The sequence below is a fragment of the Misgurnus anguillicaudatus genome, chromosome 5, assembly GCF_027580225.2.
Source record: "Misgurnus anguillicaudatus chromosome 5, ASM2758022v2, whole genome shotgun sequence".
In the NCBI taxonomy this organism is placed as follows: domain Eukaryota; kingdom Metazoa; phylum Chordata; class Actinopteri; order Cypriniformes; family Cobitidae; genus Misgurnus; species Misgurnus anguillicaudatus.
Genome location: NC_073341.2, coordinates 13,032,633 through 13,176,811, shown reverse-complemented (window position 1 = coordinate 13,176,811; position 144,179 = coordinate 13,032,633). Strand labels below are relative to the sequence as shown.

General features: G+C 37.5%; 6 protein-coding genes and 1 long non-coding RNA gene across 12 annotated transcripts; 2 read left to right on the top strand and 5 right to left on the bottom strand.

Annotated features, from left to right (window-relative positions):
* Positions 1 to 7,605: 7,605 nt before the first annotated feature.
* Positions 7,606 to 14,608, bottom strand: LOC129414902 (LIM domain transcription factor LMO4). The gene is made up of 5 exons (XM_055169021.2): positions 14,252 to 14,608; positions 12,840 to 13,062; positions 11,174 to 11,270; positions 10,598 to 10,747; positions 7,606 to 8,536 (listed from the first exon to the last, which is right to left on the bottom strand). Exons 2-5 carry the CDS (start codon positions 13,052 to 13,054, stop codon positions 8,528 to 8,530), a joined length of 471 nt encoding a protein of 156 aa, XP_055024996.1. The 5' UTR covers positions 13,055 to 13,062; positions 14,252 to 14,608; the 3' UTR covers positions 7,606 to 8,527.
* Positions 14,609 to 20,763: 6,155 nt separating this feature from the next.
* Positions 20,764 to 28,106, bottom strand: ccn1l2 (cellular communication network factor 1, like 2). Its single transcript, XM_073867591.1, has 5 exons — positions 27,783 to 28,106; positions 25,718 to 25,929; positions 23,094 to 23,413; positions 22,413 to 22,612; positions 20,764 to 22,225 (listed from the first exon to the last, which is right to left on the bottom strand). The coding sequence occupies exons 1-5, from the start codon at positions 27,852 to 27,854 to the stop codon at positions 21,923 to 21,925; spliced, it is 1,107 nt and encodes a 368-aa protein (XP_073723692.1). The 5' UTR covers positions 27,855 to 28,106; the 3' UTR covers positions 20,764 to 21,922.
* A 16,513-nt stretch (positions 28,107 to 44,619) lies between these two features.
* LOC129414561 (uncharacterized) lies at positions 44,620 to 49,315 on the bottom strand. The gene is made up of 8 exons (XM_055168627.2): positions 48,976 to 49,315; positions 48,731 to 48,882; positions 48,294 to 48,435; positions 47,918 to 47,993; positions 47,738 to 47,838; positions 47,437 to 47,503; positions 46,930 to 47,146; positions 44,620 to 45,915 (listed from the first exon to the last, which is right to left on the bottom strand). Exons 1-8 carry the CDS (start codon positions 49,002 to 49,004, stop codon positions 45,800 to 45,802), a joined length of 900 nt encoding a protein of 299 aa, XP_055024602.2. The 5' UTR covers positions 49,005 to 49,315; the 3' UTR covers positions 44,620 to 45,799.
* Positions 49,316 to 49,680: 365 nt separating this feature from the next.
* On the top strand, positions 49,681 to 82,459 carry fkbp15b (FKBP prolyl isomerase family member 15b). 3 transcript variants are annotated; one of them, XM_073867588.1, is made up of 30 exons: positions 49,681 to 49,883; positions 51,160 to 51,257; positions 51,594 to 51,672; positions 52,577 to 52,646; positions 54,562 to 54,636; positions 55,478 to 55,576; positions 55,656 to 55,805; positions 57,743 to 57,811; positions 57,918 to 58,061; positions 58,878 to 59,011; positions 59,114 to 59,162; positions 62,535 to 62,651; positions 62,829 to 62,919; positions 63,034 to 63,110; positions 66,201 to 66,243; positions 66,630 to 66,732; positions 66,833 to 66,938; positions 67,036 to 67,130; positions 69,598 to 69,700; positions 70,364 to 70,396; positions 71,185 to 71,356; positions 74,045 to 74,181; positions 74,268 to 74,423; positions 74,724 to 74,876; positions 76,805 to 76,882; positions 77,303 to 77,416; positions 79,861 to 79,968; positions 80,053 to 80,651; positions 81,532 to 81,640; positions 81,927 to 82,459. In XM_073867588.1, the coding sequence occupies exons 1-30, from the start codon at positions 49,834 to 49,836 to the stop codon at positions 81,999 to 82,001; spliced, it is 3,486 nt and encodes a 1,161-aa protein (XP_073723689.1). In that variant the 5' UTR covers positions 49,681 to 49,833; the 3' UTR covers positions 82,002 to 82,459. The 3 variants fall into 3 exon arrangements, with proteins under 3 accessions (XP_073723689.1, XP_073723690.1, XP_073723691.1); XM_073867589.1 differs by lacking the exon at positions 70,364 to 70,396; XM_073867590.1 differs by lacking the exon at positions 81,532 to 81,640.
* A 3,603-nt stretch (positions 82,460 to 86,062) lies between these two features.
* Positions 86,063 to 94,421, bottom strand: stambpb (STAM binding protein b). 3 transcript variants are annotated; one of them, XM_073867586.1, is made up of 10 exons: positions 94,320 to 94,421; positions 93,759 to 93,994; positions 92,773 to 92,848; positions 90,643 to 90,738; positions 89,898 to 90,276; positions 89,691 to 89,815; positions 89,423 to 89,560; positions 86,655 to 86,767; positions 86,479 to 86,578; positions 86,063 to 86,390 (listed from the first exon to the last, which is right to left on the bottom strand). In XM_073867586.1, the coding sequence occupies exons 2-10, from the start codon at positions 93,959 to 93,961 to the stop codon at positions 86,334 to 86,336; spliced, it is 1,287 nt and encodes a 428-aa protein (XP_073723687.1). In that variant the 5' UTR covers positions 93,962 to 93,994; positions 94,320 to 94,421; the 3' UTR covers positions 86,063 to 86,333. The 3 variants fall into 3 exon arrangements, with proteins under 3 accessions (XP_073723687.1, XP_055023757.1, XP_055023758.1); XM_055167782.2 differs by having other exon boundaries at positions 94,164 to 94,371; XM_055167783.2 differs by lacking the exons at positions 92,773 to 92,848; positions 94,320 to 94,421 and having other exon boundaries at positions 93,759 to 93,898.
* A 1,337-nt stretch (positions 94,422 to 95,758) lies between these two features.
* On the bottom strand, positions 95,759 to 121,792 carry tgoln2 (trans-golgi network protein 2). Of its 2 annotated transcripts, none has more exons than XM_073867585.1 (4): positions 121,594 to 121,792; positions 117,564 to 118,426; positions 116,226 to 116,309; positions 95,759 to 98,240 (listed from the first exon to the last, which is right to left on the bottom strand). In XM_073867585.1, exons 1-4 carry the CDS (start codon positions 121,640 to 121,642, stop codon positions 98,238 to 98,240), a joined length of 999 nt encoding a protein of 332 aa, XP_073723686.1. In that variant the 5' UTR covers positions 121,643 to 121,792; the 3' UTR covers positions 95,759 to 98,237. The 2 variants fall into 2 exon arrangements, with proteins under 2 accessions (XP_073723686.1, XP_055024632.2); XM_055168657.2 differs by lacking the exon at positions 95,759 to 98,240 and adding an exon at positions 113,309 to 114,406 and having other exon boundaries at positions 121,594 to 121,787.
* A 1,944-nt stretch (positions 121,793 to 123,736) lies between these two features.
* LOC129415037 (uncharacterized) lies at positions 123,737 to 126,487 on the top strand. The gene is made up of 2 exons (XR_012369594.1): positions 123,737 to 124,071; positions 124,492 to 126,487. It is a non-coding gene; the product is annotated as an uncharacterized lncRNA (long non-coding RNA).
* Positions 126,488 to 144,179: the final 17,692 nt, after the last annotated feature.

The window sequence follows — 144,179 nt, the reverse complement described above, 5'->3', positions numbered from 1 at the left end:
TAGACATTGTTACGCAGCGCCTGAAAATAGTCCCCTGCTATTGAAAGTAACCAAGCCGACTATTTTCGGTCAGTGCGTAATATCACTACGCCTGCTGCAGCCATGTTACATCAGCAAAGGCCTTGATTATTACGCCATAATGAGATTATAGTTCCTTCCTAGCCATATCGGCCTAGAAAATCAAAACATTTAATTTTCTGTCAGTCTTAGTACACGATTTAACTACAGAAGAGTCAAGTTTTAAATGGGTAAAATATCGAAACTCTTTGGTTATTTTTTTAGCGCAATGCTAATGGTCTAATCGGATTCAATGGATTATGCTAAGCTATGCTAAAAGTGGTACCGCCAGACCCGAAGATCGGCTGAATGGATTCCAAAACGGTACAAATCAAATGTTTAACTCTAGGGGAGCTGGAAAATGAGCATGTTTTCAAAAAAAGTGGTGTGTCCCTTTAAAGGGCACATATTATGCCCATTTATACAAGATGTAATATAAGTATCATGGGCCTTATGTATAAAGCATGCGTACGCACAAAATGGGGCTGGAAACGTGCATACGGCAGTTCCCACGCAAAGGTTGTGATTTATAAATAAACAAATTTGATGGGAGAATGGGCTTGCAGGGTGGGATATTAGGATGATTCATGTACGCACACTTGCAGGTGATCTGTTATTTATAAAGGGAACTTTGCTTTATTTTAGAAGTCTTCATAATTTTTGGCTTTTGTGTGTACTTAGACTTTTAGTAAGGATCCTACGCACAGTTTTATACATTAGGCCCCTGGTGTGCCTAAAATGTGCCCTTTAAAGCAACACTATGTAGTTTTTTTTACCTTTAAATAATGTCTCTAAAATTATTTCAATGATAGAACAACTTTTAACTGGACAAATTGTACTGTTGCTGCAACCTGAGCAGCCTCCTAGCTGCTACAAGCACACTCTGAAAGTGGCGGTGGAGGGTAGAGCACACAGCCCCGCCCCTCCTCTGCCTGCAAAAGAGTGTCTGATACCAGGCACTGTTGCGCTTTTCAACCACATGGGGGAGCTGTAAGTCATTTTTACATGGAAACTACATAGTGTTGCTTTAAAGTTTCAGCTCCAAATACCCCAGAGTTTTTTGTTATAGCCACCAACGCTATATCACGAGAATTCGTAAATATTTTGCGAGTTGGCTAATTCGTATTAATTCATATGACCATATTCGTAAGTTTTGGTACGATTTGCCTTGACCCCTGTGACATTGGGGTTAGGGGTTTGGTTTCGTTATTGTTTTTTTTTCACGAGAATCGTATGATTTTGCAAGATTAACTTTGTATGAATTGATACGTCGTAGCCAACCAAAATGTACGATTTCTTGTGAGATCAGGCTGGGGCAACCCAGCAAGCAATTTTGCATTTAAAGGGCACCCATTTTTACAAGTGTAACATTAGTCTCAGGTGTGCCCGAAATGTGCCTGTAAAGTTTCAGCTCAAAATACCCCAAAAGCCCCCTATTTGGGTGGAAGCAAAATGTTTTTCTGTAAAATACAGTCTGAGACAAAAGTATATTTAGCGCTACAATGTGTTAACAAACACATTTAGAAAGCTGTGGGGTAAAATAACCAGTTGATCAGTGGCCGTAGGCGGGGCTTCGTTTGTGTGATGTCACATTGACAAGAGAATCACAACAGCAAAATTTTATTTTCATTGTAGGGTTGGTGTGTTAACACTACACATTTATGTCCAATTATGGATTTTGCATAATATGTGCCCTTTAAAGGTAAATAAAATACAATAATGAAGGACCTCCAGTGATTCCACAGACCCCTTGTTGAAGACCCATTACATCCGTTTGTATCCAAAGCGACTAACAGTGCATTAAAGGGTATACATTTTATTTAGGGATGCAAAAGTAAAACATAAGGATGTTGTAGAGACTGATTTGTTAAAGATAGCAGGTGTGTTATTTACCGCGACCCTGCAATAAGTCGATACCAGACCTGTCAGTAGAAAAAAACGTAGTATTTTTAAAGTTCCTCGTGGTTAGTTGGTAAAAATACCCTCACTTTTCTCTTTCCCACTTTTTTGCGCAGCGTGAAGCGTAGAAACTCAGGCAATTAGACTCATTTGCATGTGTTAATATGATTAATTAGTAAGCATAAACACTTTTTCCATGACAGAGGCAGCATAGCGGTTCATACACCTGCAAACTTTTTCTGATCGAGGATAATGCCTGTTGACTGCGAGGCTTTTTTCTCTCAGACCTTTTAATTGGCATGCGAATATGCGTGGTTAATTAGGGATATGCAGATGAAGCTTGATTGGTTCGAATGCGAAGTGCAAGTCGAGGCACGGTGGGATTCAAATTGTGCCGAGGTTTTGATTTCCTTACTTATCAAGATATGAAGATAATTGCAATTGTGATCATTTGCATACGTTAATGAATTTGCCTGATGCTTTGCAATCGATGTAAAATAAATAATTGATGCGGTATCAGCGCCGACTTCGACATCGGGGAACACTTTTTATCATAACTAAGCACATTAAGGTGCAATTTTAGAACTCACTAAATTATATCTCTGCAGGTTTACTTACAAGAGTCTCCTCTTTTACATTTCATTGTACTATTATTTATTGACGATGATAATCTGATGACCTGGGATTGCAAAGTTTAACAGTAACGTGTTAAACAAACACAGTACTGTGAATTTTAACCCTTTACACTTGAATTTTAATGTGAAATCCAAGTAGGGCAAGTTACATTACAGTAAAATAAAAGAAAAAAAATTACAATATTGTTATGCCTTGAGGAATCCTGCATTGGTGGAATACCCATAATTCCTTGCACCTAGTGTTGGGTTAGGGTTAACCAATATACAGTATAGTGATTAGCATTAACTTTGGTTGGGAATTAAAAACATTGATTTTATTTCATTCACATCAATTTGACGAACGCTAAATTTGTTTCATGGCAGGCAGACAAACTCAGAACAAATAAAAACACATTCATTATAAACTAGAATGTTGGAGTGTGTTGCCGTTTGTTGGCATTCATCGGATCAGTTTGAATTAGCCTTTAAATCTCTGAAATTTAATTTCTACAAACCTGTATGATTGCGTTATAGTTTGAAAATCGACTTACTGTCATTGAATCATTTCATAGTAACAAATTGTAGAACTACTACTGCAAAACATCTACTCACGATATACTTTAAATAAATAAAAACTGTATTTAAAAAGAATAAAAGAATCATGAAGGTGTGAACTAGCATTGCAAGATGCCATCAAAAGCAAAACACAGGGTAACCAACATTATCTCACGAGAATTCGTAATTTTTTTTATGCGTTGGCTAATTCGAATCAATTCATACGTCCACATTCGTAAGTTTTGGTACGATTTGCCTTGACCCCTGTGACGTTGGGGTTAGGTGCGGGATTAGGGATTCGGTTTCGTTGTCGTTTTATCATGAGAATCGTACGATTTTCCACGATTAACTACGTATGAATTGATACGAATTAGCCAACTCGCAAAATATGTAAGATTTCTCGTGAGATCAGGCTGGGGTAACCGGCAAGCAATTTTGCGTTTAAAGGGCACCCATTTTTACAAGATGTAATTTAAGTCTCAGGTGTGCCTGAGAATGTGTCTGAAGTTTCAGTTCAAAGTACCCCAAAATGTCCCGATTTGGGTGGAAGCAAAAAATTGCTTTTTTCGTGTCTACCCATGCAAATGAGCTACTGCTCCTTACTCCCTTACCAACACACGAGTACAGTTATAATAGATCTGATTCCTGTGAATACAGACTGCGGCAATAGTATCTTTAGCCGCTTTAGCGCTACAGTGTGCTAACAAACACATTTAGAAAAGCTTTCGGGTAAAATTAATCACCAGTCAGTGAGTGGCCATGGGCGGGGCTTTATCAGTGTGATGTAACATTGATAAAAGAATCAAAACATGTCTAATGAGACTGCTTTAATTAAGTGGATTTTTTTCATTGTAGGGTGGTTTTGTTTACACACTGCCACAACCTGATCTCACAAATTTCCATGAAATAGTCACGCATTATTTTGCTCAGTTTTGCATTGACATTGTCACGTACCCCTGCTACGACTTTCTTTTCCATGACAATTTCACGTACTGGTTACTCAACTGTTTTTCCTATTTTTAAACAATTGTCGCTTCGGTTTGGGGTTAGATTTGCTGTTTGCGTTAGGATGTCACTTAAAGTATTGGTTTATACTATTGTTTAGTATGCTTTTTAAACCATTGTCGCCTGACGTTAGGGTTAGAGTTGGTTTTGGGTATGGATTTCATTTTATTTAACAGAATGTTGTTCTAACCCAAACCGAAGCGACAATTGTAAGAAAATAGGAAAAACAGTTGAGTAACCAATACGTGAAACTGACACGGAAAAGAAAGTCGTGGAAAGTAAAATGGTGGAAATACATGACAATGCCACGCAAAACTGAGCAAAATAAAGCGTGACTATTAGTGTTGTAGTTCTCGAGACTGTTCTCGGTCTCGAGACCGGTCTCAAGACCACTTTTTAAAGGTCTTGGTCTCGTCTCGGTCTCAGACAAAGAGGACTCCGAATTTTATTTCAAGACCGGTCAAGACTCAAGACCACAACTGATGGCACATCACAAATTTATTTTTATCATTAATTTTATGCAGTTTATTCAGGTTTGGCATATGATGTTGGCATTGTTTAAGCATTGTCTAAGTTTTTCCCAATGACAATTTTTCTATTTTTATTACTAAAAACACCTGCATTGGATGGCAAGCCATGGAAAGACAGTTCAGAATAAATGGTTAAGTTGATTTCAGCTCTTTAGTGTTTGTTCACTTTTATTTGCTTGTAGACAAAGATAAATTCCCACATATCTGAAATGCCTTTGATTATTTTAACTTCTCTGATGGCACGCACACACACACACACACACACACACACACACACACACACACACACACACACACACACACACACACACAAAGTGTCTAATCATATGCATATTCCACATTTTATCATAAGTGTTTTAATGCAGTGACTTGCACTGGTCTTGATTTGGTCTCGGCCTGTCTTGGTCTTGACTTGGTCTCGGTTTAGGTGGTCTTGACTACAACACCAGTGACCAGTGATGGTACTGTAATCCAATTACTTTTTTCAAGTAACGAGTAAAGTAAGGGATTACAATTGCAAAAACAGTAATTAGATTACTGTTACTTCCCCGTAAGCAGGCTGCGTTACTGCGCTATTTTTTAACCTTGATCTTGTTTCGTGAGACTCTCTCGTGTCGTGACGCGAGTCGAGTGACAATGCCGTATGAGCGCCGCGCCGTCAAGTCAGTGTAGTGTTGAACATGAAAAGACAACATGGATCGCGGAAGAGAACAAGACTATGCAGCGTTTAATGCTTGTAAGTACCGACATTGCTTTGAGTTTAACCCAGTTAAAGGTGACAAAAACATCAGCGTCCGCTGTACACTCTGCGTGGGAATAAAACTTTTATCTACAGCGAATACTTTCACCTCAAATCTCAGCAAACACCTAGCAAGCCGGCACAGGAATGTGAAACTTACTGAAAAAATCCGTGAACCCCAAGCTGACATGACCGCTGCGGCTTCATCTCATACACGTTCACGCGAAATCTGATGTAAAACAACAGACTATATCTCTATATTTCATGGATTATACGCATTTGTGGACAAAAATGGTAATTTGATGAATTCTATTAGACTGATCTGAAACTCGCGATCGTTATAAGAAGTCCAGTTTCTATTCAGCATGTTGTCATCTGGACTTCTGTAAAAAAAACTACATTTATCATGCTAGAGCATCTGTATCTCAAAACAGAGACCATACAGTGATGCTAAACCCGTAGACCTTTTAAATGATGTATAGGAATGTTTATATTAATATTATTAATGGTTGTAGACAGTAGGCTATATAGATATTGTTAGCAGTGTTAAAAAAAAAACATGACGCCATCACGCCCACGAATTAGTGCGCGTCGAGAGGTTAAAACAGATAATGTTTCATTTGATTCAATTTTAGATGGAATATGCAGAAAGAACAGAATTAGGCTGAAAGGTCTCGGCCCGGTTGCATAAAGCACCTTAAGTTTTTTCCTTAAGTATGACACTTTGGGGGTAAATTCACTTTACCTACTGTAAGAGAATAATTTAAGGGTGTTGCATACAGTATAATCCCTTAAATGGTCTCTTAGGTAAGGGTAATCGTTTAATGTTTCACGACAGCGTCCCAGGTTTGTTGTTATAAAATACTATTGTTGCCATGGAGATGCAACAGAAGAAACTTACGTTTTTTTTTCAACACCCTTAAGTTTAAATTTAACATAAGGGTGAACTTATGGGAAAATTACACTTAAGGTGCTTTATGCAACCGGTGTTGCTTTATACTGTAGCATATTCAGGTCATGCATCATGGTTTTGAAAAGTAATTAGTAAAGTAACTAGTAAAGTAACATTACTTTTGAAAATAAGTAATCAGTAAAGTAACGGGATTACTTTCTTAGGAAAGTAATCAGGAACTAATTACTATTTCCAAGTAACTTGACCAACACTGGTAGTGACTATTTCACAGATTTTGTGAGATCAGGCTACACTGCCAACACACATTTATGCCCAAACACCTTGTAAAAGTAGATTGTGCTAAATAGGTGCCGTTTAAAAGACTTCTAATAGCGTCTAAATACAGCCCAGACCTTTAGGCTAAAACAATTTGGGCTGTCTGTGAAAATGTTATAGACGTTTAACCAAAAATAAATAAATAAATAAAAAACCAAACACCTTATAATCGCTGTTGACTTTGCTTACATGATGAAATATCACAAAAGTTATTTTGGCCCAAAAATCAAACTATTTCAGGTCTATAGTTAACCTAGATCAGGGGTAGGCGGTGCCGGTCCTGGAGTGCCGACGTCTTGCAGATTTTAGCTCCATAAAAGATGACTCTTAGACCTTGATTAGTTGTTCAGGTGTGTTTGATTAGAGCTGGAGCTAAACTCGGCAGGACATCGGCACTCCAGGACCGACAATTCCCACCCCCGACCTAGATGGTGAAATGACGGCAATTGCTTAGCTGAGAAGCTGAACATTTTGTCTCTATTAGAAAAGCCTTTAAGAAAGTCAAATGTGATTCGACTGTAATTTTTACCACCATCTCAGAGCAGCTTCCTAAAGGGTGGGTGTTCATGAGCAGAGAGAGAGAGATGGGGGTGGGAAAGTTGTGCTGTGTACTTTAATTGCGACATGGTAAACATTTAACGTGCGTGATTGTTTTGAGGCAACCAACGGAAAGGAGCGGCTGCCTCTTAATTAACTAGGCGGCAGATTAGTCCTTATTAAATTCAAACAAGGGATCAGAGTAAAGTTCAGCCTCCCCAGTGCAATAGCAGCACAGATAGCACACTCGCACGCTTCACGCTCGCATTTAATTGCTTCTGTAATGGTCCAAGCTCAAGCTCTATTCAAACCAACCCTTTGGGTAATCAGGTTCGCACCACAGAGACCAAAGCTAATAACTAGCAGAAAATAGTAATAAACAATGAACAATGAAATCTGAACGGTTTAGGCGAACAACAGAATTCTTTCTTGATGGATGGGTTTTGTTGTATTTCTCATTTATTTGATAATTACACCTTAAATAGACATCACATGTTGAGCAGATAATTCAACCATTACAGAGAGGACGCGTATAAAAACATATTTACAATTCGACACTCTGAATGATGTCCATAAGATATACAAAGATCTTTATAGTAATTCTGTAGTTGACGTTAGATGTTAATTTAAGTCACCATGAAATCAAAATTGTCTTGTGAAATAAAAAAAATACATGTTTCTGGTCTCATTGTGAATGACTTATTTGTGGACTGTTGAAGAAAATATTTTAATTGACATTGCCCCCTTTTCATTTACATTTACACTTTTGGCTGATGTTTTTATCCGATGTGATTTGCAGTACAGAGTATACAGCACTTAATATTCCCAGTGAATCGAATCCATGGTCTTGGCATTGCCAGATCCATGCCAAACAAGGCTAAGCGACAAAAACATTATTTCAAGCCAATTCCCAACAAAGTTTTTTTACTCTGTAATCATATTACAAAACTAAAAAGGGGTTGTAAATGCTGTTTCATATTGACGTAAACAGTTGTAAATAATGCATATTGAATATATAAGATGACGTTAGTTAGACAGGATATCCTGTGACAAGTAAATGTGTTAGTTCTGTTTCGGTGGTGAGGGGAGAGACAAAGTCACGATATATCTCATCATGAGAAGTGATGAAGAGTCCATCATATTAAACATCAGAATGGCCAAGAGCAACCAGACATGTACACATCTTTCCATTACTTTTACAGCCCATACTCCCTCTCAAAGATTATGTGGCTATGCAGTACCTTTAAATTTAGGTCTGTAAATTTGGGCTGTAAAGATGTAAGTGCATCAAAGGAGAAGTGTGTGCTGTTGAATGAAGCTGCAGTGAGACACTGAAGTGGTGAACAGAGAGAGGAAGAGCCCTTCAGCAAACCTACAAAACACAGAAGATTTATTAATACTAATGTTTCTCCTCGAGTGCAATACTTTAATACTGATGACCTACAGATCAAAACTACATATTGTACCATACTGTAAAACCAAAGTCTGTCTGTCATAAATACAATGTCTATCTATCTGTATGACCATACATTTAACTATCTGTCTGTCTGTCTGTCTGATACATATGAAAATATATAGACGTTCTTTTGTTTATTTATTTATTTATGTCTGTCTGTCTATCTTTCTATCTGTATGTCTGTTTTAAATGGCAATAAAAAGTCTATGTATTTGAATGAGTATCTATCTATCCGTCTTTCTGTCGATTTTAAACAGAAATAACGAGTCTATATTTGCAGTATCTACCCGTCTGACTTTGTTTCTGTTTTAAACACGAGTATCTGTCAACCATCCATTTAAATATCTGTCAGTCTTAAACTAAAATAAAAAGTCTATGTATTTGAAGTATCTACCTGTCTGTCTGTCTTTTTTAAATAGCAAAAAATTATGGAATAAAAATTAATATCCGTTTAACTATCTGTCTGTCTTAAACAGAAAAACATCTATATACTTTCAGTATATGGATGTCTGTCTGTCTGTCTTAAACTGAAATAAAAAGTCTATGTATCTGAAGTATCTACCTGTCTGTTTTAAATAGCAAAAAAATGATATATAAATTATTAATATCTATTGAACTGTCTTTCTGTCCTAAACAGAAAAGGTCTCTATATTTTTATGAGTATATGGATGTCTGTCTGTCTTAAACTGAAATAAAAAGTCTATGTTTTTAAGTATCTACCTGTCTGTCTGTCTGTCTGTCTATATGTATGTATGTCTGGTTAAAATGGCAATAAAAGGTCTATGTATTTTTAGTATCTACCTGTCTGTCTGTCTGTCTGTCTGTATGTATGTCTATCTTAAACTGAAATAAATAGTCTATGTATTTGAAGTATCTACTCGTCTGTTTGTCTGTTTTAAATAGCAAAAAATGATATAATAAAAATTATTAATATCTATTTAACTGTCTGTCTGTCTGTCTGTCTGTCTTAAACAGAAAAAAATGTCTATACATTTTAATGAGTATATGGATGTCTGTCTGTCTGTATCTGTATTATTGGTCTATCTGTCTGTTATAAACTGAAATAAAAAGTATATATATTTGTAGTATCTACCTGTCTGTCTGTCTGTCTGTCTATATGTCTGTCTGTCTGGTTTAAATGGAAATATAAATCTATGTATTTGTAGTATCTACCTGTCTGTCTGTCTGTCTGTCTGAAACTAAAATAAAAAGTCTATATATATTTGCCTTATCTACCTGTCTGTCTGTCTTCAACAGAAAAATGCCTATATCTTTTCATGAGTATATGCATGTCTGTCTGTCTGTCTGTCTGTCTGTCTGTCTGACTACATGTATGTCTGTCTGTTTTAAATAGCAAAAAAATAGTAATATCTATTTAACTATCTGTCTAGCAGTCTGTCTGTCTGTCTTCAACAGAATAATGTCTATATATTTTCATGAATATATGGATGTCTGTCTGTCTGTCTGTCTCTGTATTATCTGTCTATCTGTCTGTTTTTTTATAAACTGAAATAATAAGTCTATATATTTGCAGTATCTACCCGTCTCTCTGTCTGTCTGCATTCAACAGAAAAACATCTATATATTTTCACGAGTATATGGTTGTCTGTCTGTCTGTCTGTCTGTCTGTCTGTCTGTATGTCTGTCTGTCTGTCTGTATGTCTGTTTTAAATGGCTATAAAAAGACTATGTATTTGAATGAGTATTTGTCTATCTATTAGTCTGTCTGTCTATTTTAAACAGAAATAAAAAGTCTATACATTTGCAGTATCTACCTGTCTGTCTGTTTTAAAAAGAAATAAGTCTATATATTTGCATGATTGTCTGTCTGTCTGTCTGTCTGCCTGCGTTTCTATTTTAAACAGAAATAAAAGTCTATATATTTGCATGAGTAGCTGGCTGTCTGTTTTAAACAGAAATAGACACTCGTGCAAAAGAATATATGTCTGATTAAACAGAAATAAAACATGCACTCACTTTCTGATCTGTGAGCACTGGGTTACTCTGCAGATGAGTATTAAGGAGTGCGGCTCCTGGTCGGTCGTGTTCGCAAAATATGGTGCCGTTAACAAAGTGAAAGCGGTCACCGGGGACCAACTGGTTTCTGCACGTGGCACAGGAGAAGCACTGAAACACACAGAAGAGAACCAGACTCGAATTTTAAAAAAAGAATTAGTACATTTATCCCTGTTAACATAATTTAGATGCCACATTAGTGCTGCTAGTCAGGGCTAACTACGAACGAACCGCCATAGCCAACGTGCAGGTCTCTTATTGCTCAAAATGATTTTTTAATGAGTTAATCCTTGCGCGATCAAGGCCAGGGAACGAGCACTGAACAAGGTTATCATTGGGAAAACATAATAATGAGGAGCTGTAATAAAAGCAGGCCTACATTCACACATTTAATTCGGCTCTAATGAACATCTGCTATGTAAGTGCTTTAGGGACTACAGCCAAATCTATGAGAGTCTTACTTAGCTTTGGTTCTCAGTCACATGAGCCGATATGAAGACAAATGCAAACATAAGAGCTAATGTGTATATAACTAACCTTAAGGTGATAGACGTTGCCTTGTGCTCGCATGACCATTTCACTGGCTGGTATGGACTGACCACATGCGCTGCAAGCACCCGTGTGCCCAAACAACCTGGACAGAAAAAACACATAAAATCATCCTACATAATGTGAAAATATAATCTTTAATATTGACTGAGTAAAGTCACGTCAAATATTGAAATGAATATGAAATCATTTATGTAAATCCTGATGTAATTTAGGGTAAAAATGTAGGCATTCGATTCCCAATTCATTAAATAAATGGCTTAATTTTTAAAATAACTTACAAGGTAACTTGGTTGAAAGTTGCGACAGAGGTTTTAACTACGTTATACTGTTAATAGTACATAATATGGTACAAATAATAGTCATAAAAGTAATAATGTATGATGCTGTATTACTACAATTGTTAAGTCGAGAGGGTCACGGATCACCATAATTGCAAATAGAGATTTGTGCCGCCAATGCTTAAAAAGTGTACCATGTTCATGAAATGTCCCTCATCCTGTTAAAACTTTTCTTTAGAGTAAGAACCATCTAAGACTTTGGAAGTGTTACTGTATATATATATACAGTTTCACAATCCTTGACGATGAATCGGAGATATCATGCAGTGTGTGTGATGTTCTCCACAGGAGCGTGTGAGAACGCATCTGCCGATATCATCAGCACCAGGATGCAAATGAGTCCCATGCAAATCATCACGAGAACAAAATGCTTGTCAGCATAGCATGACAACTACAGCTTCAACTTTGCTGGTCTATTTGCATTGTAAATGACTGTGGAGACTCAAACAGTCTCATTATCGACTTGTTATAATGATGAAGATCTTGGACCTGGTCACTACTAAATTTAGAGCTTGTGTAAGGTGAAAAAAGGTACAGGTCTATGGATTAAATGACTTCGTTATGCTCATTACTGGTTGTTAAAAATACACTCTGGAATTTTAAGTATAAAATTGGTGCGTAATGGGCTGCGCTCATAAGCATAGACGGCCAACAGGATTTCTTTTTTACTTTTCCAGTCCTTCTTGATTATCAGATGAGGATTTTTACATTTTAAGTACACAAAAGATGGAAAGTCAGCAAACATACTCTCAGCAAGCAATTCTGTATTTAAAAGACGTCTAATAGCCATTCAAAGACGTTTAGGCTAAAACAAGTCGAAAAATTTATAGAAGTCGAAGCATAAAATAAGTTAAATAAAATAAACAAATAAATAAAACCAAACACCTTAAATTACTGTTGACTTTGCTTACATGCCGAAATATCATACATCTTGCAAGTTATTTAGGCAAAAACGACACTTTTCAAGTTTATTTTGTCTAAAAGTGGGTTACTCATACCCAGACTATATCGGGTCTATAGTCTGTGAAGTGACGACGAGTCTATTGCTTGCTGGGTACTCAGTTTTCTGTGTTATTGATTTAAACAATAGCATTAGTTAGAATTACTAGAAAATAGAAATACATTTGTTAAATGTTTCCGTGAATCTTTCCTGACTTTTCAGAGTTTATTAATTTCCAAGTTTGTTAAAATACATTAAAGATTTTTTTTGTGGTTATGGAAATGTCAGTGAGTGAGCGTATGGTAGAGTGAGCAATACAAACATGTATGTATATGTGGCTAATCCAGCGCTTGCATCATTTCTATATATATACCTGATGTAGTCTGTTCTGCAGAGGATCATGCCTCCTTTGCTGTAGCAGGTGGTTCCGATATCTCCCAGCTGAGCCTGACAGCATGAACACTTGAGGCAGCGTGTGTGCCAGTAGCGATCCATGGAAAAGAGCAGAAAGCGGTCAGCGATGCGACCCCCACATCCCGCGCACGATCTGGACACACACGCTCCGCCTGTAACCTGGCTGTTCACCATAGCTATGGCTGTGAAAAGAAAATGAGAAGATCAACACACAAATCTAACGGTGCAAACCATAAAAAAATAAACTGTATGGTGGTTTTGGTTTACAAACCAAAATGATTGAGGGATGAGTTTTAACTTTGTTAGTGTTTTAATGTAAGTGCTTGCTTTTCTGATTTTGAACAGGAACACACATTGCTGGATTTAATTTAGTGGTCAGATAAATAGATTTTGAAAGATCTTGAACATTCAATGATATATTAACTATTGCATGGTTGCAAAGTTATCTAACTGGCTACTAATAAGAAATCTAAAAGATCACTAGGATATTCAACCATGCAAACACATGATTTGTCAATCACACACTTAAACAGAAGGGATAGTTCACCCAAAAATTAAAATGTTGTCATCGTTTGCTCTCATGTTGTTACAAAAACGTATAAATTTCTTTGTTTTGATGAACACTTAAGAAGACATTTGAAGGAATGTTTGATCTGAGGCCCCATTCACTTCCATAGCAGGAAAAATAATACTATAGAAGTGAATGGGGCTCATGAAGGCTTTGTTTGCGGAAATGTATACAGGTTTGAAACAACATGAGAGTGCATAAATGATAAGAATTTTCATTTTTGGGTGAACTATCCCTTTAACATGAATGTAAATCGCTCATAAAACAAATGGATTGCACACGTTAAAAACTATGAGAGTGTTTTTGATATTTTATATGCAGGAAGTGGCGGTGCATTTATACCATATTTGGCTTTATTATACCATAACAAAACCTTCATAAGCACTACAGTATTTACTACTGTCCCTGTCTGTGATAATGACAACATCTTACACTTGCATGTCTGCACAAAACATGTTATGTAAAAAATTAATGCTTTCAAAATAATGACTTCAAATTAAAGACTATACACAGTACAATAACATACTGTAACTGAACCCAGTAACGCAGTGTCCTAAACACATTCAGAGACGTTTATATTGTAACAATGGCCAATAATAAAGTATCGATGTACTGTTTGACAGCTAAATAATACAAATAATAAATAACATCTGACATTAAAACCAATAGCGCGTATAGAAACACTCAACACCTTTAAATCCAGTTTTAGGGTATACGTCGTGACTTTTATTCTACTCTTATTATTTAACTAATATTAACATTTGTACTAGCTGTGTCATGTATTTCTACCGAAGGCGACATACCTTTAAGACTTTCCAGGTTCGAGTGAGTTGTCAGACTTCTTATTAAGTTAACGTTAGTTATCCACTGGACGTCTCTGAAAGACCTCGAGCTCTTCTGATGCGCTTCTTCACGCCGCGCGCCTCCACGCGCACATTGTAAAAGTAAAAGGGTAGGGCAAATGAACAACGATGATTAAAGTGCGGGTCTGAATGTAAAGATTATCGGTTTCGCTGCATGCTGCAACACTCCAAAGCGAAATAGTGGTTTTGGCTTAATTTAGTCCGTCGCGTGTTTCTTCGTACAGACCAGCAGCAAGATTCATAAGATTCATAGACGACGAACGAGATGCGTGTCATTTTATCGTGTCATTGACGTGACGTAATACAGCCACAGACACAGACTTGAGGTGTGTTCGATTTCGTGGAGGGCTGCGCAGACTGATCAACGTATGACATCAACGTATTGCGAGATTTTAATGTCATACGTCGATCGGTCTGCGCAGCGCTGCATGAAGTGGATATATTTGACACTTTAGGGGCGTGGCATATAATGTTTCAAGATTAATTGACGTTACTGGCTCGTCTATTAAATTTTTGAATATAAAAAGCGTACACATTTTATTATAAATGTAAAGCGAATTGTGACATTCAAGGTTTACATTAAAAACTGCGTTTGAAACTGTACATTTTAAAATAAATATGCTTGTGCTGCAATGTCAGCTTTATGAAGACTTAGAAATACGCCGTGGTCAACTAATCTACTTGATCGTACACTAGCAAGAAAACGAGCTAACAGGATAAATATTAAAATCTGTGGTTAGCGTTCAGTGAAAGTTTGCTAAGGGTGTCAGCCTTTAATCCAACAGGATAAGAGATGCCAATATTTACAAAACCAGAAATACTAAATACAAAAATGTAGAGCCTTTTTTGTTGTGTTTTCACACCTAATGTGATGTCCACTTGAAATCTGTAAAATTACTATTGGTACCACTAGAGGGCAGTGTTGTATCAGTTGAAATACTTGGCTTATACAAAGCAAAACAGATGGTGCTGAGGAAAATAGATGTGGCCATCTGGGGTGAAATATTTAAATACAAAAATATTCATTTCAAACATGTTCCATTTCATCTAAATTGATGTGTTATTAAATGGATAATTCACCTAAAAATGAAAATTAGCCCCTTTAATATTGACCATCAAAACATCCTAGGTGTATATGGCTATTTTCTTTGGCCAAACCTTTCCTGACTCTTTTCAGCTTTATAATGGCATTGGATAGAGTCCCATTTATATAGCTCCAAAAAGTGCATCCATCCACCAAAAACAACTCTATAAAGTTATTTAATGTCTTCTGAAGTGAAGCCATGAGTTTTTCTAATGTTGGGTCAGAGGTCAGACTTTTGTTTGATTTTCAGTTTGAAATATTGAAAAAAGTTGTCTTTAACCGTGTGTTCTGGTTTCCGACATACCTCCAGTTCCTCTGTCAGATATATGCTAAAACTCACATCACTCTGTTAGCCTGCACCAGATCATAGTGCTCCTGGGTGTTTCTGGGCACTCTCATGTGCAACACATGGTGCTTTCAGATCTTCTCTTGGCCGGTTACTCTTACAACCAAGTATTCTTGCATAGTTGGGCAACTGTTAAAAGCAAGCACAACACATCTTCATATACATATCTAAAGAAAGGTGTGGATATCAGTGTATATACAGTATATATGTGTAAATATGTGTAAAAGATCAAACCAGTAAATTAGCATGTGAAAAAAATAGGTAATTTTGGCTCCCCTTGTGATGTCAGAAGGGGATCGTTTTATAATAATACCACCCCTTAATCTGCACTATCCAACCACGACACTGCTATTTAGTGCAGAGATCAGCTCATTTGCATTTAAAAGGACACACACAAAAACAGCACATTTTTGCTCACACCTACAAAGTGGTAATTTTAACATGCTATAATAAATTATCTGTATGGTATTTTGATACAGAATTCACACACTCTTTAGGGACACCAAAGATTTATTTTCCATCTTAAAAAAGTCTTGTGAAATGTCCCCTTTAATATCAAATGTAACTCTTCTTGGACTAGTTACTAAGTAATTAGTTATACCGTAATTGAATGGGATTACTTTTATTTTTCCAGTAATTTACTTTATTCTGATGTAATTTAATCAATACTGTGTATGAACTGTAGAACAATTATATATAATACAATAGTGGGTTTAACATCAACATTTTAAAATGCATGTTTTATGAATCATTCACGGGTGAGTTAATAAGAAATATGGTAACACTCCAGTTTACAATTCTCATTATTAACTGGTTGGTTATTAGCATTAATATCACAGTGATATTGGCTGTATATTAGTACTTAAAAAGCACATATTAATGCCTGATTCAGCATAACATCATTCTGCATCCTTACCTAATTCCTACTTATATTAAACTTAACAATTACTTTACTACGTATTAATAAGCAGTAATTACGAATATATTGAGGCAAAAGTAGTTAATAGTTAATAGTGAGAAAGTAATTAGTAACTAGTAGAAAGTGGAAAGTTATTAGTAACTAGTAATAATGAATTACTTTTTTTGAGTAACTTACCCAACACTGCTGTGAACATTGGGTCTTATTATTGAATCTTAGGCAGGAGTTTAAAAAAAAACTAATTGACACAGACAGAAACATTTCTTATACTGTGTACTATACAAATATGATACAAAAGAATGTTGTCCAGTTTTATTTTTAAGTCGCAATAAATCGCAATTCTTTGGAGTGAGAGAAACTTTCTGAAAATGCATGTAACCATTAAATTTATTTTTATTTTCATTATAAATCTTATTTTCAACCCTTTTAATAGCACTGTGAACAAGCAAGTATATAGATATAATATAGATAAATATAAAGTAAATTTTGCAAGTAAATATAGTAATTTTTTAATTTACTTGACGCAGTTAAAAATAGGCTATGTAATTTTAATCACAGAATTTTCATTAAAGAAAATAATTTTAACAAAATACATTTGGTTACAAACTATTTGACCATTTTCTGGGAACGTTTAATATAGGCTAAAGCAATGGTCTCCAACATGGTGCCCGCGGGCCCGCACGGAGTCTGTGAGTTGCCCGCCAAAGCACATTAATAGCCTTGATTTTAATATTTATTTATTGCATACTTTTATATTAGCTTGATTTCTTTTATGTTAACATTTTAAACAATGATAAAACATCAGTAAAACAAAATAAAATCAACAAGTAAAAGAAAAAAGACTATATTAAAGATTGTTTTATCCATTGTGTTAGCCCAGCCGTTGCTCGAAAGGTTGGAGACCCCTGGCCTAAAGTTACTCACAAAACAGGTCATCCAGTCTGAACTTCTGATGCCTACAAACAACATTTACAGAAGGAAGTGCTTTTTTTACGAACCATTTTTTAAAATAGAAAAACGTTTGTTAAAAGTCTAAAGGCTTTATCACCGTATGTGTAAGTTTATGAAACTTGGGTCCCAAATGTCCATCCATTTGTCATCCATTTTTTTCTCTTTGTGAGGTGTTTGTTGTAGTCAAGGGACACGTTTTAAAGTTTACAATAGCTTCTAAGAGCAGCCTGCACACGGTTCAGTTGGATCACTTGGCAAACAATTTAAAGTGTCGTGGACCCCTTAGAGCAAACAACCCAAAAACATTTTACATCAGCAATGACGTTGGCGAATGCTGAAAGTGTCGTCATGGTCATGGTGATGGTAGACGGCTCTATGAAATTCACATATTTTCATGGATCTTTAAATACTTTTAATAAAACAAGAAACCCCATAAGGAATCCATTGCTGTATATCTTGGCTCATATAGTTATTATGAAACAGTTCATTAAAAGCATTTAGAACAGGATACTAATTCACTGTTTACCATATGCTTTTATAACTAATGTGGAGGAGGTCTTATTAAGAACATATATAATTGACTGAGTATTTGCAGATTTATTGTACTTGCGGTCTAGATTTTAGCGATCATCCAAATTGTGTAGTCTGAAAAGACGCCGAGAGCTATGTGCACACACTGAATACTTTGCCAGAATTGTGGGGAGATTCAGGAGCCTGCTGCTTTTCTGGACAGTTATACCCTTCAAACACTTGACTAAATTGTTTGTCATGATTTTTGGTAACACTTTCCAATAAGGTTGTATTTGTTAACATAGTTAATGCTTTGAACTAATAATGAGACTAACAAAGACTACAACATTTATTAATCTTACACTGTAAAAAAATCAGTAGAAATTGCAGCTGGGTTGCCAGTAATTTACCGTAGATTTAAATTTATGTTATTTACTGGCAACATTTTGTTTAAAGTTAAAATGAACATTAAACATTTACAAGTCTTTGTCTTTACAGAGTAAAACCAAAAAAACAGCATCAAGCAAAACATTCTGGGAAACAAAATCTGAAGCAAAAAACAAAAAGGTTGATGATGATTTCTGGTTCCCAGAATGCTTTGCATGAGGCTGTTATTGTATAGTTTTATTCTGTAAAGATAAAGACTTGTTAATATTTTAAATTTATTTAACTTTGAACAAACTCTTGCCAGTAAATAACATACATTTAAATCTATGGTAAATTACTGGCAAGTATTAGTAATTCAGTCAGAAACGTCAAGATTGTGAGATGAACAAATCGTTTTGGATTAAAAGGCTTGGATATTCCATTTCCTTGGACTTTTGGGGATTTATGAACAATTTGTTTTGGACAATTTCACCAAAGCCGATAAAGGGAAGATTTTGAAGGTAAGTAAATAACCTATATCGGCACCGCCTGGTTCAGGTAACTAACAACTAGATTACAGTTTTATGACTGCTATAAATCGATGCTTTGTGTGTGCGCTTAATGGAATCCCGAAAGTCTAAGCTTTCAAACGATGTGCCGCATGACTGTATATTTTGAAGATTTAATTCTTCAAAGTTACAATGACGTTTATGCAGCCTCACGTGCAAGGGAGGGGGTGTGCCGTGTAGGGCATAATTATCCTTATCAGGTTAAATAGGGAAAACATGGAAGTGTCCCTGTTTGGATCCTAAGGAATGAATGGGGCTAGGCTAAATGCTAACATATTCACTATGCCCTGTACAAAGATAAAGTGCATGCATTGAAAAAATAAAGGTATGTATTAATTTGTCTAATTTGAGGTAAGAACATAGTAAAATATTGAAAAACGGTGGTGTTTTCCTTTAAGTTGAAGTTAGCCAACAGTGTACAGAAAAGTTTGGTCATACGAATTAATTTGAGATATCCACCTCGTAAAATACTTACGGACTTCAATGAGATTTTGCTTCGAAATCGAGGTAAATCTATGCATTGTCCTGTAGTTGTATGTGGAGAAAAGACAGCTTGACAGTAGAAAGTGGGGAATTTCAGCGGCAGCTGTGATGTTTGTATTGCTGGGCCAAATATGTGCTTGAAGCTAAAGTTAATCTCTTTGTTTCTTTCTGCATGTAACAAAGTCTCTTATTAAAAAACTTATCAGTGACAAAACACACAGTTTTTTTCTAAAAATGTTTATTTTTTGAGCCTCAAATATATCAGTTACCATAACTATACAAATAGCTGTTCACTCCAATATAAGAGAGCGTCTAGAAATGAACGTATGCCCCGAAAAATGAAGCAGTCTTAAAAGAGTCTCCACATAACAGTGAAGCCTGTACACTGTACAAGAACAAAACAATTCATAGTCTCTGCTTTCCTATTTATGCACTCGAACACACATGTGCTAAAACATACTGTCTATGTCCTGCATTTTCTTTTCATATACATTCAGACACACAAAAAATTGGGAAAGACATCTAGCATATGAGTACAAACTCAGCAGTTTAAAGGATACACAGAAAATATATTAGCTTAGAAACAAAAATATTAGATAAAACTGTTTGGTAACACACTCAATGCTAAATGTTGTGTAACATAATCACATGTCCCTAGTCATAGCAATCTAGTGCATTCTCTAACCCATCAACAACGACAGGTAGTCACTCATCAAAAGCAAAATGCAATTGAACACTTTGAAATTCAAAGCACTGGAATAAATAAATCAAAGTGGAAAGCTATAAGATGTGGGCTTACAATAGTAATTGATTTGTGAAATAACTGTAAGATTATATCTGGAAAATAGCTTTAAAAAATTGGATGAATTTTATAAAACCAGGTTAAATTTTACTTATATAAAATTGGACTTAAATAATTAAGACCACAAAATTTGTATTGTGACATTATTTTCATTAAAATTAATCAGTTTCCCCAATTCTTATTACTGTAATTCATAAAAACATATTATTTTCTCCCTACTGTTATAGGATAATGAAATACTGTATACACTGTAAAAAATGTTTGTTTAATCAATTTGAAATTACAATTAATTTCAACTTTTTAGTGTAGAGTTGCTATAATTTATATTAAAAAAAGTTGAAATAACAAATTAATTCAATTTTTTTTGACAATATATAACAACTCCTCACTAGTCAAGAAAGTTTAAATGAATTGTAAATACGTTTATTAAACTAAAAAAATTTAAAAAAGTGATACAAGGATTTTTTACAGTGTATACAAGAACACTGCACATTCTGGTTGCCTACATTTTTTAAGTATAATCAACTTATATTTACAAGTCATTTCAACTTTTTTTCTAGTAATGAGTTTCTATAATTTACACAATGAAGTTGAAATAAGTTAAGCTAATTGAATTTTATTTTATAAGACACAGCAACTTATTACTACTCTGAAAATAGTAAGTTGAAACGACTTGTAAATCTAAGTTGATTTTACTTAAAAATTAATTTCAAGAAATGTAGGGTGGGAATAAATGGGCTAAAAATAAGGTCACAATATACAAAATCTTTTTTTTTTCTTGAAACATACACAATTTTCTCATGTGAAATATATTTTCATTTTATAATTCGCTTTGAAATGTGAAGTTTTTATCCTACAGTATTTATAGAACACACTGTAAAAAATTCTGTAGAAATTACAGTATTACTGGGTATTACTGGCAACAAGCTGCCAGTAACTTACTGTAGATTTTACAGTTATGCTATTTACTGGCAACAGTTTGTTTAAAGTTAAATGAACAGGAAACATTTGTAGTCTTTATCTTCTACAGTAAGTTACTGGCAACCAGCTGCAAAATTACAGCTAAATTTTTACAGTGCAGGGCCTGCAGGGAGAAATAAAGTGCACATTTTCTATATGGCCTGACATGGCAAAATATACTGACTACATCAAAATATATTTACTGAAAAGATCAGATAATAAAGATCCTCTAGGAAACAGTAGCTTAAAGAGGAAAAACATATCCAGTTCATTTACTTTATAGTCCAGGAACCTTCCCAGCCAACATGCTACTTTAATATTTAGGAAATAAGGTGAGTGATATATTTAGTGTTTGAGAGAATTGGTTATGACGGTTTGCTGCTGTTGAGCTACTTTAAGAGCTACTTTTAATTGTTGCAATGTGAGAATGAGGCTTCAGTCGTTGAGGAATGATAGCAAGTTATTTGTCCGAGTTTGGATGTGTGTAACTGTTGAGTTACAGTAAGATACTGTTGAGTCACTAAGTTACTGTAAATTACTGTTGAGTTGCATATTTGCAGTGTTAGAATGAGGTTTTAGCATCTGGAGTGTTTTTGTGAGGAAAATGGTCATGAGAATTGCTCATTGAGAGAAGGTGTGTATGTCATTGTGAAGACTGACGGTGGGCGAGCGATCTCTTTGAGCTCCACAGTAATGTTTGCTGCAGCGGCAGCGCTGGATCCACATGACGTTGCGCGTGATGGTCTCTCCGTCTGCGCAGAGGAATCGCAGACGCACCGTGCGGGATGCAGACGGCTGACAGCACCTGCCGTCCACACAGGAGCCGCACGTGCGAGGCCGGTAACGTCGAGCTGTGGTGCATCCAGCAAATGTAATCTGCTCTGGTTTCCGAGACCTCACCGATTGTCGACACTTCTTTCCTTTCTTTTTGATAAGAAAGACAATGCATTGTTCAAACAATGCGTGTTCAAATATGGCATCAATGTGCATCATGTTAAAGAATAAATTACAACCAGAGCACACATATGCATCCATTTACAAAAACAATACAAATTCAGTTTGTAGACCATGTACTTGTCTTACTTATTAACTGTATTTGTATCAATCTCACCTTCAAAGCTGGAGGGGCGTCACATTTTCGGATCTGACAAAGGCGTGTCTCTCTAACAAGCTTGCACTCTGCATTATTATTGGTCACACGACTCGAGATCCCAAACCCACAGGAGGCGGAGCATTCTGTCCAGTCGGTGGTCTGTGGGAAGCATTTAGGGAATGGAAATGGAACCTGAGACACTGGTAAGGAATCCCACTCTGAATGAGAAAGAAAAAAGCATAAATCAGACAACAATTAAACTCAACAAGTTCATTATAAAACTGTACTGCTTCATGATATGTAACTGTAATGCTGCTTTATAACACATAAAATAAGAACTACGGTAAGTACATTTTAACATTAAAATGTGAGAGGTGCCTGGTGGTGCTATATTGTTTCGGCAGTGGATAAAGCATTGCTAGGTGGTTGCTAGGGTGTTGCTACGCAATTGCAAAGATGTTCTGAGTAGTTTCTATTTCAATGTTATGCTGTTAGTTGGTTGCTAAAGCATAAAGTTGCTAAAGCAAGTGGTTGCTGATGTCTTGCTAGGCAGCTGCAAGGGTGTTTAACTAAAGCATTGATATTTCGACTAATAAGCAAATCAGCAAAAGTGATACACAATGAGCAAAAGTAATATTAATATTTAAACACCCTTTTATAAACTGGGATTAAAAAGAACAAAATACAAAACAGATATACCTTGAAAGGAGCCCAGTCTCGACTGTATGAGTTTGCTAATGTGATTGGTTGGGCTGTGATGAGAGCGACTATCCAGTGTGTCTTCCTTGATGGTGTTGTCATCGTCACAAACCCACTCCTCGCAACACCGACCTGGTGGGGTCTCAAGACGGGGATTGGCACAGTGTCTCGTGGGGAGGAGGATGTTGTGTGGGCAGAGGGGCATACAGCCCACCACACCGTCCATACAGCTGCACTGGTGCTGGCAGCTGGGTTGAAAGTCTTCCCCGTGCTGATACATACGACCTCCAAACTCACACGGACGTCCCTGTGCGTCAGCTAATAGATGCACAACAACTTTATTATAACTTTATGATATTCAGTCATAGGTTTTTCATAGTTGTTTTTATAAGCAGGCCTGCTGTAACTATATTACTTTTACCAAGTGGTAATTGTCATGACACACATAAAGTAGTTGAAAAAAATTATATTAAAATAAAATATTTTCCATATAAGGGTGATTCTTCAATTTGGGATGCTTATAATATATATAAAAACAAAACTGCAAGTCGTTTAGTTTGTGGTAATACATTAATATTCATGTAAAAATGTAACTACTTAATCCATGTTAAAATCTGAAATAAAGTTTTGATAATGACTTTAAACTACTTTTTAAAGTTGATTTTTAGTAAAATGTATGAATGTTAGTGTGGATTATATAATCCACTCATCCATCATCTTAACTGCTTTCCCCTATTGCAGTCGCTGGGAGTTGGAGCCTTTTCATGTTATCTCAGGCTGATGCAGGGAAAAACCCTGAACAGGTGGCCAGTCCATCACAGGGATTGTTTATATTTACATGATATATTATATTGTTTATTCAATTAAATTCGAATTAATTGGAAAAAGCATCAGAATGGTAAAGAAAGGGGATTTAAGTGACTTTGAACTTTGGCATGGTTGTTGGTGCCAAACGGGCTGGTCTGAGTATTTCAAAAACTTGTGATCTACTGGGATTTTCATGCACAACCTATAGGGTTTACAGAAAGTGATCCGAAAAAAAGGGAAAATATTCAGTGATATGTGGACAAAAAAGGCCTTGTTGATATCAGAGGAGAATGGGCAGACTGATAGAAAGGCAACAGTAACTCAAATAACCAAAGGTATGCAGAATATCATCTCTGAACCCACAACACATCGAACTTTAAAGCAGATAGCAGATTTCAACTGCGACATTCAGACAGTAGGGTCAGAATTTGGTGTAAACTATATTCTTGGCACACTTTGGGCCTTTTGGTAGCATCCTTTAAATGCCACAGCCCACTTGAGTATTGTTGCTGACCATGTCCATCCCTTTATGACCACAGCGTACCTATCTTCAGATGGCTACTTCTAGCAGGATAATGGACCATGTCACAAAGTTCAAATCTCAAACTGGTTTCTTGAACATGACAGTGAGTTCACTGTACTAAAATGGCCTCCACAGTCACAAGAACTTAATCCAATAGAGCATCTTTGGGATGTGGTCAAACGGGAGATTCGCATCATGGATGTGCAACTGACAAATCTGCAATTTTTGTTTCCAGGAATTTTCGTGACTGGCTACCCCCTTACAGGTCGTCACACAAGGAATTCGGACAAACTGATAATTCCAAGAGGTCGAAATGAGAAATATAGGAAATCACCAATTTCTTATAGAATCCTTAAAGATTATGGATTACTTGGGTTAACTTTTTAAATGTATTCTTCTTAGTATTATTGTTATATTGTAACAGCATCATAAGTCAGTCTTTTTAATTATATTACAATAATCTGACTTTTTCCATGTTTAAGTGCTATAATTGGTTCCCCAGTGCTTCTATCAACCTAGAAAATGTGAAAAATATCAATCCAGTAACTTAGTTTTGGTAAACCATTCTTGGCAAGCATGTGAAAAAATAGGCCATCAAAATTGGGCTCCCCTTGTGATGTCAGAAGGGGATAATACCGCCCCTTAATCTGGACTATCCAACCACAGCACTGCCATATAGTACAGAGATCAGCTCATTTGCACACCCAAAAACAGCAAATTTTTGCTCACACCTAATGGCAATTTTAATAAATTATCTATATGATATTTTGAACAAAAACTTCACATACGTACTCTGGGGTTACCAAAGACTTATTTGACATGTTCCCTTTAAAACCTGTAATACTGGTAACACCATGTCAATATTGACCAAAATCTCTGAGAAATGTATCCAACACAACGCTGAATCTATGCCATGAAGAATTAAGGCAGTTCTGAAGGCCAAATATAGTCCAATAGTGCACTAGCAAGGTGTACCTACTAAAGTGGCCAATGAGTGTATGTGTGTGATCATAATGATATTATGATGGTTTTGACATGTTACAATTTCTGTAGGACAGTATGGAATATAGATCTGATAACAGTTAAGCTAGCAGTCAGTCAACTCTGTGTTTATTAATTTACATTTTTTAAATATTTAAATTTTAACCATTTAACTCTCATTCCTCCGTTATACTTGAGATGTTCTTGGGAACTTTGCAGATTTTACTATTTTATACATTTATTTTTAAAGTAAAAGATAATTGTAGAATGGCAGTTTTCTCAAAAACATAAAAACACTGTGATATCCTCAGCTCTACAGAGACCACGTCGAGGGTCTCCTCCAGCCCCTAGATGGCAACGCAGGCCCTTGATGTGGTCACAGGGCCGGTCGGGTCCACAGTCTTGGTTAAACTGCTGTGCACACACCTTACAGCAACCGCACTCATCTAACACCCAACTCACTCCAACAGGGCAAGAGGGCGGAGATGGAGGGCAAGAGCAGGGTCGAGAACAGCCTCTGACCACCTGATGGACAACAGCAGTGTGACAAATGAAAGATTTCACTGTGGTTACTGTGGAGTTGTCAGTCTGTTAGGAATCTTGCTGTGTTTACACTCTTGAAAATAAAAGTGCTTTACGATGATATAATAAAAGATATGAAAAATGTATGAAGGAAAGGGTTCTTTAAAGAACCTTTGACTAAATGGTTCTTTGAGGAACCAAAAAAGGTTATTTTATTGCATCACTGTGAAGAACCTTTAAAGCACCTTTATTTTAAAGAATATATTTAAATCTAATGACTTGATTACAGTGACTTCTCTTTAAAGGGGCGCAAATTCAAAAAATGTTTTCGGAGTGTCGTGTGTGGCTCGTCATGTCAAAATATGTGTTCGGCGCGTCATTTGAACCTATGTGCATCATGTGTCATTTCAAAATACATGCCTGCTGCACACACTTAACACTACATATGAGATTACATATGAGATTAAGTAAGTATCTGGCAAACGCGGGTGTCTCTTTTATCATAAACCACGCGGGATGCACAAAAGTTTACATAACACGCAGAACACATATTTTGACATGACATGCAACACACATGATGAGTTAAATACATGTTGTGATGAGCTTCGCATTGTGCAACCTCGAAAAAGAAGTCACCGGTCGCCACTGCTTGATCAGTACAAGTGAAACTAGTATCTACTTTCAAGTAATATAAGTTAGGAATATTGACGCCATTGAATTATTTGAAAATAATGCACACCCAAGGTGCAATCGCGTTGTGCCGTTACACCGCGGGTATGCATCATTTTCAAATAATTCAAAGGACCGGAGTCAATTATTCCTCTTATACAACGGTTACCACAAACATTGCTTTTTAAGACATTTGACAAGTTAGGTGTGCGGTTCTCAAAAAATAATGCATACCCATGGAACATTTCTCAACCAATCAGAATAAAGCATTCAACAGACCCGTGGTATAATTACTTTTAATGCAGTCATGTTAATCTATTACCACATCAAATGTTAGTTTGCTCCTCATATGTGATTTGTAATTTTTTGTGATTTACCCTTTTTACATAAAATTATCCTAAAGAGCATTCTGTGAAAATATAACTTTGGTATTTTTAATATTGGCTACGTCAAAGATTGAAATTAATGTGAAATCAATGATTGAAATCAAACTTAAATTAAATTTTAAAGGCTTTAGCCTGGATTTCACAGATAGGGTCACATATAAATAGAAAAGCAAAACAAAGTGTCAGTCTGTTAATAAGAATAGCTCAGATAAAATTGAACACACAACTGTAAAAAAATTCCGCAAATTACAATGTTATTGCAGCTGGGTTGCCGGTAATTTACCGTAGATTTACATCTATGTTATCCACTGGCAAGAGTCTGTTCAAAGTTAAATACATTTTAAATATTAACAAGTCTTTATCTTTACAGAATAAAACTACACAATAACAGCCTCATGCAAAGCATTCTGGGAAACAGAAATCATCATCAACCTTTTTCTGTTTTTTGCTTCAGATTTTGTTTCCCAGAATGGTTTGCCTGATGCTGTTTTTCTAGTTTTGCTCTGTAAAGACAAAGACTTGTGAATGTTTAATGTTCATTTAGCTTTGAACAAGATGTTGCCAGTGAAGGACATGAATTTGAGTCTACGGTGGGTTGCCGGCAACCCAGCTGCAAATTCTACGGAAATTTTTTTACAGTGAATTACTTGAGCTGTAGCTAAAATCAAACAAATATTTGATCCATTATTTTACATTTATTATATTTATTTTAGCTGACAACATAATAGATTACTTTTGCAGGATCTGCGCAGATGCATGTGTGAGTGTGTTAATATGCAGCATAGCGGGTCTCATACTTACCTCTGCCTTAGCAGAACAGACAATAAACAGCAAGATGGGGCAAAGATTCCTTAGATTTTTCCCAGAATACATTTCCAAAATACTCCAAATAAATTATCCTTTATGCCAAAAGCAGGTATCCACTTTAAAGAGTTCACAGATGGTGCCACATGCGGTGTCTTCCAACTATTTGTCTCTATTTCGTCCAACTATTTGTCTTTTTGAGCAAATGATCCAAGATCTCACCGGTCAGACTAAAGTAACTAACCTAAAAGATTTGGCAAGACTGGTATACCAAATGCCTCGTCAGTCCTACAGGGGATTTTCACAGAGGCAAGTCACCTTATAGACAGAGAGAGAGAGAGAGAGAGAGAGAGACCGGTCCTCTGTGACATCACCAGGGATCATAGTAGGGGGAGTGTGCTTACATTGCGAGGGGATCCCTTTATTTGTGTTGCTGGGGCTCTTGGGATCTGGGTGTGAGTACAAAACACAAGACATCTTAGTAATGTTTATCAATAACGACAAGTACATAATTATATAATATAGATCTGAGGATCTGTATTGCAGTACAAAACCACTGAGAGACTTTAAAGAGCATTTAGATGGGAGTTCAATGTACTGCAATATTTGAATGCCTGTTGTTATGTACAGCAGTATGGAAACACGCCCTGGAGTAATAATTGTAATGGGAATTCCGATGTCCTGATAAACAACCCACAGCTCAAACACACACAAACAACTTTCTCACTCACGCGCAAACACACAAAAAGACTTTCTACTATCCTCACACACCTTCCGCCCCGAGTGCTTCCCATTGAGTTCTCACCCACATTCACTGTTTCCTACCAGCAACCGCATTCAGGAAACCCTGGCTGTTCACACTGGTTCCTGTGTTTTTGTAGGGATAAACGAATCATTCTCATTGTCATCTCGTAAGGACACAAAAAGTGTTTTCTATTCATTTTCAGGAAGAGCTCTCCGTCGGCCCTCAGGTTTATATTATGTAACCCAGGAAGGGAAGCATGGGAAGGTTCTGCCAAACAGGAGCAAAAGATTTCAGTGTTGTACCAGATATTGTTCCTCATATTATTGATATAATTGCTTTATGATTCAATTTCAAAAAACATATTTGTGTCTTATAATCTAACTATGAGATTAGTAGAATCAAAGTTTGATTTCAATTTATTACATAGTCAATATTAAAGACACTGCATAACTGCCTTTCTACATAGTATTTTTGTGTGGTTTTCAGTAAAAATATCTAAAAAATCTTAAATTAAGATGGATTTTCTTGATGAGCAAAATAAGTCTAGTTTTTAGACAAAAAATATATAAATTTTAAGTAAATTAGTGCTTAAAACAAGCAAAAAAATCTGTCAATGGAATAAGAACAATTTTCTTGAATTAAGTGTTTATGAAAAAAGTACATTTATTTCAAGAAAATTTTTCTTATTCCATTGGCAGTTTTTATTTTTTGCTTGTTTTAAGCACTAATTTACTTAAAGTTTATATTTTTTGTCTAAAAACTAAACTGAAAAAAATCCCATAGAAATTACAAGTGATGCACCGATGTATCGGCCGCCGATATTTATCGGCCAATTTTTGATGAATTTGAAACCATCGGCATATCGGCAATAGCACAAGAAAGGCCGATACTGATTGTTTATTAATTAACTGCATAAAGAAATCCATTATATGAAAAAAAATGAGTTTATGTTGTTAATAAAATAAATGCTGAACAGCAAAAACCACCTTTGAAGGTTGTCATGCTGTCTTATTATATTTGTTTTAGCTTCATTTGTGCCTCTCTTATTATGTTGGTCAGTTGAATGTTAATTAGATCCAAATCCATGTTCAGTAAAAATAATTTGATGCAGAAATAAACCAGCTAATAGACCAACTGTGTAGTATTGTATACAAGTGTTTAATATCGGTATCGGTATAGACCAGAAGTTGTCTGTTTAAATCGGTATCGACCCAAAAAAATCCTATCGGTGCATCCCTAGAAATTACAGTGTTACTTGCAGCTGGTTGCCGGTAAATTACTGTAGATTTGAATTTGTGTTGTTTGCTGGCGGGAGTTTGTTCAAAGGTAAATATATTTTAAATATGAACAAGTCTTTATCTTTACACTGCAAAAAATTATTTTCAAGAAAAGAAATCTTAGTATTTTTGTCATGTTTTCAGTAAAAGTATCTACAAATTCTTAAATTAAGATGCTTTTTCTTGATGAGCAAAACGACCCAGGAGAATGGGTCTAGTTTTTGGACCAAAAATATTAAATTTGGGTGATTTTGTGCATAAAACAAGCAAAAAAATCTGGCAATGGGTCAAGCCAACTTTTCTTGAATTTTTCTTGAATTTAGTGTTTAAGAAAAAAAAAATTTGCTTACCCCATTGGCAGACTTCCTTGCTTGTTTAATGCACAAAATCACTTAAATTTGATAATTTTGGTCTAAAAACTAGACTTATTTTGCTCATCAAGAAAAAGCATCTTAATTTAAGAATTTTTTTGAAATACTAAGCAAGAAAGTCATTTTTTGCAGTGGATATCAATGTTATATTTTCACTTTAGAAGACAGAATTGTTGTCCAACACGATATAGTTCAAAATGTATTTCGGGCGGGGCGGGATTATAATAAAGAGACTAAAAAAACTTATAAAAGGTCATTAGGCATTCTCAGAAAAAAGGTACAAAAGTTGTCACTTAGACAGTACTTTTTAAAGAAGGTCCTGATATCTTTCAGGTACCAGTATGTGCCCCTACGTGTACCATTGCAAAAACAACACATCTAATAGTGGCATTGTGCCTAAGACTTTTGCAAAGTGTCGTACACTGTAAAAAATTGCTGTAATTATGCAGCTGGTTGCCAGTAACTTACTGTAAAAGATAAAGATTGAAAATGTTTCATGTTTATTTACCTTTGAACAAATTGTTGCCAGTAAAAAACATAAATGTAAAATCTACAGTAAGTTACTGGCAACCAGCTGCCAGTAATACTGTAATTTCTACAGATTTTTTTTTACAGTGAATGACTGTATAAATAAATATTTCAGGGGCGCCACCATACAAAAACCGCAAATTACTTTCTTTAAAAATAAATATGTTGTTGCTGTGGCCATGCTTATATTTGGGAAACATTAGCCTACTGATGGGTCTGTGACAGCCTTATGCAAAAACACTGAGGGGCGGTTTCCCGGACAGGGATTAGACTAGTCCTAGACTAAAATAAACGTAAGAGCTGTCCAAACTGAAAACAACTTGCACTGACATTTCTTAAAATACATAAGTGCCATTTGTTTTGCCTTAAAACGCACACAGTTAATGTTTTTAGTAAGGTATGTTTGTTAAAACTAGCTATATTTCCTAATTAAACTAAGGCCTAGTCCTGGCTTAAGCTAATCCCTGTCCGGGAAACCACCCCTGAGAGACCGCTGAGGAACAAAACCTTTTTCTATGCTTATCTGAGCATCAATGATGTAACAAAGATAATGAAGAAGTTGTTCTCAGAAATTAAAGTCAAGGCACAATGGTAGAAACCATACGAGTTATTGAAGTAGAGACGCCTGACCTAATCAGCAGGTAGAGAGGGAACAGGTGTATAGGTATGTGCAAAAGACTGAAAGTGCATCTGTGAGATTAGTGCATGTGTGGTATGTAACACACATACATGTAACCTTTTGCACAAATATCCAAACAAAGTGATCGAGAGAGCATAACTGGGCCAGAGAGAAGAAGGGAAAGCAAGAAGGAGAGAATGAGATGGTAAGAATTCCAGAGATTCCTGTCCCACAAAAGCAGGATGTGTGCTCCGGTCTTCTCACACTGAATGATGACGGAGAGAAGTCATTAAATGTGGGGTAAGAGAGGGAGGGTGTTATGAACATTTGCTATTAAACAGTCTGGCCCAATACCAGCCATTGTTATTGGACCAGACAAACATTTCCAAGGGTAGTGATGATGTTCTGTCGTACTATAGACAACAATCTTGTTCAAACACCAATACACTTAGAAGAAAAAGCAGATTCAAAATCAAAAACATGTCCATCTCCGAAGGAAAGAATATAAAAGGACTTTTGGACTTTTATGCACAACTTATCAATATGATACATTATGTGTAAATTAGGAGTATGTTATATAAAAGAATAAAATGTTTAGCTTTGTAATCATTTACAGTGTTGGAGAAAGTTACTTTTAAAAGTAATGCATTACAATATTAAGTTACTCTTCAAAAAAGTAACTAATTGCGTTACTTTCATGGAAAACCATTTACTTCAGATTGAGTCTATACTCTGGTATAGAAATCACAAATCCTATTTTTTGTATTCTTGTCGAAGGTTTTGTTTTACTTGGAAATCTGCCACATTTCAGACGTTGAACTGTGTGTTATGCCATTTGTTGACATAACTAATGATTTGGAAGAAGTCCAGTGTTTTCCAGTAGTGCTGCATATGTCTCTTAAAGATCATATCTGGGCTATCTCCAACCCCCATTCCCCCCTATCGTGTTGCAAGTTGTGTGTTGTTCATGTTGTAAGATGTACTGACTGTGCTTATGTTGCTGAGGTGTTTTTTTCCCTGTTCCCAAACTGTACTCCTTTTGGAGCATAGTCTGGGGGTTTGTTTTTTTAACCTACCCTCCCTCATGTAATGCTGTACTTCTTCTCAATGCTCTGTCAACCTGTTCTATCTACCCCCCATTGTTTTTTATGTATTGTATGAATGGACAGGTTGATGGCTGTAATTTTGTTGTACTTGTACAATGACAAATAAAGCTTCATTCATTCATTCATTCATTCATATCCTTACATCCTTTACAATATATATATATATATATATATATATATATATATATATATATATATATATATATATATATATATATAAGAAGCTTAGATGCATAACCCCCTCTAGGCACGCAACTGACTTTTTGTTATTAGACTCTTAATGGATTCTGCCAACAAAGTGGTATTTCTGAATGGCCTGAGGGTGGGATTAAATGCATTTGAATCGAAAGTATTTGATGAATGTATAATACGTGTCGAGAACATTCGGTAGTGTTCAAATAAGCATTGAGGGACCCCTTATCTTGTTTGACTCTGTGGACCCTGTACCGGGTCCAGAATTATCTTATTTTGACTTAATATAAAATATTCCTTTAATTTTGAATGGTCTGTCATGGACCCAGTACCACATATGAGATACTGTTTGAAAGCTTAGAGTCTCTACTTTCTGCAGATATGCATCACTTTGAGATATGTTTTACTGTAAGAAAGTTAGTTACACTTAATTTACACTATCACCCCCCCCCCATATTTTTGAATATAATTTAATATTCACATATTTCATATTTTTCAGGTATGACAAACATGGGCAAGTCTTATATCAAATGAAAGCTCTCACTCTCAGGAATAAGGCTACAGCGTTATTTTTGTTCTATTATTAACACATATCCAACAATAGTTGAATGAATAATGATGTAAAAAATCGTCTTTTGTAAACATATGGGAAAATTGAGTGTGGACTGCCTCAGAGAGCACAGATAGCCACAAATGATACACCATCTTTTCTCTTAGGTCCTACTCTAAAAAATGAGTCCATTCACAGCATTTTCTTTGGTTGTGTGCATAATTAATCCCTTGCTATTTATTATATGTGCAAAACAAAAATTAATATTTATATGAAAAATGTATTTTCGCACACTTCAGTAAAATGAGAATAACTTTTGAATGCGACATGCTAAAGAGATCATTCTTTTTTTGTGTGTGTCTGCTGCTGCTGGTAACAACCAGAACTGTCTGCAGTCTGCTAGAGCACCGAGAACCAGAGTTATACACTATAAGAGACAGTATTTACCACATAAAAAAAGAAAATTTGGTGTTTTATCATATGAAAAACCACATAAATAACAATATTTGTCACAAACAGCAGCTTTTTATGAAACTTCAAAGGGTTTTCTGCAAAATGATATAAAGATATTGCATTTATTCCACTGTATGTGGTTATGGTAGCACTTCAAATGTTTTTTGGCAGAAATTGTACACCATAAGCGTATTATTCCTCCCATCAGTTGGAGTAAAATAACTTTTGCATTTATTATGATAGAGAAACAAATCCTTTTTCCTCTGTAAGCTGCCAATTGTGTAAGAGGAAAGCACAAAAATATAAGGGAGGTCCTCTGGTTTTTATTAAAATTTCAATACTACATGAATTTAATATTATTGTGCTGCTCTGCCACGAAGCGATGCTGTCCATTATTTGTCCCAATTTTACAATAAACTAATCCAAAACTTTTCTGTCTGAAATAAATGAAATCAATTTTCTGGGATTTTGAGCTAGAACCTCACATACATACTCTGGGGACACTAAATATTTATTTGACATTTTTTTTAAAAAGTCTTGTGAAATGTCCCCTTTAAGGTGCAACAAAAGTTGTTGTCTATTCACTGCCATTACTGTTAATGCTTCTCCAACAACTTACATCAACTTCCTCTCTGGCTTTTCATTTGATATTGTGTATAGACAGTAACTGCAAAAAAGTTAACTTATGTTTTAAGTTAATTAACATTTTAAGGCAACCAAGTAACTTTTTGTTGAACTAACTTTTTTTGCCTGTGGACTGCAGGTGCGTTCATGCCATATTGCAAATTTCCATAATTAAAAGATTTTAGCAGAAACATTAAAATGTCAATTATTGACATAGATATGTTTTTTCAGCTGCCAAAAATATAATTTATAGTTTGTTACTTCTGCTACAGAAACTCATGATCCCAAGTCAAAGGACGTTAAAGATACAATTTGTAGAATCGTCCGCTAGTGGACGCACGATCAAAACAGTAACAATGACGTAGAGAAATGATGCTTTGAAGAAGTGTGGAATGATGGGATTTGATGTTTGTTGATTAGCACCAGTGCTTTAAGTGGGCCGGTACACGCCGGTACTCAGTACGGCCACTTCCTAATATAACTCTTGAGCGTACCACCACCTCTCCGTGCACCCAGAACGTGCTTATAGCATACCGGAACGCTCATTTGCACATCTGTTTAAATCAGAGGTTTAATTTAATCCTTTGGCTGCGTTGCCGCTTTTCAGAGCGCCCTTCACCATGCACGCTTCGTCCCACCAAGAGCAGAGACTACATTACCCATACACCCTTGAGTTTACAAGTTAAAAGCGCATGCGTCGATTTTGCTGCTGTCAGTGTCAACGTGGTCTGGAGAGGTGTGTGTTTGTCATTGTGTGTAACACGCAACCGTAGCTGCTCGGTTAAAATAAAAATGCAATTGACACTTAATATGCCCTCCTGGCTTTAGACTCTGAGTAGTAAAAGAACAAGGTCAGAATCAGAGGACTCGCTGGCTGACATCCCACCAAGCCAGAATAATGTCGCTGCAGGTCAGATGCAAGCTTTTTCCAATACCCTTTTGTAGGTACGTGATAATCTCCGCTGTCGTGGCTGTCAGTTTGGTTCCCCTTGACGCAACTTCAGATTTCTTCAGGCGATGTGCGGAGTAAAAACATTCTTGAAATTGTAATATACATTTAGTTTAATTGCTAAACTACAAGTGAACGAAATGTCAATGAATTTGAACGACGTGCACAGGGGTTTTACCACCAGCAAAATGGAAAGCAATTGGACAAAATAAAGTGATGACTTTCAAGTTTCAAATGGCCATTATTTTGTTATTCTTGAACCCACAGACATGGTCTTGGTGTCATTTTAAAGTTTCTTTTAAGCTCTTTCTATCTGAACAACTAGTTTTAGCATTTAACCATGTTGAACATTTACTCTTTCTAAGGGTTTTTTTAATCCTTTTGCACATTTTATTTATGTTCAGTAGCTATTTCTAGCTCAAGCAAATCGCAAACTTATAAAAGGATTTATTATTTTTTACAAGGTCGTCTGTTGACTGCTGAATTTGAGTCAGCAAATTAATCATTGCCCGCCATTGACGTGTTATCTCTTCAATTAAGAGAAAACATTTTCATAAAAAAAAACGTGTTCCTGATGAGATTTATGGTTATCGATAATACCGCGATTATCCACTAGATGTCGCTCTTACCCAATTTATAGAAAAACTGAAGCAAAACATGTTTTATTACTTTTAGGGGCTGTCCACACGGAGACGCATATCAAGGTATACGTATAAATTTGTTATCGTATTGGCGTTTCATCCACACGGATCCGGCGTTTTGAGAGAGTGAAACCGCTATTTTTTGAAACCGGGTCCTAAAGTGGATAAATCTGAAACCGACACCCTTGCGGTTTCGTCTGTACAGCCAATCCATATATTTTGTGAAGCGAAAACGTCATCACATCACGTGTCGGAAGCGTCACACGTAACAGCAACAACAATAACGGCGGACTACGTGATTGTGTTCGTGCTACAGAAGCTACTAAAGCCTACTAGCTTTATTACAGCAAAATCTATTGCTTCTATGCAATTGTGGTGAGCAACAAGCGATAACGGACAACACCATACGTTGGTTATGCGCATGCTCAAAGTCTTCTTCTCCGTGTATAGTGTATATCTGTGGCAGAATTACAGCGCCCCATACTGGTCCGGCATATATACTACACCGCTTTCAGTCGGTTTCAGTGGTTTCGTGTTTACGGATTATTTTTTTAGAGGAAGGAAATAAAAGATCGGATAGGGAATGCACCGGCTTCGTGTGGACATAGCCTTACACTCCGTTTATGTTATGCTATTATTTAAGCTTTTTGCTAAAAAATTTAATTTTTGAAGAAAAAACTATATTTAAAGGCGGAGTCCATGATGTTTGTTGATATTTGAAATCACCTAAACAAACACGCCCCTACCCCAATAGAATCTGGACCTTCTGTTGATAGACCCACCCGACACATACGCAACCCGGCATTTGATTTGATTTGATTGCCTATAAGTGTGTTTTGGTAGTCGGCCCGTCTTCTTTTCCAAAGCGTTTTTCAAACTTCGTGGACTCCGCCTTTAAGAGTTTATAAACAGAGAAAAAAATTAAGATAGGATAAAACTTTTTTCCTGTTTTGTTTGTTTGTTTGTTTGAAAGCAGAGGGTCTGTTCTTTCATTTGATATATTTGTATGTTTATATATTTTAAGAAGACATTTTTCCTGGAAGGCATTTTGTGAAACTTTTGTAAAAATCACAAAAAATGCTGGCGGGAATGAGTTAAGTGTTCAGATCAACAAACTTACCATAGTGAGTAGCCCGACAGACGCACTTACGCACACTTCTGCATTTGTCCACGACACTGTTGTCATGTGGTTATTACGTATGCGATAACAAAGGGTAACGTGGACGTTAATGTAATTGACTAGCGACTGCACTGCCCCATGTCACTAGAATGGCAATTTGTAAAAAAAATTACAGATATTGTTAGTAATCAGCTTGACAGAATATATAACACTGGCCTAGTGGTTTTTGGATATTTTACTGCAAATATCTTACAAATTGTACCTTTAACAGCTTTAACAAGTTGTCATCCTGAAGAAACAGTAATTACGATAACGCATTAACGCAGCGTCGGCCTACTATAGATCTGCATGTGTATTGTACGTCGACACGAACAAAGACGCAGAAGTATAAATGAAAACTGACGCGTAGCCTTCGCAGAAGTATAAATCAACCTTAAGAGTCAGGGATTTGCACACTAAACTACTCTAGGATGCGTCACTCCCTTTGCAGTGAACCTTGAACGGTAATATCATCAGGACCATCATAAAAACTTGCAACCACCCAAAAACCCTTAGCAATGTCCTAGCAACCCCTCATAACAACATATCAATCACATATTGTAGCAAAACAATCATCTACAACACCTGTACATCATGATGGTAAGCAGCACCCACATAATCTCCAGAAAATGTCAAAAACTATCTATTAGTACTGGGTATATAATAAAAATGTATGATACTTTCACAGCTAAATAATAAAATAGTATTGAACCCATTATGTGTTTGGAAATGTCAAAACAATAATTTCTCCTCAGACCTCAGCCCTTGTAAACACATAATATGATGGCAAAGGCATATCTGTGGTGATGGATATAAGGACGTAATGAGTCAGTACAGCATTGGGTGTGTGATGTATGTATGAAAGCGGTTGTTTTTCCACCGCAGTAATGGAATTTATGTTTCAATGGCTGACTCATCGGGACATGCACAACAAAGCTACAGTCACAGTGTGTGAGCATATGTTTATAGATAGATTTATTACAACGATGACCGATTTTAAACTCGGTAATAAAGAGTTACGAGAGGGAAAATAACAATTAAGTAATGCCGCGTAAATCTCTGATGGAAGAAAAGACTAATTTGCAAAGTTTTAGTAATACAACAAAACATTTTACTTCAAAGGCATGGACAATCTGTCAGGTTTTCATCTTGCACATGCTGGCGTCAGAAGTTCAGGGTGTGTAGAATCAGCTGTGGTTTTTACTGACACAGGTCAAAGGTCACAGACATTCCCCATGAAGATGTTTTAAAGACCTTCGGAGAGCACGAGTCCTCACGTCATAACATGTAAGAAAACATTTTGGATCTGAAACCGTAAGAGCCCCAAAACGTGACAGCCGCTCAAAGCAGGGTGGTGCTCACTGATCTGCCAAATCTGTGCTATTCAGTTACAAAATAATGTGAATGGTTTCACATTCACAACATATTTACATTTATGCGTTTGGCAGACGCCTTTATCCAAAGCAACTAAACTCACAGTGCATTACAAGGTATCTTTTATCAGTAATATGTGTGTTCCTTGGGTTCAAACCCATGACCTTTATGCAGAACAAACTATGATGAAAAACTCATAGATCCAAATAATTTCCAAGACAGATAAATACTTTGACAGATCAATATTGGAAACCTTTTCCTACACCTGCATCACAGTAAAATACAACTGAACGCACACCTTAAACCAAATCCAAAACTGATATCTGATCTTTGCAAACAGTAGGCGCTATCAGAGGTTTTCAAGCATGTTTTATGCAAAAACGTGATGCCCATATGCATTGCTATCAGCAAATATGACTTAAAAAAAATGTTATCAACCGATCGAGATAACAACAGCTATTTTTCCAAGAGTTGCCATCCTTGAAATGTATTCAAAATGCAAAGTGGGTGATAAATCTGATACTGGCTTTGGAGGACGAAGACAGTAAATCCATAAAAAGTTCAAAGTGACACTTTAGTCATGTTCATTTCAGTAACATTTTAGAGGTGTCTCTCCTGCATCCTCTGTACTGGGACATCCACTGGTTGTACTGGTCATGCTATTGAAGGTTTATTTTACTTTTGTGTTGGCATTGACAGATTTGCAAGGTAGTGGTGAAGCACAGCACATGTCTCTCTCACTATAATGGCAGTGATGAAAACATCCCTGAGATCATCTCATTCATCAGAGCAATAACCTGCCTGATGTTTCGGCCACATGAACAGGTGTGCTGAGAGCTTATCTTCACAACACACACGCACACACGCACACACGCACACACACGCACACGCACACACACACACACACACACACACACACACACACACACACACACACACACACACACACACACACACACACACACACACACACACACACACACACACACGCACACACTTTTGGTTAAAAATACATCTAATTCCTGTGAATACAGTCTGAGACAACCGTATCTTTAGACGCATTAACACTATAGTGTGCTAGCAATCACATTTAGTAAAGCTTTTGGATAGAATTAACCAGTCAGTCAGTGGCTGTGGGCGGGGCTTTATCAGTGTGACATCACATTAACAAGAAAATCAATACAGCATATCTAATGAGACTTCTTTGGCTTAATTGGGTTTAAAAAAGAAGAAGAGGGCTATTTTGGGGGGGGGGGTTGTTGTTGTGTTCACACATTTCCAACACACATTCTTTGCATCCCTGTAGGTACTTGCTTCGGCACTTGGCAGCGAGTGTGTTTGTTTGGGATGCCCTCTTATACTTATGATCCGCATGGCATCCTGCACATTATCTCACCATTAGTTTATTTGTTACACGTGCTTCAGATCAGTAACACTGAGGCGTACCCCAAAGCATAGCTATGGAGACGCAGCATCTTGTTTCCTTCTCAGAAAACCAGGGTTACATACATAACCTGAAATGTTTTCGGGCATGAACCACCTTTTTAGGGTCATGTCACAGCATCTCAATAGGATTCAGGTCAGGACTTTGACTAGGCCACTCCAAAGTCTTGATTTTGTTTTTCTACAGCCATTCAGAGGTGGACTTGCTGGTGTGTTTTGGATCATTTTCCTGCTGTAGAAACCAACTTCGCTTCAGCTTGAGGTCATGAACAGATGGCCAGACATTCTCCTTCAGGATTTTTTGGTAGAAAGCAGAATTCATGGTTCCATTTATCACAGCGAGTCTTCCAGGTCCGGAAGCAGCAAAACAGCCCCAGACCATCACAATACCACAACTATATTGTAATGATGGTTTAATGTTCTTTTTCTGAAATGCTGTGTTACTTTTAGGCCAGATGTAATGGGACACACACCACATCTGGGTAAACTCTCCACTCCCCCAGCGATGGCTACTGTCTCTACAGGGCATCTTCCACATTCAGGCGGTCTGGTATATAAACTGCCCTCAACAAGCACAATTTGTCCTGAGATCATAGGACTGACTTCTCCGTCTCACAAGTGGCGTGTAGGAAAACTGACTTGGTCTGCATTACCTTCCTAATAGTTGGCCAGCTACTGTAGTGAATCGGCCTGAGATGCCTGCAACAGCCCTATGGTATGCAGACATGTGCCTTCAGATAGGATGCAGAGAAAGGAGACAAATACACGCCAATGTTTGCTCCACCTGTGGTTCAACCCATAGCCGTGATTCTTTAACCCTGATATGTTTAAATAAATGTTGGAATGGGGGGAACGTACGGGCTGAGATCCATCTGCCAACCTCCACAAGTGCAATCACCGTTCTGCCTCGACAGAAGCGGGACCAGAGCCGTGAGGGGCGCGAACCTGAGCATCCTTCTCGAAGAGCACCAGGCGGGAGCGCAACACGTGCACGGAAAGCCGTTCACAGTGCACACAGCCAGGTCCCTGAGTGTTGCGCTCCAAGACACATTGCACATACAGCAGGGAAAATAAGTATTTGACACATCAGCATTTATTATGACTCAACTTGTATACTTAAATGTTCTTTGTATGAATTCAATATTTGACTTGATGGCTACATCTGGTGGAAATTGTGTGTCAATAGCCCACTTAGAAATCCCCTTACTTATAAAAATGCTGATGTGTCAAATGGTGGCCCAACCGGTTATTAGGTTTAGGGAACAAACACTCACAAGAAATCTGGTAAGGGGCCAACACGTTTTCACACCACTGTATGTACCCTTAAAATATGATGAAGTGCTTCCAACAAAAATCCGATGCCACAAACCTCACAAACAGTTGATAAAAACCTGCATTCCCTGTCTCCGTCTCCTTAGAAGGCAGCCAATCAGATTGTAGCTTGCCAGTTGGCAGGCCATTGTCATGATATGTATAAAATGCATTAGACAATCTTTAAACAGCCCACCGGCATTCCATCCTACAGCCATTGTTTTAAATTACACTGTGGATGTGTGGTGCTATATTCCTGTACTATGAGAAGCTAGTGTCCAAAAATGTGTCATTTCGTGGGGGAATCTGAGGTGATGGATATAGTGCGCTGAGTACACAGAAAATAAGGTAAACAGCTTTTGAGTAAAGTGTGGGGGTTTGCGAGGCATGGCGCTCTATTACACAGGCCAGGCTGTTTGCTGAGAAGCAGGGTGGGGAAATCCATTCGGCCGGCTTCACTTACAGAGCACAGCCTGTTGATTTCATGAGGATAAATGTTATCACAGAGAGTTTCAGACGTACCTGCGGGGGGAACCGACAAACACTCTGTTGAGTACACATCCTCACAAAGGATACAGTGAAAGCGCGCTTGTGAGTCCTGACCTTGTGCCTATATCCTTATCAAACCAAACCTGAAGCAGACCCATTGCTATAACTCATCGAGACCCAAACAACGATTTTAATGGGTGGACCCGTAAAACCCAAGATCAGGCTATATCACTTACTGATAAAATGTATAGCTTGAATGCACTGTATTGCATCTGTCAAATGCATTAAAATAAATGTAATAGAGGGCTTCAGTGTACCATATCCCAGATCTTTCCACTCAGCAAGCAATGCTATGGCACTTTTACAATCTATGATAATAAAAATATTTATTCAGTTCACTTACAGTTCATTAAAGACTCACATTCCTACTCCCACAGTATAATATCTGCCCACCGGGTCATATATTTGCTTAAATGGACCGGTCTTTATGTTAATTTAACTATGAGACCTGGCAGTTGGACTGAATGAAATCTGTTTGCTTGTGGAGGCTCTCAGATTTTCCCTGAGTCACAAGCCATCAAAAGACTCCTTTATCCTTTACAAAGTCAAAATTTACCTTCTGCAATTAGGTCAACGCACATAATCGTACAAACACGCCTTCATAATGTTTCATACGACAGCTTCATTACACTGAAGAAAACATATATGAAGCACCTACTTATAATGAATTATTATAATGTGGGCATAATGTCTTATAATAAACATATGCTATATATTCTAATAAGTAATCAGTTACAATACATTATAATACTACCTATTTATAGTTATAACCTATGAGTGTGATAATTTCTAGCACATGATGAAGTTTCCATAGTTACGTATATTGAATTATACAAGTTATAATGTATTAAATGTTTATTATGCGACAAATTAGTTTTCTTATAAACATACAAGGCTTGAAAATGGGGTTGTAAGTGATCTTTATTGCTTTTAAGTAACAAAGCCTAGGTCTTCTCACACTGGACATCATTCATATGAATGTGGGTCATTCTACAGAAATGTTCACTTTTGGTATGGCAAGATAGATTAAAATGTATTTCTTTTTCTAACATTTAAACTATAGACCACATTATTAGATTACTCTTTGACTTTATGAGAAGACATAAATGACAGCTTAATTATTTTGTGTGTGTGTGTGCATGTACTAAAAGACTGCATATACAATGTTTTTTGTCACTGGTGTTACCTTACTTCTTTAGCCATATTAAAGGTGTTTATGAAATATGATTTTTTTAATTTTTTCAGCTTTAAAGCTTAATTCTTAAGTGTAGCAATTAAAATTATCATCAAGTCACATGTATAAAGATTTTATTTAATGTGAAAGAAAAAAACACAGTAACACCAGTGACGCAACAAATCACCAGTCACTGGTGTTACTGATCTTTCTTTACTGGTGTTACCCATAAGAAAGGTAACACCAGTGACAGTAAGACCAGTGACAATTTTCATGAAAACTGCATTTTACAAAATTGCTGCTGCAAAATATCAAACCACATGTTGTCAATCATTGAATACACACTAAATTAAGAGGTTTCATCCATTTGTATTCTAGTTTTTTGCAATTCCCAAACAATAAAGGAGGTCATACCAGTGACTTAAACTAAAAGCTTCATATGAAATCATGAGATAAATGAGAAGATTTCTGATAACTGAAAAGAGACAGTGGACTTATCATGGACTTCTCTTCATAGATCTCCAGGAAATTGAATGAAGGAAGTCAAGTGATGTCATCAGTGTGATTTTTATTTAAAAATATAAGCTTTTTTGTTAAACGGCATACCCATTGACACAACTCCAGGGGATAACTACTTTCATTATATATTTTATAATATTTTTTTAGCATTTTGTTTTTTAATGTAATTTAAATTATATGTTTGATAGTTATGGACACGTTATTGTATTTTAAATGGAAGAAAAAACATGTTTTTGATCTCAAAATAAAGCATTTTCATTGATGGCTCAAGAAGGTAAATAGCATGTTGTTTCATATTAAAATAAAATAAATAAAAATTGTGTTTTTTCAGTGTAATGTTTCTGTAAAGGCTAGGGACAGAAAAATTGACATTTCCGTAGAATGACCCATGTACAGTATATGTGCTGTTTTGAAGCATCAACAACTTGTGTTATAATATAAATATATTTGTTTAAATTTTAAGGTGTTTGTTAAAATGACTAAGTTTTGATACAACATTTCAACATATATAATTAATAATATTATGCTACACTGTAGTCACATTGTTGAGAGTTGTGTCTAGTGATACTCTATATTTACTTTTTTATATATAAATGTATATATATATTTTATTTATCTTATTCTAACAGCTACATGATAGCTCACTTGGTATAGCACTGCTTTAGTTTAGGACATAAACATAATTAGTTATGATTCATATGTGCCGTATGATTAAAGGAAGCACCTGCACATTTGGGAGGAACCTGACTAACAAACGGACAAGCAATAAATGTCAATAAACGTAGTTGGTACACAGTTTTCGGGTCACACCTGCTTGTGCCACAAACTTTGTGTTTATGTCTCAGCATCTGTGAGGGATCAGACCGTATCCTCTTCTGGATGTCAACTGTGGAAATCCCAGTTTACAGAGGAAACCCTAACATCTCCCTCCCAGAGTTTTTCACTCATTCTCTCCTACATAAAACGCTCAGTGTTAATGGAAAAAAGAAGGCAATGGGTGTGCGGATATGAGTGTGCGGTGAGACTGGAGGTTCCCTGGCTTTTAGACAGCTGCTGGGTGTGAGAAGTGACCCAGAGTGGACTGTGCAGCTGCAGCTTTGTATGCGGATGTGTGTGTATGTTTGTACCACCATACTGGCTGTCAAGGAAAAACTGTGGCACAAGGAAGAGAAACTTCTGTTGACTCCAAGGACATACAGTTCATTGACAGAAGTACATTGGCACCCATACAACATATTGCCACAAGAAACTTCACAACAGATTGTCATTTATTCTTTCTTATTGCTGAAAATGTTGTAAATAAAAACATTTACAGTGCTGTACATCCTTCTCTCATTCTCATGATTTCATTTATCAGTTGTCATTTTATTCATCATTTTTTAAATTTCACTTTTTATTACATTTTTAATTTTACTTTTAATGGCTTTTCATTTATTATCTGATCCAGATAATATCTGACTTGTATCTGATACAAGTCCTTTGCTTTGTAAAATCACTTTAAAGGGGACATATTATTCCTATTTTTACAAGATGTAATATAAGTCTCAGGTGTGCCTGGAATATGTCTGTGAAGTTTTAGTTCAAAATAACCCACAGATCATTTATTATAGCATGTCCAAAATGCCCCTATTTAGGTGGGAGCAAAATGTGCTGTTTTCGCGTGTGTACCTTTAAATGCAAATGAGCTACAGCTCCTCACTCCCTAACCAAAAGAGACAGTGAGCGCTTTCGGGTAAAATAGATCTGATTTCTTTAAAGATAGTATGAGACAGTATCTTTAGATGCATTAAGTTGCGTGCAAACCAAAGCTTTTACGCCCGCAGCCGGCATATGTTTTCAATTGTTTCCAATGGAAGCTCAGCGTTTTTCAAAAAAGCTAGCAATTTTTGAAAGCCGGTGCTCTCCGGTTTTTCCACGCTCAGCGCCGAAAGTTGAAAAATATCCAATTTTGGTAAAAAGCTCAGCCCGTCAATGTCAGCTCTCACACAGACGTCCAATTACAGTGGAGGAGGGGCGGGACAAATATCACAACATCCAACCAGTGCATCGTAGAACGACTGATACACAAACTAGAAGTATCACAGCAACCAATGCGCTCAGCTGAAGAAACAGCTGGCATCCGGAGTCCTCCAGGCATTTTCAGCTGCGTTTAAAGCTTTGGTGTGCACACCCCCTTAGTGTGCTTATAAACACATTTAGTAAAGCTTTTGGGTTAAATTAACCAATCAGTCAGTGGCCGTGGGTGGGGCTTTATCAGTGTGACATCACATTAACAAGAGAATCAAAACAGCATGTCTAATGAGACTGCTTTGGCTTAATGAATTTAAAAAAAATTGGTAGGGTGGATTTTTCACAAACTGCCAACACACATTTATGTCCAAACACCTTGTAAAAGTGGAATTTGCATAATATGCACCCTTTAAAATGGCTCTAGCACTTCATTGATTCTAAACTCAGGCTTAGGGCTGGACTGGGACTATTGCTGTGGTTTGGATTTGGTGTGGTTAGGCTTGGCAGTTTCTGATCCAAAGATCCACACCCAGTATCTGTGGAGAGAACAGTGAGGGAAAGAAAAACATTATGGGACGGTTTGACTAGGCCTCATTTATATTAAAACATACCTTATAAAAAATAATACTGGAGTGCATCTTGAGACTAAACAGTGGCACTGATATACAGTACTGTGCAAGAGTCTTAGGCCATCATGCCACAATTAGATTTGTTGTTTTTGCAATGTTATAGTGATCATATATAATAGTTTTTCCGTCTCTGTAATAGAATACATCCATAAAATACAAGAAATGTGTATATAGTATAAAAAACTGTATAAAAATGTAAACTGATGTGTCAAGTTTTTAGGATAAACTCTCCTTCCACTTGAGCAATAGCAGGAAACTGCAGGATCTCTTAAACCTAAATAAAATTAATTAAATTCTAATTTCTAATTTTAAAGAAATTAGTATTTTTTACTTCATTCTGCTAAAAAAAGCTCAAGATGTGTTTAGTGCCAAGAGAGGTCACACTAAACACTGACGATGCCTAAAGACGACATTTAGTCCTGAACTTTTTTTTTTTTACATATTTTCTGAATTTTTTGTTTGTATCTTAATAAAATAGATTGAAAAAATAATATGGATGGACATTAAAACTTCTAAAACAACAAGTCTGGTGGTGGTGGACTTTTGCACAGTACTGTATGTTAAGATATGTCAGTGCAAGTTGTTTTTAAATTAAGGCAGCTAAACTTAAATTTTAGTATGGGACTATGATAAGCCCTGTCCAAAAACCACCCCTATATGTTGAAATATGGTCAACTGGGCCATCATATAAAACAGGACAGATGTCTATTAAATCAGATTTCTATAATGTCTGCAGTAATAATCTACTGTCTTTTTCATTAGAGCATTTTGTTATTCTCCAAACATGCAATTCATTTTGATTACAAAACACACTATTATTTAAATGTCTTTAGTAAATTACTAAACTTTAAAAATCATTAGTTTAATATGGGTCAGTTGGATAAACGACAACCTGCATCCCACCAGAATCTCTAAGCTCACCTTTAAACAATAATCTGCGCGGACGAGGTTGTGAATTGATTTTGGGAATGGGATTAAATCCAATGCCCATCCAATGGTCCTTGGCTGTCTGAGGAGTGCCAGCGCCCTCTAGTGTAGAGTTTCTACCTCTCTTGTCTTGCCATTTACAATAATGAACCTTTTTCCGCAGGTTTATCTGCCTCCTCTGAACCTGCCAGTTAATGCTTCCTTCACCCGTCTGTACAACAGTGAAATTAATCTGTCCATCAATAAAAGACTAGGAGTGGCACATAAAAATTAATCACTTTACAAAATGACAATTAAATAGACTTATTCTGGCAAAATATATAATAATAATAATATAATATATATAAAAGTATATCATAGCATTATCATCTTATAGCAATATTACTACTAATAATATTACTAGTAAATTATATAAAATTAAGATTTTTTTATCACACACAACACAATGCACCAGGGTTTGATATACTGTGAACATGCCTTCATATTATCATAGTTACTCACCCCATTGGATGGTGTTGAAAATGTAGGGCAGATCATTTCTTTTATTGCAACGTTTGGAGATTTAAATCTTTGATGTGAAAAGGAGATATAAGATATCAGTAAAATGTGATTAAAAATCCATTAATCCAAAAACATTAATTATGCACTGCAATTTTGATAGCAATGTCTCATAAAGGCTTCGAGTGATACGACATCATATATAATATAAGTCTTCGTGTTAAACATTAATGTTTTACATATTTCATAAACAACATGATCAAATTAAACTGTGTTACTGATTGTGAGATTAGGTTTACAGTACTTGTTTTGGTTGAGCCATTGAGGCACATGGTGTGGGTTTGGATTCCACATGAGCACAGGACATCTTGGCATCTCAGAGCAGTCAATCAATACAGTATTTAACTATATTAAACACAAGTCATTATTCATAAGGCAAACACATATTGCAAAAGAAAAAAAATTAAAAAATGTATATTTATACCTTGACCACTGTGTTTGCTTGATTGGTGGATATGCCTGGAAACGACACGCTGGATCTCAGGAAACATAAATCTGCCCTATCAGAAAGTAGATGGTGGATAGTTTGATGACATCATACACAGACACTTGTTCAAAACCAATTTGTAAATGGACCTTGCTTGATGTATTCACTCTAAAAAAAAATGCTTTCGAGTAATTGCTTTTATTGAGTGTGCATGTGTGTCTTTAAATGGCCTCTGATGGACCTGGCATCTACAGTAGCTTGCCGACTGTATCCCTGGATGCTGGGATAGACTCCAGCCCTGCCACAAAACCAGCCAGAGAATAAGTGGGTTTGGAGAATGTATGGATTATTTTGTATGCTGTATGAGACTGACCTCATGTCACTGTCCATTTTCTGTTTGGTAAATGAAACACAAGGGAAATCATTTAGAGATGTCTCTGTATCAGCTCTATACTGTGGTCTCCTCTGTCCGACCCATTCAGAGACATTGACAATACTCAAAGATGGCAGCTCCACTGAAAGTAATACAACAAATATAAATAAAATTACATTTTTATCAATTAGATTAATGAAATGAAAAAAAAAGAAGAGCTTAGATGTAAATGGCACAATCACACAGGAACTACTTTAGAAGAAATTGCATATATATGTCATTGTAAAGTTGGATGCATGTGAGATATGTGGCTAAAATAAATGATTAAACTTTTGATGCTCCTCATGATGAGACTTTGGCCATGTTTATAGGCAGGTTCACACATGAAGTAAGAAGGTAAATAAGCAAGACTGATGATAAATGTAATATAAATGCACCTTCTCTGAGAGAGCATCTCTTTACTGGTGCTGCTGGTGTATGACGTATGATTCCTTTGGCGCAGCGGTTTTCCGCGTCCCAGCAGCACGGGTGCGAGCACAGAACCTGGAGACAGTGAGCTTCAGCCAGCCCTGCAACCTGTTTATTGCCACTGAAAATACAATACATCATATCTGAATGAAAGTACCTGCTTATAGTTTACATTCAGTGTTATTTGTAGCCATTCGATTGATTCTTATCATACCCGGACTTGTCAATTCTGTTCTTTTCCATGCTTCTTTAGAACTAAACAGTTAACGTTAGGCCTAAATTTACTTTACTTCAATTAACTTCTTCCAAAATTAAAATATTTTTCAAATGTGAAAGCAGATTCAAAAACAAAGAATCACGATAATCGAAAGAAATATCATAGTTCATGCTAAAAGACGGACTACCCAACTCTTGTGTGAAGTTCGGTTGCTAAGCAACTGTAAACGTCCTTTACTTTCACTTTACACACTCAAAAAATTAAATGATTATTTTAGTATTTGTTCTATAGCGAAAAACATGGTAATTGTTTTCGTAAGGGATTCATACAATTCTAAATTTGATAAATATAAAAATAAATATAAAAGAAAATTATAATTATAAATATTATACTTTAATTAATTGTATCCATTAAATAAAATACATTGATAAATGACAAAAATATTAACGAAACATTAAAACATTTGTTGTGGGTTTATTTTTAATGTATTTTTTCCTTAGTTTTCAAACACGAAAGGTGTGTTCGACTTCATGCGGCGCCGCAAGAACCGACAACCGGATGACGTCGAAGTACTGCGAGAGCGAAACGAAATTAGACTTCTGTAATTGTTCTCGCGGTACTTCGACGTCATCCGGCTGTCGGTTCTTACGCCGCTGCATAAAGTCGAACAAGCCTGAAGCGTCGACGTGTTTGGTGACGTAGGCGCATGTGATCAGGTGGCCGGTCAGCTGACACCAGCAGAAACAGGAAGCGACTGTAGAGTTAAAGTATTAAATGTTTATATATGCTCACCGAGTGCTGGTATTTATTTATTTTTATTCTACGTGAATCCGAGTGGTGTGTAAATCACGAGACATGTTTGCAGCGGACGATGAGGACGGAGATTTCTTGTCTCCCAGTGGAGGGTGAGGCACACATTACGCTTGCAAAAGTCAGCAGACTTTCTCCTTATCGATTTTTTTTACATCTACAACGCCGATATAATATAAATGCAGCGACAATTCGAACTGAAATAGATTATGGTGCAAAATTGTGCAAGAGGTGTACACGTCACTCGTTTCCCAATAATAGACATTGAGATGTCAAATGTAATGCAGCCTTTCTCAAGATGACAGATTTAAGTTACTTGTTTTTGTGGTGAACGAATAAATATATCGTTTGTTTTGTTAAAACATGACGTTGTTTACATGTTACATTATTTGTTCCTGCATTGCCTGACTTCATAAAATATATTATTTCTGATCTTTTAACAGTCCGGCTAAAGATTGTTGTTTTGTGTGTTGTTATCCTGTCCACTATAATCTTGTTAACAATTTAAACTGTTTTCATTGTGAATCTCACAGCCATAAAGGAGAACTTCCCTAAATGGATGAAAAGCAGAACATGCAGTGAACATTCTATGCTTGAAAAGTATACATGTAGTAGTATCCATCTTTAAATGTTTTAGTCTCTAATGCTATGAAATAAATACATTTTAAGTACTCTCTGGTGTGATCTAAGGTTATATTAAAATGAAATCTAGTTTATATGTTAAGGACGATTGGTGTTTGGAATAGGAATATGAAAGTATCATGTAATTTAGACCTCAAGTGTGATTTTATGTGGTTTATGAACTAAAGCCGTTGGCAAGGATTGTAAAGAGGTGGAGAGTTAATGTAGTATGTTAATGCTGTTCACATGCTGGTGGTTAAAGTGTCAGATGAAAGCATACAGCATGCACAAGTCCTCAGTCACGAGGAACACAGCTTTAGCCCTGTGTGGCTATATACTCTTAGACCCAGACCGACTAAAACTGTTTGCTAGTACGTGGAATTGGATATTTATTGGTGTAAAGATCACACAGCCACATTGTGGAGTGAATCATTTGTCATCATTGCATAGTTTTGCTGGAGGCAACAGGTCAGGATAAACACAGCCGGTCCGGCTGAGCGTGGCAGCAATGCAGGACGATGAATACAGATGGAAAGAGATCCATGGGTCAGTGTGGTGTGTGTCTTCTACACACAGTTGTGTTATTTCTGGTGTTTTCGATGTTTAGTGAAAAACTTAAAATGTGGTCAGCTGCTATTTTAGGAATTGACAATGGAGCTCTGTTCTGACTCGCATGGTCTCACAATGCAGTAAAGATAAGTGAATTTATGCGCTGGAAAATTGTCTAACTCATTTTTTTTGTGATTTCAGGGCAAAGTTAGCTTCTCTCTTTGGAATGGACCAGGCAGCAACAAAGGGCAACGAGTCGTTCCAGTATACAGCACCAAAACAGCCCAAACCCAACTCAGGTAGAAACCTCTGCAAGCTTCAGTCTGATCTTAATTAAATTCTGTCATCGTTTGCTTAGTCTCATGTTGTTACAGACCTGCATACATTTTGCTTTGTTCTGATGAACACGAAGGAAGATATTTTGAGGAATGTTTGTAAACAAACCATTCATACGCCCCATTTACTTCCATAGTATTCTTTTTTCCTACTTTGGAAGTGAAGGGGGCTCATGATCGGACAGAATTTTCATTTTTGGGTAAACTATCCCTTTAATTCTCTTTAAAAGTGGTCATGAGAAACTGGCACAAAAACCTTACTATTCAAACCTCATTTAATCTTTGTTGTTGTTTTTCAAGGAGCTCCAACCCAAAAGCCAAGCCCTCCTTCCAGCTCTCCTGCTGTTCTCTTTGCTACTCCCGTGCATTCATACAGATAGTAAGTCTAAAAACACTGTTTATTTAATTTACCTCATACCTTTTAATTTAGTAAGTGCAAGGAATATGGGATAAAATATTATACATCTGCAGTACAACTTATTTTTTACATGCACATCTTATTATTTATCCAGAACACGGATATTAAGTGGTTTTAGAAAGATGGCTTATGAAGAGCCCAGATGCAAACCCCTCTAAGTGCGTCTTATATTTTTTCTTGTAAATTATCATTTTTTATCAGACTCTTAATAGATTCTTCCAAAAACTGGTATTTCTAAATGGTCCGAGCCAGAATTAAGCCATTTTGAAGCAAAAGTATTTGATGAACGTATAATACATTCCAAAAGCATTCGGTTAATAGCGTTAAAGGGATAGTTCACTTTAAAATGAAAATTCTGTCATCATTTACTCATCCTCATGTTGTACTAAACCTGTATGAATTTATTTTTTCTGATGAACACAAAAGAAGATATTTTGGGAAATGATGGTAAACACACAGCAGTAAGTGACCATAGACTTCCATAGTAGGAATAAAAACATATGATGGAATTTAATGGGTACCGTCAACTGTGTGTTTACCATCATTTATCAAAATATTTTCTTAGTCATTTATCACAATACTTCCAAAATATTTTTTTCCTACTATGGAAGTCAATGGTCACTTACACTTACTGTGTTTACCATCATTTCTCAAAATATCTTCTTTTGTGTTCATCAGAAAAAAAGAAATTCATACAGGCCCAAAACAACATGAGGACGAGCAAATGACAGAACCTTCATTTTAAAGTGAACTATCCCTTTAACTTTTTTTTGACGGAGGTGGCGTTTAGTGGCTTTTGCATCTGAGCTCCTCATATGTTGTCATGAATGAATAGAAAAATACAGAGATACTTTCTTTTGTGCAGTGTTAATGGACAATATGTGAAACAAGGGAAGATTGGAGCTGCAGTCCTTGGAAATCATACAACTAAAGAGGTTAGAATATGTCATGTGGTATATTTCTTTAAATAGACAGTTAATATGAGAGTGTGGCACAAAAGACCCTTTTGGGCTATGTTTGCAACGCCTCAGAGCCCTTTTTTTAGTTATGCATGACTAAAGTCTTGTTCTCTTGAATGAGTAAATACAGATATCTTTAAATTCACATGCTACAGTATTACCGACCAACAGTTCAGACTGATATTAACCATTCTATAACTTTTGCTTATTAAGCACATCACTTTAAACTGAAATTTATTTTTAACCATGCTGTCATTGCCATGTGTTGAGCCTAAACATATTTTAAATGTCCCATGTTTTTATTATCCTGTTTTTTTTTCAAGTTGTGCTTAAAAACACCTCAATGCATGTACCTCACTTGACTCTGTACAGAGCCCCTCCTCTAATTAAATCATCAGTCTTGATTGATTGATGATTGATTCTTTTAACTGTAAGCCGGGACTTTTGTCAACAGAACTGCCATATTGGCGTTTTGGGGGTCGATTGCATTGTCCTCTACTCATAGTGATAACAGTGTAAAATGTTGTTTAGATCAATCTTGTTGTTGTGTCCCTTATCTTTGGTGTGAAAGGAGCAGTTGTTTTTAAACGTTTCAGCTTTTCCAGTAAGAAATTACAAGGAAGCTGTTTTGTGCATTGGGGATGGGTATCGTTTACAATTTATTAATACACCTTATCAATATCGGTTCTTATCAGTAGCTGTCGATACTACTTTCTATAATTTGAAGCAAAAAGACATGAAAAAAGTTATTTTATTACCGTTGAACTTCACAGAAGTTTACAAATACCTTTTAAAGCCCGGGAAACACTCCATGATTTTTTGCTTTCCCAGACGAAATATTGCAATCGTGAAACAATCATCACAATTTTTGTGATTGTGGTTTTTCCTCTGTGGTCCTATGTCATACAGTGAGAGAGGTTTAAAGATGGCCTTTTTCCTGGTCTTGCATCCAAAGATAGCCTACGATCGCTTTCTGACAGTGTCAGAATTTCGGCATGATCAACGCACAGCAGTGTGTTTGCTGCTATGACCTGCTTGTATTTGTTTGCCGCTAGCGCATGCTGCTGACGTTGCGCTAACGTGTGACGCAGCCGCCGAAGCCTCCTTGTCATCATCCTACAGTCCACATGCTTGTCGTACTCTAGTTCAAATGATCCATGTCTCACAGTGTGATAGAAGTGCAAAAATCCTGCTAGGTATCCCGGGCTTAAGAGCCTAAGGCACACCTATGCAATAATCATGCTGTCTAATCAGCATCTTGATATGTCACACCTCGGAGGTGGATGGATAAAGTGCTCACTAACACAGATTTAGACGGATTTGTCAACAATATTTGAGAGAAATAGACCTTTTGTGTACATGGAGAAGTCTTGGATCTTTGAGTTCGGCTCATGAAAAATAAGGGGCAAAAACAAAAGTGTTGAACTGTGGATTCTTGCCATGGTTAGACTGTGTTTGATATATGACATCAGCATAGTTCAGCACCCATAGCTTAGTCGTGGCGGGGAGGACTTTTGGATATCACACGCACATCAATCAAATGTTGACAATGTGATGTCATCATTCAGGGAAGCAAAATGATAAGCAGCAGCTTCTAATTCCCTATATTAACACCAAAGTATACGAAGGAAAAACAACGTAAGTATCGTTGACAGTATCGTTTGTCCTGAAGTTTGTCCTGGTACTGATCCCATTCCAATTACTTACCGGTCCCAAAAATACATATTCTCGATACCCATCCCTTTTCAGCGTTGGAAAGTTCAATTAGTTTGACTTCTATTCATTATTGTGTCATATTCTTATGTTTTTTTGTTTTTTTCGTTTGTCTAAAACTTAGTAACACTTACAATAAATCATGTTTATAACACTAACACACATGTTTATTCTTTAGTACAAGATTCTGCTGTATGTCAGTCAACAGAAGCCGGTGATGGCAGCCAGAATCCACCCCGGCTTCATCCTCACTGTAAGTCACTCTCCTTCTTTAAATACTACTTTAAAGATAGCCGATGCATGCTTACTGTATATAAAAGCTATTCAACTCTGGTCCTGTCCTGCAGAGTTCAACCCTTTAATCAAACACATTTAAACAGAGGCTGTGTCTGAAATTGCCCCATACTGTATTCACACATTCACAATTCCCTATTGTACTACACCAAGATAGTCAAGAAGGGCTACGGATGCCATCTTTTGCCGAGGTGTAGGAATTAATTTAGCACCTCATAGTGGATGAGAATTTTCTAGCACCTAAAGCACTGTTGAGTGAAATTTGACGACAAGCGTGATTGACGAACTGCAAGCCCGTTGTCAGCCCGTTGTCGTCGAATCGACTTAAGTATATTTGCGGCAGACAGACGCAAGTGCGTTTCTGTATTATTTCTTTGAAAACAAAACCAAAGGTTTAAAAAAATAAGAACAAAATTCAAGCAAGCATTCTATGCATTTTGTTGTCAAGGTAAGTGCACGCACACAAACACACACGTCTGTTTTGGTGGGACATTCCACATAATACGTAATTAACAGCGGTTCACTTCCGCGATTTGGTACGATTGCGCTCACATTATCAGCGAACCGTTCTGGAGTTCACATGAACCGGACCCCAGACCACCCTTTTTAAGCGGACTCAAGTACGTTTCGCGGGTGCACACCCGAGTTCAGTAGACAGCGTTCACATCATCCAAAGGTACCAAACTTTGACGTCAATCGAACCCGGATACGCACCAAACGTAAACGCCATTAGAATGTGAGAACTCTCCAGGGCTGTGGAGTTGAATAGACACGTTTATAATTGTATCTCTCACACTCAGGTCCAGCCCAGTAACTACTGCACATTTTATGATGACCAGAGACAGAATTGGTCGGTGATGTTTGAATCGGAGAAAGCTGCCACAGACTTTTGTAAAGAGGTTTGTGGTTTCTGAATTCTTTGAAAATATTTCTTACCAGTTTATGGTGGTACTAAACGAAGTTTCTAAATTGTTTTAGGTTTGTCTTGCAAAAGTGAACTGTGCGGGTCCGTTAGACTCTGTCCTGATCCAGGATCTTCAGCTTGGTGATGGGCAAGCTGTGGAGAATGGAGACTCTTTAGAAGTTGCCTACACTGGCTGGCTACTTCAAAACCAAACCATAGGAACGGTAAAGATCTTATATTAACCGTCATAAGCACCTATTTTCCTGTATACGTTAGAGTTCTACGGTGGCCCTGAAGTGCAAACCACAACAACAAACCACCAAACAACAACAACAAACCAAAAAAACACCACAACAAACCAAAAAACACTGCAACAAATCAAAAAACAACAACAAATCAAAAAAACACTACAGCAAATTAAAAACCACCACAGCAAATAAAAAAACACTACAACAAAATAAAAAACACAACAAGTAAAAAAACACTATAGCAAATTAAAAAACACAACTACAAATCAAAAAACACTACAACAAAATAAAAAACCATAACAAGACAAGAAACACAACAGCAAGTTAAAAAAACACTACAACAAATTAAAAAACACTACAACAAATTAAAAAACACTACAACAAAATAAAAAACCATAACAGGATAGAAACACAACAGCATGTTAAAAAAACACTACAACAAATTAAAAAACACTACAACAAAATAAAAAACACAACTACAAATTAAAAAACACAACAACATTAACATACCGGAAGAGGTAGATACCAGTGGGCAACAGGAGACATCGCTAATTTATTGTTGTGTTTTTTTAATTTGTAGTTGTGGTTGTTGTAGTGTTTTTTTAACTTGCTGTTGTGTTTCCCACCTTGTTATGGTTTTTTATTTTGTTGTAGTGTTTTTTTTTATTTGTAGTTGTGTTTTCAATTTGTTGTAGTGTTTTGTAATTTGTAGTTGTGTTTTTTAATTTGCTGTAGTGTTTTTTTAACTTGCTATTGTGTTTTTTATTTTGTATTTGTTTTTTATTTTGTTGTGTTTTTTAATTTGCTGTAGTGGTTTTTAATTTGCTGTAGTGTTTTTTTAATTTGTTGTTGTTTTTTAATTTGTTGTAGTGTTTTTTTTATTTGTTGTGGTGTTTTTTAATTAGTTGTTGTGGTTTGCACTTCAGGGCCACCGTAGAGTTCCCTGGTGGTAAAAATGACAGAAATTAAAAGGGTGATTACAAAAATATATACATTTTTAATTATACAAATAATATATCTTTTTTTTTGTTTACTTCCCATCTATACAATAATGCTGTTTTTTGGGAGATATGGAGTACTTTTGTACCTGTTTACCACTTAATTCCTCAACTACACCATTAGCTTGCCTGTAAAATATATGTGCGTGCGTGTTTGTGACTTTGTCTTTTTGTGTATGTCTGTCTTTTTGTGTGTGTAAGTTTTACTGTGTCTTTATGTGTGTGTAAGTTTTACATCTTTGTTTTGCATCTGTGGCTGTTTTTTGCCAAATTCTGTAAAAAATACTCTCTGTGGCAGTCATATCTTTGTGTGTTTGCGTGTGTCTGTTTGTTTGTGTGTGATTGAGCATGTCTTTTCTATATTGCATTTGTGCTGTAGTACCAGGCCTACCTTTCTGTTTCAAAATTTTCAGATTTATTCTGGATGCATTGATTTTAGTTGAAGAATAACAAGAAAAAAATTATTCTTTTGCATTTCCCATTCATTTGGGGTCATTTTTACCTCCAAAGGGTAATTTTTTTTTACACCTCTTTAGAACGACCGAATCAAGCCCAGTTTTTTTTTTATATTTTTTATCTTGACAGATAATCTGGAAAATTCACAAAATCTTATTCCACTGTGATGAAGGGAACCATGTTTTTAAACTAAATGAAAGTGGCTTGGGGGTAAGATTGACCCCAAGGAACTTATTAGGGTTAATGACCATGCAGTGTTTCCCACAGATTTATGGTTTATTTATCTGCCAGGGTGAATAATGCGTAACTAATATCCGGTTAGGTCAGTCATTTTCAGATGCAAAGTAGTTGTTGACTCTGTTTGAATGCATAAGAATATCCTGTGTCCTGTAAGAAAGCTACATCCAGAGATAAACAAGTAAATCGTTTTTGCTAAAACATGTTTTTCTGCTGTTTCAGATGTTTGACTCTAATCTAAATAAAGACAAGCTGCTGAGACTGAAACTTGGGGCTGGTAAGGTCATAAAGGTGAGTTAGCTGGGCTGGATTTAATGTGCTCAGTGGTTATCATCATTACCAGTACAGTAGTCTAAAGCTCTCTCTCCCTTTCTTGCTGTCTTCGTCTCCTTCTCAGGGCTGGGAGGAGGGAATGTTGAATATGCGTAAAGGCGGAAGGCGGATCATGGTGATTCCACCCAGCCTTGCATACGGGTCACAGGGCATTCCCAACCGAGTCCCACCAGACAGCACGCTGGTTTTTGAAGTAGAAATCCGTCGGGTATGTCATTGTCACAACCAGATCTGCACCTACAGACGTCTTTAATTGATCATGGTTTATATACTGTAGTATATATATATATATATATATATATATATATATATATATATATTTCTGTTGTGCAAGCACTTTTGGATTGTTTTCCAATTTGTTTTTCTGTATAAAAATACAGAGCTTGTGAGTCAAATGCCCTTTAAAGGTGCAGTGTGTAAATTTTAGCAGCATCTAGTGGTGAGGTTGCGAATTGCAGCCAACGGCTCAGTCCACTGCTCACCTCTTGCTTTTGAAACGCAGAGGTGCTTTTTTAGAAGCTACAGTAGCCGCCACCGGACAAACATGTCATCGTTGGAGACAACTTAGTAAAAAAGTTTGTCCGTTAAGGGCTTTTGTAGAAACATGTCTGCACAAAATGGCGGCTTCCATGTAAGGGGACTCTCTGTGTATGTAGATAAAACGTCTCATTCTAAGGTAATAAACACATAACGGTTCATTATGAAAGGTCTTTATACACCCCTGATAATTTAGATTTGTATACTATTTTGCATTTCTGTCAAGAGATCCTTCTAAAAATTACACACTGCACCTTTAAATCATAGCACATTAAAGGGATAGTTCACCTAGAAATTAAAATTCTCTTAATTTACTTTTATGTTGTTTTAAACCTATGTGAGTTTGTTTATTCTGTTGACCACAAAAGAAGATATTTTATTTAATGATGGTAACAGGTGACAGTACCTGTTGACTTCTATAGTAGGAAAAACAAAAACGGAACATCAGCTGTCTTTCTAAATGAATCATTTTTTTGTGCATGTGCAGGTTAAGTTTGCTAAAGACGGAAGTTTAAGAGATTCAGCGGCGCCCTCTCCTGCACCCAGTGTCGAGAGTTTGGGGAGCTCGGAGCTCAACCAGCCACTTCCCTGTAGCACGGCACCACCAACCAGCAAGCCTAGGTGAGCGATATAAGCATGTGGTCGATTTTAGGGGTTGTAAGTTCATTCACTATAGCATTTGTTTCAGGTTGCCTGTTTGATATGTTTCCGTTTTGTTGACAGTGAACCACCTCTTCGTGCAAAATCCAACTCTCTAAATGAACAGCTGAGTGTACGTTTTATTATTTTTTTAATTGTTTGTACTGTTAGTTGGATGCATTGCTTAAAGGCATAATTCACCCCTCGCAGCCAAACACAGTCATGGTGCGTTGCGTTCACACCAGACGCGAATGAAACATTAAGTCAATGCAAAGATGCGATAGACATCCTGCTGCGCGATTTCATTTGCGAATGACGAGAATGAATAGGGCTGTAATGATTAATCGTGCAAATGTGGGTTTTTTCAGTGAATTAATTTTAACGAATTACGGTGAAATCCCAGCACATTCAAAAACAAGAGGGCGCTCTTGTGCAGAACCTCCAGTTGTGCCACAGAAGAAGAACCATTACAAACACTATTCCAGGAAATGATATAAAAGAAAATTTATATCGCCGTTCTTTAAATTGTTTAAGGTATTTTCATGATACTAAAGAATATTTTGAATAATTTAGTTTAATGAGTGTTGCTTTTTTTAATGCACCTCATAATGGTTTTAGATTGATAAGAACTTCTTACTGACCAAAACGCCATAGTACACGCACGAGCTGCGCATGAAACACAGAATCGCAGATTCTGGCTAGCACCAGACCAGTCTCATAGAGACTGAGACCTGGTTTGGAAACCACATGCTCATTTTCTCGTATTTGAGGTGTGGGCTACGAATGCCCAGAGCCGTTTATTGTGCGCTACGAATGTCTATTAAATGCATCTGTACATAGCTCATAGCCAATCGCTTCAATTATACCAGATGGCGTATGAGCGACATTAACTCAAGCGTCAGCAACTTTTATCGGTACATGTGCACAAAGCTGAAAGCTATGCAACTAAACCGGTAGCTGTATATTGATATTAAAAAGCAACACAATTTAGTGGCACTGTGACAACCACAGTACAAGCATAATGACAATATGATATAATAAATACCACTTACCATTTATAAGTTAATTGTACTTCGTTGACAACGATCCCTAGCAGGTTGGTTCTATAAAACTCAGTGGCTATCATGTCTTGCCATATCTAAACTTTCTGCTTGGATATGACATTTTTTTTAACGCCAAAAGTTGCTATTTTTTTAAATAAACTTGCGTTCAAAACTACTTAGTCTAAGGCTGCATTGAAAAGTAACTTCGCGTCTGTTGCCGTGTTATAACAAATAACAAAACTGCTTCGGTGTGTCGCATAGACATTGTGATCGTCTTGCTGCCCCCTCCCCGTTCTGTGATTGGTTTCCTATTTCAGGGGAAAATAGGTCCATGGTTTTCATGCTAGACTTGCAGCGTGAATAAATTTGCGCGCAAGGCAGCATGGGGAAACCCAGGCTAACAAATGAAGCGAGTTAACTTAAAATGTTCAAGGGTTCGACTACGCACAAATAGCACAATCTATTCGCATCTGATGTGAACGCACTGTCAGAGTTATATTAAAAATATCCTGGCTTTCTTTCAGCTTTATAATGGATTGGATAGTGCCTCGTTCATAAAGTTCCTAAAAACACATACATCTATCAGAAGCTGATTTATACAGTTATTAAATGTCTTCTGGGGTGAACCCATGGGTCCCAGTCTGACCTCAACTCTTACGTGAAAATGTGTACATTTCTAAAATTTGAAAGTTTATAAAGTTTGAAATGTAAACGATTCCTTACAAAAACCTATCGCATCACCTTGAAGAATTTTAATAACTATGTGGATTAGTTTCTGATGGATTGCTGCACTTTTTGGAGTTTAAAAAATGAGGCACTATCCAATGCCATTACAAAGCCTAAAAGAGTCAGGATATTATTTATTATACAACAGTTCTTTCTGGTTCTCGAATCTGATTGGCTAAGAGCCATACGATATTGTGCTGATAACAGCACTGTAACCTCTTCACCTCTCGTATTATTCCGCCACCTAGTGAATGGAGGTCCTAAGCAGGCTCATCTCTGAATGGAAAAACACAGACGCGCTGTTTGAATCACGCTCCGTGTGTCTCATTAGTTCACTAGCTCATAAATCAGTCTGAATCCCCAATCAGAAGTTATTATTCCGTCAAAGATCAGCGCTCTTGGATGTTACGTTACAGTTAATGGGAGTAATGTCTTGTCACATCGTGTGGATGATTAACACTTGGAAAGAGGAATATAAACACTCGTTTTTTTTCTGGAGCTATATTTCTTATCAGAACGCGAAAACACCGTGGAACTGCAGGTAAGCACCGCAGCTTTTAAATGTGGACATTGATCATTTACTTTATCGTGACCTGACTATTAAAACATGTTATGAGATATCGCCACTGATATATTTATAAGCAGCATGCAAAAACATCTCTCTGACACTTATAAAAAACAGTTTTATATAGTACTGACAAGAACAAAGTTTAATAATAATAATCGAGTGCTCGTATCACGTTAAGAATAAATGAGAACGCAATAGTAACGTTATACAAATAGTTTTATTAACTTTTACCTCGCGCCAAAACAATAACAACACAAAAGACACTAAATATGAATTAAAAAACAAGTAATAGTTTGATCGTGACACCAAATACTGCTGATTTGATCTCATTTTGACGATCATAAACAAACAAGGCCAACATGAGAGCCAGGGTATCTCTTTCAGAAATGTAGCCCAGAGAGGGCGGTGGTCAGCGGGGCGAGTGAACACTGATGTCCGCTCATGCTTTGGTTCTCATTCGTACCGAATCTCACTAAGCAAACGTTCAAACAGGCGCTATCTTTACTAATCGACTGCAGATTTAAATATAATACATATACATTCTCGACTGAACTAATCTTAAAACTACACTTTGTGACCAAGAAACGGTAATATAAAGAAACGGCTTTTACGTCCATTGAGTTGTTATGAGCTTCAAAGCAGCCGAAAGTGTTACCTGTCATTCTGGCCGCCCTCAAATCCGTGGCGGAAGAAGTAGTTCTCAAACAAAGAGGCTTTTAAAATAACTCCGTTGTTGTTTTCTAGTTTTCGTTTTTCAAACGTGTGCCGTTGAACTGTTGTATAAAAGCAATATCGCTCTCGGAGTCATGCGACACAGCTCCACATCATCACGGCTGCGACCGCCTCCGGCACTCGGCCTATGGCCTCGTGCCTCTGGCCTAATCACAGCCGTGATGATACAGAGCCACACCACACTCCTACTCGAGCGACATTGCTTAAATATAACTCTGACTGTGTTTGACTGAAAGTCATAACACATACAGTAGGATGGGTCTAGTGGTTGAGTAAAATGAAATAAAATAAAATAATAATAATGATGTTTATTTTGGGGAGAACTCACTTTAACACAAAAAGCATGCGCTCATGTGAGTAATGTGATCTAGCCTGATCCTCTTCCCCATTGAAGTGAAATTGTAGATACAAAGTGTGTGTTTTTCAATGTCTTTAGAATCCTGATGCCTCTAAAGCTAAGCTGATTTCACGTATGGCCAAAATGGGTCAACCAATGTTGCCTTTCATCACCAACTCAGCCTCACATCCTGACTCAAGTGACTCAGAACTTGAGGTAAGAACTATTGCGTCCTGAGCGGTGTCCTGCAAACAACTCCGATCACTTTACATTGACATTTCTGCATTTGCCTTAATCCAAAGTTACTTACAGTACATTCAAGCTGGAGATTAAACTCTTGTGTTTGACAATGTTCAGATATTTATTTTCATTTGGTGTTTGTTATTGCTATAGGATCCGAGTCTGTCCAGACCGAAGGATCGAAGCAGTGCGGCATCACCTCAGCCTGTACACATCTCATCTGCCTCCCCGCTTTCAGTGCATGGTAACGCATACACCAACATTGATTTCTAATAATGCTTGACAACTATACAGGTTGTATATATAGGTGTACAGCATTGTACATTTATTTATTTATTACATACATTCTCAATTTCAGGCTCGGCCATTTTGCCTTTTACCATGGCAACAGCCAATCCACAGCCCATGATGCCCGGAACAGTCCATGCCTTTCAGGTGGGCACTTCCCTGTCACTACATCCTAACTTTATATCAGTGACTGGTAAACCTTTCTATTAACTTCCAATAATTACATTAACAAACAGTATTAGTGCTGTCTGCAGTTCATATTGCTTATACTTGATTTGTGACTTAAACGTCCTTAATATCAAACCTCATGCACTTTTCGTGCTACAGGCATGAATGATAGCTGAAATCATGAGGCTGGTAGAAAAGAGGTGTGCTAGTACTTTTACACATCGTCAACTTTACATTTTTTGCTTTACAGCCTATAAAAATATTAGTTACATTGAAGGGGGGCATTATCTGTCAGATAAATATATCCAGGGCCGCTGGAAGTCATTTTGAACAGGGGGTGCTGTGATTTTTTTTCCCAAAAACACCTATAAGCCTATAGGCCTATTAAAAATACATTTTAAAAATAAATACATTGAGTTTCACTACTTTATTGTCATATACATAATAATATTAATTAAACTTCACAATTTTCAATGTCCATGCGGACAAAATTATTTTACTTTCGTTTTTAAGTAAGGATCACAGGTCGTTTAACAGTGGTAAAAGCTGGCTGAAAACATTCTCAGTAATACCTAGTACATTTTTATTTCGATCTTTTCACTAAACAGTACTATTATTGTATTTTTTTTGAACTTATAAATAATTAATAAATTGAACAAAAATAATAATGGGTTTAGTTCTGATATTGTATACCTTTTATAAAGAAATACATGGTGTATAATTAAATTTTTAGAATATATTAGGCTTTATATAAGGTTTGTACTCTAAAAATACTTTATTTGTAACAAGAGATAAAGAATTTACGAACCTGCAGAGAGCAGAAGCGTTTCAGCACTCGGACAGCGCAATGTTTTTTTTAAAGCATTGCTTAAAAAAAATTCTCATCTCACCATATCCACAGGGACAGAATCATTAGTCAGAGTCATTTCCCCCTCAGATCTGATTTGATTTTTGCCCCCTCTGTTTCATTTTTTTAATAATGGTTACAAATAAAATGCTCATTCTTTTGAGTTAAATAATAATTTAACCTTATCCCTATATGGGATTTAGAATGTTCAGTGACATGACATTACTGCCAGATTCAAACGTCTTTCGCGTTGGTTGGCTCCGGACGAGCTCAGCGCTGTCATATATCAACACAATGCAGTGTTTTCAACCTCATAATGTTTATTTTAGATTTTAAACATTTAAATACACATAAGCACTGGTATAACAATAGCCTACATTTACTTTGTAAAATACACAATGATGTCTGTGGAAGCAGCAATAAAAATCTATTCAAATAAGATAATAATTTGCAAAGAATAAATAAATATTATTTTCAAATAATAATAATTTGCCGACGTGTGTTATTCATATCAGACAAACACAGTGGAAGCAAGTTTACTCTATTGTTATAAAGGTTATAATGATACCAGTTTGAAAGACGGAGACGCGCATCTGTCAATCAGCTATTACATAACAGAGCGAGGCCAGAGACGAACGTGCTCTTAAACAGAAAATACTATATGGAATAATTTGTGCATCTTTGAATAACTGTAAGAATACATTTCCTTTAAATATAATTTTGTCAAGAGATAATAATGTTTTTTCCACTTTTATTGCTTATTTAGACTGCGGTTAAAAGCGTGTTTGGCGCATTTAGCTTACCTCAGAGTTTATTTCAGTAATATTGCTGTTTTCCCGGTAATAATAATAATAATAATAATAATAATAATACAATTTACATGTCAATCCTGCTTCCTTGACTGCTTATTAATTTTATTATGCTGTTATGTTAAGTTATTCTATGTGGATATTTATTGCCATATGAGACGTTCATTGCCGTTATATGAATACTCTTGTCTAATATTCAAATCATATGCGGAATAATGCATGCATCTTTGAATAACTGTAAGAATACAGTTCCTTTGAAAATAATTTTGTCAAAGTTTTGAGAAATAATATTGTTATGAGGATATTTATTGCAGACGTTTATTGCCGTTCGTCTATAATATGGAAATCATATAGCCAATATATAATGTTACCCTTCTCCTGACCACCAGGCTAGAGATTTTAAACATCCTTAATCCACATTTACTAGTCTATCAAATAATATCTCATGATCTATCATCATTACGCTGTCTAAATTTTGCTAGTCAGTTTCTGGTTACCTGTGCAGTTGCATAGGCTATTGAGTGTTTTATGGAGCGCTGCATCTAAAAATCTGTCGTTCCAAAGCAAGATCTCGGTGTGTATTATTCATTGATGGTATAAAGTTAAGCCCCTTCAACAATTTCACATGCCCCTCAGTCACTTCATCCTGCAGCCGGGCCTGAGTAGCATTTAAAAAAAACATTTAAAAATAGATGCATTTCTTTAAAGCAAACCATTGATTTACTTAGCTACAGATGAAGCAGCTCTTTACGTCTTCTAACGTCTCATAAATGAACGTCGATCACCATTTATGTCCAAGAGAATCAATAATAATCTTTTACATTTTAATCCTTTAATTTTTCAAATTAAAAAGCGTTTTTGTGCTACTGCACATCCATGTATGTGATAAGCAACCCCGCGTTGTCATCACGTTAATACTGTAGCCTATACGCATATTATCAACGCGCTCCTTCCCCTACTCTAGCAAAAGACACTCGCGTCGCGCATTGCGTCGGTTGTATAATAGAGTCCACAGTCTCTCATGAGTTATGGGACGAATGCCCAGGGATTTCAGAATTTCTGTGTGGGCAAGCATCAGCGAAAGGTGTGTGAGTCTTTTCTGGATCATGGTGCTGCGTACCCATGTCACCAATAGACGCAAGGCGGAGAAAGTGCGCTCGGATGAGGCCACGGAGATGGGTAGGCACAGACAGTAATGAAATTAAAATCCAAAATACACGTAATAACCTACGTGTGTCAAAAATAATTTCCTAAAATAAAAAGTAATATATAAATAGTGCAAAATATTTGTACTTAAAAAATCTCCCTCTCGCCAACAGGGGGTGCTGCAGCACCCGCAGCACCCCCACTTCCCGCGGCCATGAATATATCAGTTTATTTCATAGGCATTTGATTGTGACTTACTCTTTGCAGCCCGTCAGCCAGATGTACCCAACACACACGGTACCATATCAAGGTAAAGTACAAAGATTGCTTTAGTCAATTGGTCACTGCATATTTATATTATTGTAGTTTATCCGTTGTAGTTAAAGGAACAGTATGTAGGATTGTGGCCAAAACTGGTATTGCAATAACAAAACTTGTGGCTAAAACTGGTACTGCAATCACATAACTGGTTGCCAATACACAACATGACAACATAAACATCAGTTGAGGGCTGCAACTCCACTTTTCAAATGACAATATCATGGCCAGACCACTGTTGTGAGTGATATAAGTATTTGAAATGAAAATGATTTCTTAAAGTCTAGTGACATATCAGGGCCATTTTATGATTAATTGATATACATTTCTTACATACTGTTCCTTTAAAATTAGAATTGTACATTTTCTTTTTACTAGGAAGTAGTGATGTTACATCCTTTTTAATGACCGAGGCGCGACAACACAACACTGAAATCCGATTGGCCGTTGGGAAAGTGGGGGACAAACTGGACCAGTTGTCCTCTAAGATTGGTATTCAATTAATAGTATATACTTACTAGTGGGTACTAGCTACATTTACACATACACTACCTTTGTGATTCTCATTCCTTTTGTTCCACTTCTAAGATTGATGACATGCATAAGCAAGGCGGCATTTCATTGGGTTTCTCTAACGTATCCATGGAAACAGCCATGATTATGCATAACATTCAGAGAATCATACAGGTAATTGGCAGTAAAACGTCAGGTAAGCATTGATTGGTCGATTAAACCTTCATTCAGAGTTTTCAAAAGTTAATAGATTTATCTGTGATTTATTCAGGAGAACGAGTGTCTGAAGAAAGAGGTGTTCGAGAAAAGTTCAAGGATTGAGGAGCAGAACCGCAAGATAGGCGAGCTCATCAATCAGAACCAAAGGTCAGAATCTCGTCATTTTAATTTCCCATCATATTGGGTATTTTGTAAATGTTTGTGTGTCTTCAGTCTTTCCTCAAATGGATAGTTCATCCCAAAATTTAAATCCTGTCATCATTTACTTATGTTGTTCTTAACCTGTATGAGTTTCTTTATTCTGTACAATACACAAGAAGATATTTTGATGAATGATGTAACCACACATTTAATTGCACCCATTGACTTTTAAAATATATTAAGTTTTGAAATGTACAGCACTTTTCCTACTTTAGAAGTTAATGGGTGCCATCAAATGTGTGTTTGCATCATTTATCAAAATATCTTATTTTGTATTGTACAGAATAAAGAAACTCACACAGGTTGAAAAAAAAACATGAGGGCGAGTAAATTATGACAGACGTTTCATTTTTGGTGTGAAATATCCAAATAATTCAAATAAATCTTTGTTAGAAAACATGATACTGTTTTTATCAGTTTAAAGGGGTCATGACGTGTTTTTATTCATATTATTTTATAATGTTCCCCGAGGAGTACTTATAATATTACTAAAGTTTTGCCGAAAAACATTTAAGTTTAAGTAATTTATACCAATTTTCCACCCTGTTTTTCATCCTCTGATTGAAACAGTCTGATTTATGTGTTTCCCCTTTAAGAACGTTCAGCCTGGCTCTGTGTCCCGCCCACTTCTATGATTGACTGCTACTACCGCAGTTTTACTACAGATACAGGTTCTCAGTCTTTTTAAGGACATTGTGTGTTTATTCATGTCACAGACAGCCAAACAATCTCACAAGCACAACCATAATTTTTTTTAACCAAATGAACCACTAGCAAGCAGACATATCGTTCTTAGCTAGTGTGTACAAACACCGCAACGTTATTACTCTTTTTAAACAGAGAATTGCACCCTAAATAACGCACTTACTGCCACCAACTATAAGCACAGATTATTAATACGATACCAGTGTGTTTCTAACACACATGCTTTCATGTATATGTAAAAAATAATTGTCAACAGGCCCTTGAATTATTCAAAAATAATGCACACCCAAGGTGGTAATTGGCACAATGCGAAGCTCTGGTGGTTATTTTAAGACATTTGACAGGTTAAGTGTGTTTTTATCGAAAAATAATGCATACCTGTGGAACATTTCTCAACCAATCCGAATAAAGCATTCAACAGTCCTGTGGTATTAATAGTGTAATCAGATCTCCTGCTTCCATCTTGCGCAATGTAATTCAAAACTCACGGATGAACGGGTCATTACCAGTTGCAAAATAGTATTTAAGTTGTATTTAAGTGTTTAAGAAGACGGTTTAAGGTTAAATATGTTACATACAATTTAGTGCTGGGCAAAGATTAATCGCATACAAAATAAAAGTGATTTTTTGCATAATATATGTGCGTGTACTGTGTCTAATAATTGTGTATATTTAACCACACACACATTCATATATGCATTTCGGAATTGTTTTACTTATATATAATTTTTTAAAATGTATTTTTAATATAGAATATATAAAAATATAAATAAATATATATAAACATGTAAGTGTTTCTTAAATACATACATGAATGTGTGTGTATTTATTTATACATAATAATTTCACACTGCACATACTCATATATTATGCCAAAAATCACTTTTATTTTGTATGCGATTAATCACGATTAATCTTTGCCCAGCACTAATACAATTGTATTCTTGTTTAGTTCAAAACAGTAGGTCAGCACTTATATGGCAGTACATCCGTTAAACAATTAACAATCCATTTCTCTCTAACATTGGGATCCTTCAGAAGCCGTGCAAAGATGCTCGTTTTTCACAGTCAGCAACAGTACAATATTTGTCTGACATCACAATCTTGTAAATGATTGTAAACAACTACTCCTTCAGATCCCTTTGAGTCTCTCTTTTCTCTTCAAATGAATCTAAGCAGTGACATCACTAATCCAGCAATTTTACGGAGAATGGTTACATAAATGCTTTCGTTATTGATAAGGAGGGCGTTTTAAGCTATGAAACTTGCAGGATGTATTAATTATCCAAGACCTGTTATATGTCAAAGGATCAAGGTAAATTTGATTCCTAATGTCATGACCCCTTTAACACATATGATGTTTAAATCTTGTGGGTGTACTAGTATTTCCAGATAATATTTATGTCTTGCCCCAAAGATTTTCATTGTTCTGATCATTAACAGCATCTTTAAATTGAAACCAGACTCAGGAGTCAGCAGTATGTCTTTGACAGTAGTCTTTTCACATCAATACTTGAATGGTTCTTCATAGCCAAAACAAAACCAAGATATTAATTTAGGTCTAAACTCCTTTGTATGATTTAGTAGTTGGCACACTGATACAATAAGCCGTGGGGCTTATTCGGGCAATGTGAGATTGAATCCAGCTTGTGCATTTGCCATCCAATGGCTGTATAATTTCATTGTACTGTGTGTTATGGATGCATAGGTACATGGAGCAGAGTAACCTGCTGATGGAGCAGAGAAATGACACATTGAAAAACAGCAGTGAACAAACTCAGGCCCGAATACTGCAGGCAGAACAAGACAAGGTACAGTACGATCACACCAGCAATGATGCGGTTATTAAAGCTAGACAGCTGATTTGCTGGCTATTAAACTCTTAATTCCAATAGAGTTTCATGTTTGTGATACACTCATGAACTTAAAATATACTGAAATATAATGTTGGGTAAGATGGCCCATTTTGTTTTATTTTGTTATATGATACAGCACAAATATTTTCCATCTCACTCTGAAATGTTTCACATTATTCAATCAAATATCTTTCAACAATTCAAACACTTTGAAGTCATTTTTGTTGTTGTTTTTTTTGTCATTGAATGATATGTTAACATTTTTTATCTTCATTAATTATATCCTTGAAGAAGAAAGGCTACTGATGTTGATACTCCTAAAATCTCTTTACTGTTAACACTTTATTTCCTGCTAAGCTACATGTGACCCTGCCTATGAAAACCCAGCTAAAGTCATTTTTATTTTTTTACAAGAAAATCCTGTGAAAATATAACCTTTATATCTTGAATATTGACTGAGTAAGATGAAATTAAAGTAAAATCAATGAGTGAGTGAGATAACGTTTTTATTCGATTATAAGACTTTAGCCTGGATTTCACAGATGTCTCTTCTCTGATTTATTAATTTTAATTCTGATTGGCTGAGAGCCCTAAGTAGTGATTGCTCTCGTTTCCCAGCATGCACTGCCACAGGAATCAGGCTGGGATCAGGTGAGCGAACGTGCCATCTCGCCTCATTCAGTTTTTTGTAGTCTTCACACTTTTATTTAATTCAATTTATCATCTCCCCATTTCTCTGTGATTCAGGTTGTACTCACATTATGTAAACCATACTGTTCCCGAATACGTTTGACCCCAAAGCGCAGTTCGTTTGGCTAGTGTGATCGCTCCGTACTGTTTAAGGGTGCGGTATGCTTAAGCGTACATGGGTACGTTTTGCAGAGGTGGCCTAGGGTATGGCTCACTTGATTCAGGGGCGGGGCACGCGGTGCGAAACTTCAGTTGTTTCTGTAAAACACTCTGATATGTGCATCACAAAAACATACAGCTGTCTGTCACCGAATCCTAAACGACCACAGATAACGGAGATGTGGTTGACATCATACGTGCTGCACAGATCAATCGGTTTTCTGATGATAAAGAACCCCAAGATAGATTTTAAAGCATATATGGAGCGGTCTGCTCTTCAGTGACTCTAGTGTTGCCTAAATGCCTCATACGCCAATCGATCTGCGCAGGGGACAATCGTACTCTGGTACGGTCTACTTAAGTATAATGTGAGTATACCCTTACTTCTCCTTTTAACAGGGCACACTCCCTAACCAATAAGCATTCAGCTCTAAGCAGGGGTACTCGGCTTTATATTCACCACCGCATTTACTCCCATATTTTCATTCCAGTCCCATCTTCATTTCATCTGAGAAATCCTGTTTTAACATCACTGAATCTGCTGTAAATAAGATGCTTTATTGTAGACACTTTGTCTCTCTCTCCGAAAGGTGCGGTTAAGCGAGGAGTTGGCTTCATCCACAGCACGTGTGTCCGAGCTGCAGCTGGAGTTGAGTTCCCAGCAACAAAAGGCTGCGGTTCTGCAAACCAAGCTGAATTCAGCCCTGCAGGACAGCCAGCAACACAGTACACAGATCACAACTCTAGAGGCACAGCTACAGGGTGAGCAGCACTTCATATTAAAGTCCCAATAAAATTAAAACTGACAATTCTTATTTTTTATGTAATATTGCGTGTTTATTATAAACAATTATGGCTGCGTAACAATTAATACCAACTATTTGTTTACATCATATATGTGTGTGTATTGTGTATAATAATTATGCATATATAAATACACACGTGTGCATGTATATATTTAAGAAATATTTACTTGTGTATATATAAATAATATATATATATTTAAATATGAATACTTAATTATTATATACATCTATTTTTTTCTTAAAATTATATATGCATGTGTGTGTATTTATATATACGTAATTATTAACCTTTTAAGCGTCACCCCACCCTATTGAGTTAAATCTACACTCTTGGAGCTTTCAAACAATATACAGTTTGTCGTGATTAGATAACGGCGTCCTGCTGGTGGGACAGTGACATATAGCAGAAAATAAAGCAATAAACCCAGAGAAGCAGTGGGTTACCAGTGCATTTTATAACAGCTAAGGGGCGTTGTTAGGCACGACGCGAAGCGGAGTGCCTAAACCCCCTTAGCTGTTATAAAATGCACTGGTAACCCAACGCTTCGAGGGGTTTATTGCGTTTATAAAACGGTTACTTCATATGCATAACGTTAGCGGGATTTTATAAAATAAAACCCAAATAAATTGTAATTATATTAGTACAAATATTACTCTTCCGCCAAACAAAGTAGTTCCTCAGAATCAAGTGTGACTGAAACAGAGCGCAGTTCCCAACCAACACAGACGCAGCAAAGACACAATGAAAATATGATTTAAGACCGTGGTGTTTATGTAATAAATCACCATTCATCTAATTTATACATTAACAGTTATATTAATGTATAAATTAGATGCAAGTGTTGAAGTGATGATCAAATATGCCTGGAAGCATGCTGAACTCTTTCCCCGTCAGCGTTTTTTTTTTAAGTTGCCACCCAGTTTTAGTTTAATGCCTTGCAGAAAAACATAAAATATCAAATGAAGAACAGACCATCGGCTTTCAAACAAATACAAACAAAAAAACTTTCATCCTACCTTTATTTGTTCTCTTATCACCTCTCAATTTTTTGTTTTAAAAGCGGAGATAATTCCATTTTTGTGAAGAACTTTAGTAAGAGATCAAATTCAGAGCCATGAACAATACTACACTGTGTTTTCAGTGAATGCGTCAGTGTTTAAGTTGGGAAAGATCGCCACCCAGTGGATAATAGCGGACGTATGAACTTGAGTTATAAAATCCTCAGACAACGTTTTCTCTATCGACGAGATGACTCAACAATATTTATTGACATTTATCTGCATATCGCCATTAATTGTGCAATTGTAGACAAATTAAAAATATGATTAAAGACTGTTGTGTTTATTCTCATAAATCAGTACGCAGCAACAGTGGCGCAGTGATACTTATGTAATGTGGTCTGAACCGTGAGGTTACCGGTGTATTTTATCACGGCTTAGAACGCGTTTCAACCAATCAGAATGAAGAACCAGAACGAGCCGTTTTATAATAAATGTTTTGAGGCACACGCTCTTCATAAATGAATCAATTACTCTCCCTACATAATTTATTTGATAAAACACTGTTAAAATGTCTATTCTGGAGGCTTAGACCTTTCCAACAATATATAGTTTGTAGTGATAGATTAAAATTGACATCAACAATATTAATGCAAACTTAGGTGTCCCATATTCGGGACGGCGACGCTTAACAGTTTAAACATATAGGATGTAAACAAAAACGTTTATTCTGCAAATGATTTGTTGCGATTAATCGGTATGCAACCCTAGAAACTATTTATATGTGCAAGTAATTTTCTATGTGCAGTGGCGGCCGGTGACTTCTTCTTTTGAGGTCGGACGATGCAAAGGTCATCACAACATATATGTAGCCCGTAATGTGCGTGGCTCGTCATTTCAAAATATGTGTGCGGTGCGTCATGTAAACTTATCTGCATCATGTGTCATGTCAGAATAAGTGCCTGCCACCGATTCTTCGAAGGGGTTTTATGATAAAAAACATGCTCACGGTTGACATATACTCCCTTAATCTTATGTGTTATCAGAGTTTAGTGTTAAGTTAGTGTCTTTAGTCGATCACAACTTCCGGTTCACAGGCACTTTAAGGCTCATGACGTCAAGAATAAAAAAATATAACTAGAGGACGCAAAACAATTGCTGCTTCTGAAACCGCTTACTTTTATACTATATAGTAGGTGAGGCGAGTAGTATGTTAAAATGTATAATATTCAAAAAACAGTAGGCGAAAAGTATCCGAATGACCTACTACTTCCTGCAAGATCCCGAAGTGTTCATTCGATGGACACGTGAGCCCTTGGGAGATGAATTATCTAATGAAGAAGAAGAAGAAGGAGAGGCATTGTGTCCGTATACGTGGCTCTATTCAAATGCCTATACATATATATTAAACAGCTCTCCATTGTGGTCAAATTGCAGATCAAAACAATCCAACAGGACTCACAAATCATGTTAATGTGTCGCATAAGAAAAAAAACTGGTTTTGACAGATTCAGCCTCTGATTCACTATAGGCTTTTTCTTCATGTACCATTTTCCCTTTCAGTAAAGCCAGGAAAGTTATTTAACAGTGGAAAATTATCACATGGTGTCTGGTTGGAAGCATGGTATATCTCTGTGTGTTTCAGAGCTTAAAGAAACAGCAGAAAGAGTGCAAAGCCAATACAAGACGGAGAAGCAGAAACGGAAAGAAACCGAGCTCAAACTCAACGGTTTGGAAGAAGAGCTACAGGACATGAAGACAGAGAAGGACAGTTTAGAAAGAGTGAGGGCACACTTCTGTCTGTATGGGAGAGACCGTACGACCGAGTCGTCATTTAGACATCTGCATTTGTTTTGCATTCGTTTCAGACTCTATCTGATAGGAAGAGAAAGTGGCAGGCCGAGAGACAGCGCTGTGATGAAGAACTAGAAGAGGTGAGGAGGGTGAGCCAGCATGAGATGGACAACCTCAGGAACCAATTACGTAAAGCCAGAACCTGTACTGACCACGCTGCAGCTGAACAGGTAAGTGTAATGCAGATTACTGGTAACCAAAACACTAGATCTCCTGTTGGTTTATGTCATTTTACAGGACGAAAGTAATATTTGTGACCCTTGACCACAAAACCATAAGTTGCATGGGTATATTTGAAGCATTAGCCAACAATACATTGTATGGGTCAAGACATGAAGATATTTTGTACATTCATTGTAAATATATAACTTATTTCTTAATACATGTCACTCTAAATATTTTTCAACTGTTTGTGTCTGTGTTTGTGTTGTGTTTGCATGTGCGTGTGTTTTGTTTTCATTTGTGAGTAGATGGCTCAGATGCAGGCCGAGCTGGAGCAGGAGTGGCAGATGAAGTGTGATCAGACTTTGGCAACAGCACGTGAACAACAGAGGAGAGAAATAACTGAACTGACAGAGCACAGAGACACACTGCAGGTCAAACTTACACAACTACAGGAGAAGGTACACACAAATATTCACACACCCACAGCAATAACACACCCATCCAGATGTACACTATATAGACAAAATTATTGGAACAGCCTATTCTAATAAACATGGTTGTCTATTCCTGATGATTTCTTAAGTTATTTACGCCTGCCGGGTGTGTGCGAACGTTGCTTTGTTCCGCTATTTTGTATTGAAGTCAATGGGAACTCTAGTTTGTTTTCCCCAAAAGTGGGCGTGAACCTGTTCAGAGACATTGAGGTGCGCCGGTTGTGCTATTCTGTGTGAAGTGCCCATATAAGGACTTCCACTGTACTTCCTGCACTTAAATTGTCCATAAAAGAAATAGTGCAAGATTGTAACGTATGAATCTTTCATGTTCGAACTCTGGCAAAGTGCATTCAGCACAAAAATACTCCGTCATACATGCAACTGCTTTTTGACACCCTATGTTTAACATGAAGAATCCAACTCTTAAGGGCTGTTCACATTATAAAGATAACTAAAAAAAATATAGTTTTAAAAATTGTTTTATATTAAAGGGAATAGCGGAGTTCACACCACACTTACAATGATAAAGATACCGTTGAACGATATCGTTGGGATCGCTTTCTGAGCGATTTTTCCCCCCACTTGATGAACGTTAAACCATTGACAGCCAATCAAATCTATTTGAACTTCAAGTTCATGCGCACTTAAAAATGACAGTGAAGCTCATTGCTATAACATAAATCAGGTCTATAACATAAAATTACCTCAGGTATTTAGCACTGATGCAGTTGCTGTGAAAGTGACTACGTAATGCTTTTTATTCTACTACTTTAACTACGCCAAAAGGTAAGAGATTACACAAACTATTAGATTCACGGTTTAGAGTTAATGCGAAACACAGCGTGTTGAGGACATCTGCTGGTTACCCGCTGTGTAAGTACGGACTACCGGCACATCCGGGAACTTGACTGTAAATTTCGTCACCACCCCTTTTTGGGGGAAAATAGACCGGACCTTCCGTTGGCTTCCATTCAAGGTAGCGGAACGGGGCAGCGTTTTTACACAGCCGGCATGCGTAAATAACTTATGAAATCACTCAGATTAAACATGTTGAGGAATTATCTGTCCACCCTGCCTGCCATAGAGCGGGAAAGATACATTAACACATTTAATTTGGTCAATATAAAAACATGTCCCGTTCATTCTCCCAGCGTCAAATTTGTGTAACGTTAACGCTATGATTGCTGGAAAATCACTAAGGCTAGTTGTATGGCTGGACGGAAAAGTGCAATCAGTACTCTTAATATAAAGACATAAATACGAAGTAACTTTCAAATACGAAGTAAAATCATTTACTGTCATCCCTGTTGACTCGATGAGGTACGAGTAAATGTCCGGGTAAGACACCTCTGGCCAATAGGGAGCGTTGTTACACAAATTTGACACTGGGAGAATGAAAGGGACATGTTTTTATTATGACCAAATTAAATGTGTTAATGTATCTTTCGCGCTGTATGGCAGGCAGGGTGGACAGATAATTACTCAACATGTTTGATCTGAGTGATTTCTTAGGTTGTTTGGGCCTGCCGACTGTGTACGACCGTTGCTTTGTTCCGCTATTTTGTATGGAAGTCAATGGGAGGTCTAGTCTTTTTTTTTCCCAAAAGTGGGCGTGAACCTGTTCAGAGTCATTCTATGACGTTGCGCCGGTTGTGCGTATGCAACACGAACAGCATATTTACATATTCAGTGTATTTTTATCATTTGGTGATGTGGACGCTAATATAGTTATCGTTACAGTTAACGTTATAGTTATCATAATAACTATAAGTTTTCAAAGTAATGTAAAATTGTATTATTTCAAATGTCATTATTTCTATCTGTATTTTATTTGTTTGCTTACCATCCTAAAACGGACATAACTAGCACTCTTCTTCATCTGCTGTTTATAGTTTAACACACTCAAACAGTCACGTGAATCAGAGCAGCATCAGGACCAGGGAGAAGAGTTACAGGCCTTGAGAGAGAAGGTGATGCTTCCTTTTTATTTTTAAACTTCAAATGTATTTTTACATCAGGGTCATTATTTACTTTTTGTTCTTTTATCAAGTCTTTGTTTTGTTTAGCAACTACACTTCAATCCAAAACAATTCAGTCTATGCATTTTCTTCATTACTGTGTGGGTAAACACAACAGCTTACACAACAGCTTAATTGGTTGAGTGACCTTGGTTATGATTGGTTACTCTTTTGGCATGGCAAATAGTAACTGCGTAGCGATGCAGGTTTGTTAGAAGGTCTGATGTAGTTAGCACTACAACATTAATAGCTCCTGTTCACATGTTTTATTTTAAGTGTGTTTGATTTTTTTAGATTGTGTTGTCTAAAAGGGTCTCTGTCAAACATACAGAGTGAATGTAAAAGTCTATTGTGTTTTTGTGTGTGTTTCAGTGTTCTGCATTAGAACAGAGAGCAGCGTTTCTGAGGCAGCAGGGTGAGGCTCGAGTTTCTCAACTTGAAAGTAAACTGGCAGAGCGGCGACCGCAGATGGACACAACAGAAGAGGTGAGATCCTGGAGATCCTACAACTGCACAGTACACTACATTTTATGCATCCATGACTGTGCTATATTGTAGATATATTCATTAATAAAATGGGGTATTACAGTTTTTAAAATGAATATTTTATTGTGCTTTGAATAAAGTTTAAATGATTAGGATATTAAGTAAAGATCATGTTCTTGAAGATAGTGTGTACATTTACTACCGTAAATATTACACTGTAAAAAATACTTTGCTGCCTTAACATTTTTTGTCATGTTAATAGAGATGAGTTGTCTAAAAGTCAACTTAATTTTATAAGTTATAACAACTCACCTGTAGTTATAACAACTCATCTCTAGTCAAGATAAATAATATTAAGTTGAAATGACTTGTAAATCCGAGTTGATTCAACACAATTTTTTTAAGGCAGCAAAGTATTTTTTACAGTGTAGTAATATGTGTTGCTAAGGACTTCATTTGGACAACTTTAAAGGCGATTTTTTTTTAATATTTTGATTGTTTGCACCCTCAGATTCCAGATTTTCAAGTAGTTGTATCTCAGCCAAATATTGTATCATAAACCATACATCAATAGAATGCTTAAAGGATTAGTCCATTTTCTTAAAAGAAAAATCCAGATAATTTACTCACCACCATGTCATCCAAAATGTTGATGTCTTTCTTTGTTCAGTCGAGAAGAAATTATGTTTTTTGAGGAAAACATTGCAGGATTTTTCTCATTTTTAATGGACTTCAATAGAGCCCAACATTCAATACTCAACACGCAACAGTTTTTTCAACGGAGCCTCAAAGGACTATAAACAATCCCAAACGAAGCATAAGGGTCTTATCTAGCGAAACGATTGTCATTTTTGACAAAAAAAAAAAATGCACTTTTAAACCACAACTTTTCGTCTAGGTCCGGTCCAGCGCGACCTAACGTAAATGCGTAGTGACGTAGGGAGGTCACGTGTTACATATATAAAACCCACATTTGCGGACCATTGTAAACAATAAACTGACACAAAGACATTCATTAGTATCAGTTGACATACAACAACGTCGTAACGGTCCTCTTTCAACACACTTGTAAACACTGGGGCGGAGTTTCGTGTTCGTCCTCTGTGACCTCTTGATGTCATGACGTATTGCGTGGGGTCACACTGACGCATCACGACCGGATCTAGACGAAAAGTTGTGGTTTAAAAGTGCATATTTTTTATTTTTCTTGTCAACAATTGTCCTGCAGTGTTTTCCTCAAGAAACGTGGTTTCTTCTCGACTGAACAAAGAAAGACATTTTGGATGACATGGTGGTGCGTGGATTATCTGGATTTTTCTTTTAAGAAAATGGACTATTCCTTTAAATATTCAATAAGATGATTAGCCCTTCAAAAAATTTACCCATATCATGACATATTATATTACTTTAAAAAAAAATGGCACATTTAAAAGGACACTCTATTGAAAGTTACCAAAGGGACTATTTTCGGGCAGTGCGTAATATCATTGCGCCTCCTGCAGCCATGTTTCGGCAGCAAAGTCCTTGATTATTATGCCAGAATGAGAGTATAGTTCCTAGCCATATAGGCCTAGAAAATTGCAAATTTTAATTTTCCGTCTTCTTTGTACACGATGTAACTACAGAAGAATCAAGTTTTAAATAGGAAAAATATTGAAACTCTTTATATTCACGTTATTTTTGAGCGTGATGCTAATGGTCTAATCAGATTCAATGGATTATGCTAAGCTATGCTAAAAGTGGTACAGCCAGACCCGTAGATCATCTGAATGGATTCCAAAACGATAAAAATCGAGTGTTTCACTCTGGGGGAGCTGGAAAAAGAGCATATTTTCAAAAAAGTGGAGTGTCCCTTTAATAATAGCACATTTTGTATAAGAAACTTTTTAGTATGGAAATCTATTATCAATATAAAATGTATTAGTAATCCTCATTAATCTCAATGATTTTAATTTTTTCTTTCTCATGCAATTCTCTCAACTTAATAATTGTTTTTTTGGTGGCCCACCACCAATAATATCAGACTTTGGGACAGGACATTGACTGGTGTCTTCACACCTGTGATTGTTTGTATTATTTATTCAATGACACGCATAATCTTTTGTTCCACAATCCGTGACCAGTCAATCTAGTTAGAACAGAAATGTTTTAATATGACCATAATGTTTGAGCAGGTAGTTTATGTTAAAACAATAGTCTTGTTTAAACCATGCAATAAGCTGCAAATCAAACAATAACGCCAATTTTTAATGTATTCATTTTGTTAAATAATCCTTTGACCATGCAGTGGCCGACATCTAGTGGCTGTTTCTTTTTAGGCCCGATGCCAAACTTAATTTCCGACCCCAAAAAGGAGACATTTTAAATACAGCCTCGGAGGGCTAAATCATCCAGGATTGCAACTATCCATGTTCCTGAATTTATTCACTTTTTTTTTTTTACAGGTGAAGCGAGTGATGAACGGTGTTTTCCAGTCTCTGAGAAGTGAATTTGATCTGAATGAAACCTACACAGGAAGTGTTGTACTCCGAGTGCTGGTCAGCACTATCAAGGTCTGCCTCCATATCACACATAATAAAGCTCATATTCATTTTAAACACATATTTAATGTGCATTTATTTATTTTTTCAATCAAGAATGTCACACTGCAGCTCCTTTCTGGCAATGAGAGATCTTCATCCGAACACAGTGACAAAGAAGAAGATAAGGAGATGGAGGAGGAGACTGAGGCTCAGCCTGGGCAAAAGGTGCATATAAACGGCAGGAATGAGGAAGAGGAGAAGAGCCGAGATTCTGCAGGACAGGATGAAGATTTACAGCCACAAACTGAGGAAAAGGCAACAGAAGAAGAAACGAAAGAAATCGAAGGAGAAGACGAGAGTGAACAGGAAGTTGTCAAGGAAGAAGGTACAGAGGAAATTGTAGAAGAGAAGGAAGTGAAGGTTAATGTTAGCACAGAAGGGAACTTGTCAGATCAGACCGTGTCAGAGTCCGACATTCAAAGTGCTACACATGAGACCCCACAACAGGAACACACTGAAAATGACATCACATCCGAACAGGAAGTGACCACAGAACCACCAGAGGACATCACTACTACACAGGAAGTAAAGGTAATTGATGAGCCTTTAGTTGAACCAGAAACGTCACCATGCGGACCTCCTAAAAATCCACCACCTCCTCCCCCTAACGCTCCACAAGATGACTCTACTAATACATCTGCACAGCTCTCCAGGTAGGTGCTAATTCATTATGATGTTAAGGTGCTTTAAAGGGATACTCCAGTCAAATATCAAAATTACCTCATGATGTACTCACCCTTAAACAGAGCGAAACTGAGGTAACTGATATACACACATCCATCATCTTTCAGAGGAACACATTTGGAGTTATTTTAGTAAATGTCTTTGCTCTTCCAAGCTTCATAATGGTAGAAAACAGGGATCAGTGAACAACTTTTGACTTTAAAGCCCAAAAAGTCCATTCATCCTTCACAGAAGTAATCCACACAGCTCCAATGGGTTAATAAAGGTCTTCTGTGGGTAATAGATGTGATTTTGTAAGAAAAATATCCATATTTCAAACGTTAAAAATGGCAATAACTAGCTTTCGCCTTTCGGTAATGGCGCTATCAGTAAATCATGAGGAAGTTTTAATATTTGGCTAAAGTATCGCTTTAACTGTGTGATTAGTACAAACGTTTTCAAACTTTTCTAACTTTTAAAGGAAATTTTTGTAATGAATCAGTTTCTTATGTGTGAAAAAAGATATTTTTTGCAGTCAGTCAGACGTTCCCAATGAACATTTTTTTAGGACCTTCTGCACAAGGACACCAATGATTGTGTCATTGATTTTGTGTGTTGAATGTCACATTATTGCACTTCCCCATAAAAAAAACATATTTTATTTGTTGGTTAATCCAAAAATAAACCTAAGAGGCCTTAACTTCATTAAATAACAGTGTACATAAAAATTTAAGTAGATCAACTAACACCACCCATAATCTCTGTCATGTTTGCACATCCCTACTATAACCTGCATGCCCCTCTATTTGCTCAATTACCGTCTTGTTTCCTCGTCTCGTCCAATCTGTGCTCATCCTGCTATTCTCTCAGTTCACCTGAGAGGGTACAAGAGGAAAATGGCGAGGAACCATTTTTCCAGAGCCCAGTCCCTCCCCAACTCAAAGCTGCTGCGCCTGCTGATGAAGAGGAGGAGGAGCTGGTGAGCACACATAAACTCCCATTCACCCTTTTTTTATGTTTAAATCACTACCTTACACAAATGGGAAAATTAACCTTATTAATGACTAACTTCTTTAATCGTAAAGCCCTAAATAACCTTCAAATCAGACAAGTTCCCCAATATACTTTTTATGTAAACATTTAATGCAATGGGTGTTGTAGTGCTTAAGGCTGGACTGACAACCAACAGTTTGTACTCTCTATGTGATTGGTCAATATGCATGATTATAGGTGTAATGATTCGTACGCTTTTGTGCGATATTCAGAGTTTAAAAGGACAGCCCCCTCCTGCTCCTCTATTCGGTGATGAAAGTGATGAAGACCTGGATTGGTTGGGCTGATGTGACCCACACATAATCGAGTGTTAAAACACCAGCGCCTGACGTCAGACGACTGTCGTGAAGTGTACCAGATAAATTCTGATGTGAGAGAAGCGTGTTTGGACGGCAGAGGACATTCATTTATGGGTTTTTGATGGTTTGGAGACATCGTTTTTCTACTCATGAATTTAAACAGCACTGAATGATGAGTTTTGTTTAGGTATGAACTGATTGCTGCTTATTGAACTGCACATGTTAAATTGAATCTTAGAAATCATCTCTCAAATCTCCAAATACTGTCAATCGTAGTAGTTGGTTTTCTTTGTTTATGTTAATTTATGATTTAGTGTTTCCTTCTTTAAGGTTTCATGTGTACAACTGATGTTGTTAGCTTGCTCTTTCAGAATGGTTCTTAATATTTTTACATTTATTGTGCTAACAAGAGTCAGTAGCATATTAATAAAGTAATTAATAAGGCCTGCTATTTGTCACAGTGCTTGTTTTCCAAATGACCAGTTAACTTTTTCTTCATAATGCTGCGTTTACACCAACCGCGTTTGAGGCGTCAATATCGCGTCTAGTTTGCCGCTTGAACAGTTTGAATGCATTCGCGCGTCAAGAGCGAAGTAGACGCGCGGAAAAAGCAAGAATTTGACGTGCGTCAGAGGCAAAATCCGATTCTTGTGGGAGGGGCAAGTGTATGCGGTTGTCTGTTTGTAAGATGGCTGATGTTGATTGTGCATTTATATAGAGTTTGTATTTGGTCACCTTACTATAGGGGGAAAATAAGTGGTGCGGGTCGATAAACGTCACGTGACTCAATAGTTAAATGTGTATTTACAACTTACCATGTTCCCCAATGTCCTCACTGACAATCTTCCAAGCGAGGTCCTTTTTATTCCTGTCTCTATAGAAATAAGAACTTGTCATATAGCTCTGGGTGACTGCTCACGGACAAGCGTTCCTTCAGGTTGAATGAGTGACTGCGGACGGGGCTGCCGCCACAGCAGCAAGCGGGCTCCTGATTGGTTAACGCGGCGCGAAATTCCAGCCGCAAATTCGCATCAAACGCAAAATGCACAAAAAGCACCATTCGTGCGCACAATGCTCAATTCACACCATTTGCGCGTCTGGCGGAAACACGGGACCTCCAGACGCGCATCAACGCGTCTTCACATTGACTTAACATTGAAATCACTCGTGCTTGCCGCCTCTACCGCGTCTGGTGTAAACGCAGCATAATAAAGCCACAGTATGTAGGATTTTCACCACTAGAGGTCGCTATTACACAATAAGGGGCCGATCGCACAGAACGCGTTTATGGCAGTGGCAGGCATCTTTTTTGAATGGTTTTCTATGGGCAGTGAGTTTTCTATGGGCTGTTTAAGCTGCATCAAAGGCCTTGTGTTTTAACCACCTCCTACGCCACGCGGTTGTAAAGGAGCGCTCTGAAAGGAAAAGTGTAAGTTTTTTCATTGTCCGCTCGAATGAGGGACAGGCAGGCCTTCCGTTGTGCTGACAGAAGTTTACAATTGCTGGGAACATTCGGAGACTGCAGTCACTCACTGTTTCCTGCATGTCTGTGCACCTCTCACCCATGATCGAGGTCAGAGCAAGCGGCCTATTTTTAAAGTTTCTGCTAGCAAGACAGTAAACAGCAAAAGAGCGATCACGCTTCACTATTTAATTGACAGGACAGCTGCCTCTGTGATTGCCTAGCAATATAAAAAGCCACGTGGCGCACCTTGCATTTACGGGGGTTTTAAACAAGTTTGGTGTGATCGTCCCCTTACAAAGGAAGCTTAATGAGGATATGAAGGAGAGTGGAACGATGGGAGATTGCCATCGTTTCTACAACCAGAAACAGAGGATGGCATGGATATTAAGTCACTAAAAGGGTGACAATTACAAGGGAGACAAGCCATTATTTAAAATAGGATTTTTTCTGGATTTACAAATCCTTGGCAACTTTTGGGATAATGTAAACATTGCATTAAAGGTGCTGTTACCTAGGAAGGAATAGATGAATAATAATAGTTCTGTACATAGTAATGACATATCGTGAGCCTCAAACACAATTTTTTCCTCCTTATTATGTAAACCTTGTGCATGCAAAAGATCAAAAACAGGCCAACCTCAACATGATGGGGTGCGCGCCGCAAACACGAATTCAACGATTTGCGTGAGTAGATTACATACAAAGTCAATGAAAAGCCGCAAATACATACAAACTGGCACGGGGCGATGCGAATGATGCAAACTGGGTGGCGAAAAAGCGTGCTATTTGCCTCAAACGCGGCTGAATATATCCAACTCACGTTAAAATTTGCATGACACGAAATAAATACCTGCGAGTAATCTAGAGCGAGGAATACGATGCTTCACGTTTTGTGTGTATGCAGCATAACACTGACTGACATTACATGTATGCCCCCAAAATTAAATTATGTTGTTACAATTATAAAAACAAAGTTGTGACTGCTTAGTTAGCACTATATGCTAGTTAATGCTATATGCTAGTGTTAAGGCTGAAGTTTTACTATTGACGTTACAGTTACGTTTTGCAGGTCCATACTGAAAAAACACAAACTTACCACTTAAAAACATCTCCAAACAATTGATTATTCCTCAAAATCTGTATCTTTATCTGATACAGGCTCAAACATAAGGCCTGTTCACACACAGAGCTACTGAAATGAGCCGCTCTGAGAAACAGCCAATCAGAGCAGAGCTCAATATTATTATTCATCACCCTTTCAAATAAGGTTATATTAGACCATTTAATTCTAGGGACAAATCCTAGGGTTGTAAATGGCAATGTAAAACCGTCTATGGATAATTTTTGCACTCAATAACGACTGTAATGTCACATTCAGTGTTATTCTGGTATACATAACGTCTATGTATCAGAGAACCATGTAACATAAACCTCATTCACACAGACCTCTGGTCCCAGAAAATACCCGTAAAATTGCCAGACAAGCGTCTGTGTGAACAAAAACTCGTTCCGTTAATCTTCTGGGATCGTTGCCGGAAAGAGGACCTAGTAAGATACGCGGGTAACCCCTCTGTGTGAACAAGAAGCCGCAAGAATGCCGTAATGGGCGTGTCGAAGTGAGGACGCGCGCGTCATCATCACAACACAAGTAATGGTTCAGCTCCTTACAACGAGATAACATGCATATAAACATTAATCACGAGAAATGTTGCAAACTAGATTGACACAGTAATCAGGAAATGATAAATGAGACGCATAAACAATGACGCACGTGCTGTAGTGACGCGCGTGTCATGGCAACATGAAGTTGGTTCAACTCTTTAAAATGAGGGATTTACAACATTCACAACGAGAAATGTCAGCAAACTGGACTAAAGCAGATATCAGGTAAGTTAGCTCATTACTTACTGCGTTGAAACGGAGATCATTCAGCAGCATAAAAGAATATCGCGTCACGTGCTCATTTGAGCTATAATAAACGAAAATACCCGCGCATCATCCCAAGTCGTTCAGCTCCTCAAAATGCGGGTTTTAAATGCACATAAACAATCACGATGAGAAATGTCTGAAAACTGTATTAAAGCAGAGCTCAGGGAGCTCGTCAAATATCCACTCAGAAGCTGAGATCATTCACCAGCATTAGAACGGTGCCTCACGCACTCCTTTATAGTCTTATCATAAACAAAAATGCACGCGAGTGGTTCTTGGAGGGAGAAAAAATATATAATATGCAAACTTCAGACGCTGCGTAGAAGAGAGGGCGGGACTTTCAATAGGTCACGTGTCTTTCCGGGACCGTCACATGCCGGATAAACTTGGCAGTGTGAATGAAATAAAATCTGACTATTCCGGAAAAATCCAGGATCCAAATGCCGTGTATTTTACGGAATTTGTGTGTGAAAAGGGCTATATTGTATCAATGCATTCTTTGGCACCTTTAAATATATTACACTGTGCAAGTGGTTTTTGGATATTTTATTACAAAAATCTTACATATTGTGGCTTTAACTGATATATTATGAAGGGTGCACTCCTGCAAAATTTACCCATGCAGCTTGTTAACAAAGAAGATCACAGTTCATAGCCACAAATAAACCAAGGGTAACTAAACGCTTGATTCAAACGGTGGTCAAGGTGAAACATGAATGGGTTCCAGTCCTGTGGTATTTACATTCCTGAGTTCCCACAGGACATTGTATGAGACTTTTAGTGTTCATAGAGTTAAACAAGTGCTTCTGTAGACTAGTGTGTCTGTCTCTTTACATCCCATCACCAATGAATGGAGTCAGTAAGGAAAAGCAGCGATCCGGCTTAAAAACAGCTTTGAGTTGCAGCTGTGTAAAGACCAGAGAGGATCATCGCAGGTCTAGCATTGATACAGTGCCGTCTGTGATTATAATGTGGCTGCCACTCTGAGGAAACAAACCACATGAAAGATGCATACCGTTAGCCTTTAACAAACGCAATTTACCGTCTTAAGCGTACCCTAATGTCACTTACTGTAAATAAAGGAGGTTCTTTAGGATGAGGATGAAAGCCTGTCTGAGTACACGTTGAGATCTCCTCCAAGCCGTAGTCGGTTAACCTGAAGTAGCCCGTCCTGCGAAACACATACGTCCACACCATTAGTATTCATGCTTTATTACTTTATCTCTTTTTGTTGTTTCTGAACTTACTCATTGAACTTTGGAGAGCAGACGATGGCGATGGACTCTGGGAGCATCAACTGATAGGAGCAGTGAGTATGGAGGTCTACACTGGACAGAAAGGCGGTCTGTGTGGGGTGGGTCTGTGGAAAAAAGGAAGAGTAACTTACAGGACTTTTTGCCCTCGTACACACTGCATATAAATTCGGTTGTCACTTCACTTTTTAATGCTTAATCCTGTTCTGTACACACACACACACTTCAGTATTTTATGGGACTGACAATCTCATTCTACTACCCAATTAACTCTCTCAAAATGCAGTATGTGACAACCGCATTTACAGAAACTCTGCATAGCGTGTACAGAATCGAACAACTAGTTGTTTATAAAGTATTTTAACATGCATCATGGACATAACAGGTCTCTCTTCTGAAAAAATGCCTAGAAGGTGAAGCAAAAATTAGGACATTTCCCACATCAGCAAGTCGTCGAACACACCAGACTAGAAATAAAGTCCAACAAAGGTGGATAAGTAATCTGTATCACTTATGAAAATAAACCATGGTTTTACTACAGTTCAATCCAAAAACCATGGTAACCACAAAATAACCATGTTTTTTGTTTTCTAAAACCACAGTTAGTGTAGTAAAACCATAGTAATCAATACACCAAAAACATGATTACTACACTTTTACCACAAAAAAAAAGTTCATTTTCTTTTGCTTACTAGAATTGCCATATCTTTGATAAACCAAAATAAAACCAAATGCTTTACCTCAAAAATCAAAATATTGAGACCAGCACCTTCCGAATTTAATAACACCAAAAACTAAAGCCTTAAACGGTTAAGCGCCACAACACGGCATCTAAGCCACAAAAAGACGAGGACCTGGCAACACTGCAATACAAAGCCTTACAAACGTCACAAATCCTCTGTCTCAATCGTCGCATTTTCAGGAGTGAGTCTTGTTACGTACAGACATTTAAAGGCAGGATAAGCAGGAATCATCCAAAAAAAACTTTTTTACAAATTTGTTTAAACTGTCTTTATATACCAATACATAAGTAATATGTAAGTACTCTGAAAAAGAGAGTATAAAAATCGAGTGTCTGTAGACCTCTCACCACTGTTTTAAACACAGCTCATTTTTCCATTCACTCCACCCCCTCCCTTCTGGGTTTCTTCTAAAGCCACGACCCCAAAACACATGAACGCGCGAAGCCGGCTCTGCTGGGAGAACCATCATTTACATCAGACGAGCGGAGAGGAAGGAGCGCGGTGCATGTAGTAACATCATGTTAGAATCACATGTAATAATACACCAAACCTTTATCACTATGAATATAAACAAATAGGATGGCTTTTAGTACTCGCTATTAAGCCAGTGTTTTGCATGGAAGAGTTTCCGTGATGAAAGCATTGTTGACTCTGATGAGGTCTACACTCCATAGACAATACCGCATCGTCCACTCGAGGAAAAGTCACGCGATATTTACTCTCGTTTGATTTCTTCGTTTATTCCTTTTTTTGCCTTGTTTGCCTTCGCTGACTGGATATGCAGGTACTGTGAGTTCTGAATGCTCTTTCTCTGCCGTACTTTTGCTCTTCCTAGAGTGCCTCGTGCACGTTCAAGTCAATCGGATGTGCGCATGTCTGGGCAGATCCTGTAGCAACAGGGGTGGTGCCATGGTCGCGAGAGAGAGTGACAGTCGCGCAAGTCATTCATTTTTTTGTCCCGAATAGAAATAATTAGCTGTGTTTAAAATAGGGATGCACCGATAGGATTTTTTTGGGCCGATACCGATTCCGATTTAAACAGAAAACTTCTGGCCGATACGATGCCGATACCGATATTAAACACTTGTATACAATACTATACAGTTGGTCTATTAGCTAGTTTATTTCTGCATCAAATTATTTTACTGAACATGGATTGGATCTAATTAACATTCAACTGACCAACATAATAAGAGAGGCACAAATTAAGCTAAAACAAATATAATAAGACAGCATGACAACCTTCAAAGGTGGTTTTTGCTATTCAGCATTTATTTTATTAACGACATTAACTCGTTTTTTTTTAAATATAATGGATTTCTTTATGCAGTTAATTAATAAACAATCGGTATCGGCCTTTCTCATGCTATTGCCGATATGCCGATGGTTTCAAATTCATAAAAAATCGGCCGATAAATATCGGTGGCCGATACATCGGTGCATCACTAGTTTAAAACAGTCGTGAGAGGTCTACAGACACCCGAGTTCCACACCCTCCCTTTCAGAGTACCCACATCTCAATCATGTATTTGTATATAAGACAGTTTAAATTCTGGCTATACCAGGACAAGTGTAAGGAATCAGGCCAAATTTTGCTACCTCATTTGTGTCGAGACATTTTAAGGTGTAGATATACTTATTTTAACAACTCAGTGCAGAATTTCAGAAGTACAGGTGTGCAAACTTGTCACCTTTTGGCAAAATTTGACGTTTTGGATATAAAACAGTCCCAGACAGCATATGACTCCGGCCCAAAGTCGTCTGCTGTCATTACTAGGTCACGCTACTCGTCCACCGATGCTTGCACCAAATTAATTCTCGGTGGAAGATGACGATGGTAAGCTCAAGCGTCTAAATTCACTCACTGGATTTCATTCACTCCTTCAAATAAACCATATGAGTGAGCGAGGATATATGGGGGCTATTTCGAGCACAGCATATGTCGTATCGAGCTATAGTTTTATGTTAAATCATTTAGTAGAGATGGCAGAAGTGAATCTGAATGTATATCTCCCTTACATGTATCCAGCCCAGGGTAATGAGGTTGTACTGGTCCTGCACCAGAAACAGCTCTTCTTCATTCTCTGTGTCACAGTAATCTGGACCCCCACACTGTTTCGGCACAATCACGTGCGTCACCGTAAAAGCGTTCCTGTTCTGCAACAGACACATAAACACTTGATATAAAGCTCCATATACGCAAATAAGACAGAGTCATCAAAAGAACAACTTATCCCACAATGCAATAGTTATCATGTGACCCGATAAACCCAAACATAACACCTACCAATCTCCCACAGAGAATCCCACACGTTTCCACCGCTCTAACGGTGTTGTTATTGGCCAGTCGCAGGAATTTGGTGCAGAGCTCTGCGGGAACGGCTATTTGCCGTAAACCATCTATCAATGTAGCTGAAATACAAAAAGAAAACAATTCTCAACAACACCAATAAACAAACAACATAAAACAGTAAGGTTTGAGAGCGATTCGTACTGTTGCTGGCGAGGTGACCTGGTTTGAGTGTACGATCAAATGTAGGAGGCGCTGCCGGGCTGGGAGCTGATGGAGCCCTGTGATTGGCTGAGGGATGCTGTGGACTCTCAGGGGGAGTTGGTGATGAAATGTAAGGCATCGGTGGGCCCTGAACACCGGGGATGAGTGGCATCTCATCCTGAGGACAGGCTGGCGTGCTGAACTCATGAATGACGGGCTGACGCCCGCGTTGACGCTCCTGCTGACGTATCATCTCCTCGAACATGCTAAACTGCTCCTGCTCCAGCTGTTTCTTCTGCATGTCTGCCACACGCTGCCTCTCCACTTGTAGCTCTCGCTGACGAGACATCTCCCGCTCCATCGCTGCCGTTTCTGCACGCTAACAAACACATGATACAGGATCCATAAGGTTGGTAAAGTATGAAAAGTGCATCTTCAGCTGCTGGGTGAAATTAATTGACAGCATAATTGAGGTTTAATTTCAACAAACCACCATTATGGTGATCAGTGTTTGCATTTCATCAGCTTATTTGCATTTAAGGACGCAACCAAAAAGGGCACATTTTTGACCTACAAAGTGGCAATTTTATCTATATGGTATTTTGAGCTAAAACTTCACTTAACATATGTACTCTGGGGACACCAAAGATTTATTTTACATCTTAATAAAGTCTTGTGAAATGTCCCCTTTGAAAAAGAATGAAAAAGCTTACTTGAGATAAGAAATATGAGAAATATCGCTCACCTTTTTGCTGAGATACTCCTCATATTCTTTCTCGTATATCCCGAGTAAATGTTTTTTGAGCAGCTCTGCTTGAGGAAAGGCCACCTCCTTTAACTTCTGTTTGAGGAACAACAGCAAAACAGTTTCAACTAAAGTGCCGTAATGATACTTTTACTGTTTTTTATTATTCTGCTGATCAATTCAAAGCAAACACACATATTGATAAATCTATACACTGAAGGCAATATAAGTCGCTTTAGGTAAAACTGTCTACCAAATGCACAAAATTTTAAATCTATACATGGGGGCGGGAAGATGTTTTAGGTTGGGGTTGCTGTGTGGATGGCCGTAACCAGCTATGACGTGACGTTACCAACGTGCGGACCACTGTAAATCTTTAATATTCTCTCTAAATAAATGATAGTTAATTTAAACTCTTTGTAATGTGAATAAATTATATCATAAATGCAGATGCTACCTCCTAAACTTTGGTGCGCCCAAAGGTGAGTCTTGGTCCACTTCCAAATGAACTGTGGTGCGGTTAGACTGATATGTAAACGCAACTGGACCAGGGTCCAAAATCAGGATGTGATTTCATAAGACGCAACCCTGATAATGACGTGTTTTACAGTGGGATGAGCAGTGTATACAAAAACAAAACGAGCAGAGGGCAACATTGGGGCAACAAAGAGGTAAAAGCGTCTCATTAACATTTGGTCTGTCAAGCATATGCTGGGAAAACACACAAAATGCAGGGTGTAATTTTTAAAAGGATCTCTTGACAGAAAAGCAAAATAATACAGAAAACTATATTATCAGGGATGTTTAAAAACGTTTCATAATGAACCGTTATGTGTTCAATACCTTAGAATGAGACATTTTTATCTACATATAAAGAGGGTCCCCTTACATGAAAGTAGCCATTTTGTGCCGCCATGTTTCTACAGAAGCCCTTATTGGACAAACTTTTTTTACTAAGTGTCTCCGATGATGACATGTTTGTCCGGTGGCGGCTACCGTAGCTTCTCTATGCGTTTCAAAAGCGAGGGGTGAGCAGTGGTTGCAATTCGCCAACCTCATCACTAAAATTTACACACTGCACCTTTAAGTTTTTCAAATGTTTAGTGATAGTAAAATCATTAGATCATGAGATCTGAGCTGGTAATAATACTACCGTATAAATAAATACACATAAAATGAGCACATTTCCTCCAAAATTCAAGTGGTTGTGGATGATCGGAGTTGCGTTGCATAAAATTCGTCATCAAAGCTGAGCAATCAGGTGGTGACCTTAACCCTATGCATGGTTAGATCTTTAGTTTCGCTAAAAAAACTGGCAGTGTGAACGCTAAGCGAACCAGGACTTAATATATTTTTTTCTTTTTTGGTCCAGACCAATACAACCAAAGGAACCGAACTACAAGTATGAACAAAGGACACTTCACTTTTTTTGAAAATAGGCTCATTTTCCAGCTCCCCCAGGGCCAAACATTTGATTAAACATTTGGGTCTTGCGGTACCACTTTTAACATAGCTTAGCACAATCCACTAAATCGGACCAGACCACCAGCATCGCACTCAAAAATGACCAAAGAGTTTTTTCCTATTTAAACTTGACTCTTCTGTAGTTAATCGTGTACTAAGACCGACAGAAAATTAAAAGTTGAGAATTTCTAAGCAGATATGGTGAGGACTATACTCATTCTGGTGTAATAATCAAGGACTTTGCTGCCGTAACATGGCTGCAGGAGGTACACTGATATTACGTAGTGCCCGAAAATAGTCCCTTGCTATTGAAAGTTACCAAGGGGACTATTTTTGGGCCCTGCGCAATATCATTGCAAAAGTATTGAAACTCTTTGGTCATTCCTGAGCACAATGCCAATGGTCCAATCAGATTCAATGGACTATGCCAACCCATGCCAAAAGTGGCACCGCCAGACCGGAGATCAGCTGAATGATTCCAAAACTATAAAAATCAAATGTTCAACTCCAGGGGAGCTGGAAAATGAGCACACCCTCAAAAAAAGTGGAGTGTCCATTTAAATCTAAATGAACCAAAATTTGTGTTGCATTTACAATCCTGTGAAATTAGGGGGTGCTGCAGCACCCTCGGCACCCCTGATTCCCGCGCCCCTGCCTTTACATTACCCTTAAAGTCTCCTTCTTCTCAGGAATATTAGGAAGCTTATAATCTGGATGCTTGAGGAGCTTTTCAATAAAAAGCCTGATGGATTAAAACAAAAGAAAGTTAAACCTTTTGTAACAATTAAAAAAAGATGCATGACAGTTTGCGAGTAGTTCAGATTATAACTTGCCCTGACAATCATAAATTAACAAATTGGTAAACTATAATAATGAAACTGAGTTAGTTCTTTTCACTTCCAAATAATTGCTTAACATTATTGCACACTTTTTTGCTGCATAACAATGGCATGCAGTTTCTAGTGATTTTTTTAACCCATTCTTACTGCGACTTCTAACAAATCATTCTTGCAATTTTGGAAAAGATCTATGTTAAAGGTCCAATGTGGGTTTTTTTTAGTAGCATCTAGCAGGATTGCGAATTGCAACGAACCTTCATTTCGAAACGCATAGAGAAGCTACGGTAGCTGCCACGGGACAAACATGTCGTCTGAGACGATGCAGGGACAAAATGCGCCCCGTAGAGCAGTTTGTCCATTTAAGGCTACTGTACAAACGTGATGGTGACTTCCATGTAAGGGGGACCGCTGTGTATGTAGATAAAAACGGCTCATTCTACAGTAATTAAAACAATACAGTTCATTATGTAAGATCTTTATACACACTGATTATTATATGTAGATTATATTGCATTCCTGTCAAGAGACCCTCCTAAAAATCCCACACTGCACCTTTAACTGGCTAAATAACTAATTACCATGGCAAAATTGAATTCTAGGGACAAGAATTCTTAGTCCATATAAAGGCATGTACACTGAATGAAAAGAAAAGATTTAGTGCGAGCACATCTCTGCTTCATTTGGCAAAAAGTGACTACTGGCCATTCCATCAGTTCTCTCACAATCTCTGCCGATGCTGTTTAAAGTTTACAATATCTGAGACTTCTCAGGGTGAATGGTAAGGAAAGGGTTAGCATTCTGAGTCCTGCTTACGTGATGTATTTATTGTAGAGGACAAAAGCATGCTCTATATTGCCCTCCTCTGCATACACATGGGCCATGCGGATCATCTCCATGCCCGAGCGGAAGTATCTGCGAAGGGGTACAGCTTCATTTACATCCACCGTGCTACCCTTCTTTGTCAAAGCCCGCACCCTCTCCAGTGGGGTCAAACTCACATCTGCGTGGTCCAACATGATATAGATGGTGATCCCAATCTACACCTTTAACTGTCATTTAAAAATGTATAAAAAAGACACACAACTGGTAAACAAGTGCAGTATTACAATAGTAGTGAATAATCATTATACACATCTGTCGTGTTTAAATGGAAAAAGACGAGAACTTGTCATGTAATATATGTGTTACTGCTAGCAGGGTAGTGATTATAAATCTTACCCTGATAATAATGACAGACTGTCTGCTGTCAGACCTCATTCACATTAGCTAAAGAAATCGTCCATCATTGCCTTCTTTAAATGAAGTCCATGCGCAATAAATCGTTTTCTACGGTTCTGTATGGATAGTTTACGCTTTAATCTCAAACAAACTCACTTCCTCTTCCTGTATGACGCAAACAAAACACCCACACAACGCCGCTCTCAGATCAGCTTTGGCTCTCTCAGTTGATGCAGACGCAAATGTGTATTTATTTTACGCTGCGCAGACTGATCTGCTTATGATGTCAACGTAATGCGAGAGCAACGCTTTTGAATTCCTCTCGCGTTACTTTGATGTCATAAACCGATCGGTTTGCGCGACGCCGCCCACACTAAGAAATCTTCATATTCGGATCGATCAAAATCAAGTGTGTTAGTTTATAGGTTTGATCGACTTCATGTGGAGCGACAAGAACCGACAGACGGATGACGTCAAAGTACCACGAGAAGCATACGGAGACCTCTAATTTCGAATCGCTCTCGCGGTACTTTTACGTCATCGTCCGCCTGTCAGTTCTTGTGGCGCCGCATGATATTTGACTGGTAAACTGTTCATTTTTATTTACCGTGTATTTATATACTATGTGTTTGTGTTTTGTTAGCACTTTTAAATGTTATTGTCGTCTAAATTAATATCCAGTAAACAAAAACCGCCATTTGTAGCTATGTGTTATTGTTTTAATAATATTATCATCAGGCTACTGACCACACACCCAAACATTTATCATCACAGAAAACCCCCAGCCCTCCTGTTTAAGATAAATCAGGATTTTACACAGAAGTATAATCTCAGAGATAGTTGGAGTATGGGGTAAATACAGGGAAAGGGATGCACTTGCAAAGATGTTCAAATTTCTTTAAAGTAAAGGGATCATACAATATTTTTATAGTACTGCTAGGAATGCTCAAGATGACATAACAATACATTAAGAGCCAAACATGTCAAAGTATGAGTTTATCAACAGTTTTTGATTATCCAGGTAACATCTCAGAAAATCAAGCAGTAGGTTATTTTCAACCGACAAACCCAGTCGTTGGATTAAATTTACCCTGAACATATTTATATTTGACCCACCAATGGGTTAAAACACCACAGCACAGGTTAAATTACAACGCAACGGGATCATCCCTTTTTGACTTAAAGCTAGGTTAAAAATAACCCAGCATTTTCTTTAAACGTTTGAACTGGGTTGTTTTTGCAGTGATTTATTTTTAATGTCATGGACTATATGCAAACATATGTTATGTTAATAGCTTATTTAGGGCATTACATAAATAAAAAAACAACTTGCAATTTTTATAATTCATTGTTTAATAAAAAATGATTTATGCAAAATTAAGTATGCAAAATTTTTGAATTAGTACAGTTTGAAGACTTTGTTGGCTTGACAAAACCTGTCATGAAAACTAAAAACATCTGACAGTATTAAACATTTTACAGAGATATTTTAGTACGTAGGTGTCAAAACAGAGAGAAATAATAAACAGAAGAACGTTAATGATTAAAATAATGTTGATAAGCTTAGGTTGATAGGCAAAATAAGAGACCAGTCGGAGGAAAAATTCAAAACTTTACTCCCATGTGCAAAAGCTGCAACAGTGCTTAAAGACAGACCACAGTACATAGGCAAGTAAAACCTATCAGATATTTTTAAACCACATTACAATTCAAATTATATCCAGGATTTCAAGAATTTTTATGTAAAGCTAGATACCACACACAGGCTTCATAGTGAATAAAGCAGGACTGGTAATACAGTACATGCTCAATAAAGTGTTCATGCAATGGACAAAACATGTTTATGACATGGCACAGAGTGAATTAAATACACTCGATATTCTTAATTTCTGATTTAGAGGTCTGCATAGCCATCCGACTCTTTAATCAGCATAGATTTCCTGAAAACTGTTTACATTTGGCACTTTCACAATTCACAAATTGGATAGCTAAGGCTGGGCTAACAGAGGTAAAGGAAATACAGCATTTATAGACCAATCAATTAATCAAAAATTATGTTTCATAACAAAAAACACATTATGTCAAATCCCATTAAAGCCAGAAAAGACCAACTGCTTGTGTCCTATTTACACAGGGAGAAAGTGCATTCCTATTATTGACTTTTAATCATTAACATTTTTATGAGCTCAGTTAAGGCAAAAACGAAACAAACCCTCTGAATAATTAAAACGTCAATCATACCCTCATTCATTCCCCTAAAACAACTTTCATAGTCATGAGAAAGCAACAAATATATCCCTTAAAAAAATATACAGATTGTATATATCTTCTCTGTTACTCTAGAAATAGATTTGAATAAAACGATACATAGAAAACAATGCGACCCACCATCAATACTCAAAAGAACAGAAAAACAGACTACTGATGTAACCAAACATCAACAGCGGTCCCGTACACACTGCATATCAATTCGGTTGTCACTTCACCTTTTAATACTTAATCCTGTTCTGTACACACACAGTTCAGTAATTTTACAGGACTCACAACCGCATTCTACAATCGAATTAACTCCCGCAAAATGCAGGTAGTGACAACCGAATTTACAAAAAACTCTGCACAGTGTGTACATAACCGAACTGAACAACTAGTAGTTAATCAAGTGTTTAAACGTTCATCATAAACAGGACAGGTCTCTCTTCTAAAAAAATAAATGCTTAGAAAAGGAAAAAAGTCTTCTGTATGCGCGATTCAGAAAATGACAGAGGCACAAGCGTTTGCTGACTATTGTTGCCAGATCTTGCACTAAAAAAACAGCGAACAAGAAAAATCCAATAATAAACCGAAATAAATCTAAATGCTTTACCTCAAAGATCAAAATATTGGGACCGGTGTTGTGTCGAGGTCTGTTCCCCCTATGTTCCCCCTATTTTTCCCTTCAGTGTAGTGTTTTTATGGCGTTTTTAATCACGTTATAGGTTTTATTATTTATATATTTAAAGTTTTAATGGCTACTGAGATGTATATGTGTGCATTTCTGTATGTATCTGTATTGTTCTTAATGATAAGTCAATTATTTTTACAGTATGAATCATATTATATGTATAATATTTATTTAATTATGTATGCAAACATTACATTTTTAAAACAACCAGTAAAGGAAAAAAAGAAAAAGACAGGCTATATTTTAAAAGAAATACCCTAATAGAAAACTGTCAAATGTATGAAATATTTAATAAATTGTATTATAAAATACATGATATTATGCCTTTTTAGTATAACCAATTCAAATCTTTAATCTTTCTAAATGTAACGTGATGAAAACGCTATAAAAGCACGACACTAAAGGGAAACATAGGGGGAACTGAGTTCGACACAACACCGGCACCACACTTTATTAACACAAAAAACTTGATCGCTTCATGAGCCAAAAGCCATAAACGGTTAAGCGCCAAAACGGTATTTACGTACAAAAAAGACGAGGACCTGGCAACACTGCAAGACACGCTCCGCGCTGTGAAGCAGCCTCACAAAAACGTAAAATACACAACGCCAAGACGGAGGTTTATTGCAAAACACAATGCTGTTATTATTTTGGTCAAAGCTGTGAGTGATAAGCACGCGAGACGGCAGAACGTTGCTATGGTTATTTCTGTGTCAATCATCACATTTTCGGGAGTGAGTCTTGTTCCGTACAGACATGAAACGAACATTTAGGGGATTCACTCCCGCATTTTAATGCGGTTGTTACTCCCGAAAGTTTGCGAGAGTGTGTACGAGACCAACATGTACCAATATAGCAAACTTTGTGTTTGTGTAGCACTCGAAACTCAAATGAAGATCATAAAAGCCTAAAGACTCCAAGAACTATAACAGACTACATTTTTAACATACTGTACCTGTCGGCAGTGACATGTCCTGAACAGTTATGATCATTATTAATATAACGTTAGGTTATAAACAGTAGGAGTTAATGATGATTGGTGTGGTGATGTTTGCCTGATGATGGATCATTTCAAGATTCTCAAGGTCACAGTTATTCATTCGATTCATCCAACAAACTGTGACTGGACTTTCTCACTGTGAAATAGAATAAAAAAAATTAAACAATACAATGCAAGTGAAAGTATGTAAAACTGATTAAAGGTAAAGTGTGTCATTTCAACACCACTAGAGGCACCATGTAGAAACGGAATAATAAAACGCGATAATGTCCTTTGACAAACAGGGCTGGTTTCAGCCCCAACCAAACGTTGCAAAATGTTTTTTAAATGGAAACTGTGGTGCATTGATGCAAGAGTTGCAACTATGGCAGCTGCGATTGCCATTAAACGTGTCCCAGGTTTCCTAAAGCTCTCTCCATCTGCGATTGGTGGTCCAAAACAGGTCCCGCCCCAACATTGTGCCCATTGGTAAGAATACTTAAGCCTCAAGTGGTGTTAATTACCACTGCACTAATCTGCTGTTAGTGGACAAATTTGGGCACTTAATATAAATTATTCCATTGATAATTTTACTAAAACTTCTTAACTCTTTCCCCGCTATTGAACAGTTATGTCGTCAATAAAGCGAAAACATTTGCATGAAAAAAACGTGTATCTGTAATACCGCACTTACCCAATTTATAAAATTATTTATTAATTTTACACTCCGTGTAGGTTTTGATAATCGTTCTAAAGCTGATCTCCAGAAAAATTCCTTCACAAAAATGCAATTATTTCAGCTTTTTACTAAAAAAATATTTTTGAAGAAAACTACCTATATTCAAGAGTTTATAAGCAGAGAAAAAATTATAGATAGGATTAAACGCTTCCCCCCGTTTTGTTTGTTTGTTTGAAAGCAGAGGGTCTGTTCTTTCATTTGATATATTTATATGTTTATATATTTTAGAAGAACATTTTCCTGGAAGGCATTTTTGTGAAACTTTTGTGAAAATCACAAAAAATGCTGGCAGACAACTTTTCAAAAAAAGTTGAGGCTGCCGGGGAACGAGTTAAAATCATCTTTTTTTCTTTGTAATAAAATGTAAAAATGTTCAAATTATGCATTTTATTTGTTTAACTTAATTACCTCAATTACTTCATTTATTTGGATGTAAATAAGCAGTTTCATTTTTTTACCCAAAATACACATAAAAAAACATGATTTTCATACTCTTTAGAAAGTCGCAGCACTCTTTGCAACACTTCCGTTATTTCAGTCATGCAAGACTAAAGTCATATCTGCTTAAATGGGTAAAAACAGTTATCTCTTAAATAGCTTGCTAAAATTACAATTAAATAATATATTTTTAACCAACAATAAAATCAAACTAACTGTACCATAGCTTTTGATACTTAAGCTTAAATTGTGCTAAAAAAACACCTTTATTTCAAGTTGTTTTAGCATGTGCACAGGTTGGCAAGCGCCTCATGCGACTCTGTATAGAGCCCACTTAGAGATTGTCAGTCTTCAGTTATTTCCAATACCCTCCATTCATAGTAATACTAGTGTTCCATCTCAGTACATCTAATATCTTTGAATTAAATAAATCTTTGAATGAAAGTAAATAAAAAGTAATTTCACAATTCAACCAAATAGAGATATGTATTTTATACTTGGAAAACATGCATGACTTTGCGTTTACTTGTCAAAGTGAGCTTTATTTGCATTGGTTGCTTGGCCAGTGTTAATTATAGACAATGTGCAAACATATACTATATATACTACTTACATGCTGAACGAGTTTTTGGTAACCAGATGTGTTTGGTCTCCGGTATTCTCGTGCTCTTCGGCCCTCAACAACAAAAGCAATGATCTGTAAGAGAGGAATATTATTATAAAGCAGTTTCAACATGCTTCACCGGTTTAAAAAGACCAAGATTGTGAAGCGTTTGTTTTACAACGCAATGCAGATGGCCCTGGCTAATGATGACTATTTCCTTACATTTATAAGGCAATTAATTATGGGCTTGCATCCCACTAATGTCTATGCTGAAAAATCATGTGTACAAACAAACCTTGCGCCTGTTGTGATTGGCGACGTAGAGTATGGCCACCACTATAACAGCACAGACAAGATAGGCAAAGAAGTGGCTGCTCTCTGCGTTCTCCTCTCTCTTATTGTCACCCATTTTCATGTGTTTGTTTGTTTCACTCTCTTTTTTGGGATTGGACGCGTCCGCCTTGCCGTCCCCAGCGGCCGCCTTGCCGTCCCCAGCGGCCGCCTTGCCGTCCCCAGCGGCCGCCTTGCCGTCCCCCGCGGCCGCCTTGCCGTCCCCAGCGGCCGCCTTGCCGTCCCCACCGGCCGACTTGCTGGCCGACTTGCCGTCCCCACCGGCCGACTTGCTGGCCGACTTGCCGTCCCCACCGGCCGGCTTGCTGGCCGACTTGCCGTCCCCACCGGCCGGCTGGCTGGCCGACTTGCCGTCCCCACCGGCCGGCTGGCTGGCCGACTTGCCGTTCACACCGGCCGACTTGCCGTCCACACCGGCAGACTTGCCGTCCCCACCGGCCGACTTGCTGGCCGACTTGCCGTCCACACCGGCCGACTTGCCGTTCACACCGGCCGACTTGCCGTCCCCACCGGCCGACTTGCCGTCCCCACCGGCCGACTTGCCGTCCCCACCGGCCGACTTGCCGTCCCCACCGGCCGACTTGCCGTCCCCACCGGCCGACTTGCCGTCCCCACCGGCCGACTTGCCGTCCCCACCGGCCGACTTGCCGTCCCCACCGGCCGACTTGCCGTCCCCACCGGCCGACTTGCCGTCCCCACCGGCCGACTGGCTGGCCGACTTGCCGTCCCCACCGGCCGACTGGCTGGCCGACTTGCCGTCCACACCGGCCGACTGGCTGGCCGACTTGCCGTCCCCACCGGCCGACTTGCCGTCCCCACCGGCCGACTTGCCGTCCACACCGGCCGACTTGCCGTCCCCAACGGCCGACTGGCTGGCCGACTTGCCGTCCACACCGGCAGACTTGCCGTCCCCACCGGCCGACTTGCTGGCCGACTTGCCGTCCACACCGGCCGACTTGCCGGCCGACTTGCCGTTCACACCGGCCGACTTGCCGTCCCCACCGGCCGACTGGCTGGCTGACTTGCCGTCCACACCGGCCGACTGGCTGGCTGACTTGCCGTCCCCACCGGCCGACTTGCCGTCCCCACCGGCCGACTTGCCGTCCCCACCGGCCGACTTGCCGTCCCCACCGGCCGACTTGCCGTCCCCACCGGCCGACTTGCCGTCCCCACCGGCCGACTTGCCGTCCCCACCGGCCGACTTGCCGTCCCCACCGGCCGACTTGCCGTCCCCACCGGCCGACTTGCCGTCCCCACCGGCCGACTTGCCGTCCCCACCGGCCGACTTGCCGTCCCCACCGGCCGACGTGCCGTCCCCAGCGGCCGCCGTGACGTCCTTGCCGTCCCCAGCGGCCGCCGTGACGTCCTTGCCGTCCCCAGCGGCCGACGTGACGTCCTTGCCGTCCCCACCGGCCGACGTGACGTCCCCACCGGCCGACTGGCTGGCCGACTTGCCGTCCCCACCGGCCGACTGGCTGGCCGACTTGCCGTCCCCACCGGCCGACTGGCTGGCCGACTTGCCGTCCCCACCGGCCGACTTGCTGGCCGACTTGCCGTCCCCAGCGGCCGCCGTGACGTCCTTGCCGTCCCCACCGGCCGACGTGACGTCCTTGCCGTCCCCACCGGCCGACGTGACGTCCTTGCCGTCCCCACCGGCCGACGTGACGTCCTTGCCGTCCCCACCGGCCGACTTGACGTCCCCACCGGCCGACGTGACGTCCCCACCGGCCGACGTGACGTCCCCACCGGCCGACTTGACGTCCCCACCGGCCGACTTGACGTCCCCACCGGCCGACTTGACGTCCCCACCGGCCGACTTGACGTCCCCACCGGCCGACTTGACGTCCCCACCGGCCGACTTGACGTCCCCACCGGCCGACTTGACGTCCCCACCGGCCGACTTGACGTCCCCACCGGCCGACTTGACGTCCCCACCGGCCGACTTGACGTCCCCACCGGCCGACTTGACGTCCCCACCGGCCGACTTTACGTCCCCACCGGCCGACTTGTCGTCCTTTGATCCCACTGGACCACTGCTGACCACTGAAAAATACCAGAAAACAGAAAAACATAATAAAAGCTAAACAGACTCCAACTCTATGCCATCAACGCGAAATTTACACAAACAGACATTCCTGTTACAGTTTGGTGTAAAATATTTGATAGTGTTAAAATGTCACAGCTCTATATGGTTTTGAGCTTTGGGGTCCACAATACCTAACAGATAACTCCTAATGGGACAAACATTCCAATTGAGTCCCTGCATGCTGAATTTTGTAGAAATATTTTAAGAGTTCAGACTCAGAGAAGAACACCTACTAAGGCATGCTCCAATCAGGATTTTTGCAACATATTTTTAAGTACTGATTTCTGTCGTCACATCTTCTTCATCATTTATCACAATACTTTTATATTTGTTTCCTACTATGGAAGTCAATGGTTACAATCAGCTGTGTGCTAAAAATAATTTATCAAAATATCTTCTTTTGTGTTCATCAGAAAAAAGAAATTCATAGAGATTAAAAACAACATGAGGATGAGAAAATTATGACAATTTTAATTTTGGGGTGAACTAACCATTTAATGTTTGTTACTATTGTGTTATATTGTATGTTTCCTGTTTTATGTATAATGCTTTGGCAATATTGTAGGTTACACAATCATGTCAAGTTCCTTTAGAGAGAGAGAGAGAGAGAGAGACCCAGCCAACATTGACATGTGGGCCCCACGTGGGTCCCATCTGGGCAGCATGGGTTACATGTGGGCATGGGCTTCACATGGGCAATATATGTGGGTCCCATGTGGGTTTCCTATGTGGGCCCCATATGGGTTTGCCCATGTGGGATAATAATGTGGGCCCCTCATGGCACCTATGTGGGCAAAACATTTTTATGCTTGAAATACATCTTTATACTAGCCTGACGTTGTCATACTCAATTCTAGTCAGATTTGAAATTGTGGTGGGCGGGGCTAAGATCGGCTGGCACCCAGGCTATCTTTATACATTTACAATCTTAAAATAATCACTTTTGGTTGATTGTCACTTTTAAACAAATAGTAAATAATATAACAGATATGATTTGATCAGTATAAAACATTTTAAATAAAAATGCATTATTTTTTACATTTAATTAACATTGATATGTGGGCCCCACGTGGGTCCCATATGGGCAACATGGGTTTCATGTGGCAATGGGCTTAACATGGGCAATATACATGGGTCCCATGTGGGTTGACTATGTGGGTCCCATGTGGGTTTCCCTATGTGGGCCCCATATAGGTTTGCCCATGTGGGATAATAATGTGGGGCCCTCATGGCACCTATGTGGGCAAAACATTTTATGCTTAAAATACATTTTATATACATTTAAACTCTTAAAATTATTACTTTTGGTTTATAGTCACTTTTATACAAAGAGCAAATAATATCACAGATAGGATATGATCAGTATAAAACATTTTAAATAAAAATGCTTTATTGTTAACATTTATTTGTGATATTTGTAATGTTTACCTGCCAATTATTAATTTTAATTTGCACAGCTGAGCATGAGTGAAAATAAGAAATGTCAGAAAGTTCATCAGTTTGATAAGTGTGTTAATTAGAGAAATGTTTCAAACATTCTGAAAGGAGTCTGATTAGTGGAGTCAGGTGTTTCATATAAGGAGACCTCATTACGATCTGCTCACTGCAACGACACATTACGCTTGACAAAGTAGTCCTGCTTCAAATGTTTTTAATTGTGATTTTTTATCACATAATATAATATCATATTTTAAATAATCTTTGCTAAAATAGGCAGACTTTTAAAATTACAACTATAAAGATGATAAACATTTAAACTACAAGAATTTCCGCTCAGGCGCAAGGATACGGTTTCTATCGGAGCAGCAGGAGTCTCTCACAACTGTTACACTTGTAATTTATCCTGAGTTGTGTTTTTAGAAAATGTAATACTACGGTACAAGTTCACGGACTGCACAGGGATGAATCAAAGCAAACGTGCAAGGACATTTAATGAGTTTGGCTGTGGATGCTTTGGAAGTACTTCATAAAACGTTTGAGCAAAGATTAATTGATGATCAGAAGACCATCTCCAGAAGAGTGAGCAATGTTTGTGTTGTTTTTGAGTTCAAAATATTTTAAGAGTTTGACTTCTTTCAATGCTTATTTTAAGTCTTATGTTAAATTGTTAGTCATTACCTGCCTTAGCAGTTTTGAAATGTTCATGATTATTTTTGCATTGTATTGTTATAAATTGACAATAAAGTATTTATATATATATTGAACCTTTACAGTTTTTTTATTTGATTTCTCATATTGCACCTCCTTCATGTTTTGTGATGTTACAGATGAATGAACTGTTGAATATTTATGCTGAAATCTGATATTCACCGAACTGAAATGATTTGCTTTTATCGGTTTTCAATTTAAAACAAATATATTATTTAAGTAAATTACAATTAAGCATTAAAAGTATAATTATTTCATAATAAGGGACCAGTCCAGTACCCATTAAAAATCCATTCTGGGCCCTGATATGTAACGTGGGCTTCATTACGTGGGTGCAATATGGGCCCTATGTGTGTTGCCCACGTGGGCCCCACATAGGCCCCACTCAGTTTCTATATCAAATTCATGTGGGCACCCCAGGTGGGGCCACAGTGGAACCCATGGACAAACCCATGTACAGCCCACATTGAAAGCCCATATGGGGCCCATATAGGGCCCACATGGGGCTCATGTGTGTTGCCCAGCTGGGTCCCACATAAGCCCCACTCAGTTTCTATATCAAATTCATGTGGGCAACCCACGTGGGGCCATAGTGGAACCCATGGACAAACCCATATAGGGCCCACATAGGAAGCCCTGTGGGCCCCACCTTGCAATGTTGGCTGGGAGAGAGATTGATAGAAAGAAAGAAAGAAAGATTGTATTAAAAACGACATGAATGTGACTGACAGTATGTTACTCTTGAACTATTTTGATTTTCTCGTACACTGTTTAGATGAGTTTCTGAAGCAGGAATGTTGTTCGTCCACTCATTGTGTCTCAACACGATCACACGAATTTTATTGACTGCAAAGTTGTGCTTAATAACACTACTAAACTGATACTATGGAGTAAAGTCATATTAAAGAGTTTCGTTTTTACTACTGATATAGTGCAGACGAAGGCGCGGAATCACGTTTTAAAACTTCACACGCTATATAACGTTATACAGTATATTGCATCAACCAACCTGATTCAAGCTGACTTCACATACAGTTTACTTACCCACAGAAAAGAAGACCAAAACAACACACACAGATGTTAAACGCATCATGCCTTCAGATAATTTGAAAGACGAGGAACAAATGCACCGTGATTGTGACAGTAAACACCAACACAACGCGATTCCAGTAAAGCGACTTCCGTTTTTTGTCAAAGATGCAGAACCCGGACTGGATTTCTTCTTTGGGATTTTACGGCAGCTGGCATCTAACGGACTGGATCCATCACGGGCGTCGGAAGCAAAAAAGTGGAGAAGATGCCATTTTCTTGTATTATTGTGGCCTTTAATAAAACTACTGCTTTTATAGCCTAAAAACTTTGCTTTGTGTCGCGAATCGCGGGAGGCCAGTCGGCTCGGCGAAACTAATTAAAAGCATCAGCGTGTAAGTCAAAGCTGTAGGTAAAACGCGGAACGGAGCTTAATTTATTAGGTCATTCCTCAAGTGAATGTAATACATCTACCGTTAGTCAATAACGGTGTTCTGACAAGTGAACAGACATATGCGCTAAATGAGAGAAAATGTGAGTGGGTCCGATATCATTGGTTTTAATAAAAAAAGTATATTGGTTCCGACGCCCATGGGACCAAATATGAAAATTCTTTCATGTTTACTCCCCCTCATGCCATCATGTGACCTTCTTTTTTCAGCTGAACAGATTATTAGTCACAGACTGGAAAAACTGTTATTTATGCACAAAACTACTACTTAAAAAACTGAGACACTGTTCATTCAAAAATTATATCCCTGTGCCTGACAGAAAGAAAGCCATGATGTCCGTATGTTTGCTTTACGTTGTTTTTATTTGGCGTAAGATTTAAAGGGTGCGAGAGTGAGCGTGTCTTACGTCAAATGCGTGGCAGTTGGCAACCCTCCAGAGATGTGTGCGGATATTCAAAGTTTTTTTAAGCATTTACGATTACGATATGTGTCTCTCTGCATGCTATCAGCCTTTCCACGAACAACAGGAACGTCCACAATTATTCACTTGTAAAAAAAATCACTGTTTAATATATTACAACATCTTTGTACGTTTCGTGCCTTTTATCCAGACAAAAGCGCAGCTGCCCTATTCACTTCAATGTGTTTATGCGCCAGACTAATCTAAACCCTTTCATTTTTTTCTGAAAGCAAACATTAAGACATTACATCTACTATCTATTCCAAAGTGAATGTTTTTTATAAAGGCGTGTTTCGTGTGTTGTAAATGAAAGATCCAAGAAGAATATAGACAGTAGAGGGCACTGTAAGACCAATAAAGAGGTCATTAGACTGCATGCGCGTGAACACTTATGGTGAGTCCCAATTCGCCTACTTATACTACGACCTAAAAGTATGTACTGTTTTTGTGAGGAACATGTACATACTGTTGAGTGTGTAGCAAAAGATGCACGTTCTGGGACGTACTTGGATGACGTCATGCAACGTGAACGAAAACGTGGTTGCCTAGTTACGCACACCTCGACTGTTAACAATATTTCATTAATTCTTATAACTTATGTCAAATATAATTTTATTTACTATTCCCATCTTTTTTCTCATTGTTTTTGTTCACAATACATTTTACAATGTGTTGAGTAGCCAAGTTGAGTAGCAGAGCGTCATTAGAACCAAACGCAGGTCGTTTGTGAGGCGGCTGGTTCTGACGTTCATGTCAATGTGTGTAACGAAAACTACTTATTTTAAAGTCAAAATATTAAAAAGTTTATAGTATAACTATTGTTTAACGTATTTTATACTTAATTTTATACTTATATATGACTCAAAAGTACCCAGATGAAAATGAACCATGCCACAGTAAAAGTAGGCTATAGCATGTTTCTTTCGTTGGACTAATAAAGTTAACATTTGTACAGCCACAGCTACTACAAATACGCAAGAGGGTCAGTGTGGTTAATCTCCTCCCTCCCGCACGCAATGGGTTGTGGGCAATATTAGCCGTATTAGTGTGCATTGATCTGCACCAGTGGTTCTCAAACTTTTTCCGCGTGCGGCCCCCCTTACAGTGCATTCCTTCGCGGTCCCCCCAAAGAAAATTTATGACAAAAGTGTTCTAAAATTTAACATTTTAATTAAACAAAACATATTAAGTTATACAAAGTAGTGCTGTTGGTTAGTAGCCTTATTTTTTTGTTTTAATTACACAGAATTCATGATAAATGAATGTTATAAAATGTCATAAAACTGAGGCCCCCCTGGCACCATCTCACGGCCCCCCTGGGGGCCCCGGACCCCAGTTTGAGAACCACTGATCTGCACCAAAGAGTATAGAAGCCCAAGAGGGGAAACTCTGTTGTGTTATGGGTAACAGTCTGTGGATGGCGCTGCGGAGCCACGGCCGCCATTATGGACTGTAAGCTGCTGAAATCGTTAGCGCGCCTTACAACTGTGAATATGAGCAAGTGGTTAAAACGCAAGCAGTGTTCTGCAATAAATTGCAAAAATTATCAGTCCACCAGAAACTTGTTAATATTTTTGTGATATTCTATGTAAAAGATTAACTCTTAAGAAATGTTCATTTATAATTTTATTTATTTATTTTTCCAAATCATATATATTGTGATGTTCACTCATTTCAAAATCAACATTTGAATAAATATCTTATTACTTTGTGTCTGCCTATATATTATTTCATGGATTTCTGTGATTCATATAACAAGGAAAATGCATAATAGAACATAAATATTGATAGATTAAAGGTTTGCAGTAATTTTATAATTGTATCTTTGCAAACCTTAAGTGGTAGGCTAATGAAGCCGATTCGGTGGGGGACATACCCTTACGAAAAAGTACTATAGGAATCTTATAGTGTTTTTGGACAAAATAGAATAGTAATCTTATAGGAATACTATTGTAATTTGGGACATACTATAGAAGTATGATAAGACTACTATAGAAATACTATAGCAGCTTTAAAATATTATAGAGGTATTAGAACATCACAGAAGTATGTTATGTTCTGTAATACCTCTATAATATCCTAGAGCCGCTATAGTATTTCTATAGTAGTCTTATCGTACTTTTATAGGGAATGTTAATGTACGTCACCGCAGTGTTGCATTATGGGACGTGGGCGCCATGTTTAGAGGCACCACCGACCGCTATGCTATTTAATTGTGGGCATGTTAAGCTAAAACTAGGTAAAATTGAAGAAGAACGGAATAAATCGAGAAGTTGAAAGAAAAAGAGAAGGGACCCTATCGGGAGAAACTAAATGCTACTGCCAAAAAACTTTATTTGGACAAATAAACAATTAGATCCTTATGATTTAGCAGCCCAAGACTGGATTACGGATCCAGACGCACTACCTCCGCTTACATATCTGGTCAATTACCTTGTTTTTGCAGGACTTTATTTACACTTTGCAGGAGTTTAAGAGCTATAAATCCCTTCAAGCTTATAGTAAGGTGACACTTCTTCTTTTGGAGTCTTATGGTTGGCAAACCAGCTATTTACTGACAATGTGTTAATACCTAACGTTACGTATCTTAATGATTCTATAAAATAATTTCTCCGTTGTATACACATGTTCATACACTTCTGTTTTGGCCAAGTTATTAAAACAAACAAAATGCTAAATATTTAGCTAACGTTGTTATTTAAAGAGTCACAAGCAGTGGGTTTGAGCAGTTGCATTTAATAAAAAATATGTGTTACAATCGTCAAAATTGTCTAAATATTTATTTTTATAACTCATGTGTTTAGGGTGATCAGAAATTAATGAATGAATCAATCAATCAATCAATAACTTACATTTGCAAGTTAGTTTGACAGTGTTAGCATAAAAACAAGATTTAAGTGGTTCTGCTTTTATTAATCACAAATTACTGAATGACTGAAAATGCAGCGAACACTCTCGCTGATGCAGGGATTTTTTTTTTTTGAAAAGTAAACGTTTTTCTCCTGATTGCAGCAGGCAAACCACGCAATCCGGCGTCTTTTCGTTAGCTCCTGCACCGGCTTCCTTTGTTTTTTCCATGAATAAAAGCTGGAAAAACGTATTCCGTTGTCCAGTTTCCTCCCTGAACGATCGCGTGACCTGCTTGATCGAGCAGTACTGACCAAACATATCGAAGTTTATTAAAATTTCGACAGAAAATACAAAAACAACCTCCAACACATGAACTCAAATACAGCGGGATAGGACGCGTGCCTGCAAATATGGCGGATTACCCATAATGCAACTCCACATTCCCTATAGCATGGGTCTTCAACCGGGGGTCCGCGGCCCCCAGGGGGTCCGCGACGGAACTGCAGGGGGTCCGCCAAATGATGTTTAACCGCAAGCTATTTTTTGACGTAAAATATATGTACAAAAAAACGTTACATGTCCCCTTTAAGTTGTGCACGTGCGTGGCCGCGAAGGCGCGCGTTCAGTTTAACAAGCGGACCAAAATAAAATATCTGAAGATTATAAATGTACACTCAGGAAGCAGCAGTAGCGACAGAAAACGCATCATAAAACAGGTAAATCTTATAGGCATGTGTGTCTTTCTTTCAGAAAGTTATTTTAGTATCAGTGTGCGACATTGTCTCATCTTATATTTCTGAACTTGGACAGCTGTGTCACGCGGTTCAGATTTAAAGCGCTAACTCAAAAGGCAAATGACGACAGACCGCGTCTGCATTATAAACTTTGACAAAACTATCGCTCACATTTAAAAATGTATGAAACGCGCACAGTGATGGTGCTTTGTGCAAGATTCATAGTCAGGTTGAAATCCGCCTCTCAAAAAGTTGCCCCAAAGAGATGCTCGCGGACTCAATGCATGTTTTCTACTGATTCTTATATGAAGCTTTGCAGAAAATAAACTTGCGTTACTAATAATCTTGACGTTGATACACGAGAAAGGAAACAAACCTCTGAATTATAAAGTAGCACAACCTCTATCCCCACCAGAATAGAGAGTCTATGTGCCATTCACCATGGTCAGTCATCTTTATTAACTGAAAGCCCAGGTTCAGGTAAATTCACAGTAAAATGAAAATCTATTACACTGCAAATACCTTAAAATAATATAATATTATTTTTATTATATTCATATTCATATTCATATTATTATATTCATATAAAACTAAATCTACATTAACAAAAAAATTAAGCATGTACAACAAGAGCATAATAGTGCCAATGTACTGTCTTAATATAGTATGGCTGTGTGACAATATGGTTTGTTTCTATTTATAAAACAGTTCCAGTCCTTGATTCTGATTCTGATTGGTCAATAGTTGTAGGCTACTTTACTCCACTTTGCGTTGTGCCTAATATGAAAAGGCAGCCTCTCGTACCTCACTGATTACTAAAATATATCAGTTTTACACATTTAGTATCAGGGGGTCCCTGCTCCATGCCTCTCTCATCTAAGGGGTCCCCGACCCAAAAAACGTTGAAGACCCCTGCCCTATAGTAATATTTTGTCCCAAAATACTATTTTCCTAAGGATAATTAGGCCATGCAAAACCACGTTGTTTTCGTATTTAGATATGACGACCAAAAAAAAAATAAGTTATGCCAAGTTTTTGTTATGTTAAGTTGGTTCAGTGCCATTGACTCTCATTATTTTTCGGCGTTTTCCTTCAGTTTTCAGTCCATAATGGCGGCCGCGCCGTCACGTCATGGGGGCAACTGTTGCTATGGAGCGTTCTATTGAGTTTCGCCTCTTGGGCTTCTATACTCTTTAGCCATTTCTCAATGGCCCTGTCCCAAATGGCGCACTTCATGTGGACTTTCGGTCTCGTGGCCTTAAATTGCGCGTGCTCACTTAGTCCACGAGTCAGTAGGGTGTCCCATCTGTCATTTTTACGCTTTGAAGTGTGCTCATCAGCGCCTCCTTTGCCCCCTTGATGCGGTATTCAGCGAAGCCCTCACTGCAGCAGGCTTCGCGCACTTTACCAACCCAGAAGTCCTCGCAAAAGAGCAATCAGACCAATCAGACGACCGAAGGGAGGAGCTCACACTGACGGGCAACTTCTCTACATATTTCCGGTGTGACGCTCGAGTCTGTCCCAAAATACGACTCCGTTGCACCCACGTGGACTCGTATTAAGTGTCCCTAAAGTCTGGACTACGTGATGTCATCAAAGTGTGGACTCTGAGGAGGACCACAAGTCCGGAGTGTGCCATTTGGGACAGGACCAATATGCGTTCTTGTCTGTACTTGCGTTCTTGTGGACTTGTGAAACGTCATCAGTCGCGGCCCAAGTACTGTTCCAATTCAAAGTTCGCATCAAGGCCAAGTTCACATAAAATCCCCGGATGTGTTCTTGATCAGCCCATTTTATCGCGGATGCATCAGAGGAGACTTGTGTGGACTTATGAGAGCGAAGTTTCCCAGAATGCATTTCACGTCAGGAGTTCGTTCTTCCGAGTCCGAGTTTGGCGTACTTGGTATTGAGAAACGGCTTTTGTCTGCACTTCGAATTCTAACCGGAAATAGTAGATCATCCGGGTATCTTTGGGATACTCATTTCAACATACTACGATTTGGGACGTACTAATTCTAGTTTCGAATACTAATTAGGGCGGATAGTATGCGAATTGGGACATAAGCCTTTTGTTGGACTTCATGTGGCGCCCAAGAACCGACAAACGGATGACGTAAAAGTACCGCGAGAGGGATTCCAGAAAGCATACGGAGACCTCTAATTTCGACTCGCTCTCGCGGTATTTTACGTCATCATCCGTCTGTCAGTTCTTGTGGCGCCGCATGATATTTGACTGGTAAACGGTTTCTTTTTATTTACCGTGTATTTATATACGCGTTTGTGTTTTGTTAGCACTTTTAACTGTTATTGTCGTCTAAATTAATATCTAGTAAACAAAAACGACCATTTGTAGCTATGTGTTATTGTTTTAATAATATTATCATCAGGCTACTGACCACACACCCAAACATTTGTTATCACAGAAAACCCCCAGCCCTCCTGTTTAAGATAAATCAGGATTTTACACCGTAGTATACTCTCAGAGATAGTTGGAGTATGGGGTGAATACAGGGAAAGGAATGCACTTGCAAAGATGTTCACATTTATTTAAAGTAAAGGGATCATACAATATTTTTATAGTGCTGTAGTACTGCCAGGAATGCTCAAGATGACATAACAATACATTAAGAGCCAATCATGTCAATGTCTTAACAGGATGTAATAATAACATTGACACCAATCATCCTGTTCAAACATTTACATATCCCTCTTAATGGTGTTTGTTTGCACCTTTTGCAATAGTTGTGTTTGAGTTTCCCAACAGATTTTGATTATCCAGGTAACTTAGAAAATCAAGCAGTAGGTTATTTTCAACCGACAAACCCAGTCGTTGGATTAAATTTACCCTGAACATATTTATATTCGACCCACCAATGGGTTAAAACACCACAGCACAGGTTAAATTACAACCCAACGGGATCATCCCTTTTTACCTAAAGCTAAAATAACCCAGCATTTTGTGTAAACGTTTGAACTGGGTTATTTTTGCAGTGATTTATTCAAGTATTTAATGTCATGGACTATATCCCAACATATGTTATGTTAATAGCTTATTTAGGGCATTACATAAAAAAACGTGTAATTTTTATAATTTATTGTTTAATTAAGAATGATTTATGTAAAATGAAGTTTGCAAACTTCTTATTTTAAATTAAAATTAGTAGTTTGAGAACTTTGTTGGCTTGACAGAACCTGGCATGAAAACTAAAAACATCTGACAGTATTAAACACTTTACAGAGATATTTTAGTACGTAGGTGTCAAAACAGAGAGAAATAATAAACAGAAAAACATTAATGATTAAAATAATGTTGATAAGCAAAATAAGAGACCAGTCAGAGGAAAAATTCAAAACTTTACTCCCATGTGCAAAAGCTGCAATAGTGTTTATAGACAGACCACAGTACATAAACCTATCATATATTTTTAAACCACATAACAATTCAAATTATATCCAGGATTTCAAGAATTTTTATGTAAAGCTAGATACCACACACAGACTTCATAGTGAATAAAGCAGGGCTGGTAATCCAGTACACGCTCAATAAAGTGTTCATGCAATGGACAAGACATGTTTATGACATGGCACAGAATAAATTAAATACACTTCATATTCTTCATTTCTGATTTAGAGGTCTGCATAGCCATCCGACTCTTTAATCAGCATAGATTTCCTGAAAACTGTCTACATTTGGCACTACTGGTTTCACAATTCACAAATTGGATAGCTAAGGCTGGGCTAACAGATGTAAAGGAAATACAGCATTTACAGACCAATCAATTAATCAAAAATTATGTTTCATAACAAAAAACACATTATGTCAAATCCCATTAAACCAGAAAAGACCAACTGCTTGTGTCCTATTTACACAGCGAGAAAGTGCATTCCTATTATTGACTTTTAATCATTAACATTTTTATGAGCTCAGTTAAGGCAAAAACAAAACAACCCTCTGAATAATTAAAACGTCCATCATACCCTCATTCATTCCCCTAAAACAACTTTTATAGTCATGAGAAAGCAACAAATATATACAGATTGTTTCCTCTGTTACTCTAGAAATAGATTTGAATAAAACGATAAACAGAAAACAACGCAACCTACCAACAATACTCAAACGAACAGAAAAACAGATAAATAGCAATATAGCAAACTTAGTGTTTGTGTAGCACTTTAAGCTCAAATGAAGATCATAAAAGCCTAAAGATTCCGAAAACTATAACAGACCTTCACATTTTCAACATACTGTACCTGTCGGCAGGGACATGTACTGAACAGTTATGATCATTATTAATATAACGTTAGGTTATAAACAGTAGGAGTTAATGATGATTGGTGTAGTGATGTTTGCCTGATGATGGATCATTTCAAGATTCTCAAGTTCACAGTTATTCATTCGATTCATCCAACAAACTGTGACTGGACTTTCTCACTGTGAAAAAGAATAAAAAAATGTAAACAATAAGCCTTTACTGTTACATTGACTGCCCTTGCCATCTAGAACAAAAGAGATCATGTTGCTGCTGACTGGGCTGAAATGTTTGATCTCTGACCCGTTGCACATCGTTTCCAGGAAACATGTTGTTCAAACCGGAAACTGTAGCAAAACGTTGTGCACCGGTTTGAACTTAAACGTGTCCCAGGTTTCCTAAAGCTCTCTCCATCTGCGATTGGTGGACCAAAACAGGTCCCGCCCCAACATTGTGCCCATTGGTTAGAATACTTAAGCCGTACGTGTTAATTACCACTTCACTAATCTGCTGTTAGTGGATAAATTTGGGAACTTAATATAAATGATTCAATTGATATTTTACTAAAACTTCTTAACTCTTTCCCCGTCATTGACCAGTTATCTCGTCAATTCAGAGAAAACATTTGCATTTAAAAAAAAACATGTTCCTTATGAGTTTTTATTGGTAATACCGCACTCAACCAATTATTAAAAAAGCTGAAGAAAAAAGTTATTTATTAATTTTACACTCCGTGTAGTTTTTGATAATCGTTCTGAATCTGATCTCCAGAAAAATTCCTTCACAAAAATGCAATTATTTCACCTTTTTGCTAAAAAATTTATTTTTGAAGAAAAACACCCATATTTAGGGGTTTATAAGCAGAGAAAAAATATAAAACGTTTTCCCCCCCGTTTTGTTTGTTTGTTTGAAAGCAGAGGGTCTGTTCTTTCATTTGATCTATTTATATGTTTATATATTTTAGAAGAACATTTTCCTGGAAGGCATTTGGTGAAACTTTTGTGAAAATCACACAAAAATGCTGGTAGGCAACTTTTCAAAAAAGTTGATGCTGGCGGGGAATGAGTTAAAATTATATAAAAAAATCTTTGTAATAAAATGTAAAAATGTCAAATTATGCATTTATTTTGTGTTATTTGTTTAACTTAATTACCTCAATTACTTCATTTATTTGGATGTAATAAGCATTTTCATGTTTCTTTACCCAAAATACAAATAAATAACATGATTTTTTCATTTAAAAAAAACAAATTCTGCCATTTAAAACACCGTTAAAATAAGTGCTACTTTAGTTTTATGTGACATCAAATGAAATGCAAATAGTAACTGCATGTAATTTCAATGGAAACATAAAATACGCATTATTAATTTTACTTAAAATTCACTTTACTTTTTTTTTAATAAAAATGTTCATTACACTAATAAAAACACAGTGAAAGAATCAAAATAAGAAAGTCGCAGCACTCTTTGCAACACTTCCGTTATTTCAGTCATGCAAGACTAAAGTCCTATCTGCTTAAATGGGGAAAGACAGTTATCTCTTAAATAGCTTGCTAAAATTACAATTAAATAATATATTTTTGACCAACAATAAAATTGAACTAACTGTACCATAGCTTTTGATACTTAAGCTCAATTTGTTCTAAAAAACGCTTTTATTTCAAGTTGTTTATAGCTTCTGCGCATGTGCACAGGTTGGCAAGCACCTCATGCGACTCTGTATAGAGCTCACTCAAAGAGTGTCAGGCTTTAGTTATTTCAAATACCCTCCATTCATAGTAATACTAGTGCTCCATCTCAGTACATCTAATATCTTTGAATTAGTAAATAAAAAGTAATTTCACAATTCAACCAAATACAGATATTTAGAGATATTTATTTTATACTTGGCAAACTTGCATGACTTTGCGTTTACTTGTCAAAGTGAGCTTTATTCGCATTGGTTGCTTGCCAGTGTTAATTATAGACAATGTGCAAACATATACTATATATACTACTTACCTGCTGATCGAGTTTTTGGTAACCAGATGTTTTTGGTCTCCGGTATCCTCGTGCTCTTCGGCCCTCAACAACAAAAGCAATGATCTGTAAGAGAGGAATATAATTATAAAGCAGTTTCAACACGCTTCACCGGTTAAAAAAGACCAAGATTGTTAAGCGTTTGTTTTGCAACGCAATGCAGATGCAGGATTGCTGCAGGTTTCAGCAAGTCAAATTTAAGACTTTTTAAGATCTTTTTAAGACCATTATGAGTGAAATTTAAGACCAACGCGACACAATGATTTCAGAAATTCTCAAAACATTATTATAAAAAAAATGGTCAGCTGATGATATGTGCCTTGTTAACATGTTTTACAATTTCTCCACCCATACTTTATATGCATAAATATGCACTATACCGCCATCGCATTTATTCGCCTCTCTAATTACACAATAATTAAATGAAAAGGAAATTTACCATTAAAAGGCTGTTCGTGGTTTGTGTTGCTAACAAGGCCGTTTCTAAATCCGATGGCTGTAGCCTCCAGAGGTCGCATTTGTAGGCTGCATACGTCATCAAGATTAGCAGATTAAAGTCAAGGGATTAAACGCACATGGAGCAGTGAGGTAAACAAAAGCTTTTTAAGTAAAAACTGTGCAACACTAAAGTTGATTCGTTGTTGGTGGCTCGGGACTCGAAGGCCTGACTGTTTAAGTTGATTTTTAATAAAGCAGTGTTGATTTTTTCGCTTCTGGGTCCACCGTTTCAGAACCTGGCAAATGCTCAGGTAAGCCACGGGCTAATTGGTTAAATTTACACAGAAAATATTTTTGCTTATACAAAACTGCATTTAAGGTTTGTTTCTCGCCAAACCTACAGTATACAGTCAGATCACAACACCTATTATAATAGCCTACATTTGTATCCTCTTTAAAAAAATAATGATTAAAAACTGGATTGAAATGCGATCCAGTGACGAGCGAAGTGCGAATCTTTCCTTTTTAGAGGCCCACCCATCAAACACTTTCTTCCTCCATCACTGATTAGTTCTACAGCATTTTAAATACTATTTTATTTTTTGTGGACAACGCTTTTCGGGAATAAACAGAGGTAAGAAATTTAAGACTTGGGTTAATTAAATTTAAGACCTAGGATGAAAATCTGGCCGTTTTTAAGACTTTTTATGGCCTTAAATGTAACTTTCTGAATTTTAGACTTTTTAAGATTTTTTAAGACCCCGCGGGAACCCTGAGATGGTCCTGGCTAATGATGACTATTTCCTTACATTTATAATGCAATTAATTATGGACTTGCATCCCACTAATGTCTATGGTGAAAAATCATGTGTACAAACAAACCTTGCGCCTGTTGTGATTGGCGACGTAGAGTATGGCCACCACTATAACAGCAAAGACAAGATAGGCAAAGAAGTGGCTGCTCTCTGCGTTCTCCTCTATCTTAATGTCATCCATTTCCCTGTGTTTTTTTGTTTCACTCCCTTTTTTCAGGTTGGATACATCATCTGGATTAATATTATCCATTGGATTATAATCATCATCAGTCTCGCTATTTTCGGAGGGTCCCGCGTTTTTTTCTTCTACTGGTTCTTGATTATTGGTTCCTGTGTCAAAATCTTCCTCCTCCTCAGACTCCTGAGTGTTCAGCTTCTTATCATCCTCGTTGGTCATCTCAATATCCTGGTCGGTCGTCTCATTAACCTGAACGCCCATTTCATCACTTTGATTGGGCGTCTTGCCCTCCTCAGCCGCCGCCGTCTTGCCCTCCTCAGCCGCCGCCGTCTTGCCCTCCTCAGCCTCCGCCGTCTTGCCCTCCTCAGCCTCCGCCGTCTTGCCCTCCTCAGCCGCCGGCGTCTTGCCCTCCTCAGCCTCCGCCGTCTTGCCCTCCTCAGCCTCCGCCGTCTTGCCCTCCTCACCCGCCGGCGTCTTGCCCTCCTCACCCGCCGGCGTCTTGCCCTCCTCACCCGCCGGCGTCTTGCCCTCCTCACCCGCCGGCGTCTTGCCCTCCTCACCCGCCGGCGTCTTGCCCTCCTCAGCCGCCGGCGTATTGCCCTCCTCAACGTAACTCTTGACGTCTTTAGTATTACGGTCTACAGGGTTTTCAGATGCCGTCTTTTCTGATGTATTAGTTGCCTCACCATTCCTGTCCTGTTCTTGATCATTTGGTTGCTCTTCATCTCGTTTCACTGGACCACTGCTGACCACTGAAAAATACCACAAAACAGAAAAACATAATAAAAGCTAAACAGACTCCAACTCTATGCCATCAACGGCAAATTTACACAAACAGACATTCCTGCTACAGTTTAGTGTAAAGTATTTGATAGTGTTATAACTGCCATAGCTCTATATGGTTTTGAGGTTTGGGGTCCACAATACCTAACAGATAACTCTCCTAATGGGACAAACATCCAATTGAGTCCCTGCTTGCTGACTTTTGTAGAAATATTTTAAGAGTTCAGACTCAGAGAAGAACACCTACTAATGCATGCAGGGCTAAATTAGGCAGATATCCCCTAATAATACACACTATTATTATTATCCATTATATTCTGGTCACACTTCAGTATGAAGCCCTTAAAACCCAAGAGAAGATACGGTAAACCATATTTGGATCATTAGGATAATGAATGTAAAAAACAAAGTAAACTAATGTTATTGGGCACTTAAAGGCACACCACGGAACTTTTTGGCCGCTAGGGGGCGCTAGACATGTATTTTTCATGCCTAGCGCCCCTAGAGGCCACAAGCGCCGCAGCAATGTCGCAAAGGAGAAGAACTGGCCAACCTTAAAACTAAACTAAAAACTAAACATTTAAAACGCTAAACGATCAACATTTTGAGGCATCAGGGAGAAACGCAGTCATGTTACAACTATCTGATGAGGAACTCATCGTGGCAGAAGCCATTTCTCAATCTGAAGGTTGCAGCCTCCAGATGTCGTATTTCTAAGCTGCATACATCATCAAGACTGTCTTATTTCAGAATATTAACAATTATAAAGTTGACTATTATACTTAGTTAATCATAAATTGTTGCAGTATGCTTATGACTTGCGTATGTAATGCTCAGTTTACCTTAATAAACCAGGCTTCATGACGTATGCAGCCTGCATATTTGACCTCCGGAGGCTGCAGCCTTCCAATTCAGAAACGACCAGAAGTATCTCCTTGCCTTTTTCCAAACAAATATTGTTGAATCGTCTCTCTCCCTCGCAACCAGGATTTTCCGCAATGGTGCTCGTTTTTCCTCTCTTTTATGTGAAAATTGTCGGTCCAAATCCAAGTAAGCCGATGTGTTTAGGTCTGCCGCTTTGTAATACGTCACGTGAGTGACAGCGGAACACAGCAAATGAGGAAGAGAGAAGAGAGAAACGCTCGGATCTGATTGGTGACTGAAAAGGGTTTGGTTTTACACTGTGTGAGTTTGAGCAAGTTTGACTGCTATAGCATCCTGGATTGTAATGTAAATATAGACAGTAAAAGAGAGGTAAATATGTGAACACGTGAATGCAGCATCTGAATACAGGGAACTATATGCAAGATAATCGCCGTCATTTATAAAGAAGATCGCATTTATGTATGAATCAAGATTGTGAGTTTATATTAAAAATTGCCTTAAAGGAGAATCAAACCTGCTCTCTACACTCCTTATGTAGCCTCCAGCAAAACGCACGTTAAAAAAAAATTGTGTGGAGGAAGTGACGTATGCCGTAAAGCAGTCGAATTTTGTAGGGTTTTTTTTGTGCTCTGGTTACTACCAGAAACCCTAAGTTTTAAAGTACGAGTAAAAATTATACAGATCCCGCCAGGCTATGGTAGACATGTCATTCAACCTATTTGTACTATCACAAGGGTCTTGAAAATTTATTATGAAGGTTGAAAAATTACATGGTGTCACTTTAAGAGAAAATATAATCTGTCAGAATATCTCTACACTGTTGGAGACGAATCCTCACTAAACACAGACTCACAGTCTGGCGCAGACAGAGACCAACATGGCTCCCAAAGAAGAGCGAATCTGTGTCCATTGTGACATAGACAGAGACACACCTTTTCCTTTACTGTGGTAAATATAAAGAGCTTAGAAAAAAACACTTTGATAAAATTTCAAAGCTCATACCAGGGATGCTCCAATCAGGATTTTTGCAACATATTTTTAAGTACTGATATCTGTCGTCATATCAATGCCCGATACGGATTTTTTAAAACTGATATGTAAGCTCCTTGATGACTGTAACTGTTAACCTTTTTTTCTACATAAAGTAATAACACAGATGTTGCCTTTGTGATATTATTTAATTATGTATTTTATTGTCTTAATCGAGATTCAAATAAATAAGCAGTTAATGACGAGTTAACTCGTCAATGGCTGGGTAAGAGAAAAAAAAAACGATGGAATTTAATGGGTACCGTCAACCGTGCTTACCGTTTATCAAAATGTCTGCTTCATCATTAATCAAAAAACTTTTATATTTGTTTCCTACTATGGAAGTCAATGGTTACAATCAGCTGTGTGCTTAAAATCATTTAACAAAATATCTTCTCTTGTGTTCATCAGAAAAAAGAAATTCATAGAGATTTAAAACAACATGAGGATGAGCAAATTATGACAGAATTTTAATTTTGGGGTGAACTAACCCTTTAATGTTTGTTACTATTGTGTTATTGTATGTGTCCTGTTTTACGTATAATGCTTTGGCAATATTGTAGGTGACACAATCATGTCAAGTTCCTTTAGAGGGAGGGAGAGAGAGAGAGAGAGAGAGAGAGAGAGAGAGAGAGAGTTAGAGAGAGAAAGAAAGAAAGAAAGAAAGAGAGATTTAAAACGACATGAATGTGACTGACAGTATGTTACTTTTGAACTATTCTGATTGTCTCGTTCACAATCCTGTTTAGATGAGTTTCTAAAGCAGGAATGTGGTTCGTCCACTCATACACTGTAAAAAAATTGCTGTAATTATGAAGCTGGTTGCCAGTAACTTACTGTAGAAGATAAAGTCTGAAAATGTTTCATGTTCATTTAACTTTGAACAAAATGTTGCCAGTAAATAACATAAATGTAAAATCTACAGTAAGTTACTGGAAGCTAGTTGCCAGTAATACCCATTAATACTGTAATTTCTACAGACATTTTTTACAGTGTATAGTGTCTCAACACTATCACACGAATTTCATTGACTGCAAAGTTGCTTGATAACACGACTAAACTGTTACTATGGAGTAAAGTCATATTAAAGAGTTTCTGTACTGATATAGTGCAGACGAAGGCGCGGAATCACGTTTTAAAACGTCACACGCTATATAACGTTATAACAGTTTTGCATCAACCAAACACCCGCACCAGCTGACTTCACATACAGTTTACTTACCCAAAGAAAAGCAGATCAAAACAGCACACACAGATGTTAAACGCATCATGCCTTCGGATATGTTTTGAGGTAAGACGAAGAACAAATGCACCGTGATTGTGACAGTAAACGCCAACACAACGCGAGTCCGGTACAGCGACTTCCGTGTTTACTCAAAGAGCGGCAGTGTAGGATGCAGAACCCGGACTGGATTTCTTCTTTGCGGCAGCTGCCATCTAACTAGTCTCGCATAGCCAGACCTTCAATACTTCAATACCAACAGTCTGTGGGCGTGACGTCTGAGGCACTAGCATCTAACTGACTGGATCAATTAAGGGCGTCGGAATCAAAAGAAAAGTGGAGAAGATGCCATTTTCTTGTATTATTGTGGCTTTTAATAAAACTATTGCTCTTATAGTCTAAAAACTTTGCTTTGAGATGAGGGAGGCCAATCGGCGAAACTAGTGAAAACACGAAGTGGAGTTTAATTTATATGGACTCTAAATGAGCCAAGTGTGATGGACTTGAAGAAGCATCAGCGTGTTAGGCCTCGTTTACATTGTCAGTGAAATGTGACCCAATTCCGTATTTTTGCTTATATGTGACACAGATCGGATGTGTTCTGTGGCAGTGTAAACAGGAAAAAAACCCATACATTCGGATATTTTGAGATCCGTTTCAGGCCTCATTCATATGTGGAAATAAATCAGATATAAATCAGATATGTGCCTATGCGACTGTAGTGTAAACGGGCAGATCGGATTTTCTGAGGCATTACGTTCTATACATCATTAAAACTGCTACAATTTAGTACTTCACGTGAATGTGAAAGTCGGAAAGCTTTGAAAATACATTCAAGTTGCATTTCTTTCCTTAACTTTTTATATTGATGTAGTTTTATATAGATGAAAAAAGCAAACCAATCATTTCTTTGAAAAAATCGAAGGATCTCTATAGATCTATTTATGTAATAAGGCAAGTAAAATGTTTTCAATTTATTCGTTTTTGTTAAACCTTGTCCTTTATATAAGCGAGTCATTTTAGTAATGTATTGTTGTTCTGTTATAATAAAATAATAATAAACAAATACTAAGCATTCTCTAGTAATGGAAAATTATGTCTTTCATTTATGTGTGTTAGAACGCAGATACCATCCGTCGAATTTGTTTTATTAATAAACAAGCTGTTTATTAATAATTTGTCATTGTACTGTTTTATTGGCTTTGAGTTTTTCGTTAAGAATAATAATAAGTTTATACATCAAGTGTTCTGAGCTTCGAAGGGAATAGGGCATATAGGGATGACCATTTTCTATTGAAATACGCCCTTTATCTTTTTGTGAGCGGTAGCTGTGTAGGCTTTAACCAATCATTGAACAGATTATTAACAACCAATCATAGAACATTTTACTGAACTTAAAGTGTTTGAAAGATTGCAGGGAAATGTTTTGGAATTGCGTTTAATTCACACATTAAAAATCTCATACATTACATATAATTAAGAAATCAAGAACGCAGGGTTTTAAATGTGGTGCGGCTTTAAGCAAATCATTAAAAAATACACAGAAGAATTTTTATTGTGTTTTATTTATCCATCTTGATGTGTGGCGCAAAAACACTATTACACATGCGCAATGCTTCAGATGTATGTCAAGTGTAAACGCATGAATCGGATATGGGTCACAATTGAAAGAACGTGTAAACGCACAGTAAAAAAAATCGGATATAGGCATCAAATCAGAATTGTGCATCAAGATTTGCAGTGTAAATGAGGCCTAAGTCAATGCTGTAGCTAAAACGCGGAACGGAATTGTATGCCATCACAGATGTGACTTTCTTTTTTCAGGAAAACTGTTAATTATTTATGCACAAAGCTACTAAAAACTGAGAAGGTGAGGATTGTTCATTCAAAAACTCTATCCCTGTCTGACAGAAAAAAGCCATCTATGATGTCCGTATATGTTTGCTTTACGTTGATTTTATTTGGCGTAAGATTTAAAGAGTGCGAGAGTGAGCGTGCGTCTTACGTCAAATGCGTGGCAGTTGGCAACACTCCAGAGATGTGTGCGGATATTCAAAGGTTTTTGAAGCATTTACGATTACGATAAATGTGTTTCTCTGCATGCTATCAGCCTTTCCACGAACAACAGGAACGTCCACAATTATTGAGATGGGTCTGTCTGCGGACCGCAAGAGAGGGGCGTGCCGTTAAGGGGCGTAACTTTTAGCAGGGGGCGTAACTTTAAGTTGTCCAAGTTACACAGAACCACGCGAGACGTCCGGACGAGATGTTGTCATTCTGTCTTCTCTTCTGCCCGCATAGAGATACGGCGGCTAAAGGCGTTATTAAAGTTGCTCATCCAAGCGCCCTCATGTTTGTTCGTACTAATTTTAATGGACGGGAAGCCGACTGACGAACATCCTTTTCCCGAGAAATGGTTCGGCTACGACACATGTTGAGAAGTCACGCCAGGGGCTGAATTAAGGTCGACCGTTTCAGGTAAGCTCGCTAACGTTAGCTATGTGTTGTTAGCCTAATGTTAGATTTGTGAAGTCCGTTCTATGATTACACTTATGATCAGTAACGAGTAGTTAACAAAATCCAACAAATCTTGCATGAGTTTCATTGCTCACCTATATATTTTCCTGTTTACGATAGTAACGTTAGATATTAGTACATTAGAATCTTACAGTTATTCCTGTAAGTTGTCGACATTTCAAATGACAGTTAATTAATTAATGACCTATTAAACGTAATAACACTGGAGTTAAAGGATGTGTGTACTACTGTCTCGTTTTTAATGTATCTCTCTCAAACCCTATTCTATTTAAGTATGGGTGCCATTGTATATTCTCATAATGTAAGCTTATTTTAAGTACAAATGTAAAATATGTTTGTTTATGGTTATTATTTTCACAGCTGCATTGATGTGAAGTGATGCAGTGGACAACTTGTGAGGGTGATACCATCCACATGCACCTTAACTGTGATGCAGAAATACAATACACTCTTGAAATGAATGTGTTGGATTGGCACATCTTGTGTCTGGTTGAGGACAGCACATCTGGTGTGTTGTCCTTGATTTGACACATCTCTGTGTTGTTTTTGGAGCGGCACACTGTGTTGTTTTGGCACATCTTGTGTTGTCTTGTGTTTTTATGAACTTAAATGACACTTAATGTGTTAAAAACAACACATAATGTGTTGAATAGTTTAGCACAAAGCAATGTGTTAAAATTAACACATCTAGGGTGTGTTGGTTTTAACACATTGCTTTTTGTTGAACTGTTTGGCACATTGTGTGTTGATTTTAACACATTATGTGTCATTTCGTGCTGATTTAGAGTTCATATAAATGGGGGGGACAACACAGGATGTGTTGGAGCAACACAAAGTGTGTTGTTCTAAAGATAACACAGAGATGTGTTGATTTGGGGACGGCACACTGGGTGTGTTGTCCTTGGCTGGACACAAGATGTGTTAATTTGACACATTCGTTTTAAGAGTGTAGGATGATCCATCTGTCTACACTTCAAAATCACAACTCAACCTTAAACATCCCATATCTGTTATGGTAAAACAATGTGGCGGTTTTCCAGACAGGGCTTATACTGTTCCCGGGCTAAAATGCATGTTTGAGCTACTGTAATTAAGAAAACACCTTGTACTGACACATCTCAACATATATCATTGCCATTGTTTTGTTTCAAGATGCACACCAGTCTTGTTTTGTAAGGTTTGTTTGTAAAAACTAAAATGTCCTAATATAAGTGCCCAGTCCTGGTTTAATCTAAACCCGGGATGGGCAACTTCGGTCCTGGAGGGCCGGTGTCCTGCAGAGTTTAGCTCCAACCGTAATTAAACACTCCTGAAGCAGCCAATTAAGGTCTTACTAGGCATACTAGAAACTTTAACGCACGTGTGCTGAGGCAAGTTGGAGCTAAACTCTGCAGGACATTGGCCCTCCAGGACCGAAGTTGCCCATCCCTGATCTAAACCATTGGTGACCAAACCTGTGTCTTGAGATCTACTGTCCTGCAGAGTTCAGCTCCAACCCCAATCAAACACACCTGAACCTGCCAATCAAGCATTTCAGGGCAACCTTAAAATTATAGTCAGGTGTGTTTGAAGCTGGGTTGGAGCTGGAATATGCAGGAGGGTGGATCTCCAGGAACAGGGTTGGTCACCCCTGATCTAAACAAAGGGTTTCCAAACTGTGTCCTGCAAAGTTTAGCTCTAACCCTAATCAAACACACCTGAAGCAGCCAATTAAGGTCTTACTAAGCATACTAGAAACTTACTGGCAGGTGCTCTGATGCAAGAGCTAAACTCTGCAGGACACCGGCCCTCCAGGACTGAGTTTGGGTACCCCTGACTAAGCCCTGCCTGGGAAACTGCACCAATGTGTTGAGCTGGCACCATTGGACATTACTGCTGCTGAGAAACAACCACTTTCTCAGCTCTACACAGGGTTGACATTTGATGCATTATTATTATAAAATGCATTCATGTGCAGTTTACCAATACTGTACATACATCAACAGCTTCCAGCTATACACTTGAGATCAGCTCCTGATGCCTCTCATAATGCTGTGTTATAATTTATTGCAGGGTGATCTTGCTGAAAGGATATTTTTATAAACCTTTACAATGTCACCAGATGTTACATGTTGTGGATAGTTATTTTTATAAACCTTTACAATGTCACCAGATGTTACCTGTTGTGAATAATTATTTTATAAACCTTTACAATCTCACCAGTTGTTACATGTTGTGGATAGTTATTTTTATAAACCTTTACAATGTCACCAGATGTTACATGTTGTGAATGGTTATTTTTATAAACCTTTACAATGTCACCAGTTGTTACATGTTGTGCATAGTTATTTTTATAAACCTTTACAATGTCACCAGATGTTACCTGTTGTGAAAAGTTATTTTTATAAACCTTTACAATGTCACCAGATGTTACCTGTTGTGAATAGTTATTTTTATACACCTTTACAATGTTACCTGTTGTGAATGGTTATTTTTATACACCTTTACAATGTTACCTGTTGTGAATAGTTATTTTTATAAACCTTTACAATATCCCCAGATGTTATCTGTTAGCCATTTCTTATAAAACCACGTGAGCTCTGTAGATTCCTATTAAAAATTAAAAAGAATTAAGTCTGCAAGTTTGCAAATGAATTTCATCTTGGTTTAATACATATTAAACTGTCTGAGGTGCACATTTACTTAAAAAAAAGACAAAATCACCCTCACTGTGTAACAGTTCACGATTTAAATATTGGTATGCCTCGGTACTTTAAGAATTTTAGGTTGGTAAATATGTCCATATATGCCGTATGTGGCCATATTGTCTACCCACGTTAACAATGACGATGGATGAGACAATATAAGACCATCCGAGCATCTTATGAAGCTTCCTCCTTGCCCTCAATTTAAAACATTTACGGCAGTAACGTTATTTGTCATTACGCTAAAGTTAAAAGAGAGCTATAAACAATCGTCTTACTATTAAACTAGCTATCGGATGTGCCGTGTCAGTTTAGCGGAAGTCGGACATCTCGCGGGATTCTGTGTGACTTGGACAACTTTAATTTCCGCCCCCTGCTAAAAGTTACGCCGCTTAACGGCACGCCCCTCTCTTGCACTCCGCAGACAGACACTATTGCAATTATTCACTTGTAAAAAAAAATTACTGTTTAACTTATTACAACATCTTTGTACGTTTCGTGCCTTTTATCCAGACAAAATCGCAGCTGCCCTATTCACTTAAATGCGTTTATGCGCCAGACTAATCTAAACCCTTTCATTTTTTTCCTGAAATCAAACATTAAGACATTACATCTACTATCTATTCCAAAGGGAATATAAGACTGTTTTATATACAGGCGTGCATCGTGTGTTATAAATGAAAGATCCAAGTACAATACAGACAGTAGAGGGCACTGTAAGACCAATAAAAGAGGTCATTAGACTGCATGCGCGTGAACACTTGGTGCCAATTCAGTACTTCATACTGTAGATAGAGTTATCTACTCCCTCAAAGAGCTAAAAATAAGCCTATATCTGAAATAAGTCTTACAGGCACTTTTCCTGATCTGTGTGTTCTGTATGATCATTTTGGGTTATATTTGCACAGTATTTGTGTTGTCATCTTTGTTTTGTATTTTACATTATAACATGTTTTTGTCTGGACTCTTGTATTGTTTGCCTATTGTTAAAGGGACAATTCACCCAAAATAAAAATTCTGTCATCATTTTCTCATTGTCATGTTGTTACAAACCTGTAAAAATGTCTTTGTTCTGATAAACACGAATGAAGATATTTTTAGGATCATTCACTTCCATAGTAGGAAAAAGAATACTATGGTAGTGAATGGGGCTCACAAACTGATTACAAACATTTAGTTTTTTCAAAATATCTTCATTCGTGTTCATCAGAGCAAATAAATTTATACAGATTTGTAACAACACAATAGTAAGTAGCTACATGATAACAGAATGTTTATTTTTGGGTGAATTTTCCCTTTAATGTGTGTATAGTCTTCACTATCAACTGTTTAATGTGTGGTTTTGTTACTGTAATCATGTTTGTTAGTCTGTGTCTTGTTCAGTACTGCTGTGTACTGCTCGTATGTGTTAATATAAATTGTAGAAACTCCCAAAATCGCCAACAAATCCCTTGTATGACCAGGCATACCTGACCAATAAAGCAAGTATTCTATTCTATTCTATTTTATTCTATGTTTATGTCTATTCTATGTTTATGTTTATTCTATGTCTATTCTATTCTATTCTATTCTATTCTATTCTATTCTATTCTATTCTATTCTATTCTATTCTAGTCTAGTCCAGTGGCGGTTTGTGACTGCTCATCCAAGGAGTGCAAATTCAAAATAAGTGTCATGTGTGCTCCTTGTGTTTTTAAAATATGTGTTTGTTGTGTCACGTGAACCATGTTCATCACGTGTTTTGTCAAAATAAGTTCCTAGTGCACAAGCATCAAAACCGTTTATGATAAAAGAGGCGCTCACGTTCACAAAATACACGGAAGACACTCACTTAACAGTAAACTCTGATTACGCATGAAATTATGCAAGTATCTGGCGTCCCTTTAGATGAGGGGTCTCCAACCTTTTTATAAGCAAGGGCTACCACAATGTATAAAACAATCTGGAGGGCTACTTTTTGATATAGTCTACTTAAAACTTTTTTTGTTTTACTTGTTTATTTTATTTTATTTGACTTGTTTATATGTTTTAGTATTGTTTAAAATTTTAACATACGTAAACCAAGCCAAGCTAATATAAAAAATATGTAATGAATAAATATTACAGTTGAGACTTTGAATAAAATGTGCTTTGGCGGGCACCTCACAGACTCTGTGCGGGCTACCTGGTGCCCGCGGGCACCACGTTAGTGACCCCTGCTTTAGATGCATGTGCAGCAGGCACTTATTTTGAGAGAAACGTGATGCACATAAGATCGCTCGATGGGCAGAACACATATTTTGAAATTACAAACAACCCACATGACGGGCTACATACATGTTGTGACGATCTACACAACAAGCGCCCTCGAAAAAAGAAGTCGCCACTAGTCTTGTCTGTGTCTATTCTATTTTATTTTATTCTATTCTATGTTTATGTCTATTCCATGTTTATGTCTATTCTATTCTTGTCTATTCTATTCTATTTTTATGTCTATTCTATGTTTATGTCTATTCTATGTCTATGTCTAGCTTATGTCTATGGCTATTCTATTTTATTTTATTCTATTCTATGTTTATGTCTATTCCATGTTTATTTCTATTCTGTTCTATTCTTGTCTATGTCTATTCTACTTTTATGTCTATTTTATTCTATTCTATTCTATTCTATTCTATTCTATTCTATTCTATTCTATTCTATTCTATTCTATGTCTATTCTAGTCTAGTCTATGTTTATGTCTATTCTAGTCTAGTCTATGTCTATATCTAGCCTATGTCTATTCTATGTCTATTCTATTCTATGTTTATGTCTATTCTAGTCTATGTATATGTTAGCCTATGTCTATGTTTATTCTATTCTATTCTATTTTATTCTATTCTATGTTTATGTCTATTCCATGTTTATGTCTATTCTATTCTATTCTATTCTATTCTATTCTATTCTATTCTATTCTATTTTATTCTATTCTATGTTTATGTCTATTGAAGCCTATGTCTATGTTTATTCTATTGTATTCTATTCTATTCTATTCTATTCTATTCTATTTTATTCTGTTTTATTTTATTCTGTTTTATTTTATTCTATGTTTATCTCTATTATATTATATTATATTATATTATATTATATTATATTATATTATATTATATTATATTATATTATATTATATTATATTATATTATATTATATTATATTATATTTGAACGCTCTCTCACTCATAATTTCTACCCAATATAATATTCTAGAGTTTGACATAACTACATAGATCATATATTCATTACAAAATAACCAGACGCTAATAAATATCCTGATTTTTAGTTGCTTTGGCTTATTTAAATGTTTGTTTTGTCTTATTCTGAATAATTTTAGGTCTTGAGACCCCCTTGGAAGTTTATTGAGGCCCCCTAGTTGACACTGATGTAGAGACAAAGTCTAGACCCTCCTCTTCAAAAATAGAACAGACTTTAGATCTAGATTGAACAGATTGCCAGACTATAAAATATGGCATGAACAAGTCACTCCAAAAGAGAACACAGATCTGAAATAAGCAGGATTACTAGGCGGACTGGTCCAGATGATTTATAATGCTTTATAATGTCTCTTTCACAGCAGATGCCTTCTTAATTTTAATATCAAAAATTGTAATGGTCCATGTTTCTCCAAGTCTTCCGCCTGGTTATTCTGAAAAAATGTTCACCCTCAACGTCTTTCCTTATGTCATGTCATTCATTCTTTGTCTTTGCCACTATTAAAAAAAATGTGCTTAAAAGGTTCTTCTTAGTGGTGCCGTAAAATAAAAATTTTGGTTCCTCAAAGAACCATTCAGTCAAAGGTTCTGACTGACCTATTTTTTAATCTAAAGAAACTTTTTTACTACAAAGAATCTTTTGTGAAACAGAAAGGTTCTCCGGATGTTTAAGGTTCTTTATGGAACTATACTCCCCAAAAAAGGTTCTTCTGTGACATCGTGTATTCAGTTGTGGATCATTTCCATCAGAAAAACAGACGCCCAATGTCCAGTGAATTGTGCAGCAGTCATATGCACTGCCTTTATTATGGTTTATATTTGTAAGGGAAACAATCAGCAACACATTCTTCAATATATGTTCTTAGTGTAATATTTATCTTGCGTGACCTTATACCAGCTACTCTGAATAATTTGTTACAGCAACCAAAAATCTTGTAGAACATGCAAATCATGTTAATGTTAATCAATGTTTCACTGCTCAGCCAGAGCCTTAAAAACCCTGCAGCTTCAAATTCTCCACCAGCTCTAATTATAGTCCTGACATTTAATACCGAAAACCATCTCTCTTATTCTTCATCTGCATTTCCTTTTTTAAGGTCAAATGGTTGTAAATAAAACATAAAGAGGCAGTCTCGGGCACATCGCCAGGTTTTACCTGCCTTCAAAAAGAGCTGCCAGCAGAGACTTTGCCAGATGTGATGAGAGCATTGATCAAACCAACAATGAATGTGTTAACAGAAAACCAAACCATGACGTATACACATTTGTTTATTACTGCATACTTAAACATTTTACTTTCCTGTAAAGCAAGGGTTTTCAAACTATTTGTCAGCCGAACCCCCTTGACCTAAATTCTTTACTTGAAGTATCCCCTGAGATTTTAAGTAAATATTTTAATAATTTAAAGGCACATTTGCATGCTTAACTTCAAAAAGATGTACTTTTAATCCGTTTTAAAGTTTTTATTATTATTATTATTAGGTTTTCATTTTTTGGTAGATAATACCATCTGTACATTTTGCATAAGTTCTTAGTTTTATAGTATTGTGTAATTGTCACATCACATGACATGCATATTAAATAAATAAATAATATATTTTTGTTAGTAAGTGCTGTATTTAAATTTGTTTTATTTTAAAATTATTTATTTACATTTTATGATTTAAAGGAATGGTCTACTCATTTTCAATTTTAAAATATTTTATTACCTTAACTAGGAATTTTTGATAAATCCCTCTATCATCTGTGTGCGTGCACGTGGGCGCTGGAGCGCGCTGCGACGCTTCGATGGCATTTGGCTTGGCCCCATTCATTCAATGGTGCCATTTAGAGATGGAGTTGGAGGTGACCAGGCACATCAACGTTTTTCCTATTTGGGACGAGTGGTTGTGCGAGCAGGTTTGGTGGTGCAGGATGGAGCGTGGCGCTTTTCTAAGCGGATTTAAAAGAGGAACTATATTTTATGGCGTAATAGCACTTTTGGGAGTACTTGGACTCGGCGCAGTAACACCCTCCCTCTCCCATTATGAGAGTGAGAAGGGGAGCGGACTTTTCAGGCGAGTCGAAGTACTCCCAAAAGTGCTATTACGCCATAAAATATAGTTTCTCTTTTAAATCCGCTTAGAAAAGCGCTATGTTTTATTTTGTACCACCAAACTTGCTCGCACAACTACCCGTCTCAAACAAGAAAAACGTTGATGTGTCCGGTCACCTCCAACTCCATCTCCAAATGGCACCATTGAATGAATGGGGCCAAGCCAAATGCCACCGAAGCGTCGCAGCGCGCTCCAGCGCCCACGCGCACGCACACAGATGACAGAGGGATGCATCAACAACTCCCAGCCAAGGCAACAACATATTTTAACATTGAAAATGAGTAGACTATTCCTTTAAAGGGGCAATGTGGGACATAACCTAACTATATTATTAGTGGTCTATAAAGACCTTACATAATAAACTGTATTGTTTGTATTAGTTTAGAATGAGACGTTTTTATCTCCATACACCGCAGGTTCCCTTACAGTGCATTCACACGGGTCAAAAGCATTAAAACTTGATGGAAGGCGTGTCTGAAGTGTGGCCAACAGCCAATCACAGTGGTCACAACACATGCAATGATCTTGCATAAACATAATTGGCTGGCTCGCACTAGGTTATTTGCATAAGGCGATCTGATTGGCTGACGAACGCGTTGGCGCTTGAAAAGTTGAAAAATTTTCAACTTCTGCCGTGAGCAACGACAGTACGTTGACGGATCCACAATTCAGTTCGGCAACGCATAACTTCACCCATTAAAAGTAAATGAGAAACGTTAATGCTTTCGTGCATGTGAATGAACCGTTGCATGGAAGTTGTCTTCATGTTTCTACAGTAGTCCTTAACAGACAAACTGCTCTGTGTTTTGTCCCTATGTTGTCTTAGACAACGACATTTTTGTCCAGTGGCGGCTACTGTAGCTTCTTTTTGCAATTCGAAATTGAGGTTGGTTGCAATTCGCAATCTCACCACTAGATGCCATTAAAAAATGTATACCTTTTATCATAATTTTTTTCGACTCATGAACCCCCTGCAATTCCCACACAAACCACCAGGGGTTCACGATCCCCAGTTTGTCGTAGATCAATAAACAGGATTCGTTTAGTTTTTTCAGAGGTTTCGTTATTTTCACACGTTTAAAATTTGAACCAATTTAAATTTCTGTCAGTCCACATGAAACAAAGTCTAATGCTGCGTTTACACCAATCGCGTTTCAGGCGTCAAAATCTTGTCTAGTTTGCGGGTTGATAAACGTCACGTGACTCAAAAGTGAAATGTGTATTTACAACTTCCCAGGTTGCCCAATTCCTCACTGACACTCTTCCAAGCGAGGTCCTTTTTATTCCTGTCTCTAAAGAAATAAGAACTTGTGTCGTATAGCTCCAGGTGTCTGCTCACGGACAATATCAAGCGTTCCTTCAGGTTGAATGAGTGACTCTGGGCGGGGCTCCTGATTGGTTAACGCGGTCTACTTGGGCGTCAGCCACAAATTTGCGTCAAACGCAAAATGCACAAAAAGCACCATTGGCGCAATTGGCGCCAGACGCTCAATTCGCACAAACTAGACACACGAATGAGGCGCAATTGTGTCTACCCCGCCAAAAGCCTCATCCGCGCTGCAAGACCTCCAGACGTGCGTCAGCGCATCTTCACATTGACTTAACATTGAAATCACTGGCGCTTGACGCCTCTACCACGGCTGGTGTAAATGCAGCATAAGGCCCTGTTTACACGTACATGGTTATGTTGAAAAACTGAGATATTTCCCTTCATTTGCGCCCTTCGTTTACACGCAAACGGAGAACTCGCCTCTGAAACCGATTCTTTCTAAAAACTCCGGCCAGAGTGGAGATTTATTTTAAAAATCTTCGGTTGCACGGTTGCATGTAAACTGAGCCAAACGGATGTTTAGGCAGCCAACGTCACAATATGAAAAAAAGAGCACGCACCTACGGCAAAAGTGCGACCTTGTTCAAAAGAGGAACAGGAAGTGATTCATTGCTGTTTTCGGGATTCTGACTGGCTTAAGTGGGCTTGAGCTTCTTGTTACACCGCCAGCTAGAGGTTTGGCATGCTCTTGACAGCATATATACATGGGTACGTGTCAATGAACACTTTTCTGAAAACTGACATGTGTGCACGAAGTTATTTTTGAAACCGGAGAGGATGAAATGTCCGTTTATGAAAATAGCCGCCCACGTGTAAACATAGTCTAAGATCTGTCTTTGAGCTTGAAATTGCTCTTCCAATATAGTGTTTGTACAGAAGTTCAAGCATTTCCCCGCCTCTTTAGAGTCATGCAGTCAGAACGACAATCTATTAATTTCACATTTCACTTCAAACTGATTTACGTATTCTTTTGTCTTAATATTGATCGTCAGAGTAGTAGAGGAATGTAAACACAATGTCAAGTGATTCGGAAACATCAAAGGCCTAACCTGGCACGAATTCAAGATCAAAGTCGAGCCCGTGCACCGGCAGGAGCTTGGCCAGGGTCCAGTGCGCTCTAATGAGCCGAATTAACATGTATTAATTCTGACCTTGTGAGAAGCAGACAGATGTCTCTTATGAGAGAAGGTTCACCACCACACAGGTCTTTGTTCAATACACACATTTAAAGGGGAAGGTCTGCTGCTGTGTCCCAATGGCTGCATCTGATTATCCCCAACACCCGTTAAATGAAAGTGATAATAGGTTAAATCCGGTACAGCATTCATATTATATGATTTTTTAAATCAAAAACGAAATCTCTTAAAGGGATAGTTCACCCAAAACTGAAGATTGTGTCTTCATTTACTCCCCCTCATGTTGATGATGAAGATATTTTACTCCCCCTCATTAAGATATTTTAATAAAAGATGGTAAGCACACAGCTAATGGTACCCATTGAATTCCATAATATTTTTCCTACTATGGAAGTCAATAGTTACAATCAGCTGTGTGATAACAATCATTTATTACAATATCTTCTTTTGTGTTCATCAGAAATATAGAAATTCATACAGGTTTACAACAACATTAGGATGAGAAAACGATGACTGAATTTTCATTTTTGGATGAACTATCCCTTTAACATTAGTTAATACAATGAACTAACATAAACAACTTAATTTGCATTAAATCAAATAAACAAAGATTAATTAATGGGGAAAAATAACATTGCTCATTGTTTGTTTACGTTAATGCATTTACTAATGTTAACAAATACAAACTTATTGTAAAGTTTCACCAAAATGTTGAATAATGTAAAGGCATATGTTAAGTATATTCCTGTTTATAGTCATACGCAAAGGGCCGCATATGGGTGATTCTCACGAAACCATTGAAACACCACGGCACTAATGATTTTAGCTTTAAAATGTGTAATATAGTAACATTAAAAAGCATCAGAATTAACACAATACTGTGTTCTAACCTTGCACAATGTGTGATTTCAACATAAGAATTTATAATTGTAAATTTTATCTCATTTTCTGCTGAAATTCTCATTACCGCAATGTGTCCGGCTGTGTTTGAACATGCGTTATGTTGTAATTTAATCAAATTAACAAAAAAATATTAAGGAAAAAAATAAATGGATGTTTTGCTAGACTACTTTAAATGACAGAAAAAATATTTACTGAATATTCATGCATAATAATAATAAAGAAAAATTAGGAAAATGATGTGTCCATGCCTGATGTTCTCATCCTCCGCAACACTTTTTGAGAACAGTTTATGCACACATACAGAATTTTAATAAAGTTTGATTTTGAGTGACCAAGCACATGGACCAGTTACTTCAAGATGGCTACCAGGTAAGATCATTTTTTTACAGTTAATTTGAAATATTGTCTTTTCAGAATGCTTACACGACATTTTGATGATCATTACCGCAACAGATGCTTATTAAATGTTAATTTAATTAATAGAAGCATAATACTTTGATTTTAAATGCATGTGCAGAATCTCCAAATTATGTTCTTTCAGGTTTGTAATGTCATTTTGAAAATATGTCAGTGTTGATGTTTTCTGACTGTTGCGGTAATGAGATTTTTTAGGACTAATTTTTTAAATTATGTTACAAAAAGTGTTAAATGATAAGTAAAAGTTTTTAAATTAATGTTCCCATTTACTCCAGACTTTGTTTTTCAATGTCTGGTGGGAAAAAAAGTAAATTTAAGCAATTTTTACATTTTCATGCTTGACATTTTTAAAACCAAGTTTTCGTGAGAATCACCCATATAGTGTGTGTGACGCAATTTTCGTCATCAGTAGAGAGTGCACATACTGTACGTGCACTGCCGAATTTTTCAAACTTTGCATATATTGTTCGCGTAGGTCGCCTTTGCACCTACAGGAGAATGTAGTATATAGCCAGGAGATGCATTGCATTTTAAACGTTTGTATACAGGTACGAGTTAAACAAATGATACTTTGCAAGGCTGTGCATTTGACCAGCCTGATCTAACAAGAAATCTTACATATTTTACGAGTTGGCTAATTCATATCAAATCATATGAAGTTAATCATGCAAAATCGTACGATTCTCATGAAAAAACAATGACGAAACCAAACCCCTAACAACGCACCTAACCCCAACATCACAGGGGCAAGACAAATCGTACCAAAACCTACGAATGTGGTCATATGAATTAATACGAATTAGCCAACACGTAAAATATGTACGAATTCTCGTGAGATAGCATTGCAGCGACTGTGCGCGTACGTTCGGGTACACAAAAAAACTGACTATACTTTGGGCTCAACTTAATTTAAGTTAGTAATAAAGAAACATTTTATTTTAATATTTTTTCCTATAGACGGTTTCAGCAGTAACAACATAAACAAGCGGGTTTCGTGGTCATCACGTAACTTCCGGTAAACTCTGCTGAGAAAAAATAACAACAAAGTTCTTTTAAAGGCGCTCTAAGCGAATCTATGTGACGTTACTTTTTGTTTATGTTTGAACTGTTTTCAAACAAACGGAGCGTAGCTAACTCCTCCCCCTCCCTTCCGTGCTTTCATGAACGCGCATAACCCTCACCCTAAAATCCTTGTCATTTATTTGGCTGGAACACTTTGTTATGGTTTCTGTTTGTAGGTTTGGCCACTTTGTTTTTATTGCAGTTTGTGGAGGCTGGGCTGTCTACCGAGATCGCGTTTTTTTACAGTTTGATCAGCGGACAGGCAGCAAGCAGATATACTGAGGAGATGTTTGCTGTATGTAACAAAAAATGTTTTATGGTCTAAAACGTGTGAATTTGCTAAGAGCACCTTTAAAGTAGTTTATTTATATAACAAGCAAAATAAACAACACGTAAATTACCTAGGAAACCAAAACATTTGTTATTTTCGACGAGGTATTTGTTTAAGAGTTCAGCTAAGCAAATAGTCAGACCAATAATCAACAGAAACCGGAAGTAAAGTTCTGACCAGACGCTCAATCGCGTGAACGCACATGCGTCAGATGAAACCGTCTATAGATGTGGCCTACTACACTGTAAAAAATTATATGAAATCAACATATATTTTATGTTACTTTAACTTATCAAATTATGTTAAACAATTTTAACATGTTTTTTTAAGTTATGTCAACTTATGACAAGTCAACACTTAAAATAGTAGGTTAAATTGACTTGCAAAACAAAGTTGTTTACATTTCATGCTGCATATTTTTTACAGTGAAGATGTGGTAGCTTGATTTATATTAGTTTTTCAATGATTTATTCTTAAATAAATACATCAAATATATATATACAACCATCAAAAAGAATTTTGCATGCATAAAAATAACATTACTGACAAAAATCTAATTCAGCATAGTGTTCGATGCCAAACACGGCTATATTACAGCAATGAAGTGAAATACAATTAAATGCTGTCGTAACTCCACCGTGCCTGCAACTCCAGAGCAGTTAACAAGCACTTTTCCGAGAATTGACTCTGAGAAAACAAGCTTGGGAGAATAATCACAGATTTCCTGGCTCCAGCCAATCTCTCTAACAGGCCAGTCATATTAAAATCACTCAGCCTGGCGCGCTGTTGGTCGCATCAAGCGTGCGTGTGTGGCGTATCGGTGGGTGTATATGGAGAATAGGCGAGCGCATCAGAGTCCTAGCCTTAAGGAGCCAGGCTTTCTGTGTTGTCTGACAACTCATTACCTTTAATTTGGTTGATGGGTCCGAAGCTGAGGGTAAGCACAGACACATGGGACCCCAGAGAGCATCGCAGGGGCCTGAGATGATGCAAGGCATATTTCTTGCTTCTCTAATGACTGCAGAGCAAAATAAAATATAAGCGTGTGTGTGTGACTGACAGGTTTGTACCTCACCTGAGGGCATAGAGGGAAATGAGCGCTCAACGTGTGTCAACCTGTCTGTCTGTATGCGGCCGCGCGAGCGCACACACCTCTTGTCATACGGTTACTGACGGAGGGAGCAGTCAAATGGTATGCTGTTAAAACAGCTCAGAGTTGAGTCATATGGAAACTAACACACACTGTAGAACATCATTAAGCAATTAGTGATAATGATGCATTGCTTGTCCTCATACTTCACTTAATGGCTATTGCTGCCAGTGTAAGGCACGCCGGTTAGCTCACTGGATGGAAGTGGCTGACTCTTGTTGTTATACACGTAGTCCTGTACCTCTGTTGGTTTTGTGCTAGCTACGCAAGGTAACAGGTTCGATTCCTACACATACACTTTTAAAAATAAAGGCTATACACGATGCAACAGAAGAATCACTTTTGCTGAACTTTTAACATCCAAAGAAGATTTCTGTTTCACAAAAGGTGCTGTACACTATAAAAAGGTAAGAAAAAAATGGCAAATGCTCTAGGAACCTGTGACTCAATGGTCCAAATACTGAGGAGCAGAAGCAAAATTCGCTAAACGCCACCTCCGTCAAAAATGAGATAAGGATATTAAAGTGCACCTATTTCATTGCTAAAACAACGTTATTTTGTGTATTTGTTATAATACAATGTGTTCATGTGGTTTATGGTTAAAAAATACATTATTTTTCACATACCGTACAATTTTGTAGCTCCAGATTTCACTCTCTTCCTGAAATGCACGGATTTTGTACAAAACTCATCGATTTGAAAAGCTCTGTGTCCCTGAATGGCCAGCTAATCTGTACGTTGTGTTTGGTCTGAATACCTCTTACGTCAGCCGGAAATGTGACGCTCCTTACCATGTTTGAAAGATTCGCTCACAATGCAATGCTAACAGGAGTTAACTTACAGGCTGTGAGTCCAAGCGGGAGGAATTATGATAATGTCGGTCTTTACTACATCTTTCTTTCTTTCTTTCTTTTTATTTCGAACAACAAAAGAATAAAAATAACAAATTTAAAATAAAATAAAATATGAAAATACAATAATTGAAGATACAATAATTGTATTACCACATGAAACAAAACAAAATTCGTGTCATGCAAATTTTTCCCTTGAGTTGAATATTTGTAACTTATGCGAAAACATGTTTAAGGCAAATAGCCGTTTTCACCTCAATTCTGCTGCCATATTTTCATCATTCGCATCGCCCCGCCCCAGTTCGCGCCTACTCGCATTTTTGCATTAACTTTGTATGTAATCTACTCTTGCAAATAGTTGAATTGGCGTTTAGTGTGTATGCCCCATAAAGCAAAAAAATCAGCATGACACAGTTAAAACGGCTCATAAAACATGGCTGTACCGCTTTATTTTTTTTCTTCTTTCTAATGCGCCATTGGAAAAAATATATTTTTCAGCGCACCTGGAAAAGAGAAGACGTCAAGACCGCGTCACTCACTATTTGTGTGTTCCTGCCGCAAGTCTACATTCAAAATAAAATATTTGCGCACCCAAAAGAAGCAAAATGTGAATTGGCCCTTATGCAGGGTTTACACCAGACGCGGTAGAGGCGGCGCGAGTGATTACATGTTAAGTCAATGCAAGACGCGATTAGGCATCCTGCGGCACGGTACACGCGGTAAGCGCGGCACGAATGGCACGTAACTCGCAGTGCGGATGGCACGTTCCGCGCGAATTGAGCGTTGCCGCGGGAAATGTGCGAGTTGAAAAATCTGAACTTCTGCGGATTCCCGCGCTGGGTGCAAATTTTTCCCTTGAGTTGAAGATTTTCTACTCTTGCAAATAGTTGAATTCACATTTAGTGTGTATGCCCCATAAAGCAAAAAAATTAGCATGACACAGTTAAAACAACTCATAAAACATGGCTGTACCGCTTTATTTTTTTTCTTCTTTCTGATGCGCCATTGGAAAAAAAATTATTTTCCAGCGCACCTGGAAAATAGAAGGCGTCACGACCGCATCACTCTCTATTTGAGTGTGCTTGCCGCAAGTCTACATTCAAAATAAAATATTTGCGCACAAAAAGAAGCAAAATGTGAACTGGCCCTTATGCAGGGTTTACACCAGACGCGGTAGAGGCGGCAAGCGCGAGTGATTACATGTTAAGTCAATGCAAAGGCGCGATTAGGCATCCTGCGGCACGGTACACGCGGTAAGAGTTGAAAAATCTTAACTTCTGCAGATTTCCACGCCGCGTTAACCAATCAGGACCTTGCTGTAGTAGTGACGTGATTAAAGGAAGCAAGCAGAGAGGTGGAGTCTTAGAAGCCCCTCCCATGACACGAATTTCCACGTGAATGTCTCGAATGACTAGAACTTCACGCCTTTTATGTACGAATGACGCGAGTGAACTCAAATGTTCAAGTGTCCAAACACCCGCGAATAGCGTGTTTTTGCCGCCTCTACCGCGGTTGGTGTGAATGCACCATTATGCTGCATACACACTAAATGAGAATCATCGCATTCCTTGCTGTAGATTATTTATGGGATTTAACTTTTTTAACAATTTGTCTGATTTGCATCGCCCCACGCAAGTTTGTGTCTATTCGCGTCTTTACATTTGACTTTGTATGTAATTTACTCGCACAAATCGTTCATGTTTGGTGTCTACGGCGCATCATAAGTCATCAAATATCTTTACTTCAAATCCGCTTAATCCCGGCCTCAGGTCATTCAGAAATACCATAATTTAACCAAAGTAGGTTGTTTACTTTTGGGTCAAATACACATTTTCTGGGTTAATTTTACTCAATGGCTGGCTTTGTCCCTTTTTGACCCGATGCTAGGTTATTTTTTTATATTGTGATGTTGAAAAATGATCCTTATACTTTTCAAAAGTACATTTTATTTATAGACAGATTTCATTGTAATCTGGGTGTCACCACACACAAAGCATTTGAATAGACCCATTTACACCCCGTCACTCGCGGTATACAGACACCCACAGGAATACGGGGTCTGTCAGGGGTGTCACCTACGCCCCGTTTCCCAGCTGCGGGGAAAGTGAAGGGGACTGTTCTTGGCACCCCTCCCCGTTTCTAAAGTCCCTAAAAAGCAGGGGACTCTACCTTGCGTATTTTCCACTAATTGAAAAGCCTAATGAGATCCCTGGAGCTCCATCCTATTACCTCTCACTTAATTACAGTGCCAACAGGCAGCCAAACCACAAATAAAGACACAACGTGAGAAAGCGAGAGGAAAAGAGAAGGCTGGCTTTGACCTGCTTTCGTCGTTGTTTTGGGACTTTGCATTCCAGGAAGGAACAGATGTCTATTATTTTTTTAAGCCGTGTTTATTTTTGGCAGGATTTTTTGTTACATGGCTTAGCTGTTTATTTTCCAGTGCGGTTTGCCTAAATTCCACCTATTAAAGATTTAACTCGAATTCCTCTCACATATCAGCAGGGTTCTTCAGTAGTTAAAGTCAGATTAACCATGCTGAAGTTTATTATGCTATTATTGTATATAAGTACACTATAAATGGTGTTTTAAGGGAAAATTGAGGAATTTAGATACAAATGTTTTGACAGGTTTTCTTGTAAATAAGCATTTTTTTAAATAGGCTCTTATGTTAAGGTTCTGTAATTTCACTTTAATGGCAATAAAAAGGTTATTAGTCAGTAATTAAAATGCCTTCTTTTCACAAATGTCACTTTAGTAATTTCATTGGTATTTAATGAAAACCTTCTAAGTGCATGCAAACTTTTTTTTGGCAAAAAAACCTTCACCTCTAATCCACTTCTTTGGGCATAGTAGTTGCAAAATCACTAAGGATGCAACTAAAACAGTGCAAACAATGAAAGTCAGAATGTAAAATGAAAAAACTGAACTACACATTAGAGGGCGCTGTGATCAATGCCACTACCGCATACGGGTTGTATCCAAGTCCAAGTACTCACAAGGGACACAAGTTTGAATTTGCTCCACAGTTGTTTTGTACACTGATGTCCATATAATTTATCTTCCGTGCACTTTTAAATGAACATGGCGTTTAGCAGATTCTGTCAACAAAGCAGTGTTTCTGAATGATCTGTGGATGAGATTAAGCAGATTTGAAGAGAAAGCATTTGATGAACGTATAATACCCAGCGTTGTGGGTAACGCATTACAAGTAACGCACATTACGTAATAATATTACTTGCCTGAAGTAACGAGTAAAGTAACGCATTACTTTATAAATGTACACATTAATATTTGAGTTACTTTTTAAAAAAAGTAATGCAAGTTACTTTTCAGTTTAATTAATTCAATTTAAAAATAAAATAATGTACTTAATTAAACTTTACTGAACATATTAATGTAGAATTACACACACTGTGCGTCTGAGTGGGAACAATTTTGAGTCAGAAAACAGAGTTTGACCTCCTTTTTGGGATCATAAAAATACCTGCAAGGCCTGAAAGAAATCAAGCCTCAGCCAAGTAAAAAAAAGTAATACAAAAGTAACGCAAGCATTACTTTCCATGAAAAGTAACCAAGTAACGCTATTAGTTACTTTTTTGGGGAGTAATTTAATATTGTAATGCATTACTTTTAAAAGTAACTTTCCCCAACACTTATAATACCTGCCAAGAGCATTCAGTTAATATCATTATCTTATTTTTGATGGTGACATTTAGCGGCTTTTGCATCTGAGCTCCTCAATTTAAGAGTAAAATTGTGAAGAGTACAACAACGCATGAGAAATGTTTTAAAATCTTGACATAAGATATTTTTCCTCTTTTTAAAATTGTAACCACATCTTCTAATGAGTAATAATGAATAATAATAATAAAATATTATGATGATAAATATTTCCACTACACATTTTTCATATTGTTTGGGTATACGTAATAATATAGAATTATTCATATTTATATTAATGCATGATTTATATAAAATAACGAGAAATTTATTTCAAGTACAGAGCAAATTGGCAATTAAAATTTCTTCATCCTGGAAACAGCAGCAGAAGTTCCTCAGCATTTAGAGCTGAAAAATAAAAAAATGCAATCTTTTCATTTTCTCATCTTCATGTTGTTTTAAACCTGTATGAATTTCTTTATTCTGTTGAACACTTATATTCAGTGATTGTAAGCACACAGATGATGGCACCCTTTGACTTTCATAGTATTTGCTTTTCCTACTATGGAAGTCAATGAGTGCCGTCAACTGTGTGCTTGCCATCACTTTATCAAAATATCACACAATTGACCGCACCAGTTGACTTCCATACTATTTGTTTTTCCTACTATAATTAGTTTTTCTTTCTAAACGAATGAACTCATACAGATTTACATCAACATGAGGGTCATTAAATGATGGCAATTTTCATTTTTGAGGTGAACTATCCTGTTAAAGGACAAGTCTATTTTCTTAAAAAAAATCCAGATAATTTACTCACCACCATGTCATCCAAAATGTTGATGTCTTTCTTTGTTCAGTCGAAAAGAAATTATGTTTTTTGAGGAAAACATTCCAGGATTTGTATTATTTTAATGGACTTTAATGGACCTCAACACATAACAGTTTTAATGCAAAAACTGCATTAAAACTGTTACGTGTTGGTGTCCATTAAAATGAGAAAAATCCTGGAATGTTTTTCTCAAAAAACATGGTTTCTTCTCAACTGAACAAAGAAAGACATCAACATTTTGGATGACATGGTGGTGAGTAAATTATCTGGATTTTTTAAAAGAAAATGGACTAATCCTTTAAAGGCGGGGTGCATGATCACTGAAAGCCAATGTTGACATTTGAAATCACCTAAACCAACACTCCCTTA

Coding starts and splice junctions, on each gene's coding strand:
- fkbp15b (XM_073867588.1), top strand. CDS start 49,834: ATGTTTGCAGCGGACGATGAGGACGGAGATTTCTTGTCTCCCAGTGGA. Junction 76,883..77,302: donor TACAGGCCTTGAGAGAGAAG/GTGATGCTTCCT, acceptor TGTGTGTTTCAG/TGTTCTGCATTAGAACAGAG. Junction 77,417..79,860: donor AGATGGACACAACAGAAGAG/GTGAGATCCTGG, acceptor TTTTTTTTACAG/GTGAAGCGAGTGATGAACGG.
- ccn1l2 (XM_073867591.1), bottom strand. CDS start 27,854: ATGTATTCTGGGAAAAATCTAAGGAATCTTTGCCCCATCTTGCTGTTT. Junction 23,414..25,717: donor CCTCGACGTGGTCTCTGTAG/AGCTGAGGATAT, acceptor TGTGCATCTATT/AGCTGACGCACAGGGACGTC. Junction 22,226..22,412: donor ACGCCCCTCCAGCTTTGAAG/GTGAGATTGATA, acceptor CTTATCAAAAAG/AAAGGAAAGAAGTGTCGACA.
- tgoln2 (XM_073867585.1), bottom strand. CDS start 121,642: ATGATGCGTTTAACATCTGTGTGTGCTGTTTTGATCTGCTTTTCTTTG. Junction 118,427..121,593: donor TTTGATCTGCTTTTCTTTGG/GTAAGTAAACTG, acceptor GGTATTTTTCAG/TGGTCAGCAGTGGTCCAGTG. Junction 116,310..117,563: donor CCAATCACAACAGGCGCAAG/GTTTGTTTGTAC, acceptor CCTCTCTTACAG/ATCATTGCTTTTGTTGTTGA.
- LOC129414561 (XM_055168627.2), bottom strand. CDS start 49,004: ATGGAAAAGAACAGAATTGACAAGTCCGG. Junction 48,883..48,975: donor AACAGAATTGACAAGTCCGG/GTATGATAAGAA, acceptor TTGTATTTTCAG/TGGCAATAAACAGGTTGCAG. Junction 47,504..47,737: donor CAATGGCTCAACCAAAACAA/GTACTGTAAACC, acceptor TTCACATCAAAG/ATTTAAATCTCCAAACGTTG.
- stambpb (XM_073867586.1), bottom strand. CDS start 93,961: ATGTTGGACCACGCAGATGTGAGTTTGACCCCACTGGAGAGGGTGCGG. Junction 89,561..89,690: donor GGATTCTCTGTGGGAGATTG/GTAGGTGTTATG, acceptor TGTCTGTTGCAG/AACAGGAACGCTTTTACGGT. Junction 86,768..89,422: donor TTACCCTGGGCTGGATACAT/GTAAGGGAGATA, acceptor TTTTTTCCACAG/ACCCACCCCACACAGACCGC.
- LOC129414902 (XM_055169021.2), bottom strand. CDS start 13,054: ATGGTGAACAGCCAGGTTACAGGCGGAGCGTGTGTGTCCAGATCGTGC. Junction 11,271..12,839: donor TGCAGAACAGACTACATCAG/GTATATATATAG, acceptor TTTTCTGTCCAG/GTTGTTTGGGCACACGGGTG. Junction 10,748..11,173: donor GCAACGTCTATCACCTTAAG/GTTAGTTATATA, acceptor TGTGTGTTTCAG/TGCTTCTCCTGTGCCACGTG.